Here is a 144,179-nt window from a genome sequence, read left to right as displayed (position 1 = left end):
CCTGGTTTAGTTGCTAAGTGGTGTCCAGCTCTTTGCAGCCCCATAGACTGCAGTATGCTAGCTTCCTTATCCTTCACTACCTCCTGGAGTTTGCTCAGATGCAGGTCCATTGAGTCAGTGATGCTATCCACTCACCATCCTTTGTCACCTGCTCTCCTCTTACCCTCAGTCTTTCCTAGCATCAGGGTCTCTTCTAATGAGTTAGCTCTTTGCATCAGATGGCCAAAGTATTGGAGCTTCAGCTTCAGTCCTTCCAGTGAATATTCAGTGTTGATTTCCTTTAGGACTGATTAGTTTGATCACCTTGCAGTCCAAGGGACTCTCAAGAGTCTTCTCTAGCTCGTTCAGCCTTCTTATGGTCCAACTCTCACATCTGTACGTGACTACATAGCTTTGACTATAGGGATCTTTGTCTGCGACGTGCTGTCTCTGCTTCTTACTACACTGTCTAGGCTTGTCGTAGCTTTCCTCCCAAGAAGCAGGCGTCTCTGCACTTCATGGCTGTAGTTACCTTGCATCTGTGCTCCGTTCTTCAGTTGTGTCTGATTCTTTGCGACCCCATGGACTGTAGCCTGCCAGTGTCCTCTGTCCACAGGATTCTCCAGGCAAGAATACTGGAGTGGGTTGTCATGCCCTCCTGTAGAGGATCTTCCTTATCCAGAGGTTGAACCCATGTCTCCTGCATCTTTTGTATTGCAGGTGGATTCTTTACCCACCAAGCTACCCGGGAAGCCCCTGCAGTCACTGTCCACAGTGACTATCATGTAACCCCAGCTGTAAACCACTCCAGTGATTGATTCCCATTCTAACTCACTCATGACCATGTGCAATGTGGGGAATCATGCTGCATGATGGGAAACCAGTTTCCCTGAGTCACTGCTTGGAAGCCAGCACTTCCTTAGATCTCCAGCAGGTCACCTGACCCTAGGCAGACAGAAACATGAATAAAAAATAAACCTTTTTTTTTAATCCACTGTGATTTGAGTTTGTTTTCTCCAGCAGCTAGAATTAATTACCCTGATGAATACACAGCACAACTATCTCTCCATAAAATTTTGATAATGTCAGCAATTACATGCAGCAATTCACAACAGATCGTGATTAATCAGTGAACGGTAACAGTAAGGAGAGAATGGTATTTCCTTGGAGAACCAAGTATCCAATAGTCTCTTACCCTAAAGCCAGATGCGACTCACAAAATCTGTCCTTTGGTGGACAAGGCTAGGACTATGGCATCAGGCTGTCGTGTGGAGAGAGGAGTGTGTGCGTGCTAAATCTGTTCAGTCGAGTCTGACTCTGTGACCCCCTGAACTGTAGCCCGCTAGGCTCCTCTGTCCGTGCGAGTCTCCAGGCAAGAATACTGGAGACAGTAACCATGGCCTCCTCCAGGGGGTCTGCCCGACCCAGGGATGGAGCCCAGGTCTCTTATGTCTCCTGCATTGCCAGGTGGGTTCTTCACCACCAGCCAACCGGGAAGCCCCGGAGAGAGGAGTAGTGTGTATCAATCTGAGGTCCACAGGAATAGGTAAGACCACCTGAGAATGTTAAACTCTAGTGCCAAAGCTTAGTTATGCGTGGAAAGAACTGAAAGAGCAGCTGGGTGAGGATATTGATTCCAAAGTGAGGGGAACGGTCCTTCTCAAAGGAAAGCAGGGTGCTTGCCTGGATAGCCCTACTGCAGCAGGAACAGAAGTACAGCGAAAGGGGCATGACTCACGGTGCCGGCAGCTTTCGGTGGCCACGGAGCAACCAGAGCTGGAAGGACCACGGGAAGGATGTCGCAGCTTCCAAGGGCAGCGGGAGGGAATCTGAGGCTTCAGGGACCCGGGAAAGAAGTGGGAGCTTCCAAGGGCAGCGATCAAGAGGCGGCAACAAAAATAGCAGATTCCAAAACAAAGGCCCGAGGCGGCATTTTAATTAAGCATTCGAACAGTAATCTGAAGTAGAGGATTTATTTGGCAAAAACAGAACTATGTTCAGCAACATGGAACTGAACATTATTTTTCATCCAAAGTTAAAAGCACATTGCATTTCCTTCCTGACCACTTGCCCAGTCCCTATCTCTTCGAGACAGATAAGCTTTATCTAAATTATTTATCGGATTGATGACTGTCATTTATAACTTTGTTGCTACTTCTGTCTTGGGTATTCCTTTGGAAAAGCTGTATGGATTCATGACATTCTAATGTATTGTCTATAGATTATAAGATAAAGTCAAGCACGTATCTGCTGATACTTTTTAAGTTGACCTGTTTTTATACTTAGAAATGTCTCTTAATAGTAGGCCTCCCTGGTGGCTCAGATGGCAAAGAATCTGCCTGCAATGAAGGAGATCCCTATTCGATCCCTGGATTGGGAAGACCCTCTGGAGAAAGAAATGGCAACCCACTCTGGTATTCTTGCTTGGGAAATCGCATGGACAGAGGAGCCTGGCAGGCTACAGTCCACGGGGTCCCAGAGTCAGATATAACCGAGGCTCTATCACTCACACTCAGTCATAAAACAAGATTAACTCCTGGTTTCTCAGAGGGAAGAAGGAAGTACTAATTGAGAAGAATTTGGTTAAGCACAAATTTGAGCTGGGCCTGGAGAGGTGAGTAGGATCTGATGACACAAAAAACAGAGAGTGTATTCTTGGAAAGAAGTGCCCCAAAATGACTGCAGACACAGGATCAGTGTGTTGCTAGGATAGAAAATGGACTAGTAATTTAATAAGATAGATTCTTATATTTAGACCATGGATATTAACAGCAAAAAAGATGAAAAGGTATACAGGAAAAATTTTAATAATGGATTAATAAGATAGCATAACTATTAGATGATTTCCAGGAAAGTATATTGAGAGCTTGCTATGTGCCAGTTACTATATTAGGTTGTTCATATTTCATATAATTCTTATAATCCAGTGAGGTATGGACTTTTATTAATTCCATTTTATAGATGAGAAGGCAGAGGAAAACAACGTAATTTGACCTCAAGTCATAAGCATAGTAAATATAACATCCAGTATTCAGACACAAGTTGGCTAACTCGTAAATACTCTTAACCACTATATTGTATTTTAAAAATGAGAGAGAATATTAGAGGCAGCGAGTAGTGAAAGAACTAACTTTGAAATCATAAAAACTGTGGCTCGAATCTTTTCTCTGTTATATGAAATCTTGGGCACGTATGCAGAGTTCCAAAGAATAGCAAGGAGAGGTAAGAAAGCCTTCCTCAGCAATCAATGCAAAGAAATAGAGGAAAACAATAGAATGGGAAAGATGAGAGATCTCTTCAAGAAAAATAGATACCAAGGGAATATTTCATGCAAAGATGGGCACAATAAAGGACAGAAATGATATGGACCTAACAGAAGCAGAAGATATTAAGAAGAGATGGCAAGAATACACAGAAGAACTATACAAAAAGATCTTCACGACCCAGATAATCACGATGGTGTGATCACTCACCTAGAGCCAGACATCCTGGAACGTGAAGTCAAGTGGGCCTTAGAAAGCATCACTACGAACAAAGCTAGTGGAGGCGATGGGATTCCAGTTGAGCTATTTCAAATCCTAAGAGATGATGCTGTGAAAGTGTTGCACTCAATATGCCAGCAAATTTGGAAAACTCAGCAGTGGCCACAGGACTGGAAAAGGTCAGTTTTCATTCCAATCCCAAAGAAAGGCAATGCCAAAGAATGCTCAAACTACCGCACAATTGCACTCACCTCACACGCTAGTAAAGTAATGCTCAAAATTCTCCAAGCCAGGCTTCAACAGTACGTGAACTGTGAAATTCCAGATGTTCAAGCTGGAATTAGAAAAGGCAGAGGAACCAGAGATCAAATTGCCAAAAACCACGGGATCATTGAAAAAGCAAGAGAGTTCCAGAAAAACATCTATTTCTGCTTTATTGACTATACCAAAGCCCTTGACTGTGTGGACCACAACAAACTGTGGAAAATTCTGAAAGAGATGGGAATACCAGACTACCTGACCTGCCTCTTGAGAAACCTGTATGCAGGTCAGGAAGCAACAGTTAGAACTGGACATGGAACAACAGACTGGTCCCAAATCGGGAAAAGAGTACATCAAAGCTGTATATTGTTACCCTGCTTATTTAACTTATATGCAGAGTACATCATGAGAAATGCTGGGCTGGATGAAACACAAGCTGGAATCAAGACTGCCGGGAGAGATATCAATAACCTCAGATATGCAGATGACACCACGTTTATGGCAGAAAGTGAAGAGGAACTAAAAAGCCTCTTGATGAAGGTGAAAGAAGAGAGTGAAAAAGTTGGCTTAAAGCTCAACATTCAGAAAATGAAGATCATGGCATCTGGTCCCATCACTTCATGGGAAATAGATGGGGAAACAGTGGAAACAGTGGCAGACTTTGTTTTTTTGGGCTCCAAAATCACTGCAGGTGGTGACTGCAGCCATGAAAGTAGAAGACGCTTACTCCTTGGAAGGAAAGTTACGACATACCTGCTGCTGCTAAGTCGCTTCAGTCGTGTCCGACTCTGTGTGACCCCATAGACGGCAGCCCACCAGGCTCCCCCATCCCTGGGATTCTCCAGGCAAGAACACTGGAGTGGGTTGCCATTTCCTTCTCCGATGCATGAAAGTGAAAAGAGAAAGTGAAGTCTCTCAGTCGTGTCCAACTCTTAGCAACCCCATGGACTGCAGCGCACCAGGCTTCCCAGTCCATGGGATTTTCCAGGCAAGAGTACTGGAGTAGGGTGCCATTGCCTTCTCCGATGACATACCTAGACAGCATATTAAAAACCAGAGACATTATTTTGCCAACAAAGGTCCATCTAGTCAAAGCTATGGTTTTTCCAGTAGTCATGTATGGATGTGAGAATTGGACTATAAAGAAAGCTAAGTGCCAAAGAATTGACGCCTTTGAACTGTGGTGTTGGAGAAAACTCTTGCGAGTCCCTTGGACAGCAAGGAGATCCAATCAGTCCATCCTAAAGGAAATCAGTCCTGGGTGTTCATTGGAAGGACTGATGAAGCTGAAACTCCAGTACTTTGGCCACCTGATGCGAAGAACTGACTCATTTGAAAAGATCCTGCTGCTGGGAAAGATTGAAGGCAGGAGGAGAAGGGGATGACAGAGGATGAGATGGTTGGATGGCATCACCAACTCAACGGACATGAGTTTGAGTAAACTCTAGGAGTTGGTGATGGACAGGAAGGCCTGGCGTGCTGCAGTCCATGGGGTTGCAAAGAGTCAGACACAACTGAGTGACTGAACTGAACTGAACTGGGTACATAAAACGTTCTGAATCTAAATATTTTTTAATCAAGATATCATCTTGATAAGTATCAAGATATAAATAAATATCATCCACCTTTATTTTTTAATTAAAGAGAGCTCCTGTATACAGGGTGACACGTACAGTAAATAGAGCTCAGTTGGGTGGCTCAGTGCACAGCAGCTCTTATGATAATGCAACATCATATGGGGTGGAAAGAAGACTATGTATTTAAATTCAAGATACTTTTTATTCTGCAGTTGGAGAACAGAGATAAGCATGCCTAGAAATTGCCCAACAGATACTTGGTATTTAAAGTCAGTTTAATAAATGACAAGGCCCTAGTGTACAGCACAGGGAGCTATATTCAATATCCTGTGATGAACCATAATGGGAAAGAGTATGAAAAATAATATATGTGTGTGTGAGGGAATCACTGCTGTAAAGCAGAAATTAACACAATATTTAAACCAACTAACACTTCTGTGGCTGCTGCTAAGTCACTTCAGTCGTGTCCAACTCTGTGCAACCCCAGAGACGGCAGCCCACCAGGCTCCCCCATCCCTGGGATTCTCCAGGCAAGAACACTGGAGTGGGTTGCCATTGCCTTCTCCAATGCATGAAAGTGAAAAGTGAAAGTGAAGTCGCTCAGTCGTGTCCAACTCTCAGCGACCCCATGGACTGCAGCCTATCAGGCTCCTCCGTTCATGGGATTTTCCAGGCAAGAGTACTGGAGTGGGGTGCCATTGCCTTCTCCGAACTACACTTCAGTAAAGCTTTAAAATTTTTTTAAAAAAAGTCAATACATTTAAAAACAAAAAAAAAAAAAAAAGTCAATACAATCTGAATCTGATTTTGGGGTACTAGTAGGGCATTCAAGGGGCACTGCCTGATTACATTTACAGAAAAAATGATTGGAGCTCGGGATAAAGGTGAGTGTTGAAACAACAGCCACCTATATAATGTGCTAACTGAGTTTCTTAACAGCGGGTGAGCTTTGTGAGAAAGAGGTGTAAAGTGAGGACACTGGTAGCTGTTAGATTGTGAGAGATGAAATGAATCTAGGAAAGAACCATTAGAGAAACAGTAACTGTGTTTTGTTACACTTAAATAAAAAAAGTGTTTGAACTCCCTAAAGAGAAATGGGACAATCTAACGAGGATTGTCTTTTATTTGGAATACCAAGTGTCAATATAAAAAGATTGCTGAAGATGAAATATTTGTCACATACAACCCACAATGTGAGTTCACATGTGGGTAATATTTTTTAATGGTATTTTTAAATAAAAAGTTACCTTTCTCTTTCCTTGAAAATAACTGGTAAATTAGAAATGTGGTTATTCATTCCTACTTATTATCATGCAAACACTTTAAATAGCTTCTTGTGTTTCTATTGGAGTTTTTTTTCAGAATAGCAAAATGAAAGAGAATTATTTTCATGAAGAATTTAACTTCCCAGGTTGCACATTGGTAAAGAATCCACTTGCCAATTCAGGAGACACAGTTTCGAACCCTGGATCACAAAGATCCCCTGGAGAAGGCAACCCACTACAGAATTCTTGCCTGGGAAATCCCATGAACAGAGAAGACTATCAGGCTTCAGTCCCTGGGGTCACCGAGTCAAACATGATTTAGTGACTAAACAACAACCTACTCAAAAGGCAGGAAGAGATTCCTTTACTGCAAACTCAGTGACCACAAGAATCTAACTCATTCAAGATGGAAGAACTAATTCAGTTCCTGCTGCTGCTGCTTCTGCTACTAAGTCGCTTCAGTCGTGTCCGATTCTGTGTGACCCCATAGACGGCAGCCCACCAGCCTCCCCCATCCCTGGGATTCTCCAGGCTGTTCATTTATAAGACTTTCCAAATTGTTTTTTATGAAATAAGTTAAGGTTTTATCCAATGATTAATACACCACAGGGATAAACTGATCCTCGGCGTTTGGAGCAGATCTTTCTTGTCTTTGAAGAGTATCACAGATTTTTAAGAGTTTGTTACCAAGGGAATACAGTAGAGGGAAGGTATATGCATGCATATTAAGTTGCTTCAGTTGTGTCTGACTCTTTGCAGTCCTCTGGATGCAGCTTGCTGGGCTCCTCTGTCCATGGGACTCTCCAGGCAAGACTGCTGGAGTGGGTTGTCATGCCCTCCTCCAGGGGATCTTCCTGACCCAGGAACTGAACTCGCATCTTATTATGTGTCCTGCATTGGCAGGTAGGTTCTTTACCACTAGCACCACCTGGGAACCCCAGCCCACAGACAGCTAGGATTTTGTTAGATCCTCGATGTCTTCACTTACTGTCAATTCTTGAGAGAAAAGCTTGGAGAAATCTCTCTCTGTCATGTTTTGTATTATCATTCCTATAGTTTTTCACAATGTGTACCACCAAGAAGCTATCAATCATTGGATAAGAGATTCAGACTCTAGTTCATTAAAAAAAAAAAAAAAAAAGACTCCTTAGGAGACTCAGCCATATTTTAATAACAATGAAATAAGAATAGAACTTACTGAATTCTAATGATATATCAGTTACTGAACTAAATGGTTTATCACACACCTCAAGTTTGTAGGCATCATGGTGTAATGAAAAGAGCTCAAGTTTTAGGGTTAGGGTCAGGTAAGTCTGAGTTCAAAACTGACTTTTGACTCAAGTATCTGGATGCGTCGAGCAAGTTGCATAAACTCCATGAGTCTCAGTCCCTTATCTCTAAGAAGACCAAAATATCTGACAGGTGTTATATGTGTAAAATCTCTTCTAGAGCACTTGACACATAGTATGTGTTCGATAATTACAAGCCTAACGACAGACGCACAAGATTTATCCATGCTTTGAATAACACTGTCCTAATATTCCTCACCACGAGGGCTTAGCTTCACAGAGGACAGACTATAAATGACTTTCAGAACACTAAAAGTTAGATTTGGGTACACATTAAGGTTGAAACAAAAGATGGAAATTGCTGTTAACACTGTGCCTTGGTTACAGTTGAAAACCTAAGTCAGGTGACCTGCTGCTTGCCTATGGACCCTCAGGGCAGCTACACACGCATAAATTCATCTGTCCTATCAGCCCTCTCCAGTTTCTTCACCCCCCTCCTCAGCGGCACTTTGAAGATCACTATCAATATTATCTTCCTTAGCTCTTCTGATGTTCGATACACTCATAAGACACATCACAACCCTTCCTGCCAGATATGAACAGAGCCTTGACATCAATGAGTTTTTTCACAAAACTTTTTGGAAAACCATCCTCTGATAAGCAATTAATAGGTTGTCTCCTGACTGGGGCTTCCAGGAAATTAGGACTAACATTTCATGGGCATTTTTTAATGTTTTTGTTTTTGATCTGGATCTATCTGAGTATGTTTAGAATCTCACAATAGTGTTTCAAAGTATTCTGTGTATAGGCAGGCTTTGTACATCATTCATTAGCTATGTAGTTTTAATTGTTTTTCTAATCACTTTTTTGCTGGTATATAAAGTGCAAATTGATACTTGTACGCCGAATTTACTAAATTCACTTGCTAATTCTTACAAATGGTCTGGAGATTCTTTTGGATTTTCCACATCTATAATCATGTTATCCACAAATAATGACAGTATTTTTTCCTTTCCAGGACTCACACCATTTGTCCTGACTCCAGTATACTGTTAAACAGAAGAGATGAGAGTGGGCATCTTGACCTTGTTCCTGAGCTCATGATGCAAACTTCAAAGATTTTACCTTTAATTGTATACTGTGACGTATACAGTAAAGGTTGGATAGGTGTTCTTTAGCATATTAAAGAAGTTTCTTTCTAGTTCTAGCAGGCTAAGAGTTTATAACACGAATGAGTGAGGAGAGGTATCAATGCTTTTCTCTGAAACTATTGAGATTATCATATGATTTTCTTCTTTATGTTCTAACTATAGTGAATATTTTTTGAATATTGAAACAATCTAAAACAAAAGTACCTTAATCTCACTTGATTCAGTTACCAGCTAATACAATTTAGGGTTTTTGAATCTATGTTCATGAGAGATATTAACCTGACATATTTCTTTCTTATGTTTGCATCAGATTTTATTATCAAGATTATACTGGCATTGTAAAATTGGAAGTATTCCTTCTTTTTTTATTCTCATAAAGTTTAGCAGAAGTTGGTGTTATATTTTCCTTGAATGTTTGGAATAATTTACCACTTCTGGTCAGGACGCAACAGTTAGAACTGGACATGGAACAACAGACTCGTTCCAAATAGGAAAAGGAGTACATCAAGGCTGTATATTGTCACCCTGCTTATTTAACTTATATGCAGAGTACATCATGAGAAAGGCTGGGCTGGATGAAGCACAAGCTGGAATCAAGATTGCTGGGAGAAATATCAATAACTTCAGATATGCAGATGACACCACCTTTATGGCAGAAAGTGAAGAGGAACTAAATAGCCTCTTGATGAAGGTGAAAGAAGAGAGTGAAAAAGTTGGCTTAAAGCTCAACATTCAGAAAATGAAGATCATGGCATCTGGTCCCATCACTTCATGGGAAATAGATGGGGAAATAGTGGAAACAGTGTCAGACTTTATTTTTTGGAGCTCCAAAATCACTGCAGATGGTGATTGCAGCCATGAAATTAAAAGACGCTTGCTCCTTGGAAGAAAAGTTATTGCCAACCTAGATAGCATATTCAAAAGCAGAGACATTACTTTGCCAGCAAAGGTCCGTCTAGTCAAGGCTATGGTTTTTCCAGTGGTCATATATGGATGTGAGAGTTGAACTGTGAAGAAAGCTGAGTGCTGAAGAATTGATGCTTTTGAACTGTGGTGTTGGAGAAGACTCTTGAGAGTCCCTTGGACAGCAAGCAGATCCAACCAGTCCATTCTAATGGAAATCAGTCCTGGGTGTTCATTGGAAGGACTGATGCTAAAGCTGAAACTCCAGTACTTTGGCCACCTCACGCGAAGAGTTGACTCATTGGAAAAGACTCTTATGCTGGGAGGGATAGGCGGCAGGAGGAAAAGGGGATGACAGAGGATGAGATGGCTGGATGGCATCACCGACTCAATGGGCGTGAGTCTGAGTGAACTCCGGGAGTTGGTGATGGACAGGGAGGCCTGGCGTGCTGCAATTCATGGGATCGCAAAGAGTCGGACACGACTGAGTGACCGAACTGAACTGAACTGAACTGAAACATTATCTGTGCCTGGAGTTTCCTTTGTGGGAATGTTTTTATTTTCAGACACATTTCTTTACTAGTATAGGACTATTCCATTTTTATAATACATCTTGTGTATGTTCCAATAAATTCAATTTTAAAGTAACTTACTCATTTTATCAAAATTTTACTATTTTTTTGCAAACACCTTCCATTACTTTTTATCATTTTAATTTCTCTCTTAGCGAATAAAGATGTCAGCAATTTTGTTCCTGATATTTGTGCTCACATTTAATCTTCATAACAATGCTACATAATGAGTATTATTATTTCTCACCTTTACAAAAGAGTAGGAGTAAAGGAATCCTGAAGACCTAAAGCACTATCAGTGTTTAATTAGCTGGAAAGCACAGAGCTAGGACTCAAAGCAAGACCTGTAGCCTCAAAAGCCCATATTCTTTAAAAACACATCATACCCCCCTCAAACGTACGCAGTAGTCATGGTTATACTGATTTCAGTCCTTTTAGAAAAAGAAAAGGCATATAAGGGCAGTGCTTTTGATGAAGCAAATGAAACAGGAACAAGATAAATTTACTTTTCTCCGTCTCCAAACACTCGCACATTTGACATCAGTGCTGTGAATCACTTTCCACTTAACATGTGCAGTTACATCCTCTTCCATTTCTCTGACGAGCTCCTCCCACCCTGTTAGAAAACGCTAAATTATCCTTTAAGCACCAGCCTCTATTCTGTGAAGGATTTTTTCCTACTCTATTCTCCTACAGTATTCTGTTATTGCTTCCATGAAGGATTCCTTAACTCTCCCAATAAAATACATGTCTCTGTTATATTACAACTGTAGTTACTGGGGAAAAAAAAAACCTTTATTATAGATCTTATATTTATATTAATATCATGAGTATGTTTATAAACATCTGCCTCTCCTTCTGACTTACCAGTCTCTTGAGGGTGATAGCAACCGTGTCTCCTGGATCTTTCTATGTCCCTTGGTCAACAAAGGAGGTGCATGGTGGAAACATCTCCATCATGTTATTGGCCTAAGTATTTTGACATGCTTTTCTTACCTCCCCTATGAACTTTTCTCTCAAGGATTCCACCACAGTAGAACTCTGCTTGGAATGCACTGACTGTGGTCTCTACGTATGAAATCTCTCCAAAGTAAGAATAGTTTACTCCCATCATTTGAGGCTGCAGTTCTGATACTGGTGTGCACGCTGTGTGCTAAGCCACTTCTTTCGTGCCTGACTTTGCAACCCTGTAAGGTGTAGCCCGCCCAGCTCCTCTGTCCATGGCGTTCTCCAGGCAAGAATACGGGAATGGGTTATCATACCTTCTTCCAGCGGATCTTCCTGACCCAGAGATCAAACCCTCATCTCTTATGTCTCCTGCATTGGCAGGTGGGTTCTTTACCACTAGTGCCACCTGGGAAGCATGGGTACAAAAACTGGATCACATTTTAGGTAAACACATTTTAAGTCTGCACATTTAATTAATGTATGTAGAAACACAGACATTCACAGACTCAATAGATGTCTGAGCTGTGCTGTGCTGAGTCGTGTCTGACTCTTTGCCACCTCATGGACTGTCGCCCACCAGGCTCCTCTCTCCATGGAGTTCTCCAGGCAAGAACACTGGAGTGGGTTGCCAAGGCCTTGTCCAGGGGATCTTCACAACCCAGGGATCGAACCCGGGTCTCCTGCATTGCAGGCAGATTCTTTCTCAAAGTAAGTATTTTCCTTCTCCCCTTCTTCATACCACTCCTCCCCATTCTCCCCTGTTTTACTAATTACGAACCTACTGTGTGATGGGCAACACAAATCTATCTGAAGCCCCTCACCAAAGGCCTAAGAAAACCGGATAGAACTTAGAACTGCAATATGGGGCAAAGCCACTAGGGGGAGCCCCACAAAACACATGGTCATGTCGGTTCAGTTCAGTCGCTCAGTCGTGTCTGGCTCTTTGCGACCCCATGGACGGCAGCACGCTAGGCCTCCCTGTCTATCACCAACTCCCAGAGTTGGTCATCTCGGGCCCTTATTAATCACTTTATTGCATGCTCATGCAGGAAAAGACCAAGGAGAGTGACAAGCCAACCCCTTCATTTTCACAGAGCGGGCATCTGGGGGCCAATTAGGAAAAGAACTAAACTAGGTCACACGTTCACCTTAGTGAAACCAGGCAGAACCCTGTGAGGCCCTGTCAGATGCAGAGGCCATTCCATGTACCCTGGGTCGTCTGTAGAAAAGCCATAGCCTCCAGACCTCCCCTGAATCACAAAAGAGGAGGTTCAAGCAGTTAATGATTAGGACAACAGTCACAGAATCTTTAGTTCCTAGCTGAAGGACATAGATAACAGTGTCCGATGCACATCCCTGAGTTGCTTTGCAGATACTACAGCCACCACCAAAGGGAAAAAGCTAACTGCATGGTGACCAGACTGTAACCATGACATCAGCGTCTCCATCTTGAGCAGTACTGAGTCTATGGCTTGCATAATCCCAGGAACTGGCCTGAAGGAAAAGGGAACACACAGACCCTCAAGTTGAAGGCTATGTGTGCAAACCAAGTAGCTTCAGTCGTGTCTGACTCTTTGCGACCCCGTGGACTGAAGCCCACCAGGCTCCTCTGTCCAGGGGATTTTCCAGGCAACAATACTGGAGTGGGTTGCCATGTGCTCCTCCAGGGGATCTTCCCTACCCAGGGATCAAATCAGCACCTCCTGAGTCTCCTGCATTGGCAGGCAGGTTCTTTACCACTAGCACCACATAGGGAGCACACAGAGTTGAAGGCTAATTGTGCTTAAAACAGTCAAGATGACGCTGACCAGACCACAGCACAACCAGTTTCCAGATGATTATTGGAGCTGACTGCTTTTCTGCCCATGGCCCCTGCCTGCACAGCCCTGAGACTTCCTGGCTTTTGCCTATGAAACCCTTTTCCCTCTAACTGGTAAGAGGGAGCTACTCTAGAGGACAGTAGTCCACTATTATCCCAGGTTGCCAGCTTCCTGAATAACGCATCTTACTTTTTCCATCAACCCTTGTCTCTCAAACGCTGACTTTTGAGCGATGAGCTGGGTTCTGACTCTGGATGGTAACAGTAGTAGAAACCCCAAATTAGCACCCAAAGTCTGCATTGTTGTGGGTCTTTGAATTTGCCACAGTAATCATCTGGTCATGAGAGTTATGAATGGAAAAGATGTTGTTGTTCAGTCGCTAAGTCGAGTCTGGCTCTTTCTGACCCCGTGGACTGCATCACACCAGGCTTCCCTGTTCTTCACCATCTCCTGGAGTTTGGTCAAACTCATGTCCATAGAATCAGTGATGCTATCCTACTATCTCATCCTCTGTTGCCCCCTTCTCCTCCTGCCCTCAATCTTTCCCAGCATCAAAGTATTTTCCAATGGGTCAGCTGTTCCCATCAGGTGGCCAAAGTACTGGAGCTTCAACGTCAGCATCAGTCCTTCCAATGAGTATTCAGGGGTGATTTCCTTTATGATTGACTCAAGTCTTCTCCAGCACCACAGTTCAAAAGCATCAATTCTTCAGGGATCAGCCTTCTTTATGGTCCAACTCTCGCATCCATACATGGATGGAAAAAACCAAAACTTTGACTAGATGGATCTTTGTTTGCAAAGTGATGTCTCTGCTTTTTACAGCTTAAATAAAAACATGATACACACAATCAATCTCCTCAGTGGCAAAGCAAAACAGTATTGGCATAACATTAATTAGCTTGTGTTCTGCAGTCATATTCTTTTAGCCAAAGGAAGTGGGCTTCATGGTCAGTGTCTGCAATAGTGTGTATTAGAATGAAGGTATCTAGGCTTCTCTCCACTGGATAATCAAAGGGATTATTTCATCACTTATTTCACCATTCTGCTTCAGCTATGGAAAGGGGTTTGGGCCGTGTGTGGAAAGGGCTGCCTGGAGCCCTTCCACTGACAAACTGTGTATTCTCAGAGAAAAGTTTCCTGCCTTCTGCTTTCATGGGGAAAGACAGCACAGACTGCTTTGCCTAATGGGCACAATCAGAACAAAAAGGTATGAGGATTTGGGATAAGAAGATTACAGGACAAAACTGATCATCACGGGTTGTCACCAGTAGCTTCTCTGCCCTTCCAATCTGGTCAGTTCCCTTTCCCCATGGTTGTCCTCATTCTACCACGCCTCTGTCCGAGAAAAGAACAGATAAGCCACAATTACACACTGCGATCTGAGGAATGGAAGTAATATGATAGGTAGGGTTGATCTCGGAGAAGGCAATGGCACCCCACTCCAGTACTCTTGCCTGGAAAATCCCATGGATGGAGGAGCCTGGTAGGCTGCAGTCCATGGGGTCGCTAACAGTCGGACACGACTGAGCGACTTCACTTTCACTTTTCGCTTTCATGCATTGGAGAAGGAAATGGCAACCCACTCCAATGTTCTTGCCTGGAGAGTCCCAGGGATGGGGAGCTTGGTGGGCTGCCGTCTATGGGATCATACAGAATCGGACACGACTGAAGTGACTTAGCAGCAGTAGTAGGGTTGACCATGACATTAGGGGAAAATGTGATTCAAACATCTAGCAAAATCTCTGGCATACACAGAAGTGTTAAAAAAAAAAAAAAAAGTTGCTCTTTCTACGTTGCCTCATTCCTCTCAGATGTGCTACATTTAAAGAAAAACTAAAGTGAGACTATCTTTTTATCTCTATAACAGAAGAGATTCGTCTTCTGACAGAGAGCTTTTGTGTAAATTAAATATTTGTACATAGCATGTAATAGCTACTCTAATTAGAGATGCTCCATACCTCCACACATAAGGATTATTTAGACACTGGCATCTTCATTTTTAAAATTTGTAAATTGCAAGTAAAAGGTAAGTTAGAAGCTTCCTATAGCATTCACAGGAGAAGGTAATGGCACCCCACTCCAGTACTCTTGCCTGGAAAATCCCATGGATGGAGGAGCCTGGTAGGCTGCAGTCCATGGGGTTGCGAAGAGTCGGACACGACTGAGCAACTTCAGTTTCACTTTTCACTTTCATGCTTTGGAGAAGGAAATGGCAACCCACTCCAGTGTTCTTGCCTGGAGAATCCCAGGGACGGGGGAGCCTGATGGGCTGCCGTCTACGGGGTCGCACAGAGTCGGACACGACTGAAGTGACTTAGCAGCAGCAGCGTAGCATTCACAGAGGATAATGTGCAAAGCAGGTCGGTGCTCTCACACTTTGTGTCATTCCATATTACAGAGAACATTTAGGAAACGTTTTTATAATCCAGTAAAATTAAAATGTAAATCTAGTAATCTAGTAAAACTGAAATAACAAAGCACTTAACTTATTCCAGGCCCTGTTTCAATTGCGATATATAAGGATTATTTTACCTATCCATTACAAGTAAATTTGTTAGTTAGGTAGAATTACCCCAATATTTCAAAAGAAAATGCCAAGACAACAACAAAAATAAATTGTGTCGCCGGTAAATGTCAGAGTTGGAATTTGATATTTCGTCTGTTTGGCTCCCAGACCTGTGCTCCTAACTACTATATACTTAGGCTCATTATTTGTTTCCTTGGACTCAAAGCTAAGAAAATTAACTACGGAAAAGCTACTTGCATATAAAGGTTTACTTATAACAGTGATAAGTTAAAAGCAAGCACATTAACTAGATTGGAGAACGGTTAATGTAGAAGGCTCTAAGAATCTAGAAGAAGCCAACAACTTATCTTTCTACTCTAGATAAGTCTGAGACCCCTTTGTCTTCTCTCCATTTCCATTCTCAGAGTCTAGGGCTCTGACACCACACACACACACACACACACACACACACACACACACATATACACACAGATAGAAATATTCCCGCAGTTCCTACGTTGTAAAATCAGCTCTCCTCCTCTTGGATTTCCTCTTGCTATGATATCTATCCTGGCAGTGAATCATCTCTCCCTGACCCCTCCCCTCCTTGACTTCTGCACTTCTTTCCTCATACTTTATACTCCAGTAGTTTGAAAGCACATGCATTTCTCCAAATACACCAGAACATTCAGTAAGTCAGTGCCTCCCTGCAAGCCTCACCTCTAAAAACCCTTTCTTCTTCCTCATCCTAAACTACATATTCTTCAGGTGACCTCTCCCCATTAAGGCCTTCCCTACATCACACTCCCCCTCCCTACTAGTGAGAGCCTGCCCCATAGGGCTAAAGAAAAAGAAGGAAAAAACCCAACCTAGTACTGAACACAAATTCTTGAGCTAGTCTTATAGGAGAGCAGATAAAGAACCAACTTGCTGAAATACGCTCTGCTTCTAACACAATAAAAAATAAAACTGGCTGAAAACAGATGGAGGAAGACGTGCTATGCTGTGCTGTGCTTAGTCACTCTGTCGTGTCCGACTCTTTGCAAGCCCATGGACTGTAGCCCAGCAGGCTCCTATGTCCATGGGATTCTCCAGGCAAGACTACTGGAGTGGGTTGTCATGCTGTCCTCCAGGTGGAGCCAATATAGCTGGTTAAAATTTGGGCCGAATAAACCTGCTTGTCCAGTGGGTGACCTGTTGAAATTGAGACAGGATGGGACCTGGAGCCTGGGATGCTTTGCTGCAGTGCCCACACCTGGACAAATGTCTCCTCAAGTAACAAAATACAAACTACAAGGGACTAAAAATAACTATCTGTATGGGCAGGTGGGGAAAATTACAGACAAGATAAAAAAAAAAGACCAAAAAGTCCAACTCCCACTCCTGAATATCTGGGAGCAAAAGCAGGGTACTGAATGAGCCCCTGTACCACCAACACCTAGTTCAGTTCAGTTCAGTCGCTCAGTCGTGTCTGACTCTTTGCGACCCCATGAATCGCAGCACGCCAGGCCTCTCTGTCCATCACCAACTCCCGAAGTTCACTCAAACTCATGTCCATCGAGTCAGCAATGGCATCCAGCCATCTCATCCTCTGTCGTCCCCTTCTCCTTCTGCCCCCAATCCCTCCCAGCATCAGAGTCTTTTCCAATGAGTCAACTCTTCACATGAGGTGGCCAAAGTATTGGAGTTTCAGCTTTAGCATCAGTCCTTCCAAAGAAATCCCAGGGCTGATTTCCTTTAGAATGGACTGGTTGGATCTCTTGCAGTCCAAGGGACTCTCAAGAGTCTTCTCCAACACCACAGTTCAAAAGCATCAATTCTTGGGTGCTCAGCTTTCTTCACAGTCCAACTCTCACATCCATACATGACCACCACCACCTAAGGGGAGGGCAAATCACCTTGGACATCCTTCCAGCCCACCCCCTGGACATATCCCTCCCCTAACCCCACGTAAGTCCTGTGGTCCATACAGGATGGAAAATAATTTCCAGACACAGAGTATTTCAGAACAGACTGAGTTCATTCAGAGCAAAGAGCAGAGATAATGAGGGTACTACAAACACAGTGGGCTGACCTCCTGACAGACCATGGTAAGTTGACCCCTTTTGTGGGTTAGTAGCCAATTTTTATTGGAGAAGGCAATGGTATCCAACTCCAGTACTCTTGCCTGGAAAATCCCATGGATGGAGGAGCCTGGTAGGCTGCAGTCCATGGGATCGCAAAGAGTCGGACACGACTGAGCAACTTCACTTTCACTTTTCACTTTCATACATTGGAGAAGGAAATGGCAACCCACTCCAGTGTTCTTGCCTGGAGAATCCCAGGGACGGGGGAGCCTGGTGGGCTGCCGTCTATGGGGTCACACAGGGTCGGACACAACTGAAGGGACTTAGCAGCAGCAGCAGCAGCTAATTTTTATAGCCTCAAGACAAGGAAAATTCCTACTATCAAGGCAGCATCAAGTGATTGATTAGGGTGCTATACAGTGGATATTTCACCCAGTATGGAGTTGGGGAGTGGCCAGTTTAGGTCAGGGCAGGGCTCATGGCAACAGTTGCTCTGTGGCTCTATCAGTTCTGGAGATTTTTGTCCAGAACCTTGGTACAGGGCTCCAACACGTCTGTGATCTTGGTACAAGGCTCCACACTTGTGACCTTAATCAAGGGATCCACAAAGGAACCGGCTATCTGTCCACCCCTTAAAGAGTGAGCAGGCAAGCAAGGCAACATGTTTGCTCTTGCTCCTCCACCGCTGCAGCAGAGGCCCCAACAAAGCCTTGCCTGAAGTTTTTGTCTGGCCTCTGATCAATTTCTATTGATTATGGAGGCCAGGAATCCTGGTTGGTAACAGTAACACAGCCCAACTTTCTGCCTCATGCTTCATACCAACACGCTTGGAGTTTGCACACGAAGACACAGGAAATCAGGTTGGACCTGTGCATGAGATCTTAGCACTTGCGGAAAACAGTATGGAGGTTCCTTAAAAAGCTAAAAATAGAGCTACCATAGGGTTCCACAACCGCACCCCTGGGCATGTACCCAGAGAAAAACATGGTCTGAAAGGATACAGGCATCCCAGTATTCATTGCAGCATGATTTACAATAGCCAAAACAGGGAAGCAACCTAAATGTCCATGGACAGATGAATGAGTGAAAAAACAATGTGGTATACAAATACAATGGAATGCTACTCAGCCTTTAAAAAAGAGTCAAATAATGCCATTTTCTGCAACATGGATGGATCTAGGGATTAGCATATTGAGTGCAGTAAGTCAGAGAAAGAAAAATATTCTATGATATCACTTACATGTAGAATCTTTTTTAAAATGATACAAATGAACTTATGTACAAAATAGAAACAGATGCACAGACTTAGAGAACAGAGATGAGGGGGGAAGGGATAGTTAGGGAGCCTGGGATGGACACGTGCACACTTCTATGTTTAAAATGGATAACCAACAAGGACCTACTGTATAGCTCAGCAAACTCTACTCAGTATCGTGTAACAACCTAAATGAGAAAAGAATTTGAAAAACAATAGATACATGTGTATTTATAACTGAATTGCTTTACTGTTTACTGAAACTAATGCAACATTGTTAATGAACCATACTGCAATATAAAATAAAAAGTTAACAATAACAACAAGAAAAACTTATCACTTCCTTAACCTTTATAACCACCACACCCTTCCTTTTTCTTCACAGCCCTAGAACCGAATCCTTAAATACTCACCTCATCTTGCCATCTGGGAGACAGATTTGGGATTTCTTGCTTCCTGTCTCCTTGCTTGACCCCCATGTAATAAAACCTTTTTCTCCCTACAAAAGACAGCTATCTCCAGTTGTGGGGTGGGGTGGGGGCGGGGGAAGCCACGGAACTCTGCTCAGTTGGGTAACACTAGCTGCATATTCATAAGATACTCTCAGAATCCAGTGTAAAACCCCATTTTATAATGCAGTTATTTGTTTATATACCCATGTCTTCCTCTGGACTGTGAGCTCCTTAAAAGCAGAGACTCTTGTTTGACTTTATGACTTTCTACCCAGCAGACAAAATAGATGTTCAATATTAGTAGCCATGATGTTAATGACAGCGATGACGATGGATGGATGAACGGATGGAGAACTGAAAGGGCATGCAGCGACAATAGGTAAGATGTTTGAAATGTCACCAACCGGAAATCTACTCTGGAGCCCGGCATGGCACGTGTGCAAACCCTCAGTCCTGGTCTCCCTGGCTGTGGATCCGTCTGTATCCAGCTGCTCAGATGGGGTCTGCAGCCGGACCACACTGAAGGACCGGAAGACCGGAGGCTGCTCAGGGCACAGGAAAACCACCCAGTGTCAGAAACCAGCAATCTTGGATTCTGCTTCTCCGAAGAACCCTGCCTTAAATTCTTAAGCAAGATTCTGTCTTCAATTAGCCTGTGATCTTGGGCAAGTCTATAATTTTCCCAAGAAAATTCTGTATCTTCATCTACAAGAAGCATAGTTAAGGCCGGCCTGTATTTATTTCCAAGTGATGTGGTTAAGAAGCTGCTGGAGCCCGACGCCGGGCCGGTCCTGCCCTAACTGGAAACACAGGAGGTGGGAGCCGGCGTGGAGGGCGGACGCGGAGGGACGCAGAGCCCGGCCCGGGATGCGGGGATGGGGGCTCCTCAGGGACAGGCCGTGCCCTCTCCTGTGCCCCTCCTGCAGGCCCTGCGGACCTGGGCTGCCCCACGCGAGCTGACAGTGGGTCCCACTGCCACCATCAACTAGGCGTCTGTCGAGAAAGAAGGCTGCTTCCAGGAGCACGGTGAATCCACCAAGACTCGTAGGCATGGGACATCCTAAGAGTGAGGGCTCCTCGCTGGATGGAAGGAGCGCCTGGGGCCCCGCCGGACCCCATCTGCTTTCAACAACTTCCCTGTCAAAGAACGTCCCTGATGAGGAACGGGAGACAGCGCCCATCTCCTGTGCCGTAGCCGCCTGCCACGGACCGCAGGCACCGTATGGGAAGGTGAGTCTGGGCCTCCGCGGGGCCGCCCTCTGAAGGCTGCCAGGTGCGGTGTGAGAAGGGGTGCAGACGGACACATTCCTCTGGTCTTAGGCCTTCTGCGAGCCGAGAAGGGCAGGACTCCAGGGCCCCTGGATCCAGCTCTGTGTGAGCAGACCGGAGGATGCAGGATGCGTGGGAACCCTGGGCAGAGCTTGTCCACAGCGTGGAGGGGCGGGGCCTCTGCTGGACTGGAACTCGGCAGAGGGTAAGCGCCCTCCTTCCTTGATGGGCATCGTCACTGATCTGGTGGCCCAGTCACCAAAGCAGAATCAGGTTTTTATTAAAGATCAACTTAGTAATCATAAGAGATGATACAGAATCGCCCAGTTCAAAAATTAAACAGTCCAAGTTGGTGTCTGGCGAAAGCTTCGCTCTTACTTCTGCTCCTGGCACCAAGTTAAGTGCAGTTCTTAAGAGCTTTCTTCACGCATGGACAAGCTCATTCAGAACCTTTTGGGCTCTACTCTCCTTGTTTTTCCCTTTTTTACAGAAAAGGTGGCATTGTATGCAAACTGTTCTGAATTTGCTTTTTTCACTTATCTAGTGGAATCTTTCTGCTTCAATATAGAGAGAACTGTGCAGCATACTTTTAAATAGCTACACATATATGTCACCAACGTAGGTTTAGCAGTTCTTTATTAATGGTGATGGGTGGGGAGTTGTTTCCGAACAAGGCCACAATGTGCCTCTCTCATTTCACATATGTGCAGTTAAATCTGTAAGATGAATTCTTAGAGGTAATTTCTGAGTCACACAGAATATGCACTTGTCATTTTGAGAAACGTTTCTATTAGGCCATGTCCAAGAGCATTCTTGGGCTTCCCAGGTAGCTCAGTGGTAAAGAATCCACCTACCAGTGCAGGACATGGAGGAAATGCAGGTTTGATCCCTGGGTCGGGAAGATACCCTGGAGGAGGCCATGGCAACCCTCTCCTGTATTCTTGCCTGGAAAATTCCATGGGGTCTGTCTGGCAAGCTACAGTCCATGAGGTCGCAAAGAATTGGACACAACTGGACGACTGAGCACGAGTGCACAAAAGCATTCTTACAGCCTTGTTTTCAAATGTTGGATTTTTTTTTTTTTTTGATCTGTGGAAAATGGCACCGCAGGGAAGTTTCAGCTGACTTTCTCTTTCTTTGGGTGAATTCGAATGTCCTTTCATATATGTAAAGGCCGTGTCAGTTTCTGTCCTGTCTGTCCATATCCTTTGTCTATGTTTCTATTGGATAGTTGGTCTTTTCCTTTTTAATTTCATGTTGCATGCTAAGTCACTTGAGTCATCTCTGACTCTTTGCGACCCTATGGACTGTAGCCCTCTGTCCATGGGGTTCTCTAGGCAAGAATACTGGAGTGGGTTACATTTCCTCCTCCAGGGACAGAACCTGCGTCTCTCACATCTCCTGCACTGGCAGGCAGGTTCTTTACCTCTAGCGCCACCAGGGAAGACTTTATTTTTGAAAGCTCTTTATATATTAGGGAGCTTAACCCTTAGTAATAAGTGGTGAATATTTTTTCCCCACTTTGTCCTTTTGGACCTGATTTTGAGAGATACTCCTTTAGCTTGTCTGTGAGATGAGGGTTCAGCTCACCCTCTGGAGAACCAGAAAACAGTGTCATCCAAGAGAACTTTCTGTCATGATAGTAATGTTTAATACATGTGGTGTCCAGGAAGGTTACCACATGTGGCTGTGGAGCCTTTGAAATATGACTAGAACAACTGAGAAATGGAATTTTTATTTAATTAATTTATATTTAAATAGCCACTTATGGCTAATGGTCACCCTTTTGAACAGTGCATTTCTAGAATGTATACGAAACAACATCACAAAATGTGTTGCCACAGTCTGTACTGTAATTATTGTTACATACCTTCCCAGAGTTAAAAATATATTCGCCCACCCAAAGAGAACAGAATTACCATCTCAAGTCACCTAGGTGTGACTCAGCTGAAAACTGCGGTCAAAACACAGACTGCCAGTGAAAGCAAATTGAGACCGTAGGGTGGCTCAGTGGTCAAAATCCCCATGCTGATGCAGGAGACACGGGTTCAATCCCTGGGTCAGGAAGATACCCATGGAGGAGGACGGGTATTCTTGCCTCTTCTGTATTCTTGCCTGGAAAATTCCTTGGACAGGGGAGCCTGGCGGGGTTCAGTCCATGGAGCTGTAAAGAGCTGGACACGACTGAGGGACTGAGCACGCACCCCAGGTACACAGGACCTGAGTTTGGGCTGAGTTTTGAAGGCTGGGTAGGAATTGAGCACAGAGATAGGAAGGAGAGAGTGACTCCAGGAAGAGAGACCCATATATGAGACAGCTTATTTTCCAGGGACCACAGAGGACTCTGCATCACCAGAAAATCAAAGGGCCGGGGGTCTTAGAAGTGCAAGCCTTGAAGCTGGAGAGCTCAGCCAAGGCCTGAACTCCAGATGGAGACCTCCGCAGGGTCTGGCAGGCCAGAGTCAACTCGAGTTTGTCACAGGATTGCTAAAAGCTTCAAGGGGATGATAAACAGGAAATCCTTGATGCAGCGATACCTGGCACACAGTTTGCAAGCCCAAAAAAGGAGCAGCACAAAGCTTTTTAATAGGCCAGAGAACTGCTCAGGTTTCCATTATAGTAAGATACCATGCCCTTCATCCTGGAGAAGAGTCCCTTTCCTGAGACCTGGGGGCTGGGGGAAGGACTGAAGTCCCTACTTTCTTGTTTTTTTCTTAGCAACTCTTACTGCCACTGGAGAGAAATCTGCTGGGTCTGATCTGAGACCAAGTCTCAGATTTCTGACCTTAACTCAAAGGGGAGATGTGAATAGAAACCCAGCGAGAGGCAGGGGAACACCGCTGTCTAGAGCTCGGTCCTCCCGCTGTCCTCTCGGCCTTGCTCCAGTGGCCAGAGGCATCAGGCTGCTCCTAGGGGGTGCTGGACAGTGGAGATGGGACAGAGGACAGACAGGGGTCACGCTGGTGATGAGTCCTGGCCTAAAGATTGCAGCGGCCTCCCACTGGGCTCCCAATGGCCACTCGTGACTCCCCCAGAGGGCATTATTATTGATCCCCAAGGGATACGTAAGAGTCCCTTGGCTAGCAAGATGAAACTAGTTCATCCTAAAAGAAATCAACCCTGAAGATTCATTGGAAGGATTGATGCTGAAGCTGAAGCTCCAATACTTTGACCACCTGATGCGAAGTGCTGACCCACTGGAAGACTCTGATGCTGGGAAAGACTGAGGTCAGGAGGAGAAAGGGGCGACAGAGGATGAGATGGTTGGATGGGATTACCGACTCAAGGGACATGAGTTTGAGCAAACTCCAGGAGCTGGTGATAGACAGGGAAGCCTGGCGTGCTGCAGTCCATGTGGTTGCAAAGAGTCAAACATGACTTGGCGACAGAACAAGAGCAAAGGGATGTGACCCCTCAATGGGTCCTTTGCTGGAAGTCGTAAATACCAATCAAACAAAACCGGGCTCCATATGGCAGAGCAGAAATGTCATCATTGAACTAGGATTGGAGAAGGGAGAGCTCTGCTCTGAAAACACCTTGTTCCCAAAGGGAGGGGAGAAAGGGAATTTTAAAGGTGTAGGAGGCAGGGCTCAAGCAAAGGGGCAGAGATTTTCAGGGGCAGCCTGGGGCAGCTGGGGCATGCACAGTCTTCCAGGCTTCTTTGCACACAGCATGGATTGTGCCTAACAAAATACAAAAACCACCTTGGGCATGCACAGTCTTCCAGGCTTCTTTGCACACAGCATGGATTGTGCCTAACAAAATACAAAAACCACCTTGAGGGGAGATCCTAGCATGGTAGTCAGCAAAAGTCACTTGCAGACACCTCCAGGCCTTACTTGTGCAGGCAGTTCTGTGATCACTGCATGTCTTTTTAAGAACAGCTGCAAAACATATCTGTCAAATCCCAGGTGGTTTCGGAACAAACACAGAGGTACATCAAGGCAAAGATCCTTTAGGTCAAAGAGGCTGATGCAGATGACAACATCTACATGGATATTCTTCTTAAGGAAAAAAAATAAAAACCTTCTATTTTGTAGGTTAACAAACAATGTTGTGATAGTTTCAGGTGAACAGCAAAAGGACTCAGCCGAAGGCAATGGCACCCCACTCCAGTTCTCTTGCTTGGAAAATCCATGGACGGAGGAGCCTGGTGGGCTGCAGTCCATGGGGTCGCTAGGAGTCGGACACGACTAGGCGACTTCATTTTCACTTTTCACTTTCATGCATTGGAGAAGGAAATGGCAACCCACTCCAGTGTTCTTGCCTGGAGAATCCCAGGGACGGGGAGCCTGGTGGGCTGCCGTCTATGGGGTCGCACAGAGTCGGACATGACTGAAGCGACTTAGCAGCAGCAGCTTACATATACATGTATCCATTCTCCCCCAAACTCCCCTCCCATCCAGGCTGCCAAATAACAATGAGCAGAGTTCCCTGTGCTATACAGTAGGTCCTTGTTGGTTATCCATTTTAAACATAGCATACACTGATATTCTTTAAAACAAACAAACCAAAAATATATTACATAGGAACACACACACAGCCAAAAGGGAAAGATACATTACATGGTTAACTGTAGTCATTTCTAAATAGTAAAAATGGATATTTTTTACTTTCCATATTTCTATCACTTCCAAAATGTTCTTTGATGATAGTCTGTTTAATTTCACAATAGAAAAATAATTTTTTTTAAATAAGGAAAAATGGGAGAGAGAGAGAGGAAGCAAGTAAGTAGAAAAAGGCAGATAGAGCAGCGTTGCACACATTTCAGAATGCTAAGTAAATTATCCATCAGTTTACTGAGCTTGCTTTTTTTCTTGTGTAATAAAAGTCACCCATATATCTCCCGTTTATAGCCAAAGTCAGTTAATTACAGCATTGTTTGTGGTTGCTTCTGGGCAGGGTCAATATGAGTACTTAGATCTTTTAAAGTCTTTAGAAAGTTACTCTCATTCCTCTTGAAACACTGCATCGATGTCAGATGCAAACGTGGGTTAAGAAGGAAACACGATGAGTAACCTGGACGAATAACATGATCCCAAGGTCAGTGGAGTGAATAACTGAGGCACAAAGAAAACTCAGTCACAGTTTATCATCCCTGAATAACCAGGAACAACAACTGTTTTAGAATTATTTAGAAAAAAGTCTCAAAAGACAAAGCCAGGTGCAGTAAAGAATCATACACTCTTAGAGCTAGATGGCCCCTTGTTGTTTAATTGCTAAGTCATGTCCGAGACTCTTGCAATCCCATGGACTGTAGCCCATCAGGCTCCTCTATCCATGGGATTTCCCAGGCAAGAATACTGGGTTGCCATTTCCTTCTCCAGGGCATCTTCCCAACCCAGGGATCAAACCCTCATCTTCTGCATTGCAGGCAGATTGTTTATCATTGAGCCACCACGGAAACCCAGATGGACCCTTAGGAGCTGTCAGACTTTGCTCTAGCACTGAAAGCTTTTCTTAAGTCAACTCTTAAATAAAAGCTCAATACCATGACCTTTGGGTAGTATGCAGAAAAAGCAGGAGCTAGAAAACAAACCTGGGCTCGAATTCCAGTTCCACCATTGGGCCAAGTAACTTGACCTGAACATCTGCTTGCTTGTGAATTAAATAAGGATGATTAATACTGACTTCAAAGATTGGTTGTGAGAACAAATGAAATCACAGCCTCGATATGGCAGGTGGTATTGGCAAGCGGGGAGGTGGTGTAGTTTGTTAGTCCTCTCAAAACCAAATAGTATGGAAATGAATTTGCCCCTTGGAAATTAAAATTGGGGCTGACATATGCAAAATCACTGAACAAGTCTGAATAATTTACAGTCCAGCAGAACTGTTCCTGTCTGATTGAATTTATTAACATTTAAAGGAAGAATGTGAAGCTCAGAAGGAGGTGTTGAGTATCTTAGAGGCATTCCACTTGTAAATATTTTTCATAGGAGTTTTGCATTTAGCCAATAATCTCCTCTTTGGAAAAGACCATGATGCTGGGAAAGATTAAGGGCAAGAGGAAAAGAGGGTGGCAGAGGATGAGATGGTTGGATGGCATCATGGACTCAATGGACATGAGATTGAGTGAAGGACAGGGAAGCCTGGCGTGCTGCAGTTCATGAGATTGCGAAGAGTCAGACACGAGTTAGCAACTGAACAACTCACAACAACTCCATGTCCTACACATAAGGAGATCCCCAGTGTGGAAAGGTTGGAGGGGTTTCCTGCCAAGGAGTTTAAGATTCTTGTTTTCCCAGGCACTGTCGCCCTTACTTGCAGATGTGATATCAGGGTGTCTGAGACTAATGCTTTTAGACCTTGGGTGCCTCCGGCTCCCTTTGTCCTGATCCCATGCCTTCCATGCAACCTCTGCTGCTTATTTGGAATCTCATGTGGGTCAACCTCTGGCAACAGTATGCAGTGGTCACTTGGAGGTTGAGTATTCCAGTCCCTGTGGCCTTTATTTCTAACGGTAAAGTCATGAGTTGGTATTTAAGTTTTATCCATCTCTTCTATGAACGTACTAGTTATGACCCTGCCCAAGAGATGAATCTGCTCTTTTTGCTGGTAAGATCACCAAGGTCTTAGATTGGGGGAAATGTACCAAGGCAGTAAGTTTTCTCTAATGAGGGAGACCTTAGAGCCTAGGTGACAGCCGCCTTTGATGGGACAACCCAACGTCACTGTGTGGCCACATTAAATATTCTTTAGGAAAAAATAAATAAATAAATATTCTTTAGTTTTATTAATAGTTTCCATATTAGTCACTCCAGAAGTGTTCATTACCTCCCTTTTCTATCCCAAGGAGTTGTCTGTGGTTGGATACTCCCTGAAGTAGTCTGAGACAAATACTTGTGGGCAAATAATATATTTGGGAGGTGGTCCTGGGAAACCCCAATAGCAAAGTGGGGGCAGGAGACAGGAAATGGAAGAAAGCCAGTAAGGTTTACAATAATAAGCAGATCAATGTTGAGGGCAGCTGGGACTCACCCAATCCCAGTGGGAACTCAGGGAGACAGTGGAGGGCATGGCACAAGGTTACTCACCCCCCGTTCCGAGGGGCACGGGAGAGGTGACTGGATCCTTTCATTCCCCTCTCTCTTTGCCTGACGTTGTTTCCTGGTGCATCAGCCCATGGCACTTCTGGTCGTTAGGGGCTGGAACCTAGAGAGTGCTTTCAAGTGGGAATCACAAGGGTTTCCAGTAGAACTGTGTAGGCATGTGCTAGCAAAGGGGAGTGCCCAGAGGAGCAGGATGATGGATAGGGCAACAAATGGTGTCTGCTGCCAGAGGTAAGCCATGGAAGAATAAAGCACAACTCGTAACTCCCACGTGCTGATGCCAACTGGTAGTAGAAGCGTGCGTGCTCAGGCATGTCTCAGACTTTGCAACCCCAAGGACTATAGCCCACCAGGCCTCTCTGTCTCTGGGATTTTTCCAGGTAATAATACTGGAGTGGGTTGCCATTTCCTTCTCCAGGGGATCCTTCTGACCCAGGAATGGAACCCACATCTCCTGCATTAGCAGGCGGATGCATTACTACTAAGCCCCCAGGGAAGCACAATAATGACTAGACATCATTCTAAGATAATCCAGTTCACTCAGATCGGTAAAAGCCACCCAAGACTCTTCTCTGTTGATTAGGATCTGGTTCCCCAAAAGACACTGGAAGGAAGGAAGGAAGAGCAAATCTGCTGCTGACTTCCATTTCTCTGCATTCTCTGTGATTTGTTTCTTTGCACCTAATGATGAAAAGCTATTCTATCTGCATCAAGGTATCCAGAAAGTGAAGCTGCATTTGGGGCACATTATACATGAGGAATGATCCTTATGCGGTAAGTACAAAAATTAGCTGCAGAATTATTCCCTAAGCCCTTACCAGGTACTCCATTAGCAGTACCTAATTGAAAGTAAAACATGGTTTGCTACACTAAAAGGCTAAAAGTGAAATATGACAGAATTTAAACCAGCAGATATAAATGCAGCACCTAACTGTAAAAAACAAACAAAACAAAACAAAGACTGGAAAAATCAAATACTGAGGAAGAGCTGCCTCAAGCATATCTCACCTAAAGTGATGAGTAAAATGATGACTGTAGCAAGTTACTCCCGCATGCAATGCTAAATCACCATGCTACAGCCTCGCCTTCCATTAACATTCCGTTTCCGTGTCAGCAGAAATCAAAGCGTTGGGGTCTGCCAGCTGACCCCAGTATCACTCAGGCAAGTTGATGGGTTTAGTACACACGTCCAAACTTTTCAGTATTCAAAGGGCAAGTAATATTGTGTTTATTTAAATGTGTGTTTTATTTAAGATCCACTAAAGACCTCCAACAACAGACTGGTTCCAAATAGGAAAAGGAGTTCCTCAAGGCTGTATATTGTCACCCTGTTAAATAAACAATAAATTAATAAATTTAATAAATAAATTTAAATTAACTTATATGCAGAGTACATCATGAGAAACATTGGACTGGAAGAAACACAAACTGGAATCAAGATTGCCGGAAGAAATATCAATAACCTCAGATATGCAGATGACACCACCCTCATGGCAGAAAGTGAAGAGGAACTAAAAAGCCTCTTGATGAAAGTGAAAGTGGAGAGTGAAAAAGTTGGCTTAAAGCTCAACATTCAGAAAACGAAGATCATGGCATCCGGTCCCACCACTTCATGGGAAATAGATGGGGAAACAGTGGAAACAGTGTCAGACTTTATTTTTCTGGGCTCCAAAATCACTACAGATGGTGACTGCAGCCATGAAATTAAAAGACACTTACTCCTTGGAAGGAAAGTTATGACCAACCTAGATAGCATATTCAAAAGCAGAGACATTACTTTGCCAACTAAGGTTCGTCTAGTCAAGGCTATGGTTTTTCCTGTGGTCATGTATGGATGTGAGAGTTGGACTGTGAAAAAGGCTGAGCACCGAAGAATTGATGCTTTTGAACTGTGGTGTTGGAGAAGACTCTTGAGAGTCCCTTGGACTGCAAGGAGATCCAACCAGTCCATTCTGAAGGAGATCAGCCCTGGGATTTCTTTGGAAGGAATGATGCTAAAGCTGAAACTCCAGTACTTTGGCCACCTCATGCGAAGAGTTGACTCATTGGAAAAGACTCTGATGCTGCGAGGGGTTGGGGGCAGGAGGAAAAGGAGACGACAGAGGCTGAGATGGCTGGATGGCATCACTGACCTGATGGATGTGAGTCTGAGTGAACTCCGGGAGTTGGTGATGTACAGGGAGGCCTGGCATGCTTCAATTCATGGGGTCGAAAAGAGTCGGACACGACTGAGCAACTGATCTGATCTGAAAGACCTCCCCACCTACCCCAAGTCATAAGAAATTCAATACCAGTTATTTGGAGGACTGTAGGGGTCCCTTTCTCTCTTCTCGTGTGTGATACAGAACACCTGCAGAGCAGCAGGGAGGGAGGCAGGGCTCACAGAGATCTGAAATGGTGTCTACCAGACTTCATAGTCTTGAGCCAGGAAAAGTGATCATTGTAGACCTGTCTCTGCTGTGCTTGCTCCTTGCAGCTGCGTGATGCCTTGAAGGAGTAGAGGAGTCCCTACCTATTCTGACCCAAACAGTAGCGGAGTGTCCTTGTCCAGCTCTGGGCCCTGGAGGGCAGCTCTCTGGGGACTCCAGGACCTCAAAGCTAAATCGAGCTCCAATGCTTCTTCACACAGTGGTCTCAGGTCACAATGCCCAGCCCTGCTTTCCCTCTAACCCTTTCTCCCAGATCCCACTGGCTATGGGTTTCCCACCCCAGCCCCACTCTCAAAGTCAGAAGTGCTCTTCACTCACCTGTTTTGGACAAGATAACCCAAAGGCATCATTAACACTCATTAGCCTCTTCCTTGGTTATTTCTACCTTCTCTCTCTCTCTCTCTTTTTTTTTTTTTTTTGCCCTGTAAATATGCATATATATAAACATAGACTCAGGACGAGAGGAGAAGTAGAGAAAGTGACTTGGCGATTAGGTGGTTGGAAGGGTCACACATTTCCAAAGTTACTCACCACAACTATAAAGCACAGCAGGTTTCAAAGGCATCTGAATTATTAAAAGCAGCAGAAATAAAATTTCCAGCCTAGAATTCCACCAGAAAGTTTCAGCAGTTATTTTCGTGTACGCACAGGGGCTTCTGAGAAAATTGTCCTTGCCTTGATCTCCTTGGTTGTCACTCTCATTTCATAGGCATCTGATTTCAGACAGTCTTTAAGTCCCAGACTGCCCCCCCAAACCCTGATTCTCATCAGCAAAGATTACTGTAGTCAGACTATACCATTCATGTGATACTTAAAGACATAAAGAATTCACAGAGATTTTTCTTTCAGATGTCATGGCTTTGAAGTGTGTATTGTATTCCCCCAAATCCTCTCATTTTGATTTATATACAGTTAAGCTCATTTTATCTACAGTGCAGTGAGTGATACTTCTGTTGGTTCTAAGATCATTTGAAGATTCTCATTGGAGGCTTTTCTGGTTCTCTGAGATAATATATATGTCAGCAATATTTAACATTTGTCTAGTGCGGTTATTTTCAATCTCAGGGAAGAATTGCTAGAGGAGTTTGTTGAAAATGTAGATCACAACCTAAGATTCTAAGTCAGTAGGTCTGGTATGGGCCTCAGGAATCTATATTTGTAAAAATGACTTTCAGATGCAGTGAGTTATAAAAAGATATACTTCCTGTAAAACACTTATTTGATACCATCTATGTGTCAGACAATTTGCTAAAAGCTTTACCAGCCTTATTTTATCAAACCATTACATCAATGCTGTGACAAAATATATTACTAGCCTCATTTTATAGATGAGTAAACAGGGGCTGAAAAAGAGAAATTGAAACTTAAGGTTATTAAACAAGTTGGCCACCTCATGCGAAGAGTTGACTCATTGGAAAAGACTCTGATGCTGGGAGGGATTGGGGGCAGGAGGAGAAGGGGAAGACAGAGGATGAGATGGCTGGATGGCATCACTGACTCAATGGACGTGAGTCTCAGTGAACTCCGGGAGTTGGTGATGGACAGGGAGGCCTGGCGTGCTGCGATTCATGAGGTCGAAAAGACTCGGACACGACTGAGCGACTGATCTGATCTGATAGGTTAGATCAGAGATTCAAATTAAATTATACATCTACATGGTTGCAAGACCCAAACTCTTTCAATTACATTATATTATAAAGTAAATTCTAGTGTTAAAAGGATATTTCAATTCTAGCAAAAATGGCAGTTCCCTACTAATCTAATATGTTTTTTTGGGGGGGGGATGGGGAGCATGCTGCACAGTTTGGGACCTTTTAGTTCCCCAACCAGGGATCGAACCTAGGCCCTTGGCAGTGAAAGTACCAAGTCTTAACAATTAGATCAGCAGGGGATTCCTCCTACTAATATTTCTTAAGTTAAAAATTAATCTGTTCTTTAGCCATAATTTATGAATGAATCAAGTAAGGTTGCATACATGTGTGCTAAGTCGATCCAGTTGTGTCTGACTCTTTATGACCCCTTGGACTGTAGCCCGCCAGGCTCCTCTATCCATGGGATTCTCCAGGCAAGAATACTGGAGTGGCTTGCCATTCCCTCCTTCAGAGGATCTTCCCAACCCAGGGATTGAACCTGCATCTCTCTCTTTTTTTTTTTTTAATGTTATTTTATTTTTAAACTTTACATGAACCTGCATCTCTTATGTCTCCTGCATTGGCAGGCAGGTTCTTTACCACTAGCGCCACCTGGAAAGCCCCACATAAGGTTATGCCATGATCACACACAACCCCTGGAGAGCAGTGACTTAATGCAGATTCCTTTTCACTTACAATCCACACTCATCTTGAGTTGTGCTGGGAGCTCTTTTCCATGTTTTTTTTACACAGGGGCACAAGGTGGCAGAGCCACGACCGTCTGGATTGTCACTGCTCCCTGTGGCAGGAAGGGGCAGTAAGGCAGAAAGGAGCCATCTCTTCTGGTTCCATTCCATGGGCCCAAGCAAGTGGCATGGCCATGCTTAACACTCGGTGGGTAGCAAAGTCTATTCTTTGTGTCCAGAAGGCAGAGAGCTGGAAACACGTGTAAACAGCACAAAGCATCACAGATGGACTGGAAACTACCAGCCTTGGAGAAAGAAGATTTGAGTTCAAATTGTGACCTCTTGATTTACTAACCCTATGACTTTAACCAAGTGAGTAGATTTCAGTTCTTCATTTCCTAAACAGGTAGAATAATACTTACGCCCTATGGTGGTACATATGTAAATATGTACATTCAAACAATTTCATGCCTGAACCATAATAAATAATGCTTTCACTAAAACAACTGAGCTATCGGGGCTTCCCTTGTGGCTAAGCTGGTAAAGAATCTACCCGCAATGCAGGAGACCCAGGTTCGATCCCTGGGTTGGGAAGATCCCCTGGAGAAGGGAAAGGCTACCCACTCCAGTATTCTGGCCTGGACAATTCCACCCATGGGGTCGCAAAGAGTCGGACACGACTGAGCAACTTTCACTCACTCACTCACTAAAACTGAATTAGAAACGATCACTTTTCTGCCTACAGTTACATATCCACATACCAATGATGTTTCTGATTCACAGAGTTGTTACTTTATTTGCATGTTTAAATTCAGAGATGGTGTCTAATGAAACCTGGGAAATCATTGCATAGGGCGAATTGAAGCCAGTTAACTCGCTAGTGTAAGAAGCTATCCTCGGCTGGGTTCCTCAGTACACAGAGTCTGGGGTAAAGACTTAATTTGTAGGAATGGCACCCGAAAAGGGGTGAGAGAAGTTGGACTGGGTAAGAAGAAGGCTGACTGTGAGGCAGGAATTATGGAGTGTCTGCCCAGCAGCTGGGGAGTTGAGATGGTCCTTCAAGGGCATTCTGGATCGTGGCAAGGGAGCCAGGCCTGACTTTGGCCCAGGTGGTGCTCTTATAGGGAAGTTTCTGGAGAGGGACTTAAATAAAAGCCCTCACCAGGGGATGCTCACAGCAGCTGGGGAAACTAGAGAGCTCAGGGCCTCAGAGCTGAATCTAGGGCCCTGAGTAACATGACAGGGGAGCAACCTTTAAACTTTAGCCTGGAAATGGAACAGGCTATAAAACTGAAGACCCCCGCCTATGGCTTATTATTTCTCATTAAATTGTGCTTTCACTTGAAGAGTGAGTTAGGTGAGGTTTTTTATGTTTAATATTCTAATATATAAACAATGAACTTTATAGAAAAATATGTCATTGGCATAGAACCTGAATCACTTTTCTCTTGCCTCTCTGTTGTCCCCATCCAGGAATAATTGGCCTCCCAGGGACCATCCCACCTAACATCAGAATGTTAGGTCTAATGTCAGAAAGGAGCTTATTCTCATGACATCACTTCAGAAACAGTTCCTAGAAGGCAAACATTCTTATTTGGTCTATTTCTACTTAGGCTGAAATATTTTCCAAATTTGTACTTCCTAGACTGAATATCAGATTTCCCCCAAAACTTCTTAGAGATGTTTCTATGAAGCATAGACATAAGATAAATATGATGGACATGGCTGGATGACTTGAAAAGGCGACAGGTTGGGGAGTAGACTTAATAATTCTTTTTCAAATAAAACAGATGTATACCAAGGGTTACAAAACTGCACATCTTAAAGAGTAAATAATATTCTTTAAATAAGATGTACAGGAGTGTTTAAATCTATACTAGAGCATTCAAACCACAGAGATATATAAGTTCATTCTGCCATGCCTTTAAGGGGGCATCACTGGAAAAGCTTGAGAAGCCGACTCTAAACCTTTACTCTTTTCCCATTATTGGCTGATCATGTTTTCAAATTTCACAATATTTATCCTGAAGAGACATGTCGCCAGCAATAGAACAAATAAAGGAGGCTTATTATTTCTGTAGAGCAGTAAACGTGAATGACAACATACCGTATCCTTCAAAGGGCCTTTGTGTCAGCAAACTCAGCGACACTCCGAAGAGATAGGAAGAACTCTCCATCTCAAAGTGTCTTCCAAAATAGGATCACTGTGGAATGTAAGTGAGAATAAGATATGAAATAGTGTTTGTCAAGCATTTCCCACAAGCTAAAAATCTTTTCACAGAAGTTATCTCCTGTCATCTAAGTTTCAAGAAATGTTTCTTACCCTGATCTGATGAATGAAGAAACTGAGGCTTAGAGAAGTTAAGAAAATGGGAAAGAGTTTAAACTCAACTTTGCTTGTCTTCAAAGCAACTTTGCTTGTCTTCAGCTCATGAATCCCTGTAAGCAAGCTGTTGGCAAAATGTTAAATTCTTTTGACTAACACGGGAGAGGTAGGGAAACTTGTCTGGGCTCTGGGATTAGACAGATGTTTAGGTCTTGGTTCTACTGTGTACTAAGTCTATGACATTTGGAAAGGACTTAATATTTTTGAACATCAGATTTTTTATCTAGAAAATGGAAAATAGCAGTGTTGAGTTGTTAGGATTGGAGTGATATATAAGTGCACAGCAGAAATCAAATAAGTAATAGTAATTTTGTTATATATTTGAGATACATAAAACAATCTTCCAGGAGATTCCACATGTAGTTTTATATAATTCCTTGAATGATGAATTCAGTGAGTGTGTCTAAATGAATGTGCTACTCCTCCTTACCACTCTACTTAGAAAGAAACCTGCTGGAGCCGTGGCAGTCACTCGGGGACCCTGGGCAGGGGAGGGAGACATTCCGACAGAGAGACCCCACGTCCGTGTAATTCAACCTGGCCTGAAATGCCTATGCTTCTCTCAAGCAGTTGGTGAGAAACAGTTCATCAAGTATCCTCCTTCATTTTTCCTAAAGAAGACTTGGTAATAATAGTCCCAGTATAATGTTACTGTTTCTTTCTCTTTTTTTTCAAATCTTCCTTTTTCACCTGACCCATTTTTGCGTGGGATATTTTCTCCACCAATTGAGTCAGTTTTAATTAAAGCTGATATTTCTGGGGTGCCTTCCACATGCTCCCTGATGAGTGTGATATAAATGGACACAATAAACAGACCATCTAATATTGATAGAGTCTACAGCTGCATCTGCTAATTAGGGCCAGTAAAGGGTTTGGGGGCAAGAGTTCCCATGTGACATTGTTTAATTAAAGCCTTTGTATGCCCTACTCAGAAGGGTGAAAAATATTCCACTTAAAATGTACTGAAAACAAACACAGCCTTTAGAATGCTGAACATTCCATAACAGTCTCTCCTGGGCTCCAAGAAGGAAACTTTTAAGTCAAAGTAATATTTTCTCTTGATAATGCATATCATGCTGCTGTTTTAATTAAACTAGATAATTTATTCCATTTCCCAATGCGCATGTTTACATAGAAGTAGGTCCAGCCAATAAGCTCTAAGAGGGGAATGGGTTCAGAGACAAGCCAGGAAGGATTGGGGCAGGGGTCAATGTGCCTAGGGGCACGCTGAACGTCTTGTATATCACCCTGCGGATGATAAGCCGACCTTGATCAACAATATACATGTTTGCTCTCCATAACAGGCTGAGCTGTTTACTGCAGATTTTTAGTCATCTATTGTAGGTCAAGGAATAAGATGCATTGTGCTAGGAGGACACAGGAAGTGTGGAACTGGAGATTAGGAGAGACAGGAAATGTGGATTTCAGTCCTGACTTTGCCTTGAATGTGGAAAATTATTCTTGAAATCTTAGCTGCTTTATCTTGAGAATTGGAAGTATGGCTATTTGGGGAGGACTTTAAGTTACCTGATTTTAAGACTTCCTTGTTTCAATTTCTCAATCTTTAAGTAATCAAAGTACAAAAACTTATATTAACAATAAATTGGTAAATTGTGCTGTCACAATATATTCTAAGGTTTTTATCAAGCTGCTTTCAATTCACTATGAAGAATTTAGATTATCAATGAGATGTAGATATAGGGAATGAATAAATAGAAAGTGTTGCCTATCAGAACCCTATACTAGGGGAAAGATGTTTTCTGCAGCATAGGTAGAAATCTCCCATCTATACAGCTGTCCCTACCTCATGATTCCATTCTATATTTGGCTAAAAACAATAAATACCACAGTGTCTTGATGCTAAGACCTTATTCCTTCTCCACATTTTAATGTTTCTGAAATCAAGACATTTCTCAAAATCAAATCCAAAAGGGCTAAGCCTAAATTGTAACCTAGCTGTCATTATCTACAGGCCTTCCTAGGTGGCGCTAGTGGTAAAGAATCCACCTGCCAGGGCAGGAGAGAAGAGTCGCAGGTTTGATCCCTGGGTCGGGAAAATCTCCAGGAGCAGGAAATGCCAACTCACTCCAGTATTCTTGCCTGGAAAATCCCACAGAGGAGCCTAGCGGGTCATAGTCCAGGGAGTGGCAGAGAGTCAGACACGAATGAGTGACTGAGCACTCTATTCTTAGGAGCACAAATAAGCTCTGTTGTGTGTGACAGGAGAAAACTTTTCATCTGATACTCATTTAAGTTTAGTAACTTGCACGATACCATGGACTACATTTCAACTTTTAAATTTGGAACCCAATTGTGTGTGTGTAGTCAGTCATGTCCATCTCTTTGCAGCCCCATGAACTGGAGCCCACCAGACGCCTCTGTCCATAGAATCTTCCAGGCAAGAAGGCTAGAATGGGTTGCCATTTCCTCCCCCCGGGGATCTTCCTGACCCAAGAATTGAACCCACGTCTCTTGCGTCCCCTGCACTGGCAGGAGGATCGTTTATCACTGGTGCCACCTGGGAAGCTCTGCTAGTTAGATAAGGAGAACAAACAAATCTCCTCTGCAGAAGAATTCTAAATAATTTATCTACATACTTCACCCTCAAAAAAGTGAAACGTAACTCCCAACTCTTACGTGTGGGTCATGTGTATCTACTTCTCTCTGAAGAGTGAAGTATGAGAAGTGGTGAAAAGAAGACCTTTACTGTGGAGAGACCTGACAACCGCACCCTCGGCCAGGTGGCCACAGTTAACAGCGATCAGTCGTGTTGACTGTGGATCCTCCGTATAATATCATGAAAATGGCATTTACCCTTGGAATCTTCCTCCACAGAACCCATAAGCCCAGTTTAGCCAGGAAAATATATCAAATAAATCCCAGCTGAGGGACAGTCTATGAAATACCTACCTATATTCATCAAAATGGTCAAGGTCATCAAAACTAGGGGAGGCTGAGAAACTGTGAGAGCCAGTGAGGGCCGAAGGAGACGTGATCGCTTCATGTAACGTGATATCCTAGAAAGGACCCTGGAGTAGGAAAAGACAGTGGGTAAAAATGAAGGGACTTTGACTAAGGAATTAAAGTACAAACTTTAGTTAATAGTAATGATCAATATTGATAAATGTACCATACCAACATAAGATGATAATAACAGGGGAAACTGGCTGTGGGGGTAGATGAGAAGTCTCTGTATTATCTTCATGATTTTTCTATAAATCTGTAACTATTCTAAAGGGAAAAAGGTTCATTTTAAAAGCAAATGCATCAAGGGGATTATTGCATTTTTGAAGTCTTTTGTTATCCCAAGAGATATTTCCTAAAATGTATTTCTACTTATTACATGTACACTTACTGTTGAAATGTTAGAGTCATGTTTTTTAAAGTATTTTTTTTTCAACTTCAGGATCATCTGTAAGAGGTGAAAAATTAGTACAATTATATATTATTGCTTCTTCCTTTCTTCCAACCCAGGTTTTAATGTTTATATTATTACACTTAAAATATTTTGGGAATTCCACTGGTTCAGACTATGCCTTTCACTGCCAAGGTCCCAGGTTTAGTCCCTGTTTGGGGAGCCAAGATCCACAAGCTGCTTGGGACAGCCAAATAAATAAATAAATTATATAATAAAGTGAAATATTTTATGTTTATAATATATAAATTCTGTCCTGTAACAATAGCCTCTACAGATGTTTAACTATACTTCTGTTTTTAAATAATTCAGTGCTAGCACTTTTATCCTATTTTTTTCATTTCTGATATTTTTATTTTAAATACATCTGTACATACTCCAGATCTCACTTTCAAGTTGTTTTTTTTTTGTTTGTTTTACAATAATAACTGATAGATTTCATATTTCCTGAGATCTAGGATGCTTGAAAATATCTCTGGGTAGTTTTATATGTCAAGAAATTATAGCTAGGTATGAAATTGTTGTGTTGCACTTTTTAATCAATGCTTTTATCTATATATTTTTAATGCAAACCATATATATGTGTGTTGCATTAAAAAATAAGCTTACATTGTTTTCTTAACTGATTCTGTTAGCCTATTTGTATCTATGTAGCTAAATAACTTCACCTTTTGCAGTATCACAGAGTTTAAGGGTAAGACTTTTTACATTCAGAATTCAAAAATCCTATTGAATCAATTTATTTGGAGTTGCAAAGAAAAGAAAGCTAGAATAAGGGAAGAGATAAAATAGGTGATATGAGGGGAAATGGAAAACTCAAAAGAGCATGACTTTGTTTTAAGCCACCAACAGTTATTGAGTGACTAGTATTCTGTTTAAAATATGACTGTCCATATGGAAGTCTAGAAATTAACTCTTCTCCTGACATAAAATTTGAGAACACTTTGTATGGGGCCAAGCAGAACAAAGGTTTCTAATGGGAACTGGTGGATGAATGCCGACAACACATTTACAGTTACGATGCCCGCTATCCCTGCCAACCTGGAGCACAGCCTCAGTGCCCTGGGACCCTGGCTTGTCCTAGCGTTATTATGATTCTTTCTGAGACCTTATCAATTCTGTATATTCATCCCAGCACTTATCTCATCAGTAGTATGTGGCCCACCTATTAGGCATATGAATTAGTCATGGAGCACAATATTCCAGGGACTTAGAAATAAAAACTCATGTCTAGAATTGGAGGCTGCAAGTCCACTTCAAGTAAGTTTTCAGTATTATGGACAGAAATTTTTTCAGTAGCAGCTGCTGTATGTGTAAATATAAAGAGACCAGGCCTCTATCATCCATTGAATTAAGTGGTGAAAGATGAATAGGATCTCGTGAGGTTCAGAATAGGCTGTCCCTTTAAGTGCCCTTTGGTATACAGAGCTGACATTTGTCTCTTGTCCTCTCCATTACAAAGCGAATTCCTTGTTCAAAGACCATCCATCACACCAGAGACTTTAATCCTCTGAATTCTCCCTTACAGTAAGTTAGGACTTTGTCCTTTACACACAAAAAAAACATCACTTTAGACAAAGTGGGAATGTGCTATGAGGACACAGGGTAAATTAAGAGAAATTTTAGTCCTGCTTTGTCTCTAGGAGATATTGGAGCCAAGATTAGAAAACTGGATGGCCTGTCATCTCAGCTCTTGTTAACAGATATTCTCATTTTTGTTTTCACTCTCTCTCTCTCTAACTTAATGTCCTGTGTTTACATCATCAAATTCATATGAAGGAATTACTTGCTGTATAGAATTTGAATAATATATGATGGAGAAGGATGATAATGAAGATGAATCTACTTATTAGTCTGAAAATCAGAATAATATCTCTCAATAGGATTGTTATGAATACTGGACAAAATTACATGTGGAGAAATCCAGAAAAGTCCCTGAGATATACTAAATTGTAAATAAAAGTCAGATAAGGATCCAAGCATCTTTGGCAGCCATGTTTTTGCAGCCAAAGATGGATAAGCTCTATACAGTCAGCAAAAATAAGACTGGGCTCAGACTGTGGCTCAGATCATGAAATCCTTATTTCCAAATTCAGACTTAAATTTAAGAAAGTGGGGAAAATCTCTAGATGATTCAGGTATGACCTAAATCAAATCCCTTACAATTATACAGTAGAAGTGACAAACAGATTCAAGGGATTAGATCTGATAGACAGAGTTCCTGAAGAACTATGTTCGTGACATTGTACAGGAGGCAGTGATCAAAACCACCCCCAAGAAAAAACATGCAAAAAGACAAAATGGTTGTCTGAGGAGGCATTAAAAATAGCTAAGAAAAAGAAGAGAAGCTAAAGGCAAAGGAGAAAAGCAAAGATGTACCTATTTGAATGCAGAGTTCCAAAGAATAGCAAGAACAGATAAGGAAGCCTTCCTCAGTGATCAATGCAAAGAAATAGAGGAAAACAACAGAATGGGAAAGACTAGAGATCTCTTCAAGAAAATTAGAGATACCAAGGGAATATTTCATGCAAAGATGGGCACAATAAAGGACAGAAATGGTATGGATCTAACAGAAGCAAAAGATATTAAGAAGTGGCAAGAATACACAGAACTGTACAAAAAAGAGCTTCATGACCCAGATAATCACAATGGTGTGATCACTCACCTAGAGCCAGACATCTGGAATAAGAAGTCAAGTGGGCCTTAGGAAGCATCACTATGAACAAAGCTAGGGGAGGTGATGGAATTCCAGCTGAGCTATTTCAAATCCTTAAAAATGATACTGTTAAAGTGCTGCACTCAATATGCCAGTAAATTTGGGAAACTCAGCAGTGGCCACAGGACTGGAAAAGGTCAGTTTTCATTCCAATCCCAAAGAAGGGCAATGCCAAAAAATGTTCAAACTACCGCACAATTGCACTCATCTCACAAGCTAGCAAAGTAATGCTCAAAATTCTTCAAGACATGCTTCAACAGTATGTGAATTGTGAATTTCCAGATGTTCAAGCTGGATTTAGAAAAAACAGGGGAACCAGGGACCGAATTGCCAACATCTGCTGGATCATTGAAAAAGCAAGAGAGTTCCAGAAAAACATCTATTTCTGCTTTATTGACTATGCCAAAGCTTTTGACTCTGTGGACCACAACAAACTCTGGAAAATTCTGAAAGAGATGGGAATACCAAACCACCTGACCTGCCTCTTGAGTAATCTGTATGCAGGTCAGGAAGCAAGAGTTAGAACTGGACATGCAACAACAGACTGGTTCCAAATAGAGAAAGGAGCACATCAAGGCTGTATATTGTCACTCCACTTATTTAACACATATGCAGAGTACATCATGCGAAATGCCATGCTGGATGAACCACAAGCTGGAATCAAGATTGCTGGCTAAATATCAATAACCTCAGATATGCAGATGATACCACCCTTATGCAGAAATCGAAGAGGAACTAAAGACCGTCTTGATGAAAGTGAAAGAGGAGACTGAAAAAGCTGGCTTAAAACTCAACATTCAGAAAACTAAGATCTTGGCATCCAGTCCCATCACTTCATGGCAAATATATGGGGAAACAATGGAAAAAATGACAGACTTTATTTTCTTGGGCTCCAAAATCACTGCAAATGGTGATTGCATGAAATTAAAAGAGGCTTGCTCCTTGGAAAAAATACTATGACCATCCTAGACAGCATACTAAAAAGCAGAGACATTACTTTGCTGACAAAGGTCCGTCTAGTCAAAGCTATGGTTTTTCCAGTGCTCCTGGATGGATATGAGAGTTGGACTGTAAAGAAAACTGAGTGCCAAAGAATTGATGCTTTTGAACTGTGGTGTTGGAGAAGACTCTTGAGAGTCCCTTGGACTGCAAGGAGATCCAACCAGTCCATCCTAAAGGAAATCAGTCCTGAATATTCATTGGAAGCTGAAACTCCAATACTTTGGCCACCTGATGTGAAGAACTGACTCATTGGAAAAGACTCTGATGCTGGGAAAGATTGAAGGCAGGAGGAGAAAGGGATGACAGAGGATGAGATGGTTGGATGGCATCACAGACTCGATGGACATGACTTGAGTAAGCTCCGGGAGTTAGTGATGCACAGGGAAGCCTGGTGTGCTGCAGTCCATGGGGTCGCAAAGAGTCAGACACGGCTGAGCAACTGAACTGAACTGAAGGATCCAGCCACCAACTATCCTGTATCCTGGGTCAATGTTAAAGTCAGATACCATTCATTAAACCTTTATTGTGTGCCAGGCACTTTTTGAACAGATTTAGGTCACTTAGCTTCTTTAATACTCATGACATATGTATGAGATGGATGCTATCTTTATACTCATTTTCCAGATGAGGAAACTGAAATACAGACAAGTGAGTAAGCATGTAGAATCTAGAATTGAAGCTGGACAGTCTGACTTGAGGGTTTGTGGTTTTAACCTCGGTTACAGTGACTCTTGCTTGAATTTTAACCCAAAGAGAGTGGTAATCTTGTGAAGGTTTTAACCAATGCAGGTTTGGAAACAATTTGAGACATATTTGGGTTTTATAACAATCATTCAGATGATAAAATAGAAAAATAGTTCATGACACAAAGGTTAGCTTAGTATTGCTAGTAAAGAAAAAACTTACTATGCAAAAAAAAAAAAGAAAAAAAAAATGAAAAAGATGTGGCTCAAAATAACCCAGATGAATATATAACAGATCTGAAATCATTTGATGATTTTAGAGTTTAGACCAAGGTCAACCTACATGCTGGTTTTTCAAAAAGTCTAGTTCTCTCTCTTTTTTCTCTTGTGAGGCAAAATCTAGCTTAATGGCAGGACTAAGAACTTTTGAGTTACAGATGGCATGCCAAGCCTTGGGATAAAACAGTTTCAGATGCATGAAGAGATCATTCAGGTATCCAGCACTTCCAGGATCAGATTTCGAGAGAGCGCTAGCAGGAAGCATCAGGACTGATTTAAATGTCTCCAAACCACAGGCGTGTAAAGGAAATATCCACATGCTGCAAATTCTACACCTGAACAATTGTAACTGGAGGAATGCCTCATCAACTCAAAATGTTTCATCCTCCTCTCAGGCACAGCCCCAGTTTCCGTTTGTAAGTTGATGATAAAAACTTCAAATTTCTCTTGGCAATTGGCCTTTACTTCTCAATTTCTGTTCTCTCTCTCTGTCACACACACGTGTGCACCCCCACATATACATTAATGTATGTATACATTGTTGTTTAGTTGCTAAGTCATGTCCAACTCTTTGCGACCCCATGGACTGTATCCCACCTGGCTCCTCTGTCCATGGCATTTTCTAGGCAAGAATACTGGAGTGGGTTGCCATTTCCTTCTCCAGGGCATCTTCCTGACCCGGGGATCAGATGTGCAGTTCCTGCATTGGCAGGTGGAGTCTTTACCACTGAGCCCCCTGGGAACATGTACAATCTAAATACACATACATGCATAGTTTAGTGATTAATTTTCTTTTGATACCCCATGTTAGTCTGTTCAGAATCTACCTCAATAAGTGGTAGATTCAGAACAATAAGAAATCATAGCCTTTTTGTTTCTAGTAATGTTTCATAATATTTAGGCTGCTTTTATAGGACATGAAGGTATTGTTGTTCTGGCCACAAGAAAAAGAAGTCCATCTTCTCCCTCCTTGGCAATAAGCCTATATTTTAGAGGGGACTGTGATCAGATCACTTCCCTTGACTACTTCCAGATGTTATTATGTAGAATATTAACATAATCTCTAGATGAACTCCAAATATATCCCAAACCTTCACACTTCAGAATGTCTGTGTAGTTATCAGAGCTTAACATGAGGTTACATGGCAATTATTCCCCAGAGTCACTACCAAGACCCAGAAATAAAGCATGACTAAGGCACTTTAGTGAGGCAAGGTGGAAAGGTTTATTAGCTATGACAAAAGAAATATAGAGATATTAGTGTATTTTCTCTTTGTTAGATTTTTGTAGTCATATTTGGAACAAGTCATCCCAGAGTATCTTTGATTATCATGGAGACCTGCCTTGTAGAAGGTCTTCTCCTTCTTTGCTCTTATTTACTGATGTCAAGCGAGTAGCTCAGCTGGTAAAGAATCCACCTGAAATTCAGGGGAGACTCCTGTGTCAGGAAGATCCCCTGGAGAAGGGATAGGTTACCCACTCCAGTATTTTTGGGCTGCCCTGGTGGGTCGACTGGTAAAGAATCCGCCTGCAATGTGGGAGACCTGGGTCCAGTGCCTGGGTTGGGAAGATCCCCTGGAGAAGGGAAAGGCTACCCACTCCAGTATTCTGCCCTGGAGAATTCCATGGACTGTATAGTCCATGGGGTCACAATGAGTTGGACACGACTGAGTGAGTTTCACTTCCAGCAAAACAAAAGAATTCTGTTTTCCCTTCATATTCAAGGACATGATAGAGTTTATTTCACTTTTTTCTCTCCAAAACCATATTTGGATTTAAGCACAGATGAACTTAAACAATAATTTGAAGATTTATAATTAGCAGGTAGGACTATTCATATTATAAAACTAGCAAATATTTTTTGAACATCAACTTTGCACCAACAATTGTGTTAAATATAGAAAATGTATCATCTGAGTCCAGCGTTTTCTTAGAATGTAGAAGGTTGGGGAGAATGTGTGTGAAGCAAGGTGGGGAGGTTTATTACCCACAACAAAGGAACTTGTGAGCTCTCGGTAAGTACATGAAAGAAACAGCAGGGGTATGAGGGGGTGGATATGGAGATCTTTGTGCCATAGCATTTAGAGATTAATCAAAATTCCATCTACTTCCTTCCTTAAAACAAAACAAATTTTGACTGCACTGTGTGTTCATTGAGGTGCCCAGGCTCCCTGATTCGGTCCGTGGGCTTAGGTGCCAAAATCTAGACCATGTTTCGACTCCCACTGGGGCTTCCTGATGACTCAGTGGTAAAGAATCCATCTGCCAATGCAGGAGACATGGGTTTGATCCTTGGGTTGGGAAGTTCCCCTGGAGAAGGAAGTGGCAACACACTGTAATATTCCTGCCTGGGAAATCCCCTGGACAGAGGGGCTTGGCCAACTGCAGTCCCTGATGTCTCAAAGAACTGGACACTGCTCAGCAACTAACGAACAAGAACAACCCCTTCCAGGGAAAATAGAGTTGACATGAGAATCAAGGAATACTACCCCCAAACTACTCCTCTGCAAGTGAATATTCGGCCCCTTCATTTCTGTGCCCCTCATAAGTGCTTGCCAAAGCAACCCAGGGCGGTAGATGGTCGCCTGTCTCCCTGTACTCACTCTCCGAGAGCATTATCCTTGTTTAAATAAATTTTCACTTTACTCTCTTAACCTTTCTGCTTCTCTCCGAATTCTTTCACAACGAAGAAAGAACCTTAAATTTACTGGCAACAGCCAGATCATATCATCATGTTTCATTGAAATTTATATATTGGACTGTTGTTTCCTTTTATTCCACAGCAACCCACCTCAGAGGCCCTTGATTATTGGACAAGCATTGGTTTATAAGGCTGCCCTTTTGACTCCTCCCTCATCAACTCCTGCTCTCCCTTCTTTAAAAAAAAGGACATAGGGTGATAGAAAGCAATATGCACAAGATTGAAATAACACAGAATTTAAATTATCTGATTAATTGAAAGACAGTGAATTAAAGCTATTGGGTTTTGACAAAGAAGAGACAGGTTATGTTACTGTCTCATAACAAAGACCCATTTGGAGGTCCGAAAGATTAAATGATATGTGGAAATGGGTTAGAGGATGGTGAATTACAAGGAATCCTGGCAAAATTAATTTTCTAGGAAAAAAGAACATATCTGATCCTAATTTATGGACCAGGACATATTCATTTATGGGCATGTTTGTAGACAACCAAGCCTATACCTGTTTTATAGTAATAGATCAATCATGGGTAGGATAATTACATTCACAAATAGTGTAGAAGTATTAATGGTAAGGAAAGCATAAATAATTCTCCAAGTCATTATTTGGCTAAGAGGGGTGTATAATTTTAGTCAGGTGCCGTTCAAGGAAGAATTATTATCTTAGTGCCTGAAACATTGCATTTCAGAAAATATACATTGACAAGAATGGGGCAAAATAGAGACCAGACTTATGTCTAAAGTTCTGGGCTCAGGTATTAGTTCTTACAAGTACTGTGAGCCAGGCTTTTGGTGTCACAGAACCTGTTATTATACCTATAAAATAGACTGCTAAACCCTGTCTTATCTCTCTGAGAGATTATTTTGCTTTGCCTGGTGGTTCTGGTGGTAAAGAATTCACCTGCAATGCATGAGACCTGGGATCGATCCCTGGGTTGGGAAGATCCCCTGGAGGAGGAAAAGGCTACCTATTCCAATATTCTGGCCTGGAGAATTCCATGAACAGAGGAGCCTAGTGGGCTACAGTCCACAGGGTCACAAAGAGCCGGACACAACTCAAACGACTTAGCACACGTGCATATGAACAGTACACTTCCATTCAAAAAGCAGTTATTTCACCATTCTAACTACTTGGACGGGCACAGTGACTCATAATCAGGTTAACATAATGATTCATTTCTGACATGTAAATGGTCATTAAGCGTTTTAAATCCTTTTTTAACACAGAAGATTTGAAGATCAGCTTTTGAGGCCAGAGTTTTGGGCAGAGACCAAGATAATTCAGCTGCCAGCTGCAAAGTACTACAGCCAAGTGCCAGAAACACTATTCATTTTTGCATGGGAAAATATTTCTGCCAAACCAAGTCTTTGGGGTTTTTATAGTTCTTTCCCATATGTCCCCATGAAAATGTTATTTTTCATATCTCATTTTTGAATGGGGTTGTCAGGATAACAAGTGTCAACTGTTTTCCAGGCCTGGCAAATTGATCCAGCTAAACTGAATTTAAGGAAGACGTGTATTTTAGGGAATCCTGTGAGTTCTGTCTCAAGGATAATGATGACACATTAAAATAAGCACAGGTGTTTGGCCTCCAGTTTATAGTTGGCTTATCAGGTCTGCTTCTGATAGACAACTTCATAGACAGCTCTCAGCCAAACATTCCAGAACTGGTATCAGTACCTTCTGGGGACAACAATTAGGAAAATATTTAACAACCAATCATGTTATAACTCCTGGAGAAGGAAACGGCAACCTGCTCCAGTGTTCTTGCCTAGAGAATCCCATGGACAGAGGAGCCTGGTGGGCTGCTGTCCATAGCATTGCAGACAGGCGGACACGACTGAAGCAACTTAGCATGCATCATGCATTGGAGAAGGAAATGGCAACCTGCTCCAGTGTTCTTTCCTGGAGAATCCCAGGGACAGAGGAGCCTGGTGGGCTGCTATCTATGGGGTTGCACAGAGCTGGACTCGACTGAGGCAACTGAGCAGCAGCAGCAGCATGTTATCAGGAAGTGCCATTTTTCACTCTCAGTCATTCAATCCCATGGGGCCAGAGTAGAACAAGAGGGAGATTTAAAAGCAGACAACAACATTGCTGATCTCCAAGAAACTATAATGGAATATGGTCTGGGAAGGAATTACAGTTTGATCTGTTATGTGCAGGTCCTTGCCTTTGACCACATAGGAGCATCTTCCTGTCCTTATACTATCATCCTGTGGGCTGGCAGAGACTCTGAGAGATGAGTCGTTGGGATAGTTAGGGCTAAGTTTCTGAGAACTGTTAGGAAAGTTTTAATAGACAAAAATGCCTGGAAAGTTATATGACTGGACTTTGTCATCTGATAGAAAATACCTTTGAGGAATTCAGGCTTCCAAAAAGTAATGTTTTAAAGAAAAATTGATGGCAGTTACCAAAGACAGACACAACTGTTTTGACTTTACATCTGCCGTATTTGAGACACCACACTAAACCACTAGAATTCTATTTAGGAGTTTCAAAGAGAAAGCTATTTTCCTCATAATATTTGTCTCTCAAATACTGTGTATCCCTACCAGCCAAGAAGATTTTGCTGGGTTTAAATTTCTGTAGTCTGCATTATGAAAACCACAGGTTTACTGAATGTGCGTTTTTATACTATGAGGCTGTCTACCTTGAAATATGCCCAAACTGGGAAGCCATTAAAGATTTTAAACAGAGCTGTGACATTGTCAACATTGCTGTGGGGAGGGAAAGGCTGGAAGTAGAAACATATACTAGGAGGACGTAGCAGTGACACAAGTTACAGATCACGAAGGTTTAAGGCAGGTGTGCAGAGAGACAGATCTAATAGGCATTTAGAAATTAGAATTGGCAGGAGGACAGATCCAGAGCCTGGGGGGCTACAGTCCACGCGGTGGCAAAGAGTCAGACACAACTGAGCATGTTCAACTAACTGAACGTCGTGGGTGAGGAAGAGGAACGACCCAATGGAATTCCTAGGTTTCTGATTTTGGAAACTGGGTGGATGAGGGAGCCAACCAATAACCAGAAGGATGAAAGTGAGCTGGCTTTGGGGATGGGGAAAAGATGATATATTCAGATTTTTGCATTTTGCACTGGCTAATGGGTTTGTATATCTAGGTACAAGTAGGAAAGGAAATATCTGGTTTAAAGCTATGGTAGGCGTCATTACGACAGACCCAGTGATCTCTATCTCCTGGTAGTCAAGCTTTCTGAAATACTCTCTCCTTGAGGAATTTGCTTCTGACCAATAGAATATGGAACCGCTGAGAAGGTTATTTCTTCCATGATTAGATTACAAAGATGGTGACTCCTACCTTGCTAGTACACGCCCTCTATTTCTATCATAACTGGCACACTTAGGTACACTCACATTAGAGAAGCCCATATGGCAAGGCACCAAAGACGGTCTCTGGTCAACAGATGGCAAGGATCTAATGCCTTTCATCCAAGAACCTGCAAGGAACTGAATACTGCCTACAGTCTCTGATCTTTCAGATGAGACGACAGACCATAGGCTGACACCTTGATTGCAGCCTTGTGAGAGACCATGAGGCACAGAATCCAGTGAGACTGCACCCACATTCCAGACCCACCGCAAATGTGAGGTAATAAACCTGTGTTGGTTTAAACCACTGAGTCTTTGGGTAGTGTGTTATGCCACAGTAGATAACTAATACATGAGCTCTGGAGAGGGAGGCTAAATTGGGGTTCTTCCAGCTCATAAATAATATATACTGACCGTAAAAAAGCTCAGCTTGAGAAAAGATACAGTGATGGGGAGAAGAGGATTGTACAGAAGCTGGAGGAATAGTAAAATTGAGGACCGGGTAGAAGACTAGGAGCCTGAAAACTGCAAAGACATAGTTAGAGATCTGAAAGCTGAGAGGTGCAAAGTTAAGGAAGGCATGGCCAAATATCAAACACTGAGATAAACATTGAAAACTGCTTTTAGTAACATAAGGTGTTTTTTGCTTACCTTAATGTGAAAAATTTCAAAGAAGTGACCTGGTGGAAGGCAGATGTCATTAGATTAAGGAGAAAACATATAGCAAGAAGGTAAAAAAAAATTTCTTTGAAGAAGCTTAGGTGTTGAGAGAAGGAAAGAATAATGTGATATACTTTGTAGGATGAAAAATTGGTGGCTTTTTTATGAGGCAAAAAAGACTTGAGCATATTTATGTGATGAGGGCTTCTGGGCCACCATGCAAATTTTGATTACATTTTCTGTTATTTATAACATAGCTGTTATAACAAAACCAATAAAGGAAACAACTTTAGCCATTCATAATCCTTCTGCCCTTTTAAAGGTGCTTATATGCCCACTCGCATTTTATGTAACACAACACAGTATCATTTTTTCTACATATTATAACATAGACATTTCTTACGGTTGTCACACTGGTGGCATAGTTATTTTTAATACTGTACAATACATTGTCAAGCCTATGTACTATAAATGATCTATTTCCTATCTCCTGGACCTCTAGGTTGTTTCCAAATTCTTACAACTGTAAATAATGCTGTGATTAATTCTGCAAAGCTGCTCCAAAACAAAAACAGAGAGGCTTCCCCTAAGAGATGTTTTTCTGGACGCTTGCCAAAGCCAGCACTCTTCATGAAAAAAGGGCTCTGAGCTGAATTCAATAAAAATTTATGCAAAAATCGCAGGAACCATTTTTTCTTCTCTTTTTATTATCTCCCAACTTCAAAAGCCCAACAGCTAGGCAGCTCAAACATATAGAAAGAGCCCCTGACTGGCTTTAAACTTGCACAGGACACACAAATGTGTTCTGTGAACCCGTCCTGCGGTGATATCTTTTCTACCAACATTCCAAGGTACATGGAATACAGCAGAGAAGGCCTCACTCATTTTTCGTCTTTAATTAATTAATTAATTAATTAATTTTACACTGGAAAGACGTTGTTACTCTTAATACCTTCCTTGCCATGTGACTCCAAGTAATAGAATCCACTCTCCCTTGGAGGGCCAGATGCACTGCCAGAAAATATCTTTCATTTGAGCTTAGAGCTATTGTTGCAAATCTGCTAAACATTAGGTTTGCCAAATCCTTCCGGAGACTAGCTATCACCTTTCTGCTGAGACACGTGTTGAAAGGAGAAGCTTTCCCTGCTTGTGCAGTGGTCAGCTGAAATGCAACGTGTCTAAGACAGAGCATGTCATCCCTTTCCCATCATTCCTTTCCTGACTTAATGTCTCTCTCTGAGATCACCCTTCTTTTTTTCATCCTACTTTAAGACGCTGAAAGCATATATTTTTAATCTCTCAGGATTTGAGCAAGTATAATAGTTACCTACAGACCAGGACCTGAAGAATCAACACACCACAGGAAAAACACAGGAAAGACATCTTGAGGGAGGAAGTATAGAGTAGTTAAGCTCTGTGGTTCTACCACGTAGAGACCTGGGTTCAAACAACAACTAAACGCTCTTTGTAAGCAAAAATACTACAACCTCTCTTGTCCTTATCTTGCTCAAAGGTGTGGTGGGTTGAAATGGTGTGTTCATCTTCTATGGCAGAATTTTCTTGCACACAGTTCAGTCACTCAGTCGTGTCTGACTCTTTGTGACCCCATGAACTGCAGCACGCCAGGCCTCCCTGTCCATCACCAACTCCTGGAGTTTACCCAAACTCATGTCCATTGAGTCAGCGATGCCATCCAACCATCTTATCCTCTGCCATCCCCTTCTCCTCCTGCCCTCAGTCTTTCCCAGCATCAGGGTCTTGCACACAAGGACCTCCAATTAGCATTCTATGTTCTCACTTGCTCCCCTCTTCCTTTTTTAGAATAAGGATTCATCCAGTCTCTTCTCCATCAGTCAAGTTCCCATTGGAACATATGGTTTCAGTGGGTTCCTATCAGGTGGGAGGTCCTGCAGAACAGGCTTAGCCTGTCGTCTCAGAATGGAGGGGAAGAGCCCTTCTCTTGTCTCATGACGTCAGTTAGCCTTCACTCCCTGGGCCTTGACTTTTACTACTCCTCTTGATTCTTCAAAGTTTAGCTCAAGTTCTGGAAGCTTCTGGGATAACGTTAGCACTCAGAATTCTCTCCATCCTCCAGAGTCAGTAACATTCATTTGGTGGCAGGGAAGAAAGCGTAAAGGAGTTGGCATGTTGTAGCTTGGACTTTCTCAGCCTGGGCACTGCTGACATCTGGGGCTGGATAATTCTTCACTGGAGACTGCATCTCCTCCCCTAGTGTGACAACCCATGTCTACACACGTTGCCAGATGTCCCCTGAGGAACAAAAGTCACTTCTGGTTGAGAACCAGTGTTTGAGTGGGATCCCCATGTATCAGGTGTGGACTTAAATGCACAACCCAGAAGTTGAGAGCTTTGTTTGAGTCAGGGGGAATTTTTAGGACTTCAAGCTCAAGAGGCAGCATCACGAACAACTGTGAGAGAACTCCTCCAGGGAGGCAAGGGGAGGAACCAGCTTCTATAGCAGCTTTGCAACAAAGGGCAGGTAGTCAGTACATCAAAAGATTATTGTTAGAGAAAAGCTAAACAGCCCAAGTTAAGGAATTTAGCACTTTTCTGTTTATGGGAGTGTTCAAGTGTCTGGGCCCACTGAAATTATCCCTTTGATATGTACCTCAGCTATCTAGGGCCACTGTTTTTGCGTCCTGAGTTTCCTCGGGTCTCACCCTAGAGAGTGGCTGCAGTATGATGGCTAATAGAGGGCAGGTGTTCTCTCCTGCCTGAGTTCCCTCTGGGCTCACCAGCTCACCGCTGCAATTGCTGATGACTGTGATGTCCTCTGTTTACTGACCTGGCAGGAAATGTTCCATTTCTCACAGGTAATGTGCTGGACTCTGTACAGACTTTATTCACAGCCACATCCTACTTTTCCACCTTAAACTTCTTTGGGCTTCAGTTTGCTCACTTATTTTAAACGTATTTTGTACTGCATCTTTTCCTTTGTAAAGCACCTGAAAACTTAAAATGTTTTTTTTTACACAGGCAGGTAGTATGTAAATACTCACAGCTTTTTTGAAACATAGCCACAACCCTTGATTGTAGATATTGGCATCACCTTTTGGTTTTTATTTATTTCTTTATTTAGGCCATACCCCATGGTTTGAGGGATCTTAGTTCCCCAAGCGGGGATGGAACCTAGGCCACGGCAGTGAAAGTTCCAAGTCCTAACTACTGGACCGCCAGGAAATTCCCTGGCATCACTTTTTAACAAGTGAACACTGAAGACTATAGATCTCTGTTCAGTGACTGGACTAAGGTCTAAATAACAATCACTGGAGGAGCACAGGTTGTCTGATTCCAGAGTACATGGTATTTTCAGGACACAGTGCTCTTTTGCTTTCTCTTCATAGACCTGTTCTTTTTGCTCTGCTGAATTTCAGTCTGCAGAACTGGGATTGTGTCTACTATCTCTTGGGAATACCGTGCATATGGGGGCATAAGAATAGTTATCTAGAGGGAAAACAAGCTTTTCTCTTAATTGTCCAGAAACCCCTCAAACGAGAGAATGGGGGGGGGGGTAGAAAAATCTGATACTAAAAGCATTCATTTTCTATCATTTATCTTATACTTCACTTGAAACTATTCAATACTTTTGAAGCTGCAAGAAATACCTTACAGGAAACACACACACACAAATCATCTCAATGATTACTTTAACGCACAATCTTAGCTTCCTGGCATTTCCTTCATTTCCTCAAGGGAAGGTTATTTCTCCAACTTATTTCTTTCCAATTGATTGCTAGGATTTCAATCTCTTTAGACCTTTTGCATTAGAGGAAGAAACACATCTGCTTTTTTCCCCCTCAATTTGGGCAGTTTGGAGTTCATCACAGTCTTTCCTTGTTTAACTACCTATAGAATTTGAATTTCAAAAAGCAAATTGTCTTTTAGGCTAGAAAGTTCAAACTCAAAACATAGCAGCTTCACATCCTCAAAACAGGAAAAGGAGAAGTTTAATTTCTTACTTCTGCTTTCTCTTCGTGTAGGAAAAAGGGATCTTGATATAAACGATCTTCTGAAAGGAAAACGAAGACACCAACGAAGGCGTGAGTCCGAGGGCTGTTTTACCTCCTGCCACTTTGGTTTGCTGTCATCAAGAGGACATTGTGCAGAGCAGCCATAACGCAGGCTAAGGATTCAATTATTTCACAGTCTAGGCGATTTCAGGCAAATCCACTTTTAATCAGAACTACAGTTCAATGAGGTCAGTATTTTACAGCTGATGAAACTGAGGCCCAATCGCTAGCTAACCCATGACCAATGTACAAACTCAAGTCCATGCGCTTGCTGTCGAGCTGAAGAATTTATGTCTTAAGCTTGCCTGTCTTGGTCAGGAAGTTTCTACTTAACCGTAGTCCAAAAAAAATCTTTATTACAGTTAATAAATATAAACATCAGTGTATTTAGAGGAAAACTGTTAAGATTAAACCTCCCAAGCCACCCCGCATGGATTAGAGCTTAGAGAACTTGCCACCAAGTGTTCAGAATAGGATTTCTGAGAACTGGAAAGGATCTTAGAAATGATTTTACAGAACAAGGTCAGCTTGTCTTGTAACATTTATATCTCTTTCTCCATTTTTCTTAATTGGGAGGCAGCAGGTACAGTAGAAAGTCTGTCACACACCGGGGTCTAAATTTATCTTTATTAGCTAGGCATGTCCAGCTCACTGAATCCATTTTTATGTTAATGACAGAGGTGGAATAGATGGCCTACCAGCTCTGTTGTTTCGTGAATCTGTTGCTTATTCTAATAGGAAAATCCTGATTAGAAAAATTGAATTGTTACAACCTTAGCTTAACCTTTAGACTTTCTTGCTTCAAAGTTGCTTGCTCTCAGCTGGGGCCTGATTTTCCACTCTGCTGTAGCCATCTAAACCTGATCGCCTGTCACAATTCTTTCCACAAAGGCAGCAGGCGAGGCAATGATGTGGTGGGGAATGTAAAACCTCAGTTCCAGAAAATCAAAATCATCTCCCTAATTCACAAAGTTTTTGAAGATTCTTCTCTGTAGGTTTCTCTGTGCCACGTTCCTGTTCTTTACTCCCTTTAAAAAAATCTCTCTGAAACCCCTCCTCTACCCTCTCAGTAGAGTTGAGCTTGTTTAACAGAAATACATCTCAGTTGCTTCCCCAAAGCAAAAGATTATTTTACAATCTGAATCTGGGAAAAAGATGACTTGAACAGTAACTAATAATTACATACTCTTTACTGTGTTCCAAGCACAGTTGCACATGCTTTCCATTCGTGAAGACATTTAACCCCCGGAGCTCTGAGAAGTAGATACATATATCCTTTACTGTCCAAATCTAGTCAGTTCCTGAGACCAGGTTAGAAATCAGAGTTCAGTAAGTCTGAAAGGTCAGGGAAACTTCATTATCTGAATCTATCTTCGTTTACCTGCTTGGGATGGGGTAAGGCCTGACCTTAAATAAAGCAAATAATGTCATTCAAAAGTGCAAACCCATTTGGTTCCTTTATTGTAACAGCAAGGGTTTAGGAAGCGTTCACACAGGGATAGATATTTACCCCATTATCCCCGTTTTACAGATGAGGGAACGGACGCACAGGCAGGCTGAGTAAGCTGCCCTAGGTTTCAGAGCTCGTGTGGCAGAGCCAGCAATCCCTCCTAGGCACTAAAGCACCAGGGTCAGGATCGTCTGTGCTGGACTGCCCAGCTAAAGCTATTGTTTTCTTTGTGGCCAGTGGTATCATCAATGCACATTACCACTGGAGCTTTTCTGGGAGTGTTTTGGGGGAGGCTTACCAGAATTCCCAAACTCATTTTTTTTTTTTCCCTTAGAGCTCACTTTCTCAACAGACTTTGATGATATGTTCTGATGATATGTTCTTTTGATTATGTTCTTTTCTGATATAAAAAATTTTTAGATAATGCAACTAGCTACTTTTTGTAGTTTAACAGTTTAATGACGTGGCTTGAGGAACCATGATGTTCCATTCAGTCAACATCTTGAATTAATTCCACCACTGCACATGAAATGGTGATCTTTCTCTTGTAGAGTCACAGGAAAAGCAGACGTCTCACAGCAGAAAAATGCAAGTTGGAGGGCAGTGTAATTGAAGCTTCTGGGTGATCCTGCTTGCAATCTCTGAAAACTTGGGGCCTCTTCAAACCATTGTTTGTCCTCAACTAATCAGGCTTGTGAGACCAGACCATGGCTATATTTAGTCCTTTAATATTTCCTCAAGTATTTAATGAATGATATGGGCCAACAATTTTCCTTCAGAGCTCAGCCAGGGCCCTCATGAGATTATGGAAAAGTTTGGACATGCTTTCCCGTGGGTCAGCTGACTGATGTCCAAATAAAAACCAAAGGATGGACTCATGTTTACAGGTTAAAGAAAATCTTAGGTATTAAGCTGATGTATCTTTATAAATTTTAGTGAAAAATGAATTCCTGCCTCATTGCAAAGTTTATTTACACATTCATATAGCAACAAGGCTAAGCATAAACTATATTCAACAAGTAACAGTAACAAAGAAAATATACCTCCTTGGAGGTCTTCCAGGTAATGAGGACTCTGGTTACACCTGCTACTCAGAGTGTCTGCCTCTTTGTCATCCTGTGGTAAAAAGGTCAAAGGTATGTGGCCATGTGCCAGGGGCCACCCTTTAAAAACAAGGCAAACTCCTGGAATATGCTTCAGTTTAAGAGCAAAAATGTCATTGTAGTGAGTTGCAATGCAAGAAGGACATGGGGTTTAAGACAAAGCTCTGAGACTTCACATGTCAATGTGAAATTTCCAAGTATGCACCTGGTATCCTCGGTGATTTTGGACCCTCTGGCGGAAAGTGCAGAGATTCAGTGTCTAAGGCACTCAAGGAGAGCCAGACTTAATCTAGGTTCTAATCAAGACTCATCATTTGACCTTGGATGAGTCACTTGCCCACTGAGTGAGCCTTAGTTTCTTTTTCTGATTAAGAGAAAGTAAGACGGCATGATCTCTATGATCTCTAGGGTTCCTGTCAGTTCTAGAAGCCTTATGGTTCTTATTTATGGTTTAGAGCTTTGACTAATTTGCCTAATTTTGCCTGATCTATCATTTCTACTGGATCCTATCTGTTTACTCAGTGTGGAGGTTTCACATCTCTGAAATATCCCTTGGAGATCCCAAGTCGCTCAGTCGTGTCCGACTCTTTGCAAGTCCATGGACTGTAGCCTACCAGGCTCCATCCATGAGATTTTCCAGGCAAGAATACTGGAGTGGGTTGTCATTTCCTTCTCCAGAGGATGTTCCCGACCCAGGGATCGAACCCGGGTCTCCCGCATTGCGGGCAGACGCTTTACCGTCTGAGCCACCAGGGAAACCCGGAGATCCCAAAGACCTGACCAAATCTAAACTGCTAATATTCCACTTATTGGGCTATTACTGCTCAGCCAGTGAAGGCTAACCAATACCTTCAAGGCCAAGATACACTGTAAAACGTTTTAACCAATATCCAGACTCATCAAAACTGGAGTTTCTTTTCTCTATAATCCCTGGCTCCTCAAATACCCAGGAGATAACTTTTCAGGGTTCATGCATGCATGCTCATTCACTAAGTCGTGTCTGACTCTTTGCAACCCCATGGACTGTAGCCCGCCAAGCTCCTCTGTCCATGGGATTCTTCAGGCAGTGATACTGGAATGAGTTGCCATTTCCTCCTCCAGGGGAATCTTCCTGATCTAGGCATAGAAATAGCATCTCCTAAGTCTCCAGCATTGCATGTAGATTTTTTACCACTGAGCCACCGGAGAACAGTTCACTAGATTTCAATTGCATATACCCCCTATTGTAAAGATTCGTAATTTTGTTTTTAGTGGAGATGCCCTGAAATGAGTTTTCTTTTTCAAGTATTTACATATGTGAAATAAATAAATATAACAGAAGGAGTCAAGAGTAAAAATTCTCTTAAGCACATACATAAATTCCATAGTACATATGACTTGAATATTTTTTCTTTTTTTTCATATCACTTGAATATTTATAAAATTTTTTTAATAACCATTGTCACAGTCTCATGATTTATACAATTTAAAAATAAGCCTGTGTGGTTCTGTCGATTGTTTTTAAAATACAGCATGCGTTTGAATCAAAATGATTAGCAAAATCCATTACTTCGTCTCTCACCATCCTCCATAAAAACCGCACTGAACAGAGTACTGAGGAAAAAGCAGACTGCTTTTCAGGGGGAAAGTGTATTAAAATTAAAATCAAGGGCACTTTTAATTGTAAAGGCACAGATCTTCACAGGAAGCTATCTATAATCTTTTGAAACTGCAGTAGCAATACCATACATGTCTCCAGTCCCTGAATAAGGCATCTTCCCTTCCTGGCTGGCGGTGGTCAGCGTGAAACCCTGCGAGGTACACCCTACAACTTAGGAATCGGGGTGGCCGCCAGCGCTATGCTTTCGATCGCACACTCGTCGGTTCCTCTGCGGATGCGGAAGTAACCGTTCTCACCCCAGCTGGTGCCCCAGCTGTTTTTAACAATCCAGTAATCCAGTCCAGAGGCCGCGTCAGTGCCATAGCCCACCAGCAGCACAGCGTGATTGGTCAGCTCGAAGGGGTTGAAAGGGTCTCGCAGCCCCGTGTGGTGGTAGACGCCCTTGTGGTAGTGGAGGAAGTCGTTGTAGACTTCAAAGGCGACGGCCATGGGCCCCTGATGGACCAGCTCAAGCTTCATCAGGGCTTCATTGCAGCCCCCGTAGAAACCGCCCACGTAGTGGTACTCGGAGGAATAGTACCGGAAGCAGCCCTCTTTCAGTCTGCATGGCGAATCCGTGCCTGTGTAGGGGAAACAGTCCTCTTCCACCAACCCGAAGTCCTGGGCATACTTCCCTGCGATGAGGTAAGGGAAGCCACCTTCACAGCCTGCGGGTGAAGAACACACAGGGTTACCACCGTCTGTCAGAAAAGGCTACAGGAGAAACTGTCCCGTTTCACGTGTTTTCGACTCCATTAATTTGTTTTTAAAGACTTATTTGCTATTTGGCTGTGACGGGCCTTGGTTACTGCGCGCAGGCCTTCTGCGGTCGTGGCGAGCGGGGGCTCCTCTCCAGCTGTGGCGGGCGGGCTTCTTATCGCAGTGCCTCTCTGGTCGGGCACCTCCCCAGCTGTGGGTCCTGGTCTCGGCTGTCCTGTGGCACGTGGGATCTTCCCGGACCAGGGATAGAACCCGTGTCCCCTGCATTGGCAGGTGGATTCTTTATCACTGAGCCACCAAGGAAGCCCACTAACTATTCTTATGTCACCCCTGGAAGTTGCTCTTGGCTTAAATGCCGCTCCATTCACCCTTCCATCAGCCATCTAGCTAACTACCCTTTCATCCCCATCTATCTGACAGACATTTATTTGGCCCCTGATGTGGAAGGTAGCTTCGTGGTTAAGTGGGAGGCTCTGAAGCCTATGTAGATTCAAATCCAAAACTGTGTTAAGAATTTAATTTCCCTGTACCTCTGTTTACTTATCTGTAAAATATAGATAGCACTTGCACCTTCCTCGTAGGATTAAGTCACGTAAAAGCAATAAAAGCTTGCAATTATTGTCACTATTAAATAGGCAGACGCTTCCTCAAGGAAGTCTTCTCTGACCATCTCCTGCAGAAAAGTCTGAATCAGGTCCCCATATCCTTCCCTCCAGTCCTGGCCCTATTATATCTCAGAGGCACTGCAGGTTCAGTTCCAGATCACCACAATAAAGCAAATATCACAATGAAGAAAGCCACACAAATGCTTTGTTTTCCCAGGGTATATAAGAATTATGTTTACAGTTTACTGTAGTCTACCAAGTGTTCATGTTTTCCAAAAGAAGCAATACATACACCATAATTTAAAAATGCTCTATTGCAAACAAAACAAAACAAAACCCACTAACCATCACCAGAGCATTCAGTGAGTCATAATAGTTTTGCTGGGGGGAGGGTTGGAAGCATTTTGAGAATTACCAAAATGTGACAAAGACACAAGAAGTGAGCAAACGCTGCTGGGAAAATGGCGCTGACAGCCTGGCTCAACGCAGGTCACCACAAACCTTCAATTTGTAAAAACACACCGTGTCTGAGAAGAGCAACACACCAAGCTATGCCTGTATACACATCCATAACCCTGTACTTTTCCTTCATTGTTCTCATACTCACTGAATTTCTATTTTCCTCACTTTACTGTAAGCTTCATGAGGTCACTCTCTTGATACTTTATAGAGTCTTTGGGGCCCAGAAGTCACAATGTGGGTGTTTAATAAGTATCTCAGGAAGAATAAAAGGCTCACTGACAAATAACTACACACCAGCAGTTGCACTGGTGAACTGAGAAGCTTTCAAGCAGCCAAATCTGGGTGGGGATGACAGCATCAAACTTCCAAATGAGACGATTTCTCCCTGAATCCACTGGCTTTCTACATACCTTAAATATGCCCTGTTCTGAAAGCCTACGTACAAAACTTTTACATCCTTCTGGAGAGAAACTAGCGTTCATACGCTTTCAATAAGAATTAGGTTTCAGAGTGAGACCTTATTTGGAACTGAAACTCGTAGTTAGAAGCTGGGAGGTCTTCAGAATCCTAGAGAACAGCTTCATGTCTGTCCCCTGTCTATATGTAGCGTAACAGCTGCTCCCTCAGGGTTCTGACCACTCTTGGGTAATGAATGTAAGAGGCTCCAGAGAGCCCGTCCTTACTCAGATTATAGCGATTCCTGACACTGTGCTGGATGCCACAGTGAGTTCCATGAGAAAGCACTAAGTAGTGAGTGACAGGGCCAGAACTTGCACCCAGGTTTTCTGAGAGCAGACACTGTGCTCTCTCTACCCCCCATCCTGATGGTTTTGCCAACAATGGCAAACTACACACAGCTCCACAGTGCCTGAAACACAACACTTACCTTGAGCATACTGACTGCAAGACACAACCTCCTGAGGACTCAAGATCGGGGTCTGAGTGTTGTTGGTTAGTATGCGGATTCTTGCTTCCATCATCCCCATAGAAGCAAATGAGTAGCAGCTTCCACAAGACCCTGGTGATGGAAAAGGAAGACATATAACCTAAGAGACTCTGATGCCCTCAACAAAAGCCAAAGAAAACCTGAGTGGATGAATACATTAATATAGCTATATTGAGTGTTGCTGCTTTTGTTCCTAAGGATTAGCACAATAAAGGAGATTCAATCAATGAACGCTACTGACCTTACAGGCAAATCTTAAGATTTCAGCTTTTTCACTGAAGGCAAACATTACTACATGGGACTTTCCTTGAGAATGCTTTGGGAGGGAAAAAACCTCCTAACTTCTGCAAAGCACTTGACAATATTCTTAATAATGAAGAAATGATGTATTGATACATCTGCAACATTCTGAGTCATCAAGTTGAAAGAAAATTAGGGAGGAATACATACGAACTGAGCTTCTAAATATCTCCAGAGAGATGTTTTCTAAGGCAACTTGTTGGGTGGAATTAACTCTAAGAATGGCTCAAGTATAGGTGTATCATTATAGAGAGCTGGACTCAACCAGGGAAAATGTAACAAAAAGAGTAATTATTATATAATGACCAATATGGTATTTAAAGTATTCAATAAGGAAGTAAAGATATTAAAGCAGATGGAGGTAGTGAAATTGAAAATAAATTGAAAAGTGGTTGGATGGAAGTAGGGGAGAAAGGAAAAGAAAACAGCTTAATTTAATACCTGAATGCTCTGGCAAAGACAAAATGAATTTACTTATGAAGCATATGCTAGGAATATAGTTGCTACTTCAAAAGAAGAAAAACATACTGTATTATGAGGTAATTTACATAATGATATTTTTTAATCTGATTCTTCAATATGTGAGTAGAAGAAATTTATACACAGAATAAAATATGGCATGTATGTAATAAAACTAGATTTCCACTTATTACAATTCCAGGAAGAAATGAACATAATTTTAACATCTCTATTATAACATGGCCTCTTTTACCTCTGCCATTGATGTAAATTCTACATGGAGATATACTTGTACCAAAACCCCCCAAAGTGAAAGCTAGTCACTCAGTCGACCCAGAGATTGAACCCAGGTATCCTGCATCCAAGATCTCCTGCAGCCAAGACACTGGAAATTAAATGAAGTTGATATATTATTCAATTTACTAGTAACTTAAAAAACCCCCCAAAACTAACAAAACTCATTCTACATAAAGAGAATGCTGCCTTTGTTCTCTTTAATAAATCTGAATTTAGTAATTTAGTGACTGCCTTCCTCAGAAAAATATTCATAACATTATACTTTAAAAATACAAGGGGCATCGTTTTTCTCTTCTCCAAGGAAATGTTCATTCATGTCCTTCCCTAAGAACAAGGAGCACCAGGATATTCTAAGCTCCATCTCCGGCGTGCTATGCAAGAAAGTCAAAGTGTTAGTTGCTCAGTTGTGTCTGACTCTTTGTGGCCCCGTGGACAGTAGCCCGCCAGGCTCCTCTGTCCATGGAATTCCCCAGGCAAGAATACTGGAGGGGGTAACCGTTCCCTTCTCCAGGGGAGCTTTCCAACCCAGGGATTGAACCCAGGTCTCCCACATTGCAGGCAGATTCTTTACCATCTGAGCCACCAGGGAACATTCTAAACTCTACTTGAATTACTTAATACTGTTTTTCTCAAACTAAACTATGAATTTCCTGGAGTGTTTACAGGAACTCTGTCTTCTTCACCTTGATGCAATGAAGGAACTCAGTGCATCTCTGTAGAAAGAAGTCATATTATGAACAAGCAGACACATATTTATAGCCAGGAAAGAAAGCTATTTCAATGGAAACAGTCAACATTTACTTTTAGTCTATTAGTGCCCTGTTACCCTTTAACTGCTACCATTTCTGATGGTTCCCAAAATTCTCCCCATAAACATCTCAGATTTATCCATACTGCTTTTGCTCAATTGTGACCATTAGAAGAGAAACATTTGGAAGGGGGCCTTGGAATCCATCTAGTGTACAATCTACTCACTTGACAACGCATACACGGAGACTCAGAAAGAGGCAATGGCCTGGCCAGTCACCAAACTAAAGGGCGGCAGATGCCAGCACCTAGCTGCCTCCTAACACAGGAATACCGTTTTCTTCCATTTGCAGATCCATATCTACTTTAAAGAATTCTCAAATTTCCTTTCCCCACCTTCCAATTACTCGGCAGACCAAAATTAACTTGTCCATTTTGTTTAGGAAGCCATCTAAATACTACTACCCTTAGGACTCCTCTTTCACATGATAGAAAGTCAGAGAACTAGGTGAGTGACAGTAAATGGCAAAGCCAATATTCCTTTCATGAGACATCAGTAGTATCACAAGAGAGTCTAGAAACGATCCCAATTTGGCCATTTAGCAGTCTTGGCCCATGGCAGCCACGGAAATAACTCTCTTGGCTTTAAGTATTAAACCTTCATTATCAGCCTATCCAGTATCGTGGGAGGGACAGGCCACATGTCCATTCCAGGACTCAGAATGTGCTATTACCAGAGAAATTAGAAGGAGGGAAGGAAATAATCTTCCTCAAGCCTCTGATGTTCCCAAAAGGTCAGCTGCCGAAGTAATTAACATCTCTTCAAAAGTCAAGGCCAGAGTCTAGCTTCCAAAAGGACCCTTTTCTCTTAAGATTATGGGGCAAGAAAGAATAGGAGGGCTTTCCTGGTTAAGAATCAGCTCACCAATGCAGGAGATAAGAGTTCAATTCTTGGGCTGGGAGGATGCCCTGGAGGAGGAAATGGCAACCCACTCCAGTGTTCTTGCCTGGAAAATCCCATGGACAGAGGAGCCTGGCGGGCTACAGTACATGGGGTTGCAAAAGAGTCAGACTTAGCAACTAAACAACAACAAGAAAAGAATAAGAAGGGGAGTTGGCCCAGGCAGAGTTCTGCAGTAATCAAGTTTCCACAGTCTTAAAATAGATAATGTGATTGCCACATGGCTTACCTGCGTGTCAGTTCTCAGCCTTCACCTTCTAACAGTGGTGAACACACTGAGCCGGTAGTAAGGAGCCAGGATTCCTTTTTGCCCTTCCTGCTCACCCCATCAGTCAGCTATGTGACTGGGCAATTCACTTGACCTTTCTGACATTTCTTGTCATCTTGGGTGTAAAAGGAATAGGGTGGAACAGTTTAAGGCCCCTGCCTTCCAGCTTTAGTAGAAACAATAGTTAGAACAGGACTAAGATGAACTAGAGTTTTAAAGTTAGGAAGCCACTCTGCATTTCCCAATTAATGTGACCTGAAAGACACTCCCCTTCTCTCTTGAAGACACAGTAATAAAGACAGCACAACTGGGAGATGAACAAGCAAAGTCCGTCTCTTCCGATTTCCTAGCTCTCTTCCCTCTCACATGCAAAGTAGACCTTAGCTATAAGGCTGATGCTTAAACTTACCCTAACAAGTTTAGGGTAAAAGTTTATCCCCCTACCCAGGAATTTTTTTTGGTTTTTTTGTTTTTCATTACTCTTAATTTGCTCTCTGAATAGAGAAAAGTTGTGAGTTCCCTGAACTGCGGGTAATTTTGAATTCTATAGGACGCTGGTGTATTTAAGTTAGTGGAAACTTCCAAGTAGCCCAGTTAGTAGGAAGAGAAAATAATTTTTTTCATAAAGTACAGAACACCACAAAGAAGTCCAAAGAGGAACCTCCGTGTACCCAGTGTACATTATTTTCTCAGATATCTGAGAAGATACCACAGATGAGGGCTCAATTTAAAAGCAATGAATCACTCAAAGCCCTCTGTTTTTAAACTGCCCATGTCTATACAAACCATATTTATAACACTCAAAGAATATGGAATATTACAGACAACAAGAGCTTTTACTCAGCTACAAGAGAGACACTGTCAGAGAATCTGGGATTGGAAAGTCTGATTTCCTTCGAATTATTATCTCATCACTAGTCAATTAAACCTTTTTGGGAAGTGAGCTGAGCTAAATTTTTCCTCCAACCTTCTCTGAATGAATTTTTTAAGCGCCCTACTTAAAGCAGTTATATTGTATCTTAATGTTTTGTTTGTAAGTCTTGCTAAGCTGTAGTCTCTAGGACAAAGGACTGTATCATATTAGTCTTCATATCCTCAGCCTTTAAACAAAAATTCCTGACATGTTGGATACCCTATAAACACAACACAGTGGGAACAGCCATGTGCTAAGCCCTCGACAATCAACGTGTAGAAGTGAAGTCGCTCAAACGTGTCCGACTCTTTGCGACCCTATGGACTGTTGCCTACCAGACTCCTCTGTCCATGGGATTTTCCAGGCAATAGTACTGGAGTGGATTGCCATTTCCTCCTCCAGTGGATCTTCCCCACCCAGGGATCAAACCTGGGTCTCCTGCATTGTAGACAGACACTTTACTGTCTGAGCCACCAGGGAAGTCTACTTAATCCTCTCCAGTAAGGACAGGAAACCTATTTGATGACAGAATAAATCTTAATCCTCTCTTAACATCAAATCTTTTTAACTGACTTTCCACTCATTTCTCAATCACCTTTAAATTTCCAATCCCTCATTTTCAAAGAAGCTGTCCCAAGAAAGGTAGGGATGGATTTCAGGACCCACACTTTCTCTGGAGCCAAAAAGGCCAAGAATAACTGGCACAAAGGAAAGACAAAGAGATGAGACCTCCAGTGTCAGATAAAGGACAGGAACCCTGCCGTTGCAAGACTTGCCCAAAGCCCCGTATATTCAGAACACTCTCTAAGAATGCAGTGGGCATGAACTGAAGGGGTGGTGGTGAATACTGAGAACTGGCAGAGGCTGATTACTGATTTTTTAGGAAAGGGGAAGGAAAATTTATCTTTGGATGTTATTAATTTATAATCCTTTCAGGAGACACCATCAGAATGTTTCCAGACAGCAAATACTATACCCACTTTATAGTAACAAATCAGTCCTGCGTACTACAATTGTCTTCAAAACGAGCTTAGAAGTAATAAACCTGAGCGTTGTATAAATGATTCTCCAATCATTGTTGGCTAAAATTTAGGCTAAGATAATTTGCTCTCAAGTGCTATTAGAGGCAACATTATTAAATCTACTCATACTGTATCTAATTTTCAGAAACAACTGACAAAATGCAATTATAGTGATAATGCTGGTAAACATTCCACCGGGAAGCTGAGTTAGTACTTACATTATATGTCATATCCTGATGTAAAGTTAATTGAAAGATCCTTACGCAATTCAAAAAATCTACTTCATCAGCAAAAAAAATAAAGGATTCATTTTCTGGGCTCCTATAATTAGACTAATGATGGGGGAGGGGTGGGGGGAGAGTAGGTGGATACTTAGAGAAGGATTCCAGAATAAAGAAGATACGGTGTGTGCGTGTGTATATATATATATATACACACACACACATAGTGGAGTATTACTCAGCCATAGGAAAAGAATGAAATAATGCAATTTGTAGCAACATGGATGAACCTAGAGATTCTCATACTAAGTAAATCAGCCCTCCAGGCTCCTCTTTCATCGGAATTCTCCAGGCATGAATACTGAAGCGGGTTGCCATGCCCTCCTCCAGGGGATCTTCCCAAACCAGGGATCGAACCCAGGTCTCCCACACTGCAGGCGTTCTTTACAGACTGAAAAGCCCAAGGAAAGCCCAAGCACCAGGAAAGCCCAAGAATACTGAGCTGGTAGCCTATCCCTTCTCCAAGGGATCTTCCCAACCCAAGAATCGAACCAGGGTCTCCTATATTGCAGGTGGATTCTTTACCAGCTGAGCTACAGGGGAAGCCCAAGTGAATCACAGAGAAAGCCAAATAACGTATGAGATCACTTATTCATATCACATATGCAATATCTTAAACTATAATGGAAAAGAATCTGAAAAAGTATATATAAACTGAATCACTCTGCTGTACACTTGAAACTAATACAGCATTCTAAGTCAACTATATTTCAGTTAAAAAAATGAAAGATTCCAACAAACCACCTGCAGAAGGAAGACAAGAAAGACTAATTTTAGCTGCAATTCTTTGCTTCTGTACAAGTCTCCGTAACCTGGAGTGCAAATGAGTTTGGCTTATATACCACTCTAATGAATATCACTAGCTATCTGGAACACATACTGAGGACACTGAAGAAATGCTGAGCTCAGCTGGAGAGATCAGGTATTACCAGTGTCTGTCAAGGATACAAAAAGAAGAAGTGTGTATTCATTAGATTTATTCATTAGCTATAGATTTTCTATTTCTTTACTAATGTAGATCATACCAGTTTCATCTCTGTATCCCCAGAATGTGAGAGCCTGGTACATAGTAAATGTTCAATAAATATTTCAGAATGATTTAATAAAAAAGAAAAAAAACAGACATTTTTTTACCTTGGTTTCGAACGGGAGTAACAAAATTGATACCATGAACATTTCTCCAATCCCAGGATGTTGGCAAATGCAAAATCTTTTTCTGTATTTCAGCAGTGATTGGTGCAGGTTTGGGCCTAGGATGGAAATAGACACTTGACATCAATGCACAGTCTTTCCTTTGAGGATGATTTCCTAACCTTTAATCCCATAATTTCAACCACCTGGCTGGCTTGGATGTAGATTCAGATCCAAAGAACACTTGTCCATCAGTGTTTCAATGTTTCTATTATACAAAAATGTATCTATTATGGACTTCCCTGGTGACTCAGACCGTAAAGTGTCTGCCTACAATGTGGGTTCCATCCCTGGGTCGGGAAGATACCCTGGAGAAGGAAATGGCAACCCACTCCAGTACTCTTGCATGGAGAATCCCATGGATGGAGGAGCCTGGTGGGCTGCAGTCAAAAATGTATCTATTATACAATGTGTCAATTATACAACTAAGTTATACAGATTGCCCATTTCTGTTTTTTTTTTAACTGTTACAATTATTTATTTTTCAATTTATTTATTTGGCTATGAGTGATCTTAGTTGTGGCATGCGGGATCTTTAGTTCCAACATGTAGGGTCTAGTTCCTCGACTAGGGATTGAACCCAGGCCTCCTGCACTGGGATCACAGTGTCTCAGCCACTGGCTACTGGAGAAGTCTCAAAATTACCCATCTATTTTTCAGGATCTAGTAATTTTCCCCTATGAAACAATACTGGTTTTATATATTGCCATTGCTAGTTTTAGTATGCCTAAATAACAGCATTCTCTTTTCATATATTTTGACCCAAAAAAGTAGATATGGGAAATTGAAGATAGCCTATAAATGTTTTAGAGAAAACAGAGGAATTACTGATGTTTGACTCTACGGAGGGTGGTGATGGTAGTCACAAAAGAAGTGAAAGGCAGAGAAATACAGGATGTAAGTAGAAGAAGGCAAACCAGGTCAATAAACAGATAAAAGACAGACATAAAGACAACTACAATGGCTTCACCACTTTCTAGCTGTGTGACACTCGTCAAAGAACTTAACATCATAAAACTATGATCACCTCCTATTACGATGTGCATAGTCATACCTACCTCTAAGCACTGTTATGATAATTCAATGCAATAATGATTAATGTGCTTAAAACATTACCTAGTCTTGGATGTCTTTAATAAGCTATTAAGCTATTATGGTGATTACCACGACCATCAACATCCATGTCTTTAAGACTAAATATGCTGGTGATACATTTAAGTAACTATCTTAAATGTGAACAAAACATTCAATTGAAGTGTTAACTTCCTTCTTCCTACATCCTATAGGCAGAGTGTTTATCCATTTATCAATGCATTTATCCATTTATCAATGCACACACAGACAGAATAAAAGCAACGTGACAAATGAAGCTCAATGGTATGAAAATGAAGTGAGGAAAGAGGACGCTGGGTGGTGGAGAAGTGAGAAAGAATTACAGACATCATAGGCACACTGTACATTATTAGCTCTTCATCTTTGGGTCCAGATGCTTTTAAGAATTCGGAGAAAGCTCTGGACTCACTCAGAGAGATGTCCATAAACGGTACATTTTTCTCCAATTTGAGCAGGTTCAGTTTCAGAGTTTCAGGTTAAGAATCGCTGAGTTTCTACTATGTCACTTTCAGCAGATCTAACACATATACAAAAGTGCTACTGAAAATCAGGCAGCTAGACCACAGTGTCTGGCTTCGACATTTCCCACTTCTATATTCTTATCCTAAACCTTCTATGGAGACTTATTAGCCTTAAAAACAGGGCTTCATAAATCTATCTCTTCTCTAAAACCAAGGTGGTTGGGTGGAAAGAGAAAAATTCAAAGTTCTTCAGAAACTCTCTTCAGGAGTTCTTCAGAAACATGGCATCTGACACGTGGCAATGCAGTTGTATCTCGGGCTCAAATCTTTCAGATAGGAGCCCTGGTCTCCCTAAGGTTCCAACACTGATCACATCTCCTCTGGGGGCTCCTCTGGATTGCTACTGAACAGCTCTCAACTTTACGTCTCACACAGACACAGGATGACTCTTTCACTTTAGTAAATCCGAGAAGGGATACAATATGCTCCCTTTCTGAGTTTTGACTAACCAGAACATCTCGTAGACTAGTCCACTCCTTAGAATATGCTATGAGAAACATTATACCAAATTTTTTTTTTTTGAGAGAGGGGTAGAATTATGAGAGAATGCTATCAGTCGGACAGGGAAAAACTCCATACAGTCTCAGAGTAGAAAAATGCCAGATTATGATTATTAGTCTGCAGAAGAAAAACTTAGCAATGAATTTTATTGTTGTTCATTTGCCAAGTTGTGTCCTACTCTTTATGACGCCATAGACTGCAGTACGCCAGGCTCCTCTGTCCTCCACTATCTCCTGGAGTTTGCTCAAATTCATGTCCACTGAATAGGTGATGCTATTTAATCATCTCATCCTCTCACACCCCCTTCTCCTCCTGCCCTCAATCTTTCCCAGCATCAGGATCTTTTCCAATGGGTTGGCTCTTTGCATCAGGTGCCCAAAGTATTGCAGCTTCAGTGACAGTCTTTCCAATGAATATTTAGGGTTGATTTCCTTTAGGATTGAGCAGCTTGATCTCCTTACAGTCCAAGGGACTCTCAAGAGTATTCCCTAGCACCATGATTCAAAAGCACCAATTCTTTGGCATTCAGCATTCTTTATCATCCAACTCTCACATCTGTATATGACTACTGGAAAAACCATAGCTTTGACTATACGGACCTTTGTTGGCAAAGTGATATCTCTGCTTTTCAATACACTGTCTAGATTTGTCATAACTTTCCTCCCAAGGAGCAAGCATCTTTTAATTTCATGGCTGCAGTCACCGTCCTCAGTGATTTTGGAGCCCAAGAAAATTAACTCTGTCACTGCTTCCACTTTTTCCCCTTCTATTTGTCATGAAATGGTAGGACCGTATGACATGATCTTAGTTTTTTAAACGTTGAGTTTTAAGCCAGCTTTTTCACTCTCCCCTTTCACCTTCATCAAGAGGCTCTCTAGTTCCTCTTCACTTTCTGCCATTAGAGTGGTATCATTTGCGTATCTGAATTGTTGATATTTCTCCCAGCGATCTTGATTCTAGCTTGTTATTCATCCAGTTGAATGCAGCATTCAGCCAGCAATGTATTTTAGTTAACCATTAATCTATCAGTGGTCTGTTTAAACGATAAAACTTGACCAAAGGACTCTATAGCTATTAAGAAAATAATCATTATATTCTCTGAATATTAGAAAATGCTTCAATATACTAAAAGAAAATAACCCATCTACACAACTTTTGAGTCCCATTAACTTTTCCAATTGGTTTTCCTACCCTTCAGTTACATCAATTTCTCCTGCAGCAAGGTATGGCATTACAAGAACGTCATTGGTCATTTAATAAATGTTAATGGAAGGAAATGGCAACCCACTCCAGTGTTCTTGCCTGGAGAATCCCAGGGATGGGGGAGCCTGATGGGCTGCCATCATGGGGTCGCACAGAGTCAGACACGACTGAAGCGACTTAGCAGCAGCAAGGCACTACATATGCTAAACTCAGCTATAGTTTTCAGGGTACAAAATAAATCTACCAAACTCCTGACTATATAAATTCAAAGAATGATATAATTTCCCATCAGATGCATATCATGGGGTATGTAAACTAAGATAGGAAATGCCACTTCTGGCTGAAGGCAGGAGAAGTATATTGATAAATATGTAACTTTTTTTTTTTTTTTTTGGCTGGACCTCAAAACTAAAAAAGGATTTTGAGATTTTTACCGGTGGCAAATTGATTTTTGCCAATGGTTTTTATAGGCCAGTTCAGGGGTATGTGAGGCAAAGAAAGTTTCATGAATGGTGGTAGATGAAAGTTTTCAGTAATTTTTTGTCATATTGTTTGAAAGCAGGTCAAGGTGTAAACAGAGTTACGGTCAAATTTAGATGGTTTTGATTACCAGACTAAATGTATTCCTTAGACAACAGGTAGTAACCCGATCACAGCTGAATATAGGAAGATGTAACTGGCAGTATTTCATAGAATGGCTAAGAATGGGGACAGGGAGGGAAAGAGATCAAAAGGACAGAAGACAGGAAGCGGATCCATCATACAGGCAAGAGATGACAAAGCCCTCAAGCCAAAGTGGAGAAATGCAAACAGAGCAAAGGAGGCAGAAGATGCTGTGAAAGCAAAGCCCATAAATAGGGCCTGGAGGACATCAGGACATGTATGAATAGGAGAGGGCACGGTCAGAGAAAAGATAACATAAACATCTAAGCTGGGATAACCAATAAAATAGTGAGCATCGCAAGGAGGGCTGGTTAGAAGGGAAGATATCAATCAACATATATCTTTATTCATGATAAAGAGATATGTTTTATTACCTTGGAATTCTCCGGCTATGGCCACCACCTCTCCTAATCATCTCTTTTAGGGTAAGAGTCTCATATTCCATGTATGGGGCTGCAGTCCAAGACTTCTGAATGGCATTGATAGCTTTCACAAAGTCATGGTTATATCTGTAGAGCCTATTAGAATACCTGCCAAGAAAAGTAAGATAGCTTCACATACACTCTTTACTGATATAAACAGATTCCATTAAAATAGGCATTCATACTCTGAGCTTGAGTGTAAAGTGATATAACCTTTCAGGAAGGCAACTGGGTATATCAGTCTCTATATCTCTACATTTATATCCACAGCCTAGAACTGGAATATGTCCTATGAAAATAAAATTTAAGTGAACTAAGATAACTGTATAACGATGCTCAGTGAAACACTTTTATACTAGTAATAGATTATAAACATAAATTCTAAAACAAACAATGGATTAAATGAATAATGGCACTTCGTTTGCTATACAGTTTATTCAGTAAAAATGTCTGGAAGATTATTTAGTGATATGGGAGAATGTTCACACTATATTAGACAAAAAAGCAGACTATCAAAGAAGTTGACACAGCATGAATCAAATTTTTGTGAAAGTGTATATTTATATTGATACTATATAAAGTACATACAACCAAGGTTATCTCTGAGTGGTAAGATAGAGTCACACCTCTATTAATACAATTTCTACAATGTACCTTTTAAACTTGGCAATGATAAAAAAGGGTGGAGGAGACAGCAAAACTGTCTTCAATGTGTGTATGTGGCACAGTGGGAAAGAATCCGCCTGCCAATGCAGGAGGCAAAAGAAACTCAGCTGTGGTCCCTCGGGCGGGAAAATCCCTTGGAGCAGGAATGGCAACCCATGGCTACAGAGAGTTGGATACAACTGCGTACACAAACATCACCTTTTAAACTTTGCAATAATAAAAGAGGGTGGGTGAAGCACAGCAAAACTGTATTCAACGTACATACAGCAAGGCAAGTATTGTAACCACATGACGAACAAAAAGTTGTTCCATTCGGACAAGGTTTATATCCTCGTCACTCAGATTTGGTTCTTGAGCCAGTATCAGCAGACGCACCTGGAAGCTGGCTAGAAATGAAGACTCTAAATGTCATTCCAGGCCACCTGAATCAGAATAGACATTTTTAACAGGATTCCCAGATGATTCACAGCAACATTAAATACTGAGAGGCACTGGTTTAACTGATGCCAAATGCTTGGACAGAGATGTAAACAAATCTAATACACAAAGAGCATGTTTACAAAGGCAAAAGACTGAGGGAGTTGATCATTCATTTAACTCAAATATGTATTACACCTATGCGCCAGGTGCCAGGAATTACAGAATTCACCACATTATTTCTACTAAAAAAAGGTTCTATGACTTAAGTATGACTCCTATCCATATAGTGTATGGATAACTTCATACACTATATATACATATAAGTTATACATATAGTGAGTAAGTTATACTTACTATGTTATATTATGTAAGTTATTACATATTATATAACTTATTATATGTTATATTCACTATAAGTTATACATATAGTGAGTGTATAACTTCCATTAACATTCAGTTATACAAAGCAAGATATACCTAACCTGAGTAACTTTAGGCATACTGTGAACTTTTCTTTCTCTTTTCATTCACAGAGAGAGATGTTCACGGAGTATTGAGATATAGCCAAATAACCTGGAAGCATTAGAAATAATAACAAAAATGTGCAACCACATTGACAATGTTTTTTAATGTTTTTATCAAAGTACTTTCCCACATTTTTCAAAATGTGAAAACAGAGAGGTACATTTATTAAGCATAAAACTGTCTGTATTCTATTTCTGACAAGCTAACAAACAATAAAAACCAGCTACAGTTGTTTTTTCCTAAGACACAGGTTCAGTTCAGTTCAGTTCCTCAGTTGTGTCCGACTCTTTGCAACCCCATGGACTGCAGCAGGCCTACACCAGGCCTCCCTGTCCATCATGAACTCCCAGAGCTTACTCAAACTCATGGCCATGGAGTCAGTGATGCCATGCAACCATCTTATCCTCTGTCGTCCTCTTCTCCTCCTGCCTTCAATCCTTCCCAGCATCAGGGTCTTTACCAATGAGTCAGTTCTTTGCATTAGTTGTCCAAAGTATTGGAGTTTCAGGTTCAGCATCAATCCTTCTAATGAATATTCAGGACTAAATTCCTTTAGGATGGACTGGTTGGATCTCCTTGCAGTCCAAGGGACTCTCAAGAGTCTTCTCAAACACCAAAAGAAACACGTTTTTAAATTGTAAATATCTATTTTGAGATCTGATCATTAAGAGCTGAAAGAGATGTTGATGGTAACTTAGGTCCTAAATGTTTATTTTCCAACTGAGGCAACATAGATTCTGAGCTCTCTGGTTGTAGCTTCTTCACTAAATGAGGCAATGCTTGAAATATCAGAAAAGTACACAGTACACTGCTGCTGCTGCTGCTAAGTCGCTTCAGTCGTGTCCGACTCTGTGCGACCCCACAGACGGCAGCCCATCAGGCTCCTCCATCCCTGGGATTCTCCGTCCCAGGCAAGAACACTGGAGTGGGTTGCCATTTCCTTTATATCCTAAATGGCAGGGTGAAAAGTGAGCAGCTTCACAGGAAATGAGTCACTCAAAGCTCAAGCCAAGCAAAGCAACTTAAAATCTATGTTCAAAATGGAGGGGATGAATTGGTCTAAATCTTGAGGGGGCGGGGGGCCTCCCCAGACAAGAGCAATCCGTCCTCTTTGAACTCACGTCCCCCTTTTCTGCTGCAGAGCCCTTCACTGCCTGTGTGGCCTGGCTTTGGGTGATCTGCTCATACACACTTCCAGGGGATTTCACAGTCAAATAATACACAAAGTCTGCTACCAATAATATTTATCTTTTCCTTCCAAACTAATAAAGTTTGAAATCTCTTGTGTGGTTCACAGTGACTTACACTGGACCTGACTTAAGAAAAATATTAACTGTCTGTTATAAGCTAAATTCATGTGTTCATGTCCTAACCTTCAGCGTATCAGAATGTGACTATATTGAGACATGGCCTTTAAAGAGGACATCAAGGTTAAATGAGGTCACATGGATGGGCTCTACTCCAGTATGACTGGTATTTGTGTGTGTGTTTGCTCAGTCATGTCACACTTTGTGACCCCATGGACTAAAGGCTGCCAGGCTCCTCTGTCCCTGGGATTTCCCAGGCAAGAATACTGGAGCAGGTTGCCATTTCCTTCTCCAAGGGATTTTCCCGACCCAGGATCAAACCCAAGTCTCTTGCATCTCCTGCAATTAGCAGGTGGATTCTTTACCACTGAGCCACCTGGGAAGCTCACATGACTGGTATACTTATAAGAAATGGAGATTAGAACACTTACAGGCTGACTGTGTAGGGACAACTGTTAGCAGCCATCTGCAAGCCAAGGACAGAGCCCTCAGAAGAAATCAAACCTGCTGACGCTGTGACCTTGGACTTACAGCCTCCAGAACTATGAGAAAATAAATCTCTGTTGCTTAACCCAGTCTGTGTAATCTGTTATGTTAGCCTCAGCAAATATACTACATAAATACTAAGAACCTGAAATTCAGTTATTATTGCCTTAAGATTTATGTTAGATTAGTATCACCTATATTTGATGCAAAATAAACATACGTATCTGCAAGGATTCTGCAACATCTTATTGTGCTGTGCTGTGAAGTCACTTCAGTCTTGTCCAATTCTTTGCAATCCCAAGGACTGTAGCCCACCAGGCTCCTCTGTCCATGGGATTTTCCAGGAAAGAATACTGGAGTAGGTTGCCATTCCACGCTCCAAGGGATCTTCCTGGCCCAGGTAGCAAACTCATGTCCCTTATGTCTCCCACACTGACAGGTGGGTTCTTTACCACTAGGGCCATCTGAGAAGCCCACAACATCTTATTATATGACAATAATAAAATGATTTTTCTGTATTAGAATTAGTTCAGTCACTCAGTCATGTCTCTGTGACTCCATGGACTGCAGCATACCAGGCTTCCCTGTCCATCACCAACTCCTGGAGTTTACTCAAACTCATCTCCATCGAATCAGTGGTGCCATCCAACCACTGTATCTTCTGTCGCCCCCTTCTCCTGCTGCCCTCAATCTTTCCCAGCATCAGGGTCTTTTCAAATGAGTCAGCTCTTTGCATGAGGTGGCCAAAGTATTGGAGTTTCAGCTTCAGCATCAGTCCTTCCAGTGAACACCCAGGACTGATCTCCTTTAGAATGTACTGGTTGGATCTCCTTGCAGTCCAAGGGACTCTCAAGAGTCTTCTCCAACACCACACTTCAAAAGCATCAATTCTTCAGCACTCAGCCTTCTTCACAGTCCAACTCTCACATCCATACATGACCACAGGAAAAACCATAGCTTTGACTAGATGGACCTTTGTTGGCAAAGTAACGTCTCTGCTTTTGAATATGCTATCTAGGTTGGTCATAACTTTCCTTCCAAGGAGCAAGCGTCTTTTAATTTCATGGCTGTAATCACCATCTGCAGTGATTTTGAAGCCCCCAAAAATAAAGTCTGTCACTGTTTCCATTGTTTCCCCATCTATTTCCCATGAAGTGATAGGACCGGATGCCATGATCTTAGTTTTCTGAATGTTAAGTTTTAAGCCAACTTTTTCACTCTCCTCTTTCACTTTTATCAAGAGGCTTTTGAGTTCCTCTTCACTTTCTGCCATAAGGGTGGTGTCATTTGCATATCTGAGGTTATTGATATTTCTCCCGGCAATCTTTATTTTAGGGTGTGCTTCATCCAGCCCAGCATTTTGCATGATGTACTCTGCATAGAAGTTAAATAAGCAGGGTGACAATATATAGCCTTGACGTACTCCTTTTGTGATCTGGAACCCCGTCTGTCGTTCCATTTGCATGTATAAGTCACTCAATTCCGTGGTCCTTTATATGAATCTTCTTTAAAGCCCTCACTGGTCCATTACTTTAGAAGTATTTTGAAAAAATACTTTCTTCTCTCAGTTAAATCACCCAATGTGTTTTTCCAGTAAAGTGGTACATAACATGGCTTATGTTTCTAGGTCAAATAAAGTTAATATAATCAAATTAAATTTTCCAAGGATTAATATAGACACATCCCTATAAACACCATAAGAAACTAAATGGATCTTTCACTGACAACAACTCACGTTTCCTCGAGACCCGCAAGGCGTGCTGTGTTCACGTTCACGTTCTCCGAGGTATTTCCTGTCTTCCTTCCAGTGAAACAGGCCCAGTTCCGGCCCAGCACGTCATGGACCCAGCCAGTCATGGTCTCGTGGCAGTAACTGGTTACCTTGCCACCCTCTTCTTTATACTGCAATCAAGAGAAGGAAAAGCCCCATGAACCTGTTCTCTCTCAGGTCCGTTTCCTCGTCTCTCATTCACAGTAACGATGCCTCTTTTTCTCTTCACCTGAGGGACCAGCCTCTGTCAGCCAAAACAAAATCTGAGAGTTTCAGTCTGAGAACTATTCTAGAAGAGGAAGAGAAAGAAACATTTCTAGGATTAGCATCACTGACCACCGAGCAAAATTTACACAACCAACACTGCAAGAGAATGAAACGCAGGTAAAGAAAATAATATTTTTAAAGCAGCTGCTTTCCAAGTCACCTCATTTAATCTTCAAGCCTCTGAGGAGAGCAGCACTAATAACCCCAACTGACCAGTGAGTAAGCGGAGGCTCACCTCAGACAGCAAGCGGTCCCTACCTACGCTAACAGAGCTGTGAAGGGGCAGAAACAACACAGCCCTGCTCACTTCCTCAGACTGGTCCACTCAGAGAAGAGGCACGCCAGCAAAATACAAAAACCTTCCAAAGAATTCAAATGTTTTCTTCCGTCAACCTCCCAACTTCTTAGCAAATTCTAAGCATGAGGGAGTTAAAATATCCTAATTATTAAATATTCTCTCCACTTTATTTCACAAACACAGCCTGTTGCTTTATATCAGTGTTGACACTGAAAAATAACTACAGCTGGTCCTTGAAGAGAGCAGGGGCACCGATAACACCATGGGCAAAAATCCACATATAATTTTTCAGTCATCCATCTGTATCCTGGGTGCTGCGTCCAAGGAACCAACCAACCCTGGCTCACGTAGTACTACAGTATGTATTTAATTTTTAAAAACCTGAATACAAGTGGACCTGTGCAGTTCAAACCTATGTCATTCAAGGGTCAACTGTATAAAGTGATAGATCTATAACTCAGATGCTTTGGCTCCAGAGCCTTAAAAAAAACCTCTCATATTTTAATATATCCTTATGGAGGAAGGATATATAATTCTGAATGAAAGTAGACAGCATAGGAGGAGGAAAGAAAAAAAAATGCATGGTAAACTTTTTTAAGAAGGGACTTGAATACAGACAGTTTCAGGCACTGACTTCATGGAACAGAAGCACAAAAGCAGTCAAAGGCAACATAAACATATGAGCACAGGCAGCTGTGTTTCAACGCTTTTCTTTACAGAGGCACACAGTAGGGTGGTTTCGGCCCACAGGATGTAGTTTGTAGACTCTTAAATCTAGCATAATGGATACTACTTTACCTGTGCTAGGTGGCCTGAGTAAGGGCCAAACAGTAAATACATTAACATTTGCAGGTTATAAGGCTTCTGCCATACTCAACCCTGCCTTTGCAGTGTGAGAGGTACACCAGAAATACATAAAGGAATGAACCACAGTCTGTTCCAATTAAACTTCATTTACAAAAACAGACCCATGGTTTGCAAACCCCAAGTTTAAAGGAATGTATAAGCTGAACTACACTGAAAGGTAAAACTACCTTACTGCATCTGAGTCTCTGAATTCAAATTATACTTAGGTGTAGAGTTAAAAGGGCTTCCTTGGTGGCTCAGTAATAAGGAATCTGTCTGCCAATGCAGGAGGCATGGGTTTGATCCCTGGTATGGGAAGAAGATGGAGAAGGCAATGGCACCCCACTCCAGTACTCTTGCCTAGAAAATTCCATGGATGGAGGAGCCTGGAGGCTGCAGTCCATGGGGTCGCTGAGGGTCGGACATGACTGAGCGACTTCACTTTCACTTTTCACTTTCATGCATTGGAGAAGGAAATGGCAAACCACTCCAGTATTCTTGCCTGGAGAATCCCAGGGAGGTGGAGCCTGTTGGGCTGCCGTCTATGGGGTCGCACAGAGTCGGTCACGACTGAAGCGACTTAGCAGCAGCAGCATGGGAAGAAGAAAATGGCAACTCACTCCAGTATTCTTGCCTGGAGAACCCCATGGACAGAGAGACCTGGTGGGCTACAGTCCATGGGACTGTAAAGTCAGACACGACTTAGTGACTGTGTAACAACAACATGGAGTTAAAAATGCATGGTCTTAGAATCTAAAAGAGCTAGGTCTGGATCCTGGGATTCACCAGCCAGTAGGCTGCACTGCGTGAGTGACTGCGGGCCACTCACATGTCCATTTTGCTCTGTCTTGGTGCTTCATGATACTGTGAAGCTCGAGTCCCTACTCCGAGCTAAGAATATCTCCACGAGCATAGGAGATATTTGACTCACCAGTCCTCATGTCCCTGCTAAAGCCCCAACTTAGGACAAAGGAACACTGAAATAAAGGTCTAGGATATGACCGGGCTGCAACACTGGAGGGTATGTCACGTGAAAAAGTTCATAAGAGTTCGTATTTATTATGCTGAACTACCTGAAACTATTTTCATTGATCAAAACTGTCTAATGTTGGTAACCTCATATGATGCGGACAGGCCAGGCAGGGTTAGGCCACTGCTCCCGCGACCACTGCTGTAGAATTCAAAAAGACACATACCCTAGTTTTCACTGCAACACTATTCAGAACAGCCAGGACATGGAAGCAACTTAGATGTTCATTGACAGATGAATGAAGAAGATGTGGTACATATATACAAAGGAATATTTCTCAGCCAGAGAAGGCAATGGCACCCCACTCCAGTACTCTTGCCTGGAATATCCCGTGGATGGAGGAGCCTGGTAGGCTGCAGTCCATGGGGTCGCTAAGAGTTGGATACGACTGAGCAACTTCACTTTCACTTTTCACTTTCATGCACTGGAGAAGGAAATGGCAACCCACTCCAGTGTTCTTGCCTGGAGAATCCCAGGGACGGGGGAGTCTGGTGGGCTGCCGTCTATGGGGTCGCACAGAGTCGGACATGACTGAAGTGACTTAGCAGCATTACTCAGCCACAAAAAGGAACACATTTGAGTCAGTTCTAGCGAGGTGGATGAACTCAGAACTTGTTATACGGGGTGAAGTTAAGTTAGAAAAAGAACAAATACCATACATCAATGCATATGTATGGAAACTAGAAAAATAATACCGGTGAACCTATTTGCAGGGAAGGAAATGGTGACACAGACATAGAGAACAGACTTTGGGATACATTAGGGGGAAGGGGAGGGCAGGATGAATTGAGAAAGTAGCACTGACATATAAGCACCCACCATACATAAAACAGTTGATGGGAAGTCGCTATGTAACACAGGGAGCCCAGCCTGGCACTCTGTGATGACCCACAGGGGCCGGATGGGCGAGAGGAGGGAGGCTCACGTGGGAGAGCTTGTGTGCTAAGTCGCTTCAGGCATGTCCGACTCTGTGCTATCCCATGGACTATAGCCCACCTGGCTCCTCCTTCACGGGATTCTCCAGACAAGAACACTGCAGTGGGTTGCCATACCCTCCTCCAAGGGATCTTGCCCACACAGGGATTGAACCCATGTCTCTTACAGGTCCTGCATTGTCAGGTGGTTCTTTAGCACTAGCACCACCCGGGAAGCCCCATGTGGGGAGGGGTTTTATATATAAAATTATGATGATTTGCATTACTGTACAGTCCTATACAGCAGACTTCCCTGGTGGCTCAGACGGTAAAGCGTCTGCCTACAATGTGGGATACCTGGGTTCAATCCCTGGGTCAGGAAGATCTCCTGGAGAAGGAAATGGCAACCCACTCCAGTACTCTTGCCTGGAAAATCCCATGAACAGAGGAGCCTGGTGGGCTGCAGTCCATGGGGTCATAAAGAGTCGGACACAACTGAGAGACTTCACTCACTCACTCACTCACTCACAGTAGAAACCAATAACATTGTAAAACAATTTTCCTCCAATTAAACAAAAAAGTAATCTAACAAGGCTTTAAGAGTTTTTCAGAGCTACCTTGTTGAAAGTGTCAGATACACATAAATGAAAAAAAAAAAGCTAAACACAGGAGGATGTTCATCACAGAGGAAAAGGCTGGAGAAGGCTGCTTGCTTTTATACACAGTGTTGCTGGAACTCAGCCAGGACCACTTGTTAGAGTATCTTGACTCTGGCTGCTTTGGTGCAACAGCAGCAAGAATGAGGTGCTGCAGCAGAGACTACAAGGCTCATAAAGCCTAAAACATTACTATCTACCCTGCAAGAAAATATGCTGACCTCTCTGTTTAGAACAATTACAAAAAAAGAGAACCTGGGAATTCCCTGGTGGTTCAGTGGGTAGGACTCCACACGCTTACCACCGAGGGCCCAGGTTTGAGTCCTGTTGCAGTCCATGGGGTCGCAAAGAGTCGGACACAACTGAGCTCACTCACTCACTTACTCACTCACAGTAGAAACCAATAACATTGTAAAGCAACTTTCCTCCAATTAAACAAAAAAGAAATCTAACAAGGCTTTAAGAGTTTTTCAGAGCTACCTTGTTGAAAGTGTCAGATACACATAAATGAAAAAAAAAAAAAGCTAAACACAGGAGGATGTTCATCACAGAGGAAGAGGCTGGAGAAGGCTGCTTGCTTTTACACACAGTGTTGCTGGAACTCAGCCAGGGCCACTTGTTAGAGTATCTTGACTCTGGCTGCTTTGGTGCAACAGCAGCAGGAATAAGGTGCTGCAGCAGAGACTACAAGGCTCATAAAGCCTAAAACATTTACTATCTACCCTGCAAGAAAATGTGCTGACCTCTCTGCTTAGAACAATTAAAAAAGAGAGAGAGAGAACCTGGGAATTCCCTGGTGGTTCAGTGGGTAGGACTCCACACGCTCTCCACCGAGGGCCCAGGTTTGAGTCCTGCTGCAGTTCATGGGGTTGCAAAGAGTCAGACACGACTGGGTGACTGAACAACAACAGGGAAATAAAATCCTACAACCTTGCAGGGTGTCCAAAGAAAAAACAAACAAAACAACCCAAGAGGTATTAACAGGAAAAAAAATTACAAGATGGTACTTGAGTGGAATGTAAATATGTAAAATTTTTTATTAATATGAAATATGATTTTTTAAAAATGAAAGGTAAAAACAGCCTTTGGGTGGGGTTTTCTTGGTTATTTATAAAAAAATAGCTATATAAAAAGTTATGTAAAAACTTTTTAACTTTATAAAGTTATATATTTATAAAAAGATAGATTTTTGTAAAGCTCATCACTTTAAAAAAATGCTCCTGTTTCCTAAGAACGAGAAACATGCCAACAAAGTCCTAGTAAAGAACATCTATGAGGGATGGTCCAGATGTTGCTAGAATAACTTTGTTCTGTCTGGATTATGGTTTTCTTGAAAAAAGAAAAACAACACATTATTTATATATCTTATTGGACTGCAAGGAGATCAAACCAATCAATCATAAAGGAAATCAACCCTGAATATTCACTGGAAGGACTGATGCTGAAGCTCCAATATTTTGGCCACCTGATGCGAAGAGTCGACTCACTGGAAAAGACCCTGATGCTGGGAAAGACTGAAGGCAAAAGGAGAAGAGGGCATCTCCAACTCAACGGACATGAATCTGAACAAACTCCAGGAGATAGTGGAGGACAGAAAAGCCTGGTGTGCTATGGGATCGCAAAGAGACGAAAATGACTCAGCGACTGAACAACAATAAGCCCTTTCACTTATATGTCAAATACTTACTGGTCACATAACATTTTCCAGGCATCATGCTAAGTGCTAGCCACGCACACACTGTATATTGATGGAGCACCAGACCTTAAGACAACAGGAACTCTGAAATATGCAAAATGTAATTAATGGAGTTATTTATCTGAACCAAAACCCTGTGGTTCAGCAAGTTAACCATGTTTGGAAAAGCCTGGGAAATTTCCCCAGCAGTGTAGATCACAGATGAAATGACTTTCCCCACATACCAAAAGCTCAAGGCATGCAAGTCAGAAGAAATGGGCCCCGTGTGTTTCGTCAGTGTGGCTTTGTTTGCCTAGTTGGCACAGCTGGTCAGTTACAAACATGATCGCTAATACGAAATGAATTTCCCTTTGAGGGAAAGGCTGAGTTGTTACTTTGACTGGAGAAGAAGAAGGAAAAAAATCCTTAAAACATGACCAACTGTGCTAAAGATTCTTACTGTTCATATTGATCAATGACTCTATACCCTTCATCATCAATATTATGGAACTACAGGATCTTAACATTTACCTATCACATCATATTTTATATACAGTTTACAGATTACTGATAAATCTTAGAGGTTCAACAGAACATAAAGGTATAGACTCGGGGGACAGAAGAGAGATCTAAAAGAGGTGGCTGAACTAGAATTTAGAACCAAGGACTCTAGAACCAAGTGTTCTTCCCAAATACCAAGCACCATTTCTTTATACACTCCTTCTCACAGAGTGCCAGAGAAATAAACATACAAGTCAATGGCCAAAAACACTGAGAGGAGATACCTGGAAACCACACAGGAAAGGCTTAAGCAATCTGCAAAGGGTTTTCATCTATATTATGTGAGTTTCAAAATGATTCTTTGGGATACTGTTCTCATGGGGAGAAAAAAAAAAAAAAAAGAGACTTAGCAAAGTTAAATAGAGAAGATATAATTAAAGTATGAGTTCAAATGTTGTAAGAATCATTGCTTTATTATTTCCTTTAAAAAAAAAGTTGGAAATTAACTGGCTTTCATGAGTCAGATTCAAATTGTTGCCCCACACATCTTAAGGGTCACCTAAATTCTCCATCCAAGGAGAGACCCACATGGCTAAAGGTCATCTAATTTCACCTAAATTTTTACCTAATTTTTAAATTTTTCTTTCACCTAAACATTTATTTCATCTGATTTCATCTAAGAGCCACACATCTAAAGACCATCTAATTTCACCTAAATTTTTGTCGAAGATTTTTGATTCAGGGCAGAGGCAGAGGACATGGTCTGTAGGCGTGACTCCAGGATGGCACCCAGTTCTGCTTCTTATAGGCTGTGTGATCCTGAGCAAGTTACCCTCTCTGTGCTTTCCGTGTCCACATCTGCAAAATCAGGATGGTGTAACAGACTGGGCCTCACAGGCTGTATTTTATAAATACTAACCCGTTTAATTTCACAGTAGCCTGTAGGGTTATTCTTTCCACATAAGCACTGTTCTCACAGTGAACAGGATTTTTGCTTATTTGGTAACTAGGACACTAGCAGTAGAAAGCAATTAGTTACTGGATGAGTGATGAGTGAATAAATAAATGAATAACAGAAAGAACAACAAATGCCAAATTCTACTTAAACAGTAACATAAGAAACTCAGAAAAGTTTATAATTAAAGTGTGATACTTTTATAATTAAAAAGGGGTCGCAGAGACCCAAGTTCTGACTCCTAGTATGACTTCAGGAATGTCAATTTTTCTTCTCCAAACCTGTCTCCTTACCTGTAAACTTAAGCTGACCTGAAAGTTCCAAAATATCCCTTCAAGCTTCCTAACTGCACAGTCTTTACATCTATGGTTTTCTTATTATTCACAAACTAGGTAAATAATTTAGACTCCCTACTTATACAGAGCATCTATACATTCTCTAAATGTGCTTGTTAGTCGCTCAGTTGTGTCTGACTCTCTGCAACCTCATGAACTGTAGCCCACTAGGCTCCTCTGTCCATGGGATTCTCCAGGCAAGAATACTGGAGTGGGTAGCCACTCTCTTCTCCAGGGCATATTCCTGACCCACAGATCAAACCCGAGTCACCTGCACTGCAGGCAGATTCTTTACCATCTGAGCCACCAAGGAAGCCCCATCTAAACATTCTAAGTGATCCAAAATAATCCTAAAAAAACTATACCTGTTTTCACTCAAGCAAATTACTAAGAGATGCTATACCCATTTATGTACCATTTTTTATACATTAATTTGATGGCATTATTTTCCATTTAAAATTTTTATTTTATATTATTCTGTAGTTTTCCCAATCTACAATAATATGGTTTTCTTTTAGAACCTGAAATCACCTTATGAAGGGTAGGTGAGGGCTGTAATACCACTATGCAGGACAGCGGTAACTTAGTAGAAAAGAGATATTTAACCCACCCTATAAGCCAAGTACTCAGTACCTTGAGAGGACCATGCAGGGTGCCCCCATTGTTTTCTTGATCTGAATATTCTCAGTATTCCTGTCATTTTTTTCTGCTACTGTAAAATACATCTTATGTGATTTCTGAAAATATTACCAAGTAGGAAACTGAAGTTTTGGCCACACTATCCAGCTTGAAATGTAGTCAAAATTTTTTCTAACCATTTTCATTTATTTATATAAACAGTCTCTGAATACTGACTTGCACAAATGAGATAATTTAAGTTTCTATTCATTGATGCCAATTTCTATTGCAACAGATAATCACACAAAATGTGAAGAAATTACAAATCCTAGCACTTAAGTTTAGAAAACTACTAGCATTCAGTAACTATTCATTTGCTTCTTCAAAATTATCGTTGAGTTGCCATTCTGAAAGCCGCCCTTCTTCAGTTTGCTATTCATTTTATCAACTCTTCAATTCCATCCAATTACCTAGCAATATTAACCAATTGAAAAAGAAAAGGTTGGGTTATTTTAGAACTTAAGTTATTTATCCTGGATCTCATTCTCAACTGCTTTTTGACACTAAGCGTGAGAAAATCACTTACACCTTTTATTCCACTGTTTTCCTGATTACATTCACAAACATTTGAATCCTTCCTTTATGTAATGCACTGCCTATGAGAAAAAAATGCTCTTTAGTAAAAGGACTTAGCCCTTTAAATTCCCGTTCTTCCACTTATCATTTATGGAACTTTGGACAACTCACAACTAAGGAGCCTCAATTTCACCAGCTGGTAACAGGCATATCTACTTCACTGGATTCCTATCAAGGATAAAGATGACACTGATGTCAAGAGTTTAAAACCTTATAAAACACTAAACAAGTAACAATATAAACACTACCATCTGTTACCATGGGGCATACGAAGCCGTTAAGACTTTATTCATGTACTCTCAAACCCAACTCTCAACTGAGCAGCTGATAAAGGTTTTATTTTGTCAACCAGCGGTTTTCCAAAATGAGAAGATAATCCACTAAAATATTAGAAAATTTTATAGTTTATATTTATAATACAGAAATAAAACTGAAAACCAACTTCCACTATTAGTTTATATACAAAGTAACACTGATATGCCCACGCACTTCCAGTGTCAGATGCTCACCTGTTAATTGCAGCATGCTGCCTGTAAGACGGCTAGAACACGGCATATTCCCGCTCATGTGTGCCTGCTTAGATTCACGCACATCCGATGTAATTAACTAACTCACACAAAATGAACAAGTGGCTTCAAATAACACTTACAAGGAAAACAGGATTTGCAAATACTAATGATGTAATTGGGCTTCCCTCATAGCTCCGTTGGTAAAGAATCTGCCTGCAACGCAGGAGACCTGGGTTCGATCCCTGAGTTGGGAAGATCCCCTGGAGAAGGAAATGGCAACCCACACCAGTACTCTTGCCTGGAAAATTCCATGGACAGAGGCACCTGGCAGGCTCTAGTCCATGGGGTCACAAAAAAAAACAGTCAGACACATCTTAGTGATTAAACAACAATACATACTATGGACTAAACAACAACACATACTGTGAAATATATAAGAAAAAAAAATCTGGACATATAGGTCTAATCCATCAAGCACCATTTTGGAAAAGAATACTTTGCATGACGTTAAATGATCTGATGATACACCGTTCAAGTAGAGAGATTTCCTTCCAACAACACAGAAGAACAGTGTTAACTCCACATTCTGCCCTTTGTGTTCCATGTCTGTCTCCGCAAGTGCAGATTTGCACATGCCATCAGTCTGGAGTGTGAATAAAGCCTTTAGAACAGGCCACATCTTCCTAAACAGGTATTTTGCCAACTGTCCAGGACAGTCACATCTTTCATCAACAAACCTGTCATTTCAAGGAATCCTTGTAGTTTTCTGCCCACTATTTCAGCTGGACCATTTATTTTAAAAGTTGGATTTTAATGAATTGTGAAACTGATAGGAAACTGTGGCAGTGGTTGCAACCAAATAATTTCTAGCATTTTACTTAAGGAATGGGCAATTAGATTTAATGTGAAAATGGAGGCTCACAGATTTATTTCCAGAGCTGAGAAGACGTCCCCTTTAAACCAAAATGTAGGTTCTAGAACTAGTTAAGAAAACAGCAATTTGATCCTCAGCAAGGTAACCAAAGTCCCTTGGCTCATTCCTCATTTACTTGCTCATAAACCCTTAAGATGTAAGGTTGGAAGAAATGTCAGAATTCATTGACTCTAGCACTGATGCTGAAGCTGAAGTTCTAACACTCTGGCCACCTGGTGCTAAGAGGCAACCCACTGGAAAAGACCCTGATGCTGGGAAAAACTGACAGCAGGAGAAGGGGGCAACAGAGGATGAAATGGTTGGATGGCATCACCGACTCGATGGACATGAGTTTGAACAAACTCCGGAAAATAGTGAAAGACAAGGAAGCCTGGCATGCTGCTGTTCATGAAGTCGTGAAGAGTCAGACACAACTGAGTGACTGGACAATAATGACCTTCAGCTAGCGCTTCTCAAGGGGCGGGGCACAGATAACCCACAGCATCCTAAGCAGACATGAGTCCTTGGTTACCTAGGCTTTGGGGAACCACCGTAGTCACCAATAAAGCTCAGTATTTCCCGACAGCTAATTTGTGTGCATGCTCAGTCACTGAGCTGTGTCCGACTCTCTGCGATCCCATGTACTAGAGCCCACCAGGCTCCTCTGTCCACTGGATTCTCCAGGCAGGAATACTGGAGTGGGTTGCCATTTCCTCCTCCAGGGGAAGATCTTCCAGGGGATCTTCCTGACACAGGGATCAAACCTGTGTCTCCTGCATCGGATTCTTTACCACTGAGCCACTTGGGAAGCCCAACAGCTAATTTAGTTTTTAGTAATTCTGAAAGTTAGAAGTTTACTATTTTTAAATGACTTTCATTTTAGCCTCTATAGTCTCACACAAAAAATTAAAAATGACAAATAAGCAGAATAAAGTTTTAAAAGTCTCATCCCTTTTCTACAAAGTCATTCAACAAATATGGCTTGAGGGTCCACCGTAGCCTCTAAAGGACACAAAGGCAAAAATACTTTCAGAAACACAACAATGAAACAGGAAAACAACACAATGATATATGATTCAATTTTCTTTTTTTTTACAAATATTTATTGAAGGTCTATTATTTATCACATAGTGTGCTACACATATGGAATAAAAAGGTCAGTAACACAGAGTTGATCACTGCCCTCAAGGAGTTTAAAAATCAGAGGAAAGGACAAACAGGCAATTACAACAGAGAATGCTAAGCAGTAATCTATTATGGGTACTTCTAACACAGATACCTGCAATTTTGTACCCAAGTCTTCTATAATCAAAACAAACATTAAATGCAAAATTACTCAAAGAAACCACTTTGGGAAAAAAAAAACCACTTTGGTAGGGGTGATTTTAAATGCCTTGCTAAATATATAAACATTTGTTGCTTTGTCAGTATTTACATCCAGTCAGTTTGAAAATATACAACTCTTACAGAACACTGGAGGCATGTAACATATTTTTTAGAACAGAACACCAAAAATATACACATAGCACCAGCACCATTCCTGATTTGTGCTTCTAGAACCCAACAGAATTAATTTTTTGAAAGCTGGTAGTACTTCTGAAGTCTTTGAAAAGACTAGAGAAATGTGGATAATCTTCCAAAGTTCCCAGATAAAGTTCTACATGCATTAGAATCTGAAGATATACAGGCTTTCAGTCTGGAAGAAGATGACATGCTCAAGTCATTCCTTTTACAGCAGAATGAGTACTACCAGGTCAGAGATGCCTGTCAAGTACAACTGGAACCAACATAATGGCATCCCTCCCAGTAACGGAGAGAGCTGGGGAACTGCACAGATGTGGCACCAAGAACCTGAGTGATACAGAATTATCAGGATGGAAGAAAGTATCCAGGCAGCAGTTGGATGTACTGTTCCTTAGTATTTATAAGATACAACCTTTCCAGAACAGCAGATCAGTGCCTCTCAAACGACATAATTATCTGAACCAATAAAGTAATGATGACAACCTACCATCTAGAGAAAGATTTCTCCACTCAAGGAGTAATTCAAGGGATGCAGAAAAGTCCTCCCAGGAAATCTGAATTGGGTGGAGCCCCACGTTGCTGGTTTGCCAAGGCTGATGTTTAATCAGCTCTACACAACTGAGGAGGAAACCGGTCCACTGTGTAGCAGGAAAGAACTAAAAGGCAGCAATGGCTCTGAACAACACCTTAAGAGAAGTAAGCTTGGCAAGGGTACTTAATTCGAAGCTTATAAAACACTCCTCCAATTTGGAGAACTGTAAAAGGAAAGAGAAAGTAAATTTTTGTCTTGAATAAAGGGACCTAGGCTTAGGAAAGAAAATGAGTAGCCTCATTTGGTAAGGAAATCTAAGCTTGAGGCCAGTTCTTCTCCTAAAATTTCAACAAGAGCAATGCAGTGCATTGAACTAACATTTGGGATTCACCAGAAAATCTGCCTAAATGTGACTTGAAGTACCAGTATTTTTTTCTGAAACAAACTTGACAAATAGCCCATGTCATTTTACAATTAGCAGCTGTGGGGACTTCCCTGGTGGTCCAGTGATGACGGCTCCACACTTCAGTACAGGGAGTGTGGGTTTGATCTCTGGCAGGGAAACTAAGATGCCACAAGCATGGCCAAAGAAATTTAAAAAAATAACAAAATTAAAAAAAAAAAGAAGCTGTGTGAGCTTAAGCACTGTATGAGAGTAATTCTCCCTATGTGAAAACTGAAGCTAGTAATATCTACTTCACAGGACATTTGTAAGGTAAACCGTGTTAAGCTCTTAGCACAAGACTGGCATTTAAGTAAAAAAATACAGCCCCCCCCTCCCCCCGCCCCAAATGTATTAATCATACCATCTTTCTGGCCAGGGGCACTGCAGATCCATGATCTGCAAAAAGAGACCCTTCGGCAGTTCAGCTTATCTCAGAAAGCCCCCTCCCCCAAAACATGTCTTCCCTGGGACCATCTTCCCTCCCATAATGCATCTCAAGATATTCTGAAGCTTGATTTTCTTCTTATAACACGTGTTGGGGTTCCTCAAGGTCATTAGAGAAAGAGAAGGCACGTGGGAAGACCATTTTAACTGTGAGTAAAATCTGCATAAAATACAACAAATAATTCAAGTCCTAAGCAGTTTGAAAAAAAAAAATCACTTCAACAAAAGAACATTCAAAAGGGAAAAAAATACAAAAACAACAAAAAACCCTTGTGTTGCATATCTTTCCTTTCATTCAAAGGCCGAAGGATAAAGCCACCTAAGACTTGCAGAACTTTCTCCTTTTTCCTGCTTGGTCTTTGGTTGCTCACAGTCCAAAACGGCGGTGGCTGCTTTCCAAGGAAACGTTCGGAGGGCAGCTGCCTCGGAGGTAGGTACCAGGACTCCTCTGCATGTTAGGTGCCCTTAGAGACTCCAGAGGGATTGCAGCTGCTAGAGGCCTCTGCTAGCTGTTAGAGGGAGGCAGGTCCGCTGTGCCTCTTAGCCCCAAAGTCTGTTTTTGGCTGTGGTTTTAAAAGAGCCGCTCAACAGACGCTCTATTTAATAACTAAAAGACAATGAAAACTAGAGTTACAAGCCAACAAGGATCATACTGTCTCTTAAAAAAATGCTTAAACATATTCATTTCTTTACGTGGAAAAAAAAAAATACCAGCATTTAGTATTTCAAATGCTGGTATTTTTTTTTTTTAATGTTATTTAAGACATTCACAAAAAAGCCACTGTTCTCAAAAGCTGAATGCTTAAGCAACACGTACTGTGCGTGCAGCCAACATGCTTAAGAAGCACATGCAGATGCATTTCAAATTAAACGCTAACAAATAAGCCTAATTTGGCTTTTGAATATAGATAAGAAACAGCCTAATCTAGCAACCTAGACATAATAGCATGTACATCTTACAAATTTCAAGCATAGGCTTAATGCTACTTTGATCAATATTTCCAGGTACAAGGCCACTTATCCCATTTACCAAGTAAATACTAGGATCTATCTTTTCTACCGGTAGAAGCATCTCCCCAGTTAGGAAAAGAACGAGAGCTTTAAGACAGAATTTTATAAACCGCATTCTGAGAATACCGTATTTTTTGTGAGGAAAACGTGGTAAACTTTTGAAAAGTTTTTCTATTGTATCTCCCTCCTCAGCTACAGCATAATAAAGATTCTGAGCAGTCCTGAAAGGAAGCTATTTCACACAGTCTACACTTACTCAACTACCAGAAATAAATTCAGAAGAAAGAGCCTATTGGTTCCAGCTCTAATCTGCACTTTGATCTGTTCTTAGTGGCTGCCTGGAACCTTGAGAGCTTTACGAAACGAAGTGACACAACTTAGGAACAATTTTTTCCTGGCAGATGTGTGGCCCACTGCTGGCCCATTAAACAGCTTGAAAAATGCTGACCCAGGATAAGGCTATGGTGCTTTCATCACCTGCCCCAGTTCCCTTTTTCATATCTCATTTCCTTACTTGGGAGCTAAGTAAAAGAGGAAGGGAAAGGGGAAAGATTGCTGTATAAAACGCAAGGGACGGCAAGTCCCCATCAGCTCTTCTTTCTCACTGCCTACTTCTCCATCAAAATTTATGGATCCAGGGAGAGCAGTGATTTAAACATCTATTCTGAAAGTATGAGGAGAATGTACACAGTAAAAAAAGATCCTCTTCTCCCTAGCCAAGAGTCTGTTCTGGGAAGGAACCAGTTTAAAAAGACACAGGTGGTGTCTCATAGGGCTGAATGACAGGTATACTAATTTCTGTCATTAGGAGGAGCTACCTTTTCTACTGGGAAGGCACATCTAAAATGCCATGGTCTCACACAGGTCCCTCCTGAGTCATTTTAGGAAAAGAATGAGTAATCTCAGGCAGCACAGCTACTTCAAGGGCGTGAACTGAATTGGGGCCATCCTCTCCTTCACTGAGTCTTTACCTTTTTGGTTTCACGTCCACTTACGAGCATCACGCTTGAGAAAGCTTGTGTGTAAACAGAGCATACTAAAGTGAAAATACTGCAGGCAGGTAAGAAGCGGCAAATAAGCAGGCTCAAGCACAGAATCTGTAAGAAAACCATAATCTGTCTATTCTCCAACTCCCTCTCCCTGATGAAAAAACAAACATTAACTTGCCTAAGCCACCAGGGAGGAGGGAAGCTTGCATTTAATAAGAAAGTTAGAAGTATTTCAATGGAGCTCACCCAGTTTGTTCCTCAGATGTGGAATATCATACATCCCCACAGTTCCCAGTTGCATGAAAAACTGACTGATAAGATCAGTGACATCCTATGAAAGGTTTACAATGGAAAACTCAGTCATTACGTTGAGATTAAAGCATCATCACGAAAGAAAACAAATGGCTAGGCGTCTTCTGATTCTTTTCCTCAATCCAAACACTTTAAAAAGTAAACATCAAATTATTTAAAAGAAAGACAAGACAAACACCTCATTTTGGTGTATTCAATCTATATTAAAGCAGGTAACTCTATCTCAGTAATACTCTGAAAGTTGAATTGTTACATCTTAGAAATAAACCCAGAAGTCACAACAGAAGAGACCACAGGAGACTCCCAAATCCTTTGCTGTAGAAAACACATGGTTTCTGGCTGTTGTAACAAGCTTGAAATTTGCAAGTCACTAGCACATGAAATGGGCAAATAAATCCTCTGGTATGGATTTCCCAACATCTTTGTTTTGAGTACCAAGCTGCTTTAGAAATACTCATGGTAGAGTTTTTAGCTTACAGTTCTACTAAGACTGGTAGGTCCCAAACAAAAACTCAATTAGAAAATCAGTGAACTTTGTTTAACTATCACCAAATAAGTTTTTCAGCCATTATGAGTCTAGCTTCTATGTACTTTCTTTAGCCCTTGAGTAGTTTAATCTTCAAAATATAAACTGAGTTCATTCTCTGCTGCTCCCTTTTACCGTCTCAGAAAGTAAAAGGAGAAACAGCAAAACATTAGAAAGCCTATTCAACTTAAGGGTATCCTTTGGAGCTGAGTCTGTTTCATACCACTTCCTTCCTTGGCAATCAGGTAGAGGACAGTGGAGAGAAGCGTTACACATGCTCATGGTAAAAAAATGGACAAAGTACACAAAAGCATAAAGAAGGAAAAATAATCACTTACCTACCCATCACAAAGTCAGTCATAATTAAACATCCTTTGTATTGTTTTGTTACGTTGTGTGTTTTCATAAACGAAGTTGGTTGTTTTTTATCTGCAAGTACTTTTCATTTGCAGAGATGTTGGACTTACAATCAAATGGCAATGCTATTAAAAGCTGATAGTCTTAGAAACTGGTCTGTGGCCAGCACATTATTTTAAGGGAAAACTGAATTCAAATGTCTGTAGGAAAGTTTTCATTTCATAGGCCATAAATCAAATTACTCCTTACTGCTTTACATAAAGTTGTTTCAGATGCCTAGGTATCTGCCTCCGTGAGCCCTAAATTCATTTGAGTTTGTAACCCCCCCAGAGTGTTCTGATCACTGCACCTACGGTGAAAGTTGAGTAGGAAAAAGTGTCTTCCAAAAATACAAACCCAGTGCTTCCTTCCTGACTCACACAGTGCGTAAACTTTCAGCGTCAAGATTTCCTCCCAAACTTTTATCTAGCTTGAGATCATACATTACAAGAAAACAAGATCATCCTACTCCACTGCCGATTTCTTAAGCAGTTAAAACCAAGGGGAAAAAGGCCTAAAAGAACAAATCATGAAGAATTCTGCTTACTCTCCAGATGAGGCCAGAATAAGAACTGAATACAGCACGTTCCTGGCAACAAAAGTGGTGCCCCATGGCTCCAAAGTTGGAATGCAGGGAGAATGAGGTGGAAGCTGTCTGTTCTGAACTGCAGGCTGAGCTGGGGGATAAAGAGTAGGCACCGAACAGGAAACCTTGCCCGCATCACCTGCTCAACAAACTCGAGCAGGAACAACCCTAAGAACAATTTCATGAAAGCATATCTGAAACAGGGCGAAGGGAAACAAGTGGGAGAGTCTGTTATGAGTCAGTGGAGAGACCTGAAATCCAGCTGATTCGCAGACTAACAACAGAGGATATATCTGACAAACGTTCGTCAGATGTTTCTGCAGTGGCAGTTAGTTGAGTGGATTACAATAGCAGTTAGCTTATGTATGATAGCTGAATAGTAAAATACTGCTTATATTTTGATAACTGCTCTTTTTAAAAAAGTAATTTTCATTTAAAAGTTACTTCTAAAATCGGTAGGAAGAGAAAAATCTCACGCGCCTCTGCGTACATAGGTGCCCTTTGTTGGGTCACAGCATGGTCTCCCCAGCACCTCGAGCACTGCAGGAAATACCCTAAGCTTCGGGTAAAGGCCAGCAAGACTTTTATGTTAAAAAGTGTTCCCCCAAAAGTATTTGTCCTATTATGTAAAGTCAACTCCACTTTATCATTTTTCCTAAATTTGTTAAGCTTTGCTGCTCTCCATTACTCTTCCTGTTGGCTTTGCTAAGAGAACATGGCATTTTATCACTCTGGAAAGCATGTTTCTCTGGAACTACTTGATTATGTTGAGAGAAATTTTAAAACCATATACCTTGTTAATGTTTTGCTCTGCTTACTGAAATTATGACATCACATGACCTAACCACAGACGAGAGTGTCTGATTTTTCAGCAGGAAAAGAAAACACATTCCTGATAATGGTTCTGGTCAAATGGACACTTTAAAAAAATATACTGAAATCAGTAGCAAGAGAACACTCTTGTTATTTTTATTACTAATGAGAGGATGCCATTCAGAAGCACAAGATCAGGTAGGGTTCTACCCTACAAGAGAGTATACAATGACTTCCCAATTATGGTTGAGAACACTTAAAACCTTATTTGGCTTTAAAAAGCCTTTATTTACCTGAAAATAATGTTCTGAGGCTACAGAAAAGTGCGAAATCTGCTTACACCTTCAGTCTAAAGAGAAATAAGAGCTGACCCTTGAACAAAGGAAGAGTACAGGGTTTGGGGCACCAATCCTGCAAGTAGCTGAAAATCCACCAATAATTAATAGCCAGCCCTCCACAAACAGGGTTCCACATCTAAGGTATCAACCAACCTTGGATTCTCATCTGCAGATTCAACTAACCTCTGATTGTGTAGTACTGCAGCATTTACTATAGAACAAAAAAAATCTCTGTGTAAGTGGGCCCATGAAGTTCAAACCTGTTACTGTTCAAGGGTCAGTATGGCTGGTAGCCATACCCTCTGTCCCCACCACCTCCAGACTCCTATTCAAGCTGAGAGCAGACAAACCGATAGGAAAATATTAGTGGAGGGAAATGGCCCTTGCCTCTTTCTGATTACATCTCGGGTAATTGATGGGGTCATCAGAGCTCCGCTACCTGTTTCTCCAAGTCTACCGAAGTGAAGAATGAAAAGTCTTCCAAGCTAAATGGGTAAAACTATTTATTCATCTATTTACATACTACACCCTATCTCGTACTTATTCAGGCAACCTATTTCTCAACTGAATTCTACTTCACTTGCATGTTTTAAACAAATATTGGTTACCTGTTTTGTATCCACAGAAGAAAAAGGAAAGGGAGAAAAAGGGAAAGGAGGGGCAAGAGGGTACATGGGAAGAATTGATTCGAATCTCTCTTTCATGGAGCATCAAGTCCACAGGCAGACTCCCAACCTAAAAGCCAAGAACTTTTAAAGGACTGTAACAGAGTACCCGCAAGAGGTCTCCAAAGCCCTAGACCTATCAAAACGTAGATCAAGAGTTATACTCAGATGGAATCACATTTACACACTACCACTTTAAAAGCTCATACAGATACTCTTAACAATTTTAAAAAATATATAGTATCTATAGGGTGATAGTATCTAGGGGTGATAATAAAAACTATTTAATAAATGGTCAAGCATGGGCTTCAACTAATAAAGCAGACTGCTGGCCTGCCAGTGGCCAGCACAGATGGACTGGTTCCCACCAGCTAAAAAGCAGATAGCCAATCCAGGTGAGAGGAGACAATTTTTCCTGTCTCTCTTTTCTTTTTTCATATTAAGAAAGGGTCCTCATAGTTAAAAAAAAAAAAAAGTATTGGGCATTATGATTCTAAGACATTTGACTCAGATTATATCACAACCCACATGAGGAATCACAATAAATTTAGAAACTCGTCTTTTGCTGGTTCTTTGTCTTTCCTCATCTTTAACAGACTCATTCCCTCATGTTTCCACAAAATCCTGTAATTGCTTAACTCTTACCATATGTTTTAAACGCTATCGACACTATCCCTTGATAGAGTCTCTATTTATTAACCTTTATTTATAATAAGAAACAGCTAGTCTCAGGCTTGTGGATTCAACTTAGTTAAGCCATTTAATACTCTGCAAACAGAAAGGATATCTGGGATGGACTGCCGTTTGTGCCCAACTGTTTTACCCTAGAGCGTGTCTGCAATTAGAAGCAGTGTGTAAGACTACCGGAATGGACATCAGTTCTTCCCTGGTGAGAGAAGAAAACCAGCTGGGCTGGTGGGACTACCTTTTACTTTAGCTCAAGGGGTAACTCCAACGCTCTCCATCTCTTTGAGCTTAGTCAAATAAGTTATTCACATTAATATATTTAGTATATGACATTATTTCAATGAGTCATTCAAGTCAATTTCTTAGAGCTAACAAACAATGATAAGAGGGACAGTATAATAACCTCAAGAACAATTTATAAAATTCCTATCTTTCCTACAGATTCATTAGGAAGCCAAGTAACTAAGCAATTAGAAATAAAGGTGTAGTAATTAAGAAAATAAAGTCATACTTACCAAAATGTAAATTTCAATACAGATGGATTGCACACAAATATAGATTCGGTGTGTTGTTTTTTTTTTTAAACCAAAGTCATAATTTTAAATAAAGTGGCAAAATTACATCATTTAATTTCTCCTTTGAAAAACTGGTACAATTCTGGTTATCTTCCTAATCTAAAGTTCAAATACTGAGGGTCTCCCTATTAGAAGAGTCTTCAGATACCAAATCACTGGAAATAACGAATGCATATTCCAACAAAACTTACCTTAAAAAAGGCGAACCACTTGTAGTCATTCAACACAATCTCAAAGCCTTGATTGTAAATGATGGTGAAATGGCCGGAATTGCCAAAGTCATCATATGCTGTATCCAACTTCTTGAGGTGCACCACCACTTTTTTTTCTGGGGGTCCTAAAGAAAAGAAAATACACAACAAAGGAAAGTTATTTGGACTTCGATGGGAGGTCGTCTCATCTGTAAGTTCCGTTATTTTTAAGCAGCTTTCTTTTCACGCTGCTGAATACCAGGGATCTGGCTTATGAAGATATCAGTGTGCTGTGGCCTCTTTCTGAATAATCCCAGAGGGGTCTCAGGCAAGCCTGTGAAGTGAAGGCTCAAAAAGATATATTAAGTAACCCATCACATAGAGACCCCCAAAAGTGCAGCCACTACCTTCCCAGAGGATCCAAGCACTAAAAAAAAGTTTCCCTGAAGAAAAGGAGAAACAGGGAATGTTGAAAATGAGAGACAGAAATGGAGAGAAGACAAAATGGTAGTCAAAAAGTGGAAATATAAAAACATCTGCTATCAGGCCATAAGAACAAAGGACAATGATCTCTTCAAAGAAGAAATGGGGTATCTTTCTCCAAAATGGCTACAAAGCTCAGAATCTCAGAATCTCAATCCTTCCAGTCTTCAGCAAACTCAAGGTTTTTATCCTACATAGCTAATTTATATTGATAGGAACTAAACTTTTAACCTTCAGAAAATGGGGACTCAGATTTGTCTTTAATGATTAGATTAAGGTCAAAGTATGGTATGTGGGCAGAGGCTGCCTGAAAAGGATTCTGCCTGTCCACTCTGGAAGCTTCCACACTGTACACAAATTTTCCAAGTTTCCTATTACTGCTCTGAAATAGGAGATTCCAAGGGCTTCTCAGGTGGCGCTAGTGGTGAAGGCCAAGGCAGGAGACACACGAGAACTGGGTTCGATCCCTGGGTGGGGAAGATCCCCTGGAGTAAATGGCAACCCGCTCCAGTATTCCTGCCTGGAAAATTCCAAGGACAGAGGAGTCTGGCGGGCCACAGTCCATGGGAGCTGCAAAGAGTTGCACAGGACTGAGTGACCGAGTGCACACAGGAGATTCCATGTGACAGAACAAAGCAAATCCTGATCTCCCTTCTGCTTTGGACCTCCAAGTTCAACTTTTAAAAGAGAACATGATTATAATGCCCCATATTGTGAAGTGCCACATAGTCATTTGGAGTTGGACAGCTGAGTCAGTCTGTTCAGTGACAAATGAACTGGCAATCTTTGTTCTGTTAACAAGGAAATTGTGGCCAAGAGCTTTGCTCATTCTGCAGAAGCCACAGTGTGGTAAGGGTCTGAGAACAAGACCCAAGACTGTGTTTTTCCTCTCCCTTCTCCCTTTGTCCTCAGGATAGCAGTGTTATCTGAGAGCAGATGAAATGTTCTAGTGTGTTCAAATGTTGTTGTTCAGTGGCTCAGTCGTGTCTGACTCTTTGTGACCCAGTGGACTGCAGCAAGCCAGGCTTCCCTGTCCTTCACCATCTCCCTGAGTTTGCTCAGATACAAGATACTGAGAGCCTTCCGTGAGCTACACATTGTGCTTGGCTCCCTGCATTTCAAATTACTGGCTAAAGAGGTATTAAAAAAAAAAAAAATTGTATACTACCTGCCCTGCAATACATGAACCCATCCTGCAATGCATGAAACTGTGGAGGGGTACCATACCAGAAGCTTTCTCAGACTAACAGCATCAACACAAGTCCAAATCAAAACCGCTGGGCATAAGGGCTCTTTTCCACAATCAAATAAAAGGAGAAAAAGTTAACAGCTATATTCTCAAGAGTCTTTACGCTCATTTTTCACTATCACAATGAAATACTGAGGATTGGATGGGGAGATAAGATTGCCTGTTCTCAACTCTCTTCCAAACAAACAAACAAACAAAAAACAAGAAACAAAACTCAAGGGAGAAAAAAAAAAAGTTACTGCAGAAAGTGTTGAGGGCCCAAGGAAATAATCAAGACCACGTGAAGTTAGAAGCGCTCAGCCTCTCCACTCTGACATCGCCGCCCTGGAGCGAGAGGGGGCGCTCGGGGGGACCCCAAGTCCAGCCAGGACTTCCTGGCCTCCCGCCAACGCGGGGCGGGGGGGTGGGGAGTTCGCTGCGGGGACAAGGGCACAGGGATCGAAGCGCAGGAGCCCCGGGCAGACCCAGGGAGGAAGCGGGTGCCCAGGCGCCAGCGGCTTACCCATCACCGAGCAGTTGACATCGCGCTGGGAGCCGCTGGAGCCCACCTGGAAGACCCAGGTGCCCAGCAGGTCGGGGTAGGTGCAGTTGGCAGGCGTGTCCCCGCGCACGGAGCCAGTGCCATAGACGAGCAGCAAGAGAGCGGCGAGCCGCGAGCCGGACCAGGGACCCATGCCGGCAGAGCCGGGAGGAAGCGGGGGCGACAGAAAGCCGCGGCGAGCCGGGCGAGACTGCAGCCACCGCGGCCGCGCGCGCCTTAAAGTCGGCAGAGGGGCCGGAAACGCGGCCCGGCGGGGGTGGGGTCTCGGGCGGGGCTAAGGGTCGCGCCCGGGAGTCGCTCCGCCCCTCAGGTGGGGCTCGGGGCGCGCGGGTCACCCGGGGGCCGCCGGCTCTGGGGTTCGATCGCAGGAGGCCAGCTCTTCGGGGGCGGGAGAGTCACCGCCGCTCCGTGGGCGCCCAGGACGCGCTCCTTCGCTCCTGGAGGGGTAACGGAGGGAGGGAGACTGAGAATAAAAAAGAAAAATAAAAGGCCGGGGGCCGTACAGAGTCGGGCCTGCGGGCGAGGGGAGACCGAAAGTCAGAGAGAAGCGGGAGCCAGGTGCTGAGGCGGCGGTGAAGGGCTGGCGGCATCCAAGCTGGGAAAGAGGTCCAGAGCACGCGGTCTAACTAGGGCAGCTTTCCTTACTTGCTCGTCGTCCCCACTTAGTCCTCACTCAGTTAACTTTTTTTCCCCTCATAACTACTTTCTTTACCTGCGACCACCAGCACACTCCCACCCACCCCCCAGCTGTTTGAAAACTGCTCTTCCTTCCTTTTCCCAAAACTTTCTCTGCCTTTTTTTTTTTTTTTTTTTTGCTGGATTTTGTCGGTTTCCCGTTAATGTTCTTGGCCTGTTGTCTACAGGAGAATTCAGTTGTAGTGCAAACTTGCAGTTTTTGTGTACTAGTGTTTTGTTTTTTTGTCCTCCTGTTAATTTTATAGGATTTAGTTGTGCTCACGCGCGCTGGCAAACGCATACAGGCACTGAAGCTCTTGTTTTACAACTGAAAAGGTTCAAGCCCAGAGAGAGGAAGTAACTTGCCCTGGATGAGGAAGGTAGCTGGTGGGAGAAAGCCGGTCTTGTGATCAGGTTTCAGAGTGCCAGTCTGATCGCTGGTAATTATTAAGTAGCACGATTTCCAGATGCTTCCTTGTTCAGTTTAATTATCACCCTTTTCTGTGAGAGCTGCTGTCTTTCCTGTCTGTTGTTGGAAGTCGGGGCTCCTTTCCTGCACAGAGTGTTCTAGGCGTCAGGTGATGAAGAAGACAGACTTTCCTGTGTTCCTGCTAGGGCACGTTCATTTTGCCCTCATTACACTGGTTTCAAATAAATATTTTTATGTCCACCTTTTCCACCAGATTGAAGGAAGCAAGTCCAGATTATACACCTTTGTCTCCCTAGATAATGGCTTGAAAAAACTAAGGAAGTGTCCTAAGGTGTTAAAGTAAATTCACTTAATAACCTTATCTTGGTTTCTAGGCCTGAAAGCTAGTTTCAATTTGGCAGAAGGTGTTGCTGTTGAAAGCTCAGAAATGAAAATGCTCTCTAATATAGTCACAAACTGCAAAGGCATGGGTGGGGCTAACACCCTTCTTCCAGGTTTTATTGCCGTTTTCTTAGGATGAAAAGCTGACAGCATGAATTAAACTAGCCCATTTACTGTTCAGAGATAACACTGACAGAGAAACAGCATTCCTAATCTCTGAGAAAATGTGCCATTGGTTGTTAAAATACTAAAACTTATATTAGATCATCAGTTATGAATTGAATAATCAAGTTGAAATTTTCTTTGATCGTGCAAAGTAGCACAAACAATTGTGAAAAAAGTTGAAAACACATCTCTAGTCAGTGAATAAATAGGAAAGAATCTTGAAGACTTCTTAACCTAATGGATTTGTTTTGCTATTTGGAAATGAAGATCCAGAGATAATAATAACATCGCATTGCCAGTTACTAAGATTTAGGAATAAACCTCAGGTACTTTGACTTTCAATTTAGTTTATTTCCACTAATCTAATAATTCTCAAACTAGTCCTCTCTCCATTAGCAGGGAAAAAAACTAGTGATTCTCAAATTGATCAGATGTAAAGTTTTATTTTTATAACAAATATTTTATAGAGACCTTTTGCTAATTTGAAATGAAATTCATATATAAGCTTATTTGAAAAGTACCGATAATATGAAAGACAAAAAGTTATTTTAAAAAATTAAAATGAAAACAGAGGGAAAAAAATCTCATTGATACGACCACAGAAAGTAAGGGCAAAAGGTGTAAATATTGAGGAAAAGATATTTTAGATAAAGTTTAATACAAACACCTGTATTTCATTACCTAAAATGCTCATGTATGAATGTACTGGAGAATAAAATGAGATATTCAGATACTTGCATTTTATGTCTCTATGTAGAATTGTAAAATTGACAGGTACCTTTTTTCTAAGAATAGAAAGTATTTCAGTGAGTTTATAACTCAAATACCCCTTAGTCTAGTGGATGTATTTTACTATTGGGAAATGATCCAGAGATGACAGTATCTTGAATGAATGTCACAGTTGCTTTATCAGATGTCATGCTGGAAAACTCTTGGTCAAGTTCCCAGCAGAACAAAGTCCTATTGATTTATCTAAAAGTTGCATCCCTGAAAATTTCGTATATTTCAAAGGATATGAAGTAAAAGTCAATTTATGAGCAAACCACAGTTTGGTACTGGGCTCAGATCATTTTAACTAGGTTTATAAAGAAGTAGCATTGCTTATCAGACCTCCCTGTAACTCAGATGGTAAAGAATCCATCTGTAATGCAGGAGACTTGGGTTGGATCCCTGGGTTGGGAAGATCCCCTGGAGGAAGGCATGTCAATCTACTCCAGTATCCTGGCCTGGAGAATCCCATGGACAGAGGAGCCTGGCAGGCTATGGTCCATGGGGTCACCATGGGGTCACAGAGAGTGGGACACGGCTGAGTGACTAAGCACAGCACAGCATTACTTGGCAGTAATTCTCAAACTGCTGGATGAAAATGACCAGATGCATATGCATCTCTTTGGAATTTGCTAGAAATGTAGATTCTTGACTCCCAGCCATACCTACTGAATCAGTTCCCCACTATCTTATGTTTTAACCCGTTCAAAGGATCCTCAGATAGCTGCAGCTTGAGAATCACTTAGATTCTCAGCGATAGCTTAGAGGTGAACAAGAACTTGTATCACACTGCCTAAGTTTGAAGCATAGTTCTGCTACTCACCAACTATTAATATTTTGATCTTGAGGAAGTTATCTGACTTCTGTTTGTGCCTTAGTTTTCTCATTTACAACTTGTGCATAATTGGTGTAGACCTATGACTACCTCATCTAGCTTTGAGAAGACAGTTAATACAGATTCTACAGATAACTGACATTTATTACTGTATATATTACTACTAGAAAACTATCTTTATTAGACAGTAGACTCCAAATCCTGTTTCTCTGCTACAATCCTAGCACCCTCAATAATTCTGGTACATAGTACTCACGTATTTTTTGAATGAATGAATAGTATCATGGGCATAAATATAGCTATATTTCATGTATTTGGCAAAGAGCATCTTGATTCCCATATTCCTTTTGAATAAGTTTGAAAGTCACTGTTCAGAAATGCATATCGAAACAAAGAAGGATCAAAGAAATAGAGAAAAAATATGACATATCAATGTAGAATACCATTTGGCATTCTACATATCTGGCATTGGTAGTCAGAGTAGCAACCATAATAATTTCATTTATTTACGACTTTAGTGTGTTTGTCACTGAGTCATGTCTGACTCGTTGAGACCCCATGGACTGTAGCCTGCCAGGCTCCTCTGTATCCATGGGATTTTCCAGGCAAGAATACTGGATTGGGTTGCCATTTCCTTCTCCAGGGGATCTTCCCAACCCAGGAATCGAACTGGGTCTCTGCCATTGCAGGCAGGTTGTTTACTCTCTGAGTCACCAGGGAAGCCCATTTAGGAGTATACATTTTATCAAGGTAATTCACATATATCATCTCATCTAATTATTACACAATTGTGTGAGCAAGATATTACATGATTTCAATTTCACTGAAACTAGAGACAGAACTGAGGTTCAGAGAATTAATTAGGGGGTGATGCCTGGGAACTTTCAGATTTTCAAGCTGGTTTTAGAAAACACAGAGGAACCAGAGATCAAATTGCCAACATCTGCTGGATCATTGAAAAAGCAAGAGAGTTCCAGAAAAACATCTATTTCTGCGTTATTGACTACGCCAAAGCCTTTGACTGTGTGGATCACAATAAACTGGAAAATTCTGAAAGAGATGGGAATACCAGACCACCTGACCTGCCTCTTGAGAAACCTATATGCAGGTCAGGAAGCAACAGTTAGAACTGGGCATGGAACAACAGACTGGTTCCAAATAGGGAAAGGAGTACATCAAGGCTGAATATTGTCACCATGCTTATTTAACTTCTATGCAGAGTACATCATGAGAAATGCTGGGCTGGAAGAAGCACAAGCTGGAATCAAGATTGCTGGGAGAAATATCAATAACCTCAGATACGCAGATGACATCACCCTTATGGCAGAAAGTGAAGAGGAACTAAAAAGCCTCTTGATGAAAGTGAACGAGGAAAGTGAAAAAGTTGGCTTAAAGCTCAACATTCAGAAAACGAAGATCATGGCATCTGGTCCCATCACTTCATGGAAAATAGATGGGGAAACAGTGGAAACAGTGGCAGACTTTATTTTGGGGGGCTCCAAAATCACTGCAGATGGTGATTGCAGCCATGAAATTAAAAGACGCTTACTCCTTGGAAGGAAAGTTATGACCAACCTAGATAGCATATTCAAAAGTAGAGACATTTCTTTGCCAACAAAGGTTCGTCTAGTCAAGGCTATGGTTTTTCCACTGGTCATGTATGGATGTGAGAGCTGGACTGTAAAGAAAGCTGAGCGCCGAAGAATTGATGCTTTTGAACTGTGGTGTTGGAGAAGACTCTTGAGAGTCCCTTGGACTGCAAGGAGATCCAACCAGTACATTCTAAAGGAGATCAGTCCTGGGTATTCTTTGGAAGGAATGATGCTAAAGCTGAAACTCCAATACTTTGGCCACCTGATGTGAAGAGTTGACTCATTGGAAAAAACCCTGATGCTGGGAGGGATTGGGGGCAGGAGGAGAAGGGGACAGAGGAAGAGATGGCTGGTGGCATCACCGACTTGATGGACATGAGTTTGAGTGATCTCCAGGAGCTGGTGATGGACAGGGAGGCCTGGCATGCTGCGATTCATGGGGTTGCAAAGAGTCAGACACGACTGAGTGACTGAACTGCACTGAACTGATTGCCTGCAAAAGAACTTAGAAAGGGAAAAGGAATAGGAAGGCAAAGTCTCAGACTCCAGTGTAGTTCTGACCTCTGTGAAAATGAAGGAGGATCAATCTGAGAGAAAGAGACTTGGGAATACTACTCTGAGATAGTGTCAGCCGGTCCAATAGGGAACTCTTGTGCGATGACACCCATGCAAGAGCTTGTCTTGGGAAAAATGCCCAGGCCGATGGTCAGTTCATGGTGCACTTGCCATTGTCCTGGACTGGAAAACTGAGGTGGTTCCTGAAGTCACTGCAACCGGAGTCTGTCAGCAAACTGCACTCCTGTGACACCTTCTCTCTTGAAGAGAAATAGGACTAAGGTACCACCTTGGTGGCTACAGTGGGCCACTTCTGTTTAAAATAAGAGGTTGAGCCACAAGAGTAAAAAGAGAGCTGAATTATTTGTTCAGATCTTGTGATGCCCCAAGTGCCATACTCTGCTTTTCTCCTTCTGATCTCCTAGGCAGATGTCAAAACTCTCTCTTCTGTGACCTTATGTTCCTGTGTTCACAGTTCACTATCATCATTTTACTGACTGCCTTTTCCACTAGAGTCCATGCTCTATATGGACTCTATGGACTATTATTTTGCATCTCAAGATTTTGTCACTTAGCCAACTCATTCATCCTCTCAATAAAATTAATGAAAGAAAGGAAGGGAGGAAGATAAGCAAGAAGAAAGGCAGAAGGTTTTACACCTTTACAGAAGGCAGAAGGATTAGCTTTCTGTGCATGAAAACTCAACTGATGAGAGCTTATCCGGGAAAGATCACAGGGTTGCTTAATAATGCTGCATAGGCTGGTTGATTGCACTCTGCCAATATTTCACAGACTTTTTGTTCTTGGCATCCCTTTACATTCTTAAAGATTATGAGGACTCCAAAGAGCTTTATATGGATTATATCTGGCAGTGTTAACTCCATTAGGACGAAAGTAAAAAAAAAAAAAAATTAACAATTGACTTACTCATTTAATAATAATAAAATGAAAGTGGCACTCTAAAATATAGCATGAAAAAAATCAGAAGAGTTACATTGTTTTACAGTTTTGCAAACTCTATTGCCTGGCTTAATTGATGGATGCTGTATTATCTGTTCCTCTACTCCATTTGTTATGATACATTGTTTCGGTTGCAGTATGTGAAGAAAATACAGTATTATACAGACTTAATACTTGAAAAAGGAATAACCTGTCAACCCATGAAGGAGTCTCATGAATCCCCTGGCTCCTTGGACCACATTCTGAGAACTTCTTCACCAGAATAATTTTACATTCTGAGATTCTCTCACTGTCAACTACTGAAAAGTGTGTGCCCTTGGTCATGAGGTGAATAGGGGCAAGCAGAGATGTGGTTATGTGACCACGGACACAATTCCAACCATGGAAAAAATCCACTCAAGCACATTCCAGTGTCTTTTTCCAGGGGTAGGAATATTGGAGGTTTACTTAGTTAAGATACAGAAAAGAAGGAAGTTACCTTGAATTTGATGCAATGTGAGCTGGTGAAAGTGAAGAGGAACTCAAAAGCCTCTTGATGAAAGTGAAAGTGGAGAGTGAAAAAGTTGGCTTAAAGCTCAACATTCAGAAAACGAAGATCATGGCATCCGGTCCCACCACTTCATGGGAAATAGATGGGGAAACAGTGGAAACAGTGGCAGACTTTATTTTTCTGGGCTCCAAAATCACTACAGATGGTGACTGCAGCCATGAAATTAAAAGACGCTTACTCCTTGGAAGGAAAGTTATGACCAACCTAGATAGCATATTGAAAAGCAGAGACATTACTTTGCCAACAAAGGTCTGTCTAGTCAAGGCTATGGTTTTTCCTGTGGTCATGTATGGATGTGAGAGTTGGACTGTGAAGAAGGCTGAGTGCCGAAGAATTGATGCTTTTGAACTGTGGTGTTGGAGAAGACTCTTGAGAGTCCCTTGGACTGCAAGGAGATCCAACAAGTCCATTCTGAAGGAGATCAGCCCTGGGATTTCTTTGGAAGGAATGATGCTAAAGCTGAAACTCCAGTACTTTGGCCACCTCATGCGAAGAATTGACTCATTGGGAAAGACTCTGATGCTGGGAGGGATTGGGGGCAGGAGGAGAAGGGGATGACAGAGGATGAGATGGCTGGATGGCATCACTGACTCAATGGACGTGAGTCTTAGTGAACTCCAGGAGTTGGTGATGGACAGGGAGGCCTGGTGTGCTGCGATTCATGGGGTCGAAAAGAGTCGGACACAACTGAGTGACTGATCTGATCTGATCTAAGCTGGTGAAGGTAGAAAAATAACAATTATGTTTTCTATTTGAATAGTTCATCATTATTTGCACAGTACATTCACATATTGTGTCAATATGATAGTAATCTCCCAGATAGTATTACTCCCATTTTAGAGATAAGAAAAATGGGACTTAGAAAGGATAAGTGACTTTTCTGTGGTCAAACTGCCAGTGAGTATAGATCTGATAACCAATGAAAAGCCTCCATTTTTAAGTTAGAGTGTTAGAATGAAATTAAACACGTGAAGCTTTGCCTGCTTGGGTGAGAGTCAGATACAAAATTAAGAGAAAGAAAAGTTCTACAGCAGATGCATGCTGATGCAGCTGTGAAACTAAGAATCGCTGAGGTAGTCTCTACTGTTGATCCTGTTCTCAGTTCACTATTTCCTTCTGTTAAATAAACCGTGTTTTTGAAATGAGAATTTTGAGAAGCTTTACTTTTTACTGATACACCAGGATTATCCTGTAGGTCAGGGGTCCACAACCCGCAGGCCACAGACCAGCACACACAGCAGGAAGTGAATGGCAGATGAGCAAGCTGCACCTCCTCTGTGTTTACAACTGCTCCCCATAGCTCACATAACCACCTGAGCTCAAGAAAACAAGCTCAGGGCTCCCACTGGTTCTGCACTATGGTGAGCTGTATAATTGTTTCATCATCCATCACAATTAATAATAATAGAAATAAAGCACACAATAAGTATAATGTGCTTGAATCATCCTGAAACCACCCCCAACACCAGCACATACATATCCACACCACCCAACGCCCCCACCTGGAAAGATTGCTGCTGCTAAGTCACTTCAGTCGTGTCCGACTCTGTGCAACAGCCCACCAGGCTCCCCCGTCCCTGAGATTCTCTAGGCAAGAACACTGGAGTGGGCATGGAAAGATTGTCTTCCACGAAACCCAGCCCTGGGGATGGCTGCTATAGGTCACACAAAGGGAGAGCAACCCTAGAGACCCAATAAATAGTGAATGTCTCCACTTTCCTCCTTTCCCGCCAACACCACTCTGGGCCAATAGGCTATCATTTCTTCCTGGTCAATCAAATTTACCTTCTAGTTTCATCCACTGTTTCTTGAATTTATGAAAGCCAGGAACTTAAGTGTCGTCCTTGACTCATCCTCCCCCCCAGGGCCCCCACCCAAGCTGATCTGCCAATTTATCATACAAAGTTTGTTTTACTTGAACCACTTTTTTTTATTGAAATGTAAACCATATCAAGGTACTCCCAATGTTGACAAGTGGAATACTTCACAATAGGTTACTTTCGTCATCTTCGAATAAAATTCTATAAGATCCTGTACAATATGCCCAACTTATTCCTTCATCCCCCTAATTGTGTCAGGAAACTCTGCCTTCTGTTAATCCTCAAACCTTCTAGATTTTCTGTCTCGATTACCTTTGTGCTTTATCATCCTCTCTGCCTGAAATAATTTAGTCAGCTTTCCCCACGACCTGTCATTCTCACTGTATGAAATTCTCACTGATAAATATTTTATCCCTGCAGGAAGGGATCCTCTAATCATGCTATCTGAAGTGGTCTTCTCTAGCTCTTCATTTTATTGCTGTTTCTACAATGATAAATGCCTATATTTATTACACTTTCTTGTTTATTGTGTATCTGCCTCACCGGAACAGAAGCTCCATGAGGTTTGGGCCTCGTCTGTCTTGTTCACCACTGTGTCACCAGGACATAATAGATGCTCAATAAATATTTATTAAATGTTGATTGAAACCACTTACTCTACAACTTTGACAATCAGGTTTATGATGTCAGCTTATTTTCAGCTTATTTTGGTGAAAGTCATTCAGTCATGTCCGACTCTTTGAGGGCCCATGGACTATACAGTCCATGGAATTCTGCAGGCAAGAATACTGGAGTGGGTAGCCTTTCCCTTCTCCAGGGGACCTTCCCAACACAGGGATCGAACCCAGGTCTCCCACATTACAGGGGATTCTTTACCAGCTGAGCTATGAGGGAAGCCCTTTCAACGTATTAAAATGAAGTATTTTAAACAACCCCATATCATCACCAGGGTTAGTAATGTGATTCTTGGGAAATGAATGCAGTTTCTCAACTTGGAGAAACTGATAGTCTTGACCTTTAGATCAGTCTCAAATTTTCACGGGGCAAATATGTCACCCGATAAATGTTTATATTTCTCATCTCATGCTGTTCACTTTCAGAGATATTCAGCTTGTAAGGGACCAACTTTGCAGCCCCAGCAATATCTAAAATTTTGAGTTTATATACCTGTGTGGATTAGCTTCGAAGTTGTAGACACTGACCTGGAACTATTTCATATGCTATCAGCAGGTCAGGGGGTAAGCACACGGAGGACAAGAGGACCATGTCTTGCTGTTCTGTCGCTCAGTCGCGTCTGACCTCTGCGACCGCATGGACTGCAGCACGCCAGGCCTCCCTGTCCATCACCATCTCCCTAAGTTTGCTCAAACTCATGTTCGTTGAGTCAGTGATGGCATCCAACCATCTCATCCTCTGTCACCCCCCTTCTCCTCTTGGCACTTTATTTCCAAAGTTTTGCAGTTCAGTTTGACTCCCCTTCTTTCCCTAGGTTATTGCCAAAAGGGAAACATGAAGTCAAGGTAAATTCTAAAATAGCAAGCTGTAGAGAGTCTTGGCATGAAGATAGCCAAACCAGCACAGGGTGGCTGATTTAAAGGTCAAGACTATCAGTTTATTCACATTGAGAAAGTGCATTCCTTTACCAAGAATTACATTATTTACCCAGGTAATGATACGGGAATGTTTAAAATATTTCATTTTGATAGGTTGAAAATAAGCTGAGATTATCCTTACTTTTTACTTGTTTAATTGACAAGATCAAACTGATTTATGCATTTCTCTCATTTTTTAAACTAATACTTAGTACTTCTTAGAATTTAAAAATAGTTAAATATTTAAATAAATTAGTTCAGATTTAGTTAATGTAACAACTTGAGCCAAAAAGCTCTCAAATTTATCGTCATTTTCATTTGTTCCTATTCCTTCTTTTTTTTAAAATCCCTTCTTAATCATATTTGTGTTTTTGTTATATGAGATGTAAAACTCAATAAATTACATTAAATATATTTTGCCATTTGCTACAGATTTTTCCCATTTCCATCTATACTCTGCCAAGAAAGGCAACTTTTGTTCCCTCCCTGGTGTGAACACTTCCAAATTTTCTGCTAAAATTACCCAGTCACTTACAAATATGAATAAGAAACAGGGCACATATGTTCAAGGGTACAGATTCTAGATACAGAATGCCATGATTTGAATCTTAATATCACTTCTTACTATGTTCAGAAAAGCTATTTATATTCTCTGACTCAGTTTCCTTGTTAGCAAAACTGGGATTAATAATAGGCCCTCCCTCATAGGGATGTAGTGAAGTTCTGACTGAGTTAAAAGGTGAAATGCTTAGAACAATGCTGTCAACTACTTTTCATTCTTTCTTTCATTCTCTTCAACCTCATTTCATTCTTAATGAAGTTCTTTCATTCTTAAAAATACATTAGAGAGATCTCTTCACAGCAAGAAATTGAATTCATTTTAAGGAAAATAGCTGCATGGTACTTTCCAGGTGGCACAATGGTAAAGAATCTGCCTGCCAGTGCAGGAGACGCAAAAGATGTGGATTTGATCCCTGGGTCAGTAAGATCCCCTAGAGAAGAAAATGGCAACCCCCTCCAGTGTTCCTGCCTGGAAAAGTTGGCAGGCTATAGTTCATGGGATTGCTAAGAGTCAGACATGACCCACTGTGCGCACGCGCACACACACACACTGCTAAACATGGTCCACAGATCCCAAACGGCCTCACATGTGCTAAAAATCCACGGTACCAAACCTAGATTTAATACCTAACTGCAGTTTTGACCTTCAGTTCAGTTCAGCTCAGTCGCTCAGTCATATCTGACTCTTTGCAACCCCATGAATTGCAGCACGCCAGGCCTCCCTGTCCATCACCAACTCCCAGAGCTCACCCAAACTCGTCCATCGAGTTGGTGATGCCATCCAGCCATCTCATCCTCTGTTGTCCCATTCTCCTCCTGCCCCTAATCCCTCCCAGCATCAGAGTCTTTTCCAATGAGTCAACACTTTGCATGAGGTGGCCAAAGTATTGGAGCTTCAGTTTCAGCATCAGTCCTTCCAAGGAACATTCAGGACTGATTTCCTTTAGTATGGACTGGTTGGATCTCCTTGCAGTCCAAGGGACTCTCAAGAGTCTTCTCCAACACCACAGATCAAAAGCATCAATTCTTTGGCGCTCAGCTTTCTTTACAGTCCAACTCTCACATCCATACATGACCACTGGAAAAACCATAGCCTTGACTAGACAGAACTTTGTTGGCAAAGTAATGTCTCTGCTTTTGAATATGCTATCTAGGTTGGTCATAACTTTTCTTCCAAGGAGTAAGTGTCTTTTAATTTCACAGCTGCAGTTACCATCTGCATTACCATTTTGGAGCCCAGAAAAATAAAGTCTGCCACTGTTTCCACTGTTTCCCCATCTATTTCCCATGAAGTGATGGGACCAGATGCCATGATCTTCATTTTCTGAATGTTGAGCTTTAAGCCAACTTTTTCACTCTCTTCTTTCACTTTCATCAGGAGGCTTTTGAGTTCCTCTTCACTTTCTGCCATAAGGGTGGTATCATCTGCATATCTGAGGTTCTTGATATTTCTCCCAGCAATCTTAATTCCAGCTTGTGCTTCTTCCAGCCCAGCGTTTCTCATGATGTACTCTGCATATAAGTTAAATAAGCAGGGTGACAGTATACAGCCTTGATGTACTCCTTTTCCGATTTGGAACCAGTCTGTTGTACCATGTCCAGTTCTAACTGTTGCTTCCTGACCTGCATATAGGTTTCACAAGAGGCAGGTCAGGTGGTCTGGTATGCCCATCTCTTTCAGAATTTTCCACAGTTTATTGTGATCCACACAGTCAAAAGCTTTGGCATAGTCAATAAAGCAGAAATAGATGTTTTTCTGGAACTCTCTTGCTTTTTTCATGATCCAGCAGATGTTGACCTTACTCCCAAATAAAACCTTAATCAAGCAGTTTGGAATTTTCCGGTTAGAACCAATGAGGTATTCTGGGCCTTCTCCAGTCTACTACAGAGGAAGAAGAGGGAACCTTTTATATATTTATATATTATTTATTGCTGATGACTTATTTTGGGGGGGCTCAAAAATCACTGCAGATGGTGACTGCAGCCATGAAATTAAAAGACACTTGTTCCTTGGAAGAAAAGCTATGACCAACCTAGACAGCGTATTAAAAAGCAGAAACATTACTTTGCCAACAAAGGTCCATCTAGTCAAAGCTATGGTTTTTCAACTAGTCATGTATGGATGTGAGAATTGGACTATAAAAAAGGCTGAGTGCCGAAGAATAGATGCTTTTGAATTGTGGTGTTGGAGAAGACTCTTGAGAGTCCCTTGGTCTGCAAGGAGATCCAACCAGTCCATCCTAAAGGTAATCAGTCCTGAATGTTCCTTGGAAGGACTGATGCTGAAACTGATGCTCAAATACTTTGGCGACCTGATGTGAAGGACTGACTCATTTGAAAAGACCCTGATGCTGGGAAAGATTGAAGGCGGGAAGAGAAGGGGATGACAGAGGATGAGATGGTTGAATGGCATCACAGACTTGATGAACATGAGTTTGAGCAAGCTCCAGGAGGTGGTGATGGACAGGGAAGCCTGGTGTACTGCAGTCCATGGGGTCGCAAAGAGTCGGATAACTGAGTGACTGAACCGAACTGAACTCCTTGCCCCCACCCTCTTTTCTATAAAAGCCTTCCATTTTGTGGCACTTATCAGAGCTCTCTTCTGTTTATTAGATTTATGGACTTCTCTGGTCGCTCAGCGGGGAGAGAATCTGCCTGCATTGTGGAAGACCTGGGTTCAGTCCCTGGGTTGGGAAGATCCCCTGGAGGAGGGCACAGCAACCCACTCCAGTATTCTTGCCTGGAGAATCCCATTGACAGAGGAGCCTGGCAGGCTACAGTCTGTGGGGTCACAAAGAGTTAGACATGACTGAGTGACTAAGCACACATACACATCCTTGAATAACACCAAACATGTCTTCAAATTTAATCAATTGAATTTTGTTTTTAACCAGTACTTCAGTTCAGTTCAGTCGCTCAGTCATGTCTGATTCTTTGCAACCCCATGGACTGTAGCACACCAAACTTCCCTGTCCATCACCAATTTCCAAAGCTTGCTCAAACTCATGTCCATCCAGTCAGTGACGGTAGTGGAAGTGATGTAATTCCAGTTGAGCTATTTCAAATCATAAAAGATGATACTGTTAAAGTGCTACACTCAATATGCCAGCAAATTTGTAAAACTCAGCAGTGGCCACAGGACTGGAAAAGGTCAGTTTTTATTCCAATCCCAAAGAAAGGCAATGCCAAAGAATGTTCAATACTTAAGGCATTGAATACTAAGGTATGTAGCAAATCTATTTAACTATTGTTAAATGGACATTTGTGTTGTTTCTAGGTATTTAGCATTATTTTTTGCCAGTGCAAACAATATCACAATAAGAAATTTTGAATACACATACTTTCTGTAGCTCCTTTTATTTCCATAGGAAAGTGACAACCATATCCTTTCCTTAAAATTATCTTTCCTGGGTTGTTTTAAATGCTTTAAGTTGTTTTAAATTTTGATATTTTAAGTTGTTTCAAATTGAAATATTTTAAATTATTGCCATTTAATTTTAAATTAGTATTTTGGAAGCACCATGGAAAAAGCAAGAGAGTTCCAAAAAAACATCTATTTCTGCATTATTGACTATGCCAAAGTCTTTGACTGAGTGGATCACAATAAACTGTGGAAAATTCTGAAAGAGATGGGAATGCCAGAACACCTGATCTGCCTCTTGAGAAATTTGTATGCAGGTCAGGAAGCAACAGTTAGAACTGGGCATGGAACAACAGAATGGTTCCAAAGAGGAAAAGGAGTTTGTCAAGGCTGTATATTGTCACCCTGTTTATTTAACTTATATGCAGAGTACATCATGAGAAACACTGGACTGGAAGAAACACAAGCTGGAATCAAGATTGCCGGGAGAAATATCAAGAACCTCAGATATGCAGATGATACCACCCTTATGGCAGAAAGTGAAGAGGAACTCAAAAGCCTCTTAATGAAAGTGAAAGTGGAGAGTGAAAAAGTTGGCTTAAAGCTCAACATTCAGAAAATGAAGATCATGGCACCTGGTCCCACCACTTCATGGGAAATAGATGGGGAAACAGTGGAAACAGTGGCAGACTTTATCTTTCTGGGCTCCAAAATCACTGCAGATGGTGACTGCAGCCATGAAATTAAAAGACGCTTATTCCTTGGAAGGAAAGTTATGACCAACCTAGATAGCATATTCAAAAGCAGAAACATTACTTTGCCAACAAAGGTTCATCTAGTCAAGGCTATGGTTTTTCCTGTGGTCATGTATGGATGTGAGAGTTGGACTGTGAAGAAGGCTGAGCGCCTAAGAATTGATGCTTTTGAACTGTGGTGTTGGAGAAGACTCTTGAGAGTCCCTTGGACTGCAAGGAGATCCATCCAGTCCATTCTGAAGGAGATCAGCCCTGGGATTTCTTTGGAAGTAATGATGCTGAAGCTGAAACTCCAGTACTTTGGCCACCTCATGCAAAGTGTTGACTCATTGGGAAAGACTCTGATGCTGGGAGGGATTGGGGGCGGGAGGATAAGGGGACGACAGAGGATGAGATGGCTGGATGGCATCACTGACTCGATGGACATGAGTCTGAGTGAACTCCGGGAGTTGGTGATGGACAGGGAGGCCTGGGGTGCTGCGATTCATGGGGTCGAAAAGAGTCGGACAGGACTGAGTGATTGATCTGATCTGATCTGAAGGTCTGCTTTTGTATATGGTATCATATTTTTATTTAAGGCAATGATGATAGTGCTGTTTATAAAATAAACCTTATTTTCCCTCCAAATTAAACACCAAATATGAATATATTCAGTTCATTAAATACTAGAATATTTTGTTTCACTGATTGATTTTAAAGCAAGTTTTCTTCCTAGTCTTCTTTTTCATGTTTTTCTCAGCTCCCACTCTGTATAAATATTATGATTGCTTTATTTGTTTTAAAATTTTTTACTCACTTTCAAAATTGTATGCTTTTGCTACCCCCTCTACTATTTTTTTAATTCAGTGGAGCATTCAGTGAAATTAAATTTGGGATATTACTTTCAAGTAACCAATTTTGGGTATTTTGTGTGTTTATTTTTTAACCAATTTCATCTTTTATTTGGAATAATTTTTTATTTCTACTTTATTGAGTTTGTTTTGCTTTTCTTTTAATTTGTTAATATGAGAACTTAGCACCTCACTCTTAGTCTTTTCCTTTAATAATAAAGGTGTATTAGGCTCAGGTTTTTTTTTTTGAAACAAGTTTTAACTGTATTCCACAAGTTATCACATGACATACTTGTTTTTCTTTGTAATTTAAAAAGTTTATAACTAAGGTTTAATATCTAGTTGATTCCATTTCTTATTTCAACTGCTGCTGCTAAGTCGCCTCAGTCGTGTCCGACTCTGTGCGACCCCATAGACGGCAGCCCACCAGGCTCCCCTGTCCCTGGGATTCTCCAGGCAAGAACACTGGAGTGGGTTGCCATTTCCTTCTCCAATGCATGAAAGTGGAAAGTGAAAGTGAAGTCGCTCAGTCATGTCTGACTCTTAGCGACCCCATGGACTACAGCCCACCAGGCCCTCCGTCCATGGGATTTTCCAGGCAAGAGTACTAGAGTGGGGTGCCATTGCCTTCTCTGTTAACAGCGGCTAGGCGTATTATATTTACTTGGAGCTGGTATACTTGGTGACAGCCTTAGTGCCCTCAGACACGGCATGTTTGGCCAGCTCCGCAGGTAGCAGCAAGCACAGGGCGGTCTGGATCTCCCTGGATGTGATAGTCGAGCGCTTGTTGTAATGTGCCAGGCAGGATGCCTTGCCAGCGATGCGCTGGAAAATGTCGTTGACGAAGGAGTTCATGATGCCCGTGGCCTTGGACAAGATGCCAGTGTCCGGATGGACTTGCTTCAGCACCTTGTACATGTACGAGGAGTAGCTCTCCTTGTGGCTGTGCTTGCGCTTCTTGCCGTCCTTCTTCTGGGCCTTGGTCACAGCTTTTTTAGAGCATGTCTATAATGACAACACCCAACAACACAGAAAGATCTTTCTTATTTCAACTAGTTATATTTAATTTATTTTCTTTTTTAAAAAATTAGATTATGTTCTAAGAATGTAGCATATATAATATTAACATTTAAAATTTAAGCAATCATTTTTTCTGGTTAAATTTATGGCTTAAGTTTATGAGATAAACATTAAAAATTATGTTTTCTCTACTCAGAAGAACTTTGATATACACTCAAAGTGATTACATCTCTTATGACCATGCTTAATTTTTGTCTATTACATCTTTCAGTTGTAAAAGGTTGAAGTATCTCAAGGTAACTTCATTTTAATACATTTCTTAGTTATCTCATCATTTGTTCTTAATATTTTAATTGCTTTCTTATTTAGTACATTTCCATACTTTGAAAAACATATGCTTTTTGCCTGATCATAGATTTCCTACAATAACCCTCTCCTCTAGAATTTCTACCTAAACCTGCAATCTCAAAAGTAGTTCTAAGACTTGCCTCTCCTGGGTGTTGACTTGTTCCAAGACCTAGTTAGGGTTGGGTTTAGAGGGAAAGAATGATTGAAATGCAAATTCACACTGCTATTAGGTGCTTTAGGCTTTTAATGTCTAATATATTTTTTTCTTCCTGATTTTTATGATTTTAACAAGTCTTCTCAACAATTTGGAATACAGAATACTGACAAGTATTAGTAGTAAACTAAGAAGAACAGAGAAATTGAATTAAAAGTGAGGAAATGGAGAGAGGCAAAATGCACAGGTATAATTGCTTTTTATGATAACAGTTATCAGTTATTGAATGTCTTCTGTGTGTAGACACTACATGCATGTGCTCACTGTCTAATCCCTACAGCTGCGCTATAAGGTAGGTATTACTCACTTTAGTTTAGAAATGAAAAAGTGTTTAGAGCAGAGAGATTAAGGATCATGCCGAGTGTCATACAACTTGAGTGACTGAGCTAGAGAATTTGGCTGATTCCCAAAGTGTGTCTGAGTTCCAGTGCCCCCTTCTTTCCACTGTAGCACACTCCTTTACTTGTAGGCAGACTTAAGGAGATATTCTGAATAAATAGTTGTCCATAAATAAAAAGCACAATACTTCTTTAGCCACAAAACTATACATATTTATTCAACATGGTATAGTGTTGTAGCCAGTAAGAGGAAGTGATGGTAGAGTAGGTGTTTCTGGAAGAAAGTAAAGACAAATGGAGGCTTCCCTGGTCGCTCAGCAGTAAAGAATCTACCTGCCCTTGCAGGAGATGAGGGCTCAGTCCTGCGTCGGAAAGATCCCCTGGAGAAGGAAAAGACAACCCCCTCCAGTATTCTTGCCTGGGAAATTCCAAGGACAGAGGAGCCCAGCGCACTAGAGTCCATGGGGTCAAAAAAGAGTCAGACACAACCTAGCAACTAAACAACAACAACAACAAAAACAAATGGAGACATTTATTTCAAGTACCTGTGGGATATCAGAATGAGGGTATCTAATGATAAGCTGGATATATTGCTGTAGGACTCAAGGAAGGGGTCATTCAGTCATTCAGGTTAATACAGATATTTATTGGGCATCTCCTCTACTCAGGTATAGACAGGCAATGAGAATACCTGCAGGGTATTCAGACTACTTTAGGTATTGACTGAATGCAGTTTTTATTAATTCTCACCAAATAAGTAAGAGTTGACATGGTGGTAGAGATCACCCAAAGCAAGCCCATAGAACATAGAGGAAGTGGAGGGAAGAGGCTGAAGACAGCCTGACAATTACCAAAGTGTAAGGGCTAAGCTGAAGAACAGGAGTTCACAAAGGAAAAATTAAGAGAATCAGAAGGAGGACCAAGAAGGTTAATGATACGTTGAAATATCATTAACTCGATAAGAGGAAATATCGAGTCTAAAATCTAATGAACAAGTTTTTGCTTCAACCGTCACTAAGTCAGGACCAATTCTAGCTTCTGCTTCTAGAACCACATACCAAATGTGTTCTATTTCTTTGGTTCAGGACAAAGATCCCTGTTCTTTGTGAAACTGATTCAGAAAGCTGGAGGTGATAGTCCTGAAATCCTCTAGACAGCTGACAGCTACCTGAAACTGCAGCAGGGCCATTCCTGATGGACAGGACCACAAGCCCTGACTCATATTCTGTGACTCAAGATGGTTGGATGGCATCACTGACTCAATGGACATGAGTTTGAGCAAGCTCCAGGAGATGGTGAAGGACATGGAAGCCTGGCATGGGGTTGCAAAGAGTTGGACATGAATAAGCGACTGAACAACAAGATATAGACTGAATAGTGTCTCATACCTGTCCTGTTTCATTATACCTTTTTACTACAATGTGGCCATGCTTAGAGTTGCTTTAAAAAATAAATTTTTCATATCAAGCCATCGTATGTGTATCTTTATAAAAGTATGCAGACACATTACCATAATTTGAACTTTCATAATTCTAGTCACTTAGAACCTGAGTAAATAGGAATAAACAGGAATTATTGTGCCTTGTTGAATTTCTTTATTAATTTCTTTGAAAACCTTTACCTGTAGGCAACAGACTTGTTGCATAATTGCGAGAGCTAATGAAAAAAGATCATCTGCGCATGATTCACATGACATGTCTCAAAGTCAAAAAGAAAGTGTAATTTCATTTCCCGTACAATGTTAAGTTCAACATTCTGGCTCCCTAGAAGACTGGGAAAACAGTTCTTCACTCTACAATTATAATTCCTCATTTGGTTCAACTGAATCCATTAATTGGGAAATAATTAAATCAGAGACATTATGATATATCTCTACAGAGACAGTAATGTATTTAAAGAATCTCTATGATATCTCTAATTGAGATCTCAATTTCCCTGAGATATGTTATTTTTAATGATGAATATATTCAAATATTTCTTGAAGCATTGATTGAACTTTTTCTAAAATCTCTGCCAGAAGTCAGGAAAGCTGGGTTGTGATAATGTCTTTGCCACTAACTCACATGGTGATCTTGAGGAGATCAATTCAAACTATGCCTGTGATTCTTCCTTGAAACTTTACTGGATTCTTATAAAATTTGAAAAAGATTAATTGATTCAAGAAATATGTATTAAGTAATTACTGTATGTCAAGATCTGATTTAGCACCAAGGATTCAGTGAAGAACATGCCAAATGAGATTTTTGCTTTCCTGGGCTTAAATTCAAGCCAAGAATAAAATTACTTAACAGTTACATGTGCATAAATAACACAAAGGAAAGTATTAGAGGTAAGGGTAGTGTGTGTTAGTTTGGGAGTCGGAAAAGAATCCTTTGAGAAGATAACGTGTAAGCTGAGATGTGCAGGGTGAGAATTGCACACGTCAACACCATTCTATGTAGAAGGAACAACATATAGAGAGGCTGGAAGTATCTGAGGACGTATGAAAAGTTCAGAAGAGCTATCATGGTAAGTGATGGGGAAGAAGTGAAAGGCAGTTATGAAGACACCTTGTGACGTGGCTCGTGGGAACGTAAATTGGTTTGAACATTTTGGAAAGTATTTTGGCAACATGAAATAAAAGTCTCAAAAAGTAGTTCTAGTCTTTGATTCAACAATTTGATATCTGGAAGTCTATTCTGCTAAAAATCATATGAAATACTGAAAAAAATTTTAAGAACAAAGATTGTGCAATGCATTTGTAACAGAAAAATAAATGACTACACAGAGGTGAGCAAAAATATAGCGTGTGGAAATCAAGAAATACATACAGCTAACAAAAGTCTGTTTGTGAAGAGTTTGTAACAATATTAAACATTATATGATAAACTATTTTGTAATACTTAAAGAAAGAAACAGGCAGTCCAGGCATGGGTCCAGGTGAGCAATGCTCACACCATGGTCTGGATCGCAACTGAGGAATTCTCAGATGAGGATATCCTGATCTCTGTAGGAGTTACTGGCAAATTAGTCTCACCTCTCATCTGCAGAGAGATACTATCTTTGTTGTCTGGACTGTCTCCGGGAATAAGAGGGAATCGTCTTGTATTTACTGTCCTGGTCACCAAAAAAATCTGTTCTTTGACCTCTGGCATGGTGTGTGCATGCTCAGTCATGTCCAGCTGTTTGCAATCTCATGGACTGTAGCTCACCAGGCTCTTCTCTCCATGGAATTTTCCAGGCAAGAATATTGGAATGGGTTGCCAGATGCCATTTTTACCTCCAGAAGATCTTCCCAACCCAGGGATCTAACCCATGTCTCTTGCATCTCCTGTACTGGCAGGCAGATTCTTTACCACTTTCACGACCCAGGAAGCCCTCTTTTGACCTCTAGAGAGACCCCATTTCTAGCTTCCAAGGCCTTCTGCTAAGAGAACAATCTTGAAAAGATACTCTCTCACAAGATGTGTAGAATTGCCATGGAGAATTGGCTCCTTAAATCCCTTATTAATATTTTTATCATTTTAACTGATGATAATTATTAATGTTGTTTTAGCCAGGATTATTATAACAAGCATATAATATTCATAGTTGTGTGAAAAATAGAAAGTTGGCAACATATGACCCAGGTTTCCCTCCCCGGAAGTGTTAGCCAATCTAGGAAAGTTTTTGCCACTAATTAGCTGTAACACTTTTATGGGCTCCAGTTTCTATTAAATGACAGTTCAAGACTTGTTGGCTGTCTAATCTCTAGCCTACTTTAAATTCTGTCTTTTTGTTATTCCATATGTGGAGGAGGGGGATACATATAACTTAGTGAACAGAAACAGACTTAAATCACTTTATTTGAAGGAATTTTTCCAGTTGTAATCTCAATAGTATACAGTTAAATTAATCCAATCAAAGATCTAGTACATCTTCTGCGTGCAGAAATATAAAGAATTATATAGATTTAAAACCAAATTCAAGTAGTTTTCAATGCACATATTAATTCTACAGGCTATTTCTATAGCAAAAACACAGCTGTGATTTTAGAGATAGATAATAACAAGATGTGATAAAGACTACTGTAAACTTAAACATACAAGGAGAAGCAAGGAAAACTAGAAAGTTGAAAAATACGCTGCATATTATTTTCTCCATTCACAGCCAAGTATGATTTTCTCAATTTGTAAGGTGTTATATAAAGAATTTTGTCTCATTGTTCTGTCGTGGAAAGAACACTAGCATCAGAAGACAATTTTGGCATCCACTTACTAGGTGTATTATCTCGGGAAATTTCTCTGAGGTTTAGATATTCTTAATATAAAACAAAAACAGGTTTTACCATAAAGAGCTGCCATTAGGGTCACATGTGTTGATATAGGTAAAAGTGCTTTGTAAACTGTAACATTTACAATAGGAATGTAAAGGTTTATTTCTATTGAATTGGGTGGTGATGGTGATAATACACAGAATTATCTGCTAAGGGATCTGTGGTGGGGAGAGAGGGTCACTGACAAGGAGTGCACCTTGGGTAGAGGGGGAAAAATAGGCAAAGAGGTATGAAAGTTTCTACTTTGTAAAAAGTGTCGATGTGACAAGAAGACAGAGCTTAGCTTCTTGGTAGCAATTTCACTACTAGTTGATCACTGATGTCCGAAAGTTCACTTTTATTTCGCTTGTATGATTGATTCCAAGACCTTCCTATTATACCAACTATGCTTAACCATTCCTTTTTCTGTAAAACAGATTTGTAATGCACCTGCTTTCACCAACAGTTTCACTGAAAGCATGCTTGCTCAGTCACGTCCGACTTTTTGCGACCCCGTCAACTGTAGCCCACCAGGCTCCTCTGTCCATGGGATTTTCCGGGCAAGAAAACTGGAGTGGGTTGCCGTTTCCTTCTCCAACTCAGAGACTGAACTCACGTCTCCTTCATTGGCAGGAGGATTCTTACATCTGAGTCCCCTGGGAAGCCCCACCGTACTCATTCAATTCATCGATTTGTCTGTGTTTCTGAGCATGTCCTAGGGGCGGGCCTGGGGCGGAGGAGGGGCTGTGACTAGTACTATATGGGCTTGGATTCGGCTTTAATGAAGGGTTGTTGGATTGAATTGTCCCCAGTTAACATGCAAGCCCTTTGGAGCACTATGACAAAATGTGCCTAAATCATGATCTCTGCACTAATAAAACTGAAAAACCACTTCTAATTTCACTGTTGACTAAGATCCTGTTTCCTACACAACCCCTTAGTGATACTAGAAATAGGGGTGGATTCAGAGTTGAGTAAAGCTCAGAGAGGGAGAAGGCAATGGCAACCCACTCCAGTACTCTTGCCTGGAAAATCCCATGGATGGAGGGGCCTGGTGGGCTTCAGTCCATGGGGTCACTAGGAGTCAGACACGACTGAGTGACTTCACTTTATTTTTTCACTTTCATGCATTGGAGAAGGAAATGGCAGCCCACTCCGGTGTTCTTACCTGGAGAATCCCAGGGACGGGGAGCCTGGTGGGCTGCCATCTATGGAGTCACATAGAGTCGGACACGACTGAAGTGACTTAGCAGCAGCAGCAGCAGCCTGAGGAAAGGGGAAATGGAGCAATAGAAACAACACTGACCTTCCTCATATTTCTTCCAAGAATTGGCCCTCCCTGCCTTCAGCAAACTCATGTGCTTAAAAAAGAAGAACCGTACTTCCACAATTTTCAAACATGGATCATATGAAGTTATTTTGTAGGATGTAAGGAACAAAATGCATCAATATGTATGTAAATAGGTAATATGTCTCATATTCATGTGCATGGCTCTTTTTCATAGATATGTATTAAAGTAGGTCCTGTTGGATTAAGAAGATAAAATTTTATGTAAGGCAATCCATAGAAATATTTAGTTAAAATGTGTGTTCTTTAGGAACTAACTTTAAAGGTAGAGCCATTAAGAGAGTAGTGAAATGGAGATGGTGACATTTTAAAAATTATTTTAAATGAAGATTTTATATTTGAAAACATGGAAGGGACTACTGCATACCGTCTTTGAGAAGCAGCTTTTGGTATTCTCTGCTCAAGTGTCAGGAAAACTAGATTTCAGGCCAAACTTAATCATTGAATACTATCTAGCTGGTGATCTTGGACAAGTCACTCTGCCTCAATGGGTCTGCCTTGACTTATCTGTTTTGTGTTAGTCAGATATGTCTTAAGGATAATCGGGAGAGTTGGAGAAGGAAATGGAGACCCATGCCAGTATTCTTGCCTGGAGAATCCCATGGACAGAGGAGCCTGGGGGGCTATACAGTCTATGGGGTCGCAGAGAGTCAGACATGACTGAGCAACTAAATAACAACAACAACAATCAGGAGAGTATTTTGTAATCATCAAAGTTCCTGAATTAGATTTAGGAATGATAGTTCCCTGGGTAAAGACTTATCAAAAAATTCTAGTCATTTGAAATTTGGTTACTTGAATCTCAGCACAAATAGTATAGTACCTGCTAATTCTGATATTTTGCTTTAATTTTTAACAGATGCAACCCTCATAAAAACATGAAATATGTATAACAATGTACAGGTGACCACCTTGCAGACAGCCCCCAGCTTATAAATCATGGTAAACATTCAACCCAGGTCAATGTCTAATCCCCATGCTCTCTCCTTGTATCACATGCCTTATGCACCCAAATTTTTATTGTATAAAAATAAAAGTAAACTTTCCTATCCTCCAAAACCCCCAAAATTAAACATTGTCTAACATTATTGTGAGCTTCTGTTTCCCTTGAGAAATTGTGAGAGTTTAAGAAACATTTCTATTATTTAACAAGTATCTCTCTCATAGACAAAACTTCAAAATCAGTCTGACAGAGCTCCCCAAACCACAAGATCTCTCACTTTTGGGTGAGTTAGAGTCATTTTTAACTTCCTTTGTTTCGAAATGAGAGCAACTACCACCCTAGTGGGGTTTTCCCAGGTGGCTTACTGATAAATAATCCGCCTGCCAGTGCAGGAGATGAAGGAGACATGAGTTTGTCAGGAAGGTCCCCTGGAGGAGGAAATAGCAACCTACTCTCGTATTCTTGCCTGGGAAATTCCATGGACAGAGGAACCTGGCAGGCTACAGTCCACGAGGCTGCAAAGAGTTGGACGTGACTTAGCAACTGAAGCAACCACCACCACCCTAGTAGACCCTGTGGCCAGCAGGGGTGCAGTGTGGCCGTGAGAGGCGCTGAGCATCCTTGGAAGGCGTGTAATTATCCACAGGGAGAGTAAACTGACCCTGCAGTGGCTTTAAGAAATGAGGAAATGGTTTCTATAGATGCTGACGAAGCTCTCACATGTCCAGTTGGAATACGTGTACCACCCGAACCCGGGATGAATTTCCCTTTATTTTTCTCTTTTGCTTCATCTTTTCTTGAACAAAGGAAGGGTTTGAAAGAAAGAAGTAGGACATTTTTATATGGGAAAAGATTTTAATTTTTTTGTCTTACTTTCTTATCTCTAAAAGTAGAAGATTGGACTAAGTTTATTCTTTTAGTTTTGGTATGCTGAAATCAGTTTTACATTTAGAAACTTATTTTAGTTAGCAGCTTATAAAACATTAAAAATTTTTAGGAATAGTCAGAAATAGGCTTATTTCTTCCAAATATAGAAAGGACCAAGCATTTATTGTATATTTGTGACAAATTAATACACCCACATACATCAATACTGTTTTAACACTAGTCAACTTCTTGAATGCAAACCAGCATCTCTGGAATACAGTGAGGGAAACAGGAAGGTTTAACCCAAAGAAAACGTAACCAGAAAAGAGAAAAGCAACTCACGAAGTGTTTTCTATTAACTTTGCTAGATATTAATAAAAAATAACTAGATAAAATAATTATAGTTTAGGAACTATTTTTACCATCGTTATGTTTGTTAATAACCCAAACATGTTCACCAGCTTTGCACCTTGTCTCCCCATTTTGCCAAGTTTTTCAAAATTTATCAGTCTGTATATTTAGCTCTGCCTTACGCCCCTACCTCTACTGAAGTAAAGGAAAAGGGGAAAGAAGAATTCTAGTTGTCTCTCTCCCCAGCTTTTGGGAATTAAGTCACAACTGTTCTATCTTACAGTGTGCCTATTAACTAGCAATCACCTATGAATAGATGAACTGACACCTCTTCAACCTGAAGAGGTGAAGAAGTATCTGAAACATTGATAGGAGCTTCCCTCCCCAGTAGAAAACTGAGGGCCCAGTCAAACTCTTAACCTTCTGCTTTGGGGGCTTAGATACTTGTTTTCAAGCACAAAGGATTTTCTTTGCTTCTAGGGAGGGAATAAGAGCAAAGCTAGCTCTTGCTGAAATTGCCAAATTGAATCTTTTCTGCTTCCCTTTGGACTTTTCTTTACTCCCCAGCTGTAAATGATTTATCTCTCCTGGGAAAAAGACTTACATTTAGCAAGGCTCTTTAGTGATTTCATTTCAATCTTCCTTTTGAACAGATACACATTCTTCATTAATAATGAAAGAAAATTCAATAGAAAAATGAACCAGAAATATGAGTTAGCAGTTTAAGTGAAATAAAAATATTTTAATTTTTTCCAATTAATTCAAAATGCATATTAAAGTGCGATATTAATTTTTGCCTGTTACAGTGATAAAAATGTAATAAATAGACTGATCATATCCACTTCAGCTGAAGATGTGGGGAAATAGGTACCTTGCTACATTATTGATGAGCACAATAATGGAAATAGCCTTTCTGAAGAGTAATTGACGATATTGATAAAAAGTTTAAGTACATGTAGTGCTTTGACTCTGCAATTCCATGGGTTATGGGTTCATTATAGCATTGCTTACAATAGTGAAATGATGAGTAATAAAAGAGAGGTAAAGTAAATTAAGGAAAATGCATACTATGACATTTTTGGAGATGTTCAAACAAAGAATAAGGTAGAAGTTTACACACAGACATGGAAAGGTAGACATAATGCATGATATGAAAACAAATTACTTGGTAAAAGAATATGAGTAATTTCATGTTTGTATATACAAGAAAGGAACTGAGATAATCAGAACACTCTTAACAATGGTTGCTTTGTGGTGAGGGGGTAGGGGAAGCAGCGGGACACGTGCACTGCAGTCTTCTAAATGAGCACTTACCCTAATACTCTGCGAGGCAGTGGTGTTTATCACCCCAATTTTTATGTTGTAAACTCAAAGAAAATGCTTAAAGCAAAATTTCAACCTTAATACACTTAAGGTATAATGTGAAATTTTTCTCTATTTATTCCCCGCACATATATTATTTGAATACTTTATCTATGCCATGAATTTTGCGAAACAACTATAATATATATGCAAATACACATTGCACACAGACACACACACACATCTCTGCTCTCATAGAGCTAACAGACTGTGTGCATACATGCTTTTCTCTACTCTTTCTTAGAACTCATACCTGCTATTATTTTTCCTATTTTATTACCTAATTTAGTAATTATTATTTTGAATATTCCATTAAAGAGAAGTCCCCAAATGGACATAATTATTGCCCTATAGATGAGCATTTAGGATTAAGTGGCCTAACACAGGGGTCCCTAGAAGGAAAACAGTTACATTAACACCTTCCCTTCCTCTGTACTTCTACTACCCAACCACCTTATAGAACACTTTCATTCTCACAATAGCAACATAGTATTAGTGTCCTGATTTTACCAATCTTTACCAAAATTTACCAATAAATTTACCAAAATGTACCAAAATTTTACCAATTTTACCAACTCTGAGAAGGTCAGAGAAATTTTGTAAGGAGAATATGATTCACTGCCACTTTAAAGAAAAAAATAAAAAGCTCCTTCTAAATTGCCTATTTCAGTTTAGGAGCTTGATTAATGGTTACATAATCATTATGTTCGGAGAAGGCAATGGCACCCCAATCCAGTACTCTTGCTTGCAAAATCCCATGGACGGAGGAGCCTGTTAGGCTGCAGTCCATGGGGTCGCTAAGAGTCGGACAAGACTGAGCAACTTCACTTTCACTTTTCACTTTCATGCATTGGAGAAGGAAGTGGCAACCCACTCCAGTGTTCTTGCCTGGAGAATCCCAGGGACGGGGAGCCTGGTGGGCTGCCGTCTATGGGGTCGCACAGAGTCGGACACGACTGAAGTGACTTAGCATAGCATAGCAATCATTATGTTTAATCCGTGAAAAGCTTCAAGTGGATACATATCCCAAATTTATATCTGAGGAAATTCAAAGAAAATAAAGTCTTGGTTCACATCAGCGACTAACTTACCAGGCTGTTAGCGAGGGTGTCAAGCAACACTAGTGAGTGATCCCTCTCACTGTGAGAACAGACTCATCCCCACCCAAGTACAGGTGTCAGGTGAGGAGGAATTCTCCGTTTCAAGTCTTCCTTCCTTGTTGTTACCACACTGGACATCCTCAGCTAGGGCTCCTTAGGTGGAACTAAGTTATTATTCCTCCTTCATATGTCCCCAAATTCCCCTTGACATTTTGGTGGAAACCAGACGAATGAAAAGAACACAGGACCGGACTCCCCTGGTGCTATAGTGATGAGAATCTGGCCACCAAAGCAGCTGACACGGGATTGATCCCTGGTCTGGGGAGACTCCATCTGCAGAGGAGCAACTGAGCCTGCAGGCCACAAGTACTGAGCCTGAACACTGCAACTACTCACGCCCGTGTGCCTGGAGTCTGTGCTCCACAGCAGGAGAAGCACCGCGGTGAGAAGCCGTGCGCCCCCGTGAGGAGTATGCCCCACTCGCCGCAACTAGAAAGCCATGAGCAACAAGGAAGGCTCAGCGCAACCATAAATAAATAAGTGGATTTTTTTTTTTAAGTGCAGGACCGGGCACTGCTGAGGTACTTGATGTGAAGGGAGCAAAGGCAAAGAGGAGGCATGAGTTTAATGGAGAGGCTGAGAATAAGCTTTAACACTTCACGCTGGGAAGATCACCCCTAAACGGAAGCTTCCTTTTCTTACAGAAAGCACCACACCTTCTGCCTCTGAAGGACTCCTAATTGAAGGAGGTTTCCCCCTCTCCAGAGGTCATAGCCTGGAATGCCTGGTCTTTCCCCTTCTCCTCTGCAGAACCCACGGGGTTTTTTTCAGTCTACCGAAGAGGGTTCAAAGCAGCTTCCCCGCACTATCTGGAATCTTGGAGTCGAAATTCTGCATATTCATTTATTAAAGGACAGACTGGTCATGCATTTCAGTTGTGCCCAAGGACATTAGTATTAAGTTATGCCAACCTACTTTACTCCTCCAGAGGCAGGAGAGTAGTGGTTATGGGCATAGAACTTCAAGTTAAAAGGTTTTCATTACAATCACCAGTCTGCTCCTGATTAAATTTTGGCAATTAAATTTTGGCTAGCTCTGAGCCACCTTTATATATATATATACAGTTCATGGGGTTTTCAGCAAGAATACTGGAGTGGTTTGCCATTCCCTCCTCCAGTTGGATGGTTGGATGGCGTCACCAATCAATAGACATGAACTTAGGCAAATTCCCAGAGATGGTGAGGGACAGACAGGCCTGGCATCCATGGGGCTGCAAAAAGTCAAACACAACTTGGCAACTGAATGACAACAACAACAAGCTAGCTTTTATATAATGACAAAACTATTATTATATTTTTCATAAAATTGTGAATATTAAGTGTGGCTGGCCAGCATAGGAAGCTCTCATCGTCATCATCATCACCATAATTAATATTTTATAGGTCTAAAAACCTTAACAACTTCCATGTTGGGTTATACTGTCCATTCTTTCTGACCCCAGGCTTGAACTTTTCTTCAACTGTGACTCATTTCTCATCTCCTCCGACTTCCCTGGGAGTGCTCTCAGTTCACCTGATGCTTGTCTAGCCTTTGGAACTATTACAGTGGCCAAAAAGTTTGTTCATTCTTTTTATGTACAATAGCTCTAGTAGAGCTTCAGTGCAGTTCAGTCGCTCAGTCGTGTCCAACTCTTTGCGACCCCATGAACCACAGCACGCCAGGCCTCCCTGTCCATCACCAAATCCCGGAGTTCACTCAGACTCACGTCCATCGAGTCGGTGATGCCATCCTGCCATCTCATCCTCTGTCGTCCCCTTCTCCTCCTGCCCCCAATCCCTCCCAGCATCAGGGTCTTTTCCAGTGAGTCAACTCTTTGCATGAGGTGGCCAAAGTACTGGAGTTTCAGCTTTAGCATCAGTCCTTCCAAAGAACATCCAGGACTGATCTCCTTTAGGATGGATTGGTTGGATCTCCTTGCAGTCCAAGGGACTCTCAAGAGTCTTCTCCAACACCACAGTTCAAAAGCATCAATTCTTTGGCACTCAGCTTTCTTCACAGTCCAACTCTTACATCCATACGTGACTACTGGAAAAACCATAACCTTGACTAGACAGACCTTTGTTGGCAAAGTAATGTCTCTGCTTTTCAATATGCTCTCTAGGTTGGTCATAACTTTTCTTCCAAGAAGTAAGCATCTTTTAATTTCATGGCCGCAATCACCATCTGCAGTGATTTTGGAGCCCAGAAAAATAAAGTCTGACACTGTTTCCACTGTTTTCCCATCTATTTGCCATGAAGTAATAGGACCAAATGCCGTTTGAAACATTTTTGTTAGATTATATTGTGACAGTTATCATGTTATTTTAGTCACCAGCTATCATATCAATGTGCATTTAATAAAAAACTTACAAAAACTGGTAAATTTTTGTGTAGCCAATTTAAGATTGAGGGTGGAAGAAAAAAGCAACACTTTCATCATATTATATTTTATTATTTCAAAAAAGGTAAAAATGAAGCTGAAATGCAAAGAGCCTTGTATGGAGAAAGTGCTGTAACTGATCAAATGTGTCAAAAGTTGTTTGTGAAGTTTTGTCTGGAAGTTTCTCACCAGACAATTCTCCATAATCGAACACAATAGTTGAAATTGATGGTGATCAAATCAAGACATTAATTGAGAACAATAAATGTTATACCACATGGGAGATAGCTGAAATACTCAAAATATCCAAATCAAGCACTGAAAATCATTGCACCAGCTTGGTTATGTTAATCACTTTATGTTTGGGTTCCATAGAAGTTAGAAAAAAAACATCCTTTTGGACCTATTTCCACATGTGATTCTCTACCTAAATATAAAGAAAACATTTCATTTTTAAAACACATTGTCACAGGCAATGAAAGTGAATATTGTACAGTAATTGTATTGTTGAGTGGGCTTCCCTGGTGGCTCAGACAGTAAAGAATCTACCTGCAGTGCAGGAGACCCAGGTTCAATTCCTGGATTGGGAAGATCCCCTGGAGGAGTAAAGGGCTACCCACTCCTGTATTCTTGCCTGGAGAATTCCATGGACAGAGAGCCTGACAGGCTACAGTCCATGGGGTCACAAAGAGTCAGACACAACTGAATGGCTAACACTTTGATTTGGGCTTCCCCAATGGCTCAGTGGGTAAAGAACCCACCTGCAGTGCAGCAGACACAGGAAATGCAGGTTCACTCCCTGGGTTGGGAAGATCCCCTGGAGTAGGAAATGGCAACCCACTTCAGTATTGCTGTCTGGGAAATTCCATGGAGAGAGGAGCCTGGCAGGTCTCAAAGAGTCGGACATGAATGAACACACGATACACAAGGTGGAACGAAAGAGACGGTGGGGCAAGCGGAATGAACCGCCAGCAACCACACCAGAGGCCATCTTCATTCAAAGGTGATGTGTGTCTGTGGTGGGAATCCTCTATTATGAGCTCCTCCCAGGAAACCAAATGATTAATTCCAACAAGTGCAGCTCCCAGTTAGGCCAACTGAAGATAGCGCTCGAGGAAAAGTGTCTGGAATTAGTCAACAGGAGATGTGTCATCTTCCAACAGGATAACGCAAGACCACATGTTTCTCTGATAACCAGGTGAAAGCTCTTATAGGTTGGCTGGGAAGTTCTGATTCATCTGCTGTGTTCACCAGACATTGCACCTTCAGATGTCCATTTATTTAGGTCTTTACAAAATTCTCTTCATGAAAAAATTTCAATTCCCTGGAAGCCTTTAAAAAAGCACCTGAAACAGTTCTTTGCTCAAAAAGATTAAAAGTTTAGGGAAGATGGAATTATGAAGTTGCCTGAAAAATGGCAGAAGGTAGTGGAACAAAACGTTGAAAACGTTGTTCAACAAAGTTCTTGCAGAAAATGAAAATGTATCTTTAGTTTTAAAACCGAAGGAACTTTCTGGCCAACCCATAGACGGTTCTGTTGCTCCTTGACATCCGGGATGACAGTGTCCCTGTTGAATACCGTCAGGACCCATCACAACAGGCCTCTGTTTCTTGCACACAGGCTAAGATAAGATTTCAAGAAAGGCTTTTCTATTTTTGTGACTCATAGTTTCAACCTTCTCACTCTGCACTTTCAAGCTTTCCCAAAACCTTTAATTGTTGTTCTTAGTCTAATCTGGCTCAAGAGTGATTTATGTGAAATTCTTTGAAAATTATAAAGTGCTGTAGAAATGTTGAAATTGTTATTGTTTCCATCTTCTGCTTAGCTGTTAGTAACTCTTATCACAAAATTCTGATTATTATACCTAAAACACTGGGACTTCCCTGGCTGTCCAGTGGTTAAGACTCTGTGCTTCCAATGTAGGGGGTGGGGGTTCGATACATGGTTGGGGAAGTAAGATTCCCACATGCTGTGCAGCCAAAACGAAAACTACAAAAATCCCCCCAAATAAAACTAACAAATCGAAAATCTTATTCACATTTTGATCTTTTCTATACTTGTACATCTACAACAAAGTTACACATTTACTTATATTCTGAAGGAGAAGGTTTTACAACATCATTTTTTTTTTTGTAGGATACTTTTCCAGATGTTTGAGGACTTATATAGCTTCTCAGTCTTGCAATTCAATAAAGCCTCCGTAGTTATGGAAAACTGGGAATAAAGTTAAGCTTATTTAAGATGTATTTAATTCTTTAAGAAAAACAGTTTAATTCATTTCTATTCATAATCATAAGTCTATCAATCAAGTCTTGATCTGAGATCTTTAGAAAATTACTTTGATGAATAGATATATATTTTACAACTTATGAAGCAAAACCCTTTTATGGGACACATAATACCACTATAATATTATTTAAATCACTCTTGCTCTGATACATTGTCATTCAATAACTATCTTGCATATTAATGATAAAAGACAAACAATCCTATAGAAAAATGGAGAATGACTGTGAACAGCCATTTACTAAAAGAAATGTAATCAATAACAATTTTTAAATGGTTACAACTTGAATTAAAACATAAAATTTAACATGAGGCCTTATTAAATTTATTTTATTGCCCCAAATATAAAAGATTTATAATATCCAATGTTAGCTGTTTTGAGCGGCACTCTCCAGTAGAACTTTCATGAGGAACAGATATCTTAGTTATTTTTCTGAATATGGGAAGATGCAGGAAATTAGGCTCATAAAAATTTCCCCTGAAAACATCCAGCTGTCAGAGAGCCAAATCTTTCAGTTTCTCAGAGCACAGGGTTCTCATCTCGATTTTGCTCTGAATTCCTTTCAGGTTGTAGCGTCAGTGACGGCAGTGGCTAGTGGCTCTGTCCTTATAGAACCAGATGGTGTCAGCCTTCGTGATTTTATAATTCTCTCCCTTTCAGTCTTCATTTTGACCCAGAGTTGGCAGGCATTTCATGATCAGTTTGTCCCTAAGAACGCTCATTCCTAGACCGAGAGACAATTTCATTATTATGTTACTCAGTTTACTACTATTGGATGAGGCCCTGTTACAGGCACTAAAAGCCTCTGGATCACCGGTCTCACTGGTCTGTTATAGTCCAGAAAGTGACTCCATCTTATTCTTTTTTCCATTATCTTAGAGTTGCTGCTGCTGCTAAGTCACTTTAGTTGTGTCTGACTCTGTGCGACCCTGTAGACGGCAGCCCACCAGGCTCCCCCGTCCCTGGGATTCTCCAGGCAAGAACACTAGGGTAGGTTGCCATTTCCTTCTCAATGCATGAAAGTGAAAAGTGAAAGTGAAGTTGCTCAGTCGTGTCTGACTCTTATCGACCCTCTTAGAGTTACACTATTACAATTATTGATCTTATAGAACTGTATTTGTTCAATCATTTAAAGTATCCAACCATCATTAATTTTTTCTGAGTCTCATGCACACATTTGGTAATGTGGGCAACAATAATCTTATAAAATAGAATAGCATTGAAACATATACAAGATCATATGTAAAGTAGATGCCCAGTGCAAGTTTGATGCGGGAAGCAGGGCACCCAAAGCTGGTGCTCTGGGACAACCTAGAGGGGTAGGATGGGGAGGGATCAGGGAGGGGGTTTCAGGATGGGAGGGGACACATGTATACCTATAGCCGATTCATGCTGATGTATGGCAAAAACCATCACAACACTGTAAAGTAATTGTCTTCCAATGAAAATAAATTAGTTAATTTAAAAAGTAAAATAAAATAAAAGAATACAAGTAATATACCTAGCAACAAAAAACCACAGGTAAGTATTTAAACTAAGAATGTTCATTAGACGCAGCCTGGATCTTCTTGAGTTGTCTGACCAGTCTGTTTGACCCCGATTGCCGTCTTCAAGGGAAATGATCTGTTGGCATTGTACATAAAGTTTACCAAAGATGTCTGCACGTACCAGATGAGTGATGGATCACTGTGACTACTTATAGGATTGAGAAAGAAATGTTATCTTTTAAGGAGTTACGTGGGTGGTGTCAGAAGAGGAAAAACTGCTCTTTATGCTTGAGCAAGTATTTCTGCCATTGAGGAGGCCTAATTCATGCTTTATGCAGATGGACGATGCACACTGGTGGGGAGGGAGGAGTTTCCGACAGGCAGAGAAAATTTCATGTTTAATTCTTGCTTATCTTACCTTAAAATATGAATTTTTATTTCATCAAGAAGAAACTCAAAGAAGTATATCCTGTTTTATAGAGTCAAACTGTTCTATAATGAGCATAACTCCAGTTCTCATTGGTGGTTAAATTCCTGGCCTTTGCTCAGTATTCTTGGACCTCAATCCTCCTTTCTAAACATGCCGATAAATATTTTCTTTCAAATATGCCTCAGCCTCTGAGCCATGCTATTACTCATATTCTTCCCTGTATTCAGAATGTCCCGCTCTCTCTCTTCAGGTTCAAACCCTACCCATCCTTCAAGAGCCAATTCACATGCTTAGGTTCTTCCTTATCCAGCTCCACTGGCAGCAATGATCAGATTTCTTCTTCTCCATCATTTCTATGAATTTCTTCCTCTCTATCACTTCCTTTATCTGTACCTGGTATATATAAATATATTTAATTTCTATATCTCTCTCAAATAAAGTCTAATATAATACCTTGTACAATGTCCAGATTTCATATATTTTTCTTGAATAAAATAACTTTCAATGTGACTTTTACTGAGTCACGCTTGAGACTGATGAAATAATTCAGATGGGGCCTCAAAGGTCCATAGAGTCCCAAAGCAAAACTCTTTAGTAAAACTTTAGTTTAGTCATGTACTTTCATCATGTATATCAAGTTCGCTTGCAATCTCTCCTAGCAAGGAGTTGTGAAGAAATCAATAGACTTCTGTAACCACTCTTGGAGATTAAGAGAATAACCCTTAGAGCCTAGTACTTCAGTACTTCCCTACCACTATACGTACATACATACATCATGACAAAGACATTTATTTCCATTATTTTTTAAATTAAAATCCTAAAATTTTCCCCCACTTTGTGTCTATAGAAGTCTGTTTTGTTGAAGCTATAACTCTGCTCTCTCCTTGTACCAGCTTCACATAATTTTAAGGAATAAATAAAATTTGGGTCTGAGGTCCAAGGAGGCATGGGTTATGAAACCTACCTATTTTTTCTGCATCTCCTTGAAAAGAAGTCTTGAAAGAGCTGATTCAATCATGGTCTTCTCCTTAAAGCATCAGTACCTTCCCTCTGACCCAAAACTTTAGTTTTTAAAAACTTAATTTTTCTTTTGACAAATTGGAGGGCTTACATCATTCCTGATATCAAAGCTGTGGAGATGAAGTATGTAGTTCAGGGGCCTGGATAGTTAATTATGATCCTGTCCAGTAAAGACATGATGTTGTCAATGTTTGAGTCTGCAGAAGTCCCATTGCTATGCAAGAAAAACTAATCTGTGGTCACAGAATGAACTGCTGAATTTGGCTGGCCACCTTGTGAATGCATTTAATCACCAGACTGCAAAATAGGAAAACCGTTGATCTTGGATCCGTAGTTTCACTTTCATGAGCGAGGAATGAAGAATATTTGAAGTTAGGAAGAGCCTTCCTCCCCAACTTTATTTCTCACTGACAGCAAAGTGCCAAGATATTTCCACCTCTCTTTGAGTACAGTGCAGTCCACAAATGAAAAATGAAGAGTATGCTTGAGTCAAGCATGACTGAAGTATTAGTTCCATTGAATTTGTGAAACAGCCACTACTTAAGAAGTCCAGCTGATGAGTGTGATTCCTTAGGGATTCAGTCAGCAGAGTTGTGGGAGTGCCTCAGAAAACAAAACAAGGCAATCGTTTCATCTACACCAGGGAGGATACTTCATATAATCATGAGAACAGGAAATACATTGGCCTGAGGTCCACATTATACCAACTGGTTTAGAGTGCCATCTCAACTGATTCTGCACCAGTCAGCTTTTTGCTCTCCTGCCTCCAAGTTCTGTCTCTTTCTCTGCAGGATTAGTCACGTTGACTTTTCCGGTTCTGTAGTTTTTTAAATTTTTTTTTTGAACCAGAACCAGGAATTTCTTACTGAGAGATAAGAGAGATAATTTCACCGTAATGTTGTTCTTTTTTTTTTTTTTCTTTTTTGATTTCTAAGAATTTCATACACATCAAATGTGACTGAAATGTGAGGTTTGCTCATGTTTTACTGGTGGTGTTTGTTCAGAGGTGGAAGCATGGAGGAAGAAGGGCCTGGAATCCACAGCACGCTGAAAGAAGATCTATTCATTTACCTGTTGTTTAGTTGCTAAGTCACATCCAACTCTTTTGATCCCATGGACTGTAGCCCACCAGGTTCCTCTGTCCATGGGATTTTCCAGGACAGAAGACTGGAGTGGGTTGCCACTTCCTTCTCCAGGGAATCATCCCAACCCAGGGATCAAACCCAAGTCTCCTGAGCAAGAGGCAGCTCCTGCATTGCAGGCAGAGTCTTTACCGCTGAGCCACAGGGGAAGACCAGTTCATTTGTCTGACTTCTCCCTAATCTGTACTCTTCTCCCAGAGCGGGATATATATTCCCACTTGCTGCTGTATTCCCAGTGTCTTCCTTAGTGTCTGGTATACCAGTGAATGTTACTAAAAAAAATAAACAGAAGAGGAAGACAAGTGACAGCCTTTGAGATGTTTTGTAGAACATAAAATACCTAAAAGGGTCATGAATCCCACCTACTGGTTTCTTAAGAGTGGACATTTGGGGTGGACCTGGGAGTGATCTTCTCGGTGTTAACCGTAACAGCAGAGTCCAGAGTCAAGACCAACAAGAGTTTGTTCATGAAGAAAGATTTGTTTCAAGGATCTAAGGCTTTTTAAAACTATCATCAAGGCTTATATAGCAGCTACATCTGCAAATGTGAATGAAGAGGAAGCCAGCGTGAGAATGTGATTTTTATCCCTCATTTCAAGTACACGGATTAGGTGGTGCTTTTCTAGTACTGCAGGCTCATTTGTCCTGTGTAACTTTCTCCAACTTTCTCCCCAGTTGGGAAGAAATAACTCCTTGGTGTTAGGATAGCACTTCACACATCTCTTAGTACTGCTACCCTTAAAACACATTTCACTTGCAATAAATCAAGATCCTGGCTGGAAAGGGAAATGGAAAGGAAACTAAGTGTTAATTGAGTCATTGTTCCATCAGATACAATACTCAATTTTTAAAATATTCTGTGACTCATTTCTTTAACAGCTTTATTTTATTTATGTGTTTATTTTCAGCCGTGCTGGGTCATCACTGCTGCACAGGCTTTTCTCTAGTTGTGGAGGTGGGGGGCTCCTCTCCAGTTGCAGTGTGTGGGCCTCTTGTTGCGGGGGCTGCTCCTGTTATGGAGCATGGGCTCTGGGGTGCGCAGACTTCAGTGGTGGCAGCCTGTGGGCTCAGTAGTTGTGACCCTCAAGCTCTAGAGCACAGGCTCACTAGTCCTGGCACGTGGCCATACGTGGCTCTGCGGCATGTGGGGTAGTTCTGGATGAGGGATCAAACCTGTGTCTCCTGCAGTGGCAGGCAGATTCTTTACCACTGAGCCACCAGGGAGGCCCTGTACTTTGTTTTAATCACTTAATTGTACAGGTACTATTTGCCTGTTTTTCAGATGAAAAACTAAACAGAGATGAACAGAACCTAACCAGGAATCAGTGGTGTTTCCAAGATCCCTAAACTTTACTGACAGCTGTACCTATTTTTTCTTCATAGTTCATGTATCTCAGGAAACTTAATGTGAGGTGCCCTCCTTTTTACTCACTGACACTCAAGAACGCTTTTCCACCTGTTTTTTCCCCAAAATACAAGCTCTCAAATGTCAATTAATAAATGTGAAAAGGATGATGAACTTAGAAAAATTTACAACAGGACTGACAATTTCAGATAAGTCATCAGATGATGCGAAAACTAGTGGACAAGCATTTGCATTTCTGCTTAGGATGTAGGAAGTGGCAAGCAAACGTCAGTACTGCCTTAACAATAAGAAAAAGTTAGGTAATTTACAAAATCATAAATTTTCTTGAAACTGTTAGGTAGTTAGAATAGGAAAAAGGAGTCCAAAATGGCTGTGGCTAAAAGACAAAGAAGGGGAAAACCCACAGAAATAGAACAGAGGAAGGTCCAAGGATGGGAGTGAGGACCTCAGGTAAAACAAACAGCCCTCCTGGCTAGCCCAGTCTACATAGGGCAGGCTCGTGGGGAGGAGAAAAACATAAAAACAGGAGCCAAAATTGAACCGGAGGCCTCTTTTCTCTTTGCACCTTATGGGTTGACCTTCCCTCACGCCTCGAGGATACATTTTCCTTTGTTTTCTAAATAAAACTGAGCTGCAACCCGGAGCTGTAACACTGGCCTATTCGAGGAAATTACATGGGGCTCTAACAATGGTCTGGCCATTGCTTCAAATTTTTCTTGTGATGAGACAGAACTGAGGAAATTACAAACTCCCCCCAGAGTTGAGACTTCAAGGCAAAGCAACTGAATTTCAACGAATGGCATACACCTCTGAGAAGAGATGAGACTAAGGAACTATTTTATCTTTGACAGAACAGTAGAGGACAGTTTTGCTGTCATCAAAGCAGTTGAAGAGGAAATCAGCTACCAAATGCTGAAAATCAGTGTGTAGGATAGCCTATCAGTTTAAAATGACTGCAAGAACCTGGCCTGTGGAATGGAACGTGTGTGTTAGCATGAACTCCCCCTGTGTCCAGGCCACCAGAAGTGTTCCTGTGTAAGACCGGGTGCAGGGCTGAAAACAGCAGAGACTCCCCCTCAGTGAAACTAGTGCGCAGGTGATTGATTAGTGATTGGTTGTCATTGGGACAAAGTTGCAAATTACCTCTCACTTGGCTGGAAACGTGTCTCATATAAAACACAATTCTTAAGCCAACTGGGGGAGGGGTAGTGCCCTCTCCAACATGAAGGGCCCAGAGAAAGGTCCTCTATTTATGTGAAAGTGGTGATGTGAAAACTATCTATTCCCAAGGAAAAATAGGAAACTCTCCCAGTCCTGGGACCTAGGGGGGTAAAAAATCCTCTTCTCCTGGGAGAAGTGTAGCATTAAAAGACCTCTGCCTTTGGGAAAGGTAAAAGAAAAGCTCCTGGACCCTGGTTGCTGGACTGACACAGCAGAGTTCAGTTACTACTGGGAGATGGTTAGGAAACTCTTTCCTGCCCAAGACCTGACACTGAGAGGAAAAACAAAAAACATCTTGGAAAGGAGCAGGAATGCAGAAAAATTATGACTCTAAGGCCAGACATATGGGCCCTGCCTAAGATGGAGGCATGAATTTTATTTATGATAATTAACTGCAGTAATGACATTCCACGTTATGATTCTTTTCTAATCACTTAATTCACATGATGTCCATATTGCCAAGTTGAAAGCCTTGATTGTGATTTTCAGAATCCATTAGACATGCAGAAGTTACCAGCATCTGTAATCACACTGACCCACCCTCAATCATCTTATTTACATTCCACTCTACCCTACATGTGGAGAAGGAAATGACAACTCACTCCAGTATTCTTGCCTGGAGAATCCTATGGACAGAGGAGTCTGGAGAGCTACAGTCCATGGGGTCACAAGAGTCAGACATCACTGAGTGACTAAACCACCACCTACTCTATATGGACTTCCTCCTGGTGGCTCAGTGGTAAAGAATCCTCCTGCAATGCAGGAGACGATCCCTAGGTTGGAAAGATCCCCTGGAGGAGGGCATGGCAATCCACTCCAGTATTCTTGCCTGGAGAATCCCATGGACGGAGGAGCCTGGTGGGCTACAGCCCATAGAGTTGGAAAGAATTGGACATGACTGAAGTGACTTAGCATGCATGCTTGCCCTACACTATGTAACTCAAGTTCTAATAAGCCTTCTAGACATCAAACATCACATCTTCCATGAAGAAGTCTTTCCTAGCACTCTAGGCTGAATTAATTTTCCCATCTATTCTAGAAAATAAGACTGTTTATCACAGTTCACGAAAAATGTCATTAATTTTGCAAAGCTAAGGCTAATCCCAAGCCTATACATTTATAAGCTTTAGTATTCAAATACTACCCACCACAAAAACACTTACCTGACTCTTGTAAAATTCTCATCCCCATTGAACTCATTTGGAACCACACATAAGCTAAGAAATAAAGAAGACAAGATATATTTATCTTAGTGTTTTCACTTTGATTTCTTTGGGATCATACAGTAAGCTGGGCATCCTTTTGTGTCTGGTTTTTGCTATTCTAGACAAACTGAAATTACTTTGTCCAAATAAATAATGCTGTCAACTTATAAAATAAGAGTATATTTTTTTATACTGGTTGGACATTGATAGCCCTAGCCAGAAAACTGCCTACTGCAGCATGACAACAAGGCGTATGGAAACAAAAAGTCTAATAACAGATCGCTTAGAACAAATAGACTTGGAACAAAAGCAAAGGTTTTTGGCTCAGAGTGCTGGGTATTTTACTTAGACCAATGTTTCACAAACTCTGTCTGTGTTTCTCAAGCTGATAATAAGTTTCCCCTGAAATGAATAATTTCCTAGTGAAACACATTGGGGAAATGATGCACAGTGTGATTTACAACACAAATGGAGTACTTAAAGTTTTTGAGAAGTCCTACGGAAAAGAAATCTATTATACTCAAACACCTATTTAGATATCTCTCAGATCACTAACATTTTCAGATCAGTTTGGGAGATTTTGACTTTGACTATTATCACAACTCTTTCAAGGCACGTTCTCCTTTTGTTACTCAATATTGTGTCTGTTTGATTGCATAATACTGAATCCACTGTAGCTAATGCAAAGAGAAAAAAATTTACTAACTTGTATTAAATGACCTAGAAAAATCTGGGGATAAACAATGTAACAGAGTTTAGTCTGAACTTCTATCAATGACCCCCAAAGCTTCAGCATAGAACTGTACTTCAGGACTTCCCTGGTTGTCCAGTGATTAGGGCTCTGTGCTTCCACTGAAGGGGGTGACGGTTCAACCCCTGTTTAGGGAACTAAAATCCCACACACCACCAAGGTGCCCCCCAAAAAATTTTTTAAAAAGCCCATAAATCTACAGGTGCTGCTCTTCCCATTGTAGTCAAGAATCTTCCTGTTAAATCAAGATGCTGCTGCTAGAGTCAGATCTATAAACTCTCTATTCTGCTGTAAGTCACATCAGCAGAACATATCCATCACACCTGGCCCTTCTCTCTGTTTTATTGTGTGTGTGTGTGTGTGTGTTCAGTTGCTCAGTCAGATCCGACTCTTTGTGACCCTATGGACTGTAGCCTACCAGGTTCCTCTGTTCATGGGATTTTCCAGGCAAGAATACTGGAGTGGATTGCCACTTCCTGCTCCAGGGGATCTTCCAGACTCGGAGATTGAACCTGTGTCTCTTGCATCTCCTGCATTGGCAGGCAGATTCTTTTCCACTGAACCATCAGGGAAGACCCTTCATTATATTAACCCAGTTTAAATTCAGGTTTCAAGCTTGTGCATCTGGTTTGTAAAACATATGCATATGCAGAATCTTAGTGTCAAGGGAATATGGAAAAAGTGATTTTTCAGTTTTCCGGCCTCAACAATACTAGAAAGTGATTGAAGTAGATACAGAGATCATCAATCCACAGTATCCTATACACCATTGCTATTTTCTCCCAGCACACATGACATTGCAAAGTAATGAGGTTTCTGATGATGCTATGAGATGAAACAATAATTTTAAAAATTTAAGAGTTAATTTTATAAAGGAAGGAACTACTATTATTACAAGTCTCTAGTTCCTTGGTTGTCTGCCACATTTCTCTGCTGAAAATTATACCCTTGTCCTTTGTACGTAATTTACCATGCAGGGGAACTGTGTGTCTATGTAAATATTGTATTTTTCCTCAAACTGTACCTGCTAGCTTTAGGATTTAGTGATGCACTTTGCCCAAATCAATTATTATTATGATGCTTGACAAGTTGTAATTTTTAATTCCATCATTCCTTATATATTTGTTTGGCAGCTTTCTACTGTAAGGAAAAACTTTTGTTATCCCCTTATATATTTACCTATTTTGTTTATATCAGAGAAGACTCACAGATTCTTTATTCAAGCGTTATAATCCTTTGCTGTCATTGTTTTGATGTTTCAGTTTTTCCTGATTTGGCCAGGAGGAACCACTTAAAGCTGACCCCTGTGCCCTTTTGACATGACTGATCATTATTTGGTGGCTCAGTGGTAAAGAATCCATAGTCAGTGCATGAGACACAGGAGATGTGGGTTGGATCCCTGGGTTAGTAAAATCCTTTGGAGGAGAATATAGCAACCCCCTCCAATATTCTTGCCTGGGATAATCCCATAGACAGAGAAGCCAGGTGGACTAGTCCATGGGGTTGCAAAGAGCTGACCTGACTTCGTGACAGAGCGCATGCGCACACACACACACACACACACACACACACACACACACATACACACACGCACACATACACATCTTTCTTTAGCAACCTTACTTTCTGTTACCACAAGATGTTCTAGGAACATCTTTTCTCTTCCTTTGTTGGATTCTACAGCTAGTTATTTCTCCCTTGAGCGCTTGTTCCTCCATTTAGCGAAGTATGGTGTTTGGAGACCAAGATGTAGGCTATCGTTTTTAATCTTAAAAATAATGCCTATAAACTAGCAGATGACATGAAAACAAATTGATATTACATTGTTCCTGAAGCATAACAGGTCCTCAATAAAAATCTATTGAATGAATAGAGAACAACTTTTAAAGTAGATTTTTAATAAGTAATTTGAGTTTGACAATTTCATCCATTATTTCTGCTCTCCTTAAGTCATTTTGCAACTGTTGATGGGACAAGTTTAATTCTCCTGAATTTTATATCTAGATCTATCACTCATCTATTCAAATACACTATCTTGCTAAGTCACTTCAGTCGTGTCCGACTCTGTGCTACCCCATAGAGGGCAGCCCACCAATCTCCCCCATCCCTGGGATTCTCCAGGCAAGAACACTGAAATGGGTTGCCATTTCCTTCTCCAGTGCATGAAAGTGAAAAGTGAAAGTGAAGTTGCTCAGTTGTGTCCGACCCTCAGTGACCCCATGGATTGCAGCCTACCAGGCCCCTCCATCCATGGGATTTTCCAGGCAGGAGTATTGGAGTGGGGTGCCATTGCCTTCTCCGATTCAAATACAATACACTATATTCTGTATTTAATCTAAACCTCTTGTTCTGATGATAAGGCCTGAGACTCTAGGTCATGTGTAAGCATCCGTGCATCTATTTCCTCTGTTAATCATGTTCCAGTGAAAATTTGCCAACAACCAAGGATGTGGTTCTCTGTCTCTCTTTCTTTCATATACTGTACCAACGCTTGAAAACTTACCTACCCTACCAAATAAATGTTACTCATTCATGAAGTTTTCCCTGATTTCCCTCGCTTCAGGTGATTTATACTTTTTTCAGATTCATCAAATTCTGATTGATTTATCTGAATTGTCTCATCTCTCACAATCATTTTATCTCAGAAGCATACTACGTAGATTTGTCTGGGGAAGGATGTGGCAACCCACTCCAGTATTCTTGCCTGGAGAATTCCATGGACACAGGAGCCTGGTGGGCTATGGTCCATAGTGTTGCAGAGAGTCAGACAATTCATTAAACTAATGTCCTTGTGATGTAAAAAGATATATATACATTCGTATATATACATATATATATATACATACACACACATTTATATGTATACACATCAGTATGTATACATCACTGTACTTCACCTGCTTTGTGATTTAAAAATAGCCATAGCTATAATGTTTGCCATGATTTAGGTAGCACATAGTTTTTTAAGCATCATTGTTTCCAAAATGTTAGATTTGTTTTAGAAAGAATGCATTTGTAAAAATGTACCCTTTGTATGAAAGGATGAAGCCTGTTAAACTATGTACAAAATATTATGAAAAGTTATGTATTGCTAGATACAATGTTAAATGAGATTAGCCAATTCAAGTAATTTTTGTTAGAAGAATGCTTGTATCTCTAAAAGAATCCTTGAGTATTTCCAGAATTTGTCTTGATTATAGTAAAGGTGAAATACAATGATTAAAAGAAGGCAAATACTGTAATACAATGCTTTATCATCATTTTAAAGCCAAAAAAGCCTTTTACAGGAATACTGAATAGAGGCCAAATACAGAGAATATATTTATAGCTCCATTCTTAGCAGGTTGAATTGGAAGTGCAGAAAGCTTCCTTAGGAGGATCCCCTTCCACTTCCTTTGCATTTACACACAGACACACAGACACACACACACACACACTCCCCTGAAGCTCAAGGAAACTGCACTGCCCCATCTGAGACAGATTGAAAACATCTGTGCACTAGAAGGAATCATAAACAGGGCATCGGGGGACATGGATAAATAACAGTCTTTTTACCAGGACATTCATGATCTTAATTTTTAAAAGTTCTCCAAGTGATTCCAATATTTAGCTAGACTTAGGATCACTGGCCTCTTGTTG

General features: G+C 41.4%; 2 protein-coding genes across 3 annotated transcripts; both read right to left on the bottom strand.

Annotated features, from left to right (window-relative positions):
• Positions 1-55,233: 55,233 nt before the first annotated feature.
• CTSC (cathepsin C) lies at positions 55,234-99,464 on the bottom strand. Of its 2 annotated transcripts, XM_061406018.1 has the most exons (7): positions 99,179-99,464; positions 96,945-97,090; positions 76,722-76,888; positions 71,535-71,690; positions 67,103-67,218; positions 60,661-60,792; positions 55,234-58,655 (listed from the first exon to the last, which is right to left on the bottom strand). In XM_061406018.1, the coding sequence occupies exons 1-7, from the start codon at positions 99,348-99,350 to the stop codon at positions 58,153-58,155; spliced, it is 1,392 nt and encodes a 463-aa protein (XP_061262002.1). In that variant the 5' UTR covers positions 99,351-99,464; the 3' UTR covers positions 55,234-58,152. The 2 variants fall into 2 exon arrangements, with proteins under 2 accessions (XP_061262002.1, XP_061262003.1); XM_061406019.1 differs by lacking the exons at positions 55,234-58,655; positions 60,661-60,792; positions 67,103-67,218; positions 71,535-71,690; positions 76,722-76,888 and adding exons at positions 87,981-90,462; positions 92,102-92,186 and having other exon boundaries at positions 99,179-99,430.
• Positions 99,465-99,523: 59 nt separating this feature from the next.
• On the bottom strand, positions 99,524-118,156 carry LOC133240927 (histone H2B type 1-C/E/F/G/I-like). The gene is made up of 3 exons (XM_061405912.1): positions 118,136-118,156; positions 115,727-116,052; positions 99,524-99,680 (listed from the first exon to the last, which is right to left on the bottom strand). The coding sequence occupies exons 1-3, from the start codon at positions 118,154-118,156 to the stop codon at positions 99,524-99,526; spliced, it is 504 nt and encodes a 167-aa protein (XP_061261896.1).
• Between the last annotated feature and the right edge of the window lie 26,023 nt (positions 118,157-144,179).

The sequence above is a fragment of the Bos javanicus genome, chromosome 29 (genome assembly GCF_032452875.1).
Source record: "Bos javanicus breed banteng chromosome 29, ARS-OSU_banteng_1.0, whole genome shotgun sequence".
NCBI classification, from domain to species: Eukaryota; Metazoa; Chordata; class Mammalia; order Artiodactyla; family Bovidae; genus Bos; species Bos javanicus.
Note: the sequence above shows the minus strand (reverse complement) of the source record. Positions and strands in the feature narration are given on the sequence as shown.

What these genes read in the sequence shown, in the direction of transcription:
- CTSC (XM_061406018.1), bottom strand. Translation starts at nt 99,350, where the DNA reads ATGGGTCCCTGGTCCGGCTCGCGGCTCGCCGCTCTCTTGCTGCTCGTC. An exon ending in AGTGGTTCGCCTTTTTTAAG is followed by an intron (nt 76,889 to 96,944) that starts GTAAGTTTTGTT and finishes TCTTGATTGCAG; the next exon opens with TATAAAGAAGAGGGTGGCAA. An exon ending in CATAGCCGGAGAATTCCAAG is followed by an intron (nt 67,219 to 71,534) that starts GTAATAAAACAT and finishes TTTCCATCCTAG; the next exon opens with GCCCAAACCTGCACCAATCA.
- LOC133240927 (XM_061405912.1), bottom strand. Translation starts at nt 118,156, where the DNA reads ATGGCCCTGCTGCAGTTTCAG. An exon ending in TGGCCCTGCTGCAGTTTCAG is followed by an intron (nt 116,053 to 118,135) that starts GTAGCTGTCAGC and finishes TTGTCATTATAG; the next exon opens with ACATGCTCTAAAAAAGCTGT. An exon ending in GGCACTAAGGCTGTCACCAA is followed by an intron (nt 99,681 to 115,726) that starts GTATACCAGCTC and finishes TTTTATTCTCAG; the next exon opens with TCTCCCTCCCTCCGTTACCC.